The sequence below is a fragment of the Equus quagga genome, chromosome 4 (genome assembly GCF_021613505.1).
Source record: "Equus quagga isolate Etosha38 chromosome 4, UCLA_HA_Equagga_1.0, whole genome shotgun sequence".
NCBI classification, from domain to species: Eukaryota; Metazoa; Chordata; class Mammalia; order Perissodactyla; family Equidae; genus Equus; species Equus quagga.
Window position 1 is genome coordinate 23,431,972 of NC_060270.1, and position 142,961 is coordinate 23,574,932.

A 142,961-nucleotide genomic window follows, 5' to 3' on the forward strand; every position below is an offset into this window, starting at 1 on the left:
GCTCTATGACATTGGTCTGAGCAGCATATTTTCAAGTCCCATGTCTGACTGGACAAGGGAAACAAAAGAAAAAATGAACAAATGGGACTCCATCAAACTAAAAAGTTTCTGCACAGCAAAGGAAACCATCAACAAAACGAAAAGACAACCTAACAATTGGGAGAAGATATTTGCAAACCACATATCAGATAAGGGGTTAATATCCAAAATATACAAAGAACTCATACAGCTCAACAACAAAAAAACCAACAATCCAATTAGAAAATGGGCAAAAGATCTGAACAGAGATTTCTCCAAAGAAATACAGATGGCCAACAGGCATATGAAAAGATGCTCGACGTCATTAGCTATCAGGGAAATGCAAATCAAAACTACAATGAGCTATCACCTCACTCTGGTCAGAATGGCTATAATTAACAAGACAGGAAACAACAAATGTTGGAGAGGGTGTGAAGAGAAGGGAACCCTTGTTCACTGCTGGTGGCAGTGCAAACTGGTGCAGCCACCATGGAAAGCACTTTGGAGTATCCTCAGACAATCAAGGATAGATCTACCATATGATCCAGCTATTCCACTGCTGGGTATTTATCCAAAGAACTTGAAAACACAAAGGCATAAAGATACTTGCACCCCTATGTTCATTGCGGCATTATACACAATAGCCAAGACTTGGAAGCAACCTAGGTGCCCATCAAGGGACGAATGGATAAAGAAGATGTGGTATTTATACACGATGGACTACTACGCAGCCATAAGAAATGACGAAATCCAGCCATTTGTGACAACATGGATGGACCTTGAGGATATTATGCTGAGTGAAATAAGTCAGAGGGAGAAAGTCAAATACCATATGATCTCACTCATAAGTAGAAGATAAAAACGACTAAAAAAGAAAAAAACACATAGCATTGGAGATTGGACTGGTGGTCACCATTGGGGAAGGGGGGAGGGCAAAAGGGGTGATTAGGGTCACATGTGAGGGGATGCACTATAATTAGTGTTCAGGTGGTGAACATGATGTAATGTATCCAGAATTTGAAATATGATGTACATCCGAAAACAATAAAAATTAAAAAAAAAAAAAAGAAACCAGAGTTTCCTCATCTGTAAATTGGACATGATAATAGTACCTTCCTCTTAGGACTGTTGTGAGAACGGAATAGGGTGTCAGTGCGCGACACTTAGTACGGTGCTGGGAGGGGATGGTGTCAGCTGTTAGGGTGAGTAGCAATAAAATGAGAATTCACTGCTGGTGGGAGTGTATTCTTCCCTTCAAGGCTGATGTTTTGAAATGCCACCTTTATGTGCCTCAGGGTAAATCTTTTTCATCATGGTGCTAGGCGGTGGGAAGGCCCTTTGATCTGAAGACCTGGTCCTTTGCTTCTGGCAAAATTGGTATTCTTTCTTTGATAATTTCCCCCTCCTAGTTTTTTAATGGGCTGTTAGACCTCCTGGATTGATTCCCTAATTTTCTTATCTTTTCTCTCCTATTTTCCATCTCTTTGTCTTTTTGTTCAACTTTCTGGGAAACTTCCTTTATCTTTAAACACTTTTGCTATTTTTTTTTCCTGCTGTCATATTTTTTGATTTCTAAGAGCTTTAACTTGTCCTTTTTATTGCACCCTGTTCTTACTTCATGAATGCAATATCTTCACTTATTTCTGAAGAATTGTGGTGTCTTTGAAATGTTCTTATCTCTCAATCGTCTGTTCTCATTGAGTTCCTCTTTATCTGTGTACTTGGCCTTTCCTTCATGTTGGCGCCTTTTCTGATGTCTGTGCCCATCCCATTGAAGAGTGAAGCACTGAAATCTGACTGCGGGCTCTGTGTACTTGGGCACCGCTCGTTAATGAGTGTACTTCTCTGTAGGGCTGTTTCACAGATGACTAGCTGGCGTATTCTTTCAGAATCTGTAGGTTTCATTTGTTTCTTCAAAGAATCATCTAATCTCCTGCCCAGGAGAAGAGGAGGGGGAGAAAGCCGGCTGCCAGTCTTGGAGTTAGCTAGAAAAAGCAACTGCCGAATCCCATGGACAATCATGCAGTCTGTTTCTTAACCCCTAGTTGTCCAAACATCCCCTCACCACACACCCAGCCCTGTGCCTGGTGTCCCCATGTCCAAGGCCTCTGGTTCAGTGTGTCAGGGACCACACTTATTGCCCCCTGTAGAGACAGAGGAGTAGTGACCTAGCCATAAGAGTTGACAGTGAAGACAACTTGAGGGTCTAGCTGAAGCTGACACACAGATTTTCAACCAACCCCCCTTTTCAGGCTCCCACCTTAACGCCACCTTCCCTGATACCTGGTTCCTTGAATTTCGGATTCTTTCTGCAATTGCTTGGGTGCTGAGGTATGACCCACATCCACTTTACCAGATGATGCTGTTACTCTGCTTTCTGTCTTCATGTATTATGACTTGGGATTACACAGACATCCCAGTTTTATTGAAAATAGTGACAGAGCTTTTGTTTTTTTGTTCTCTCTGCTTTTGGAGTGATGTTGAAAGAAGGGGTTAGAAAAGTCTTCACGTCGCCATTTAAAATCCCTGAGTCTCTGCCTTATTTTTTAATATAATTGTGATTCTATTTTTGGTTCCCTATATCCTCTAAATTTTCTGCAATGAACATGTATTACGTTAATAATAAGAAAATGCACGCACACACACACAGACTTATTTAAAGACAAGAGGGCCCAAGAAGGCCTGGAGCACCCAATCCTGCATCTTCCTCCCTCTCTTGCTGAGCCAGCTGAGCCTAAGAAGCCCCCTTGTCTTTCATACCTCAGCTTCCTGACACCATGTGGATACAGCCATCCATATGGCCTCAAGCACCTGCCAGAGAGCATCACACCCTCATTGTCAGGGAGCACATTCCTGGCTTCCTCATGTCTCAGCCAGGGCTGGCTAGGAAGTAGCCTTTGTCAACCATGCAAGCTAATCTGCATGCAGTGTGGATTTCTTCACGCATTCTGAATGGTCGTGCCTCCAAAAATACAAGTTTTTATAGAAAGAGAATTCAGTGTGTGCGATGTGTGTTTTGCCATACCTTTCCATTCCTACTGATGCCATGCTAGTCCACAGCGGGTGGGCATGACCTGCGACTTATCCATGACTGCTTCCTATTGACCTGACACCCTCCACTTAGACATACATGAGTGGCCCTTGTGAAGCAGACACTTTGGGCCCTCGAACACTCTTGAACTTCACTGGTTCTACCAGGTCCAAAGGAATCTGAGACCCCAAGATCTAACACACCCCACAGACCCCCAACAAGCTCTGGACTCACGGGGCTAACAGGAACCCAGTGAGGAATCCCAAAACTGCAGAAATGCTCATACGTCCCCTGAGCTCTCTAGGACTGGGCTCCACCTTGGCCTGAGGACACTGCTCCTCCAGTTGTCCCAGTCAGCAGGAAGGATTCCAAGACATGAGGCCCAGGAAGCCTCTTTTCCTCCTCCTCCACTCCCCAAGACCCTCTGCCTCCTCTATCACTAGGATTCTTGAGCTTTATAGCCTGACCTACAAGTAGATTTTGTTGGGAATCCTGTGAGAATTGATCCAGCTAAAAGTCAGGAAGTCACTTGCTAAATTGAACATGTCCATCAATCTCATCCAAAATGGCAGCATTGATTTGGCAGGCTGAGGTTTTAAGGTTCTTTTTATTTAATCCAGCAAAAATTACAGTGGGCTTCCCCCACCTCACAGGTTTACTCATTTCTCAGTCAGTTTTGCTTTTATTAAACTCTGTATTTTAAATACCTCTTAAAATAACCCTCATGAATGCCCCTTTGCTGGACACACACATTTCTGCTCTGGAACTGTTGCCTGGAAGAACTGCCAAGGGAACAGGCAGAAATCTCCCGTGTCGTGTTACCCTTGGTGTACCTTGTGTTCCTACTTATGAATTTATTTATCCCTGATCTCTTTTCCAAAAGTTTAGGGCAAGATGTGTGTGCAAATATACTCACAAATCGAAAGATATCCACTATTAAAGTCAAACTCCACTTGGGTAATTTCCTCCATCCTGAGAAGACCATCTGTCAACCAAGTGCATTGCTCTGATTGACAAGACCATGCCAAGAGGAGCCCACACACATACGCACGCAGACAAAATTACATTTGGAGACTGGATATCGTCTTTAATAATAATGCCACAGCCCAACATCCTTTTTGTTGCTGTAGCAGGTTGTGACTGTGTGTGTGTGTGTTCCTGAACAGATGAGGGGCCAGCAAAGACTCCCAAGCAGGTCTCAGCCAACAGCTCTGTTGAGCAGCAACTGGAAGACAGTCTCCATAGTGGCACGGAGGCTGGACGCCTGCCTCCCTTTCTCCTGGGCCATCTTTCGTGCATTCTGAGGGCAAGGCTGAGGCCTGTGCCAGCCCAGATTAAAGGGCTTCTCAGCAAAGATCAGTGTCCAGTCCCAAGTCCTCACTGCCTCTGACCAGAGGGATGTCCATGGGCAAAGTACAGACTGCTAAGCAAAGGTGGACAGCCTGGGCCAGCCTTGATCCCCATGTCACACTGGGGCAACACCACGATGGCCCATCCCTGGGCAGAGAATCCAGAGCTACCAGGGCCATCTGATTAGTTTCTTTCAGAGATAATCAGGATGGATCTCAGGCCCTTCCTGGGGCCAGCCAGAGAGGGGCAGAGTTGGCCCGTGATGGCCACACAGGCCATCATTTCCAACCCAAACCTATGAGCCTGCCCCTGCCATCTCCACTCTCCAATTCCTCACATGCCCCATAGGTCCACAGCGCAGACATGGCAGGGGAGAGCAGCACGACGGTGGGTCACCAGGAGGCCATGAGAGACCTGGGTTGAGCTGGAACTGCAGCCATGTGCCAGCCTGAAGCCAGTCATCTCCCCCATGGTCACCGCCAGCCAGAGCTCTCTGAAGCCAGATGGGCCCCCACCAAGCAAGGCAGCAAGTTCTTGGCCTAGTGCAGAAGGAGAAAACCAAACTGGCTCCATCGTCCCATCTCCACCTGCTCTGTGCCTTAGCAAGCAAGGAGCCCAAGTCCCCAGACAGTGGTATCAGCTGTTGGGGAAGCACCGTTGTCCAGGTGAGGCCTCGGGCCGGAAGCTGTGCTTGTTCAGCGGGCTGGGGTGGTAGGTGGTCGTGTACACATTGGTCTGCTGCAATGGGTAGAAGTTGGCTCTGTCGTCGGGGATCAGGTTATTCTTGTTCAGAGTCTGTGGGAGAAGGAAGGAACAGAGAGGAGGGGGTGAAGGGAGAGATGGAGAAAGAGGGCAGGCCAGGGCAAGGAGATGAGGAGACAGCAATGAAAGAACATTCTGACTGCTGATGCAAACAGCATTCTGTTCACAACACCACTGCGCCCTCCGGAGTGGCCAGCCCAGTCACGCCCAGCTCAGGCCAGAACCATTGCACTCTTCCCCCTGCCCTGTGCTTCTACAGGAGGGCTCCCACCTTGAACTCCATGGGTGTGTACTTCTCGTTCTTGGGGGTGCCCCCACCCTTGTAGTGCAGGTGGTTGGGGGTGGCGGGATGGACCAGTGTGGACTCCTGGGTCTGGCGCTGGCAGTGCTGGCAGGACAGGTACACTGCCAAGGTCAGAAGCCCAGAGCCCAGGAAGCAGGAGACACCTGTGGCCACCAGGTGGATGACATTGAACCCTGGAGAGGGAGAGCCAAGTGGTAAAGAAAGGGCCACTGTGAAGAGGACAGACCCCCCCCCCCCCACTGCCTCCCAACAGGAGGCTCTGAGACATAAAGGAAACAGGGAGGCTGGGCAGCCGCTCACCAGGGGCCTCTCTTACACGATACCCTGTGGCTTGGGTCAGAGGAGGCAAACAAAGAGTGTGGGGACGAATGACTCTTCCTGAATATAGACTTGATGACCGCTCCTAGTTAGGAGGCATGGATGGAACTGCCCAGAACCCCCTACACCCAGCCTCAAAGCAGTGGGGGTCCTCCCCAAGGTCTGTCTGTCTGAAGTGGGAGGGGGAGCAACTCTAGATTTCAGAGAAGGTGGGTCTCCTCCTGGAGGAGGGGACAGAAGGGTCGTGTCATGGGGCACGTTTCTTTTACCTCCACAGCCAGTGGTCTCCTCCACACTGGAGGCAGGCAGGATCACTGCAGGGAAACAAGCAGAGATGGGGGTTAGGGCAGGGAGGGGAGGACAGGCGTCCCTCGGGGCTGGATGTGTCTGTGGGAGGACCTCTGGGTCAGCACGGAGCTGTCATTCCCCTCTGTCTCGACTCCACTTCTAAGAAGGGCTGCCCCATTTACTGGATGAGGCTCAGCAGAGGCAAAGGGCATGTGCCTCCCACCCTCGTGTTTCATCCTGCAGCCCAGGACACACACTTCAGAAGGGGAGCGAGCTCAGGGTGGGAAGGGCTGGTGTGAAGGTGTCAGCTCAAGGACCTACCGGGAATCTCGCTGTAGGGGCAGGGGCGGCTCTGGCTGCTGTTTCCAGCACAGGTGCTGGGCCCTAGGACCAGCTCCTCACAGCGCCGGCTGCGGCTTTGGGCTCCGTCCTCAGTGCACGTGCTCCACTCAGACCACAGCGACCAGCCTTCTGTGGGTTGTGGGTTGGGATGAGGTTAAGTGCCCCAGGACCCCCTGGTGGGGACTGGAAGGCTCACCAGTGCTCCCCAGCCCTGGGCAGATGTACTCAGTACCTGGGCAGGCCTGTGTGGCACACAGTGCCTCCTCCGTGTGCAGCCCGAGACAGATGTCCTCGCCTGGGGAGGGTGTGGGGTTGGTGCAGGAACGTGTGCGTTGATAGTGGCCACCACCGCAGGAGGCTGAGCATGGGGACCATGAGGTCCAGCAGGACCAGGCGCCCCGCACTGCAAGGCAACGGGGTGTGTGAAGTGGGCCACAGGTGCAGGCAGGGCCCAAGACGTCTTCTTCCCCACCCCAGGCTAGGCCACTCTGCCCCAGGCCCCACCCCCACAGCCCACTGTTGGGGAGTGCCCCCATCCCCTCAGGGGTGGCAGGGGGAAATGCAGGCTGCGAGGAGACATCCAAAACCAACTACACCTCAACTCAAGCTCCTTATCTGGCTAACCCAATAAAGGAGAGAAAAAAGTGACAAGGAAAGTGAGAAAAGGCCCAGGTCCACAGGAGTAGCTGCTCTGTCCATGTTCAGGGCAAAAAATTGCTCTGGTGCCGCTTGTACGGAGCTGGCAGAGAGAAGAGGTCACGGGACAGGAGAGGTGGCCTGGTGGGGTCACTTAGACGGGGTTCCCTGGGCGGGGGTTTCCCTAGGCCAAAACTCCTTAGCACAAGGTCACCTGGACAAGCCTGGGGGTTGCAGTCCTGGTACTCTGCGGCATCGCCCACGCAGGGCAGGCCCCCATTTCGGGGCTCCGGGTTCGTGCAGGTTCTCTTGCGGACGCGGAAGCCCAGCTCGCAGTCCCGGGAGCAGGACGACCACGGGCCCCAGGCGGCCCAGCCCCCGCTCACCGTGTGCGGGGTGGTGCCCCCGCTGCGCAGGAGATCCTCCACCAGGGCTGCAGGTGGGCGGGTGGGTGGGGTGACCGGGCTCAGCGACGGAGCCGCCCAGCTGTCCCCCACGCCCACCTTCTTCCAAACCGCGCGTCGGGGCCACCGGGAGCCCCCGCGCCCGGGCTCCCCTACCCCCGCCCCATCGTTCTGGGCCTGGGAGGGGGGGTGGGGGGAGGATGCAGGGCTGTACCGTCGGTGTCGCAGGCTCCCGAGCCGTCGGCGGGGCAGGTCCTGGTCTCTGTCCTCCTCCTGCCGAACTGCAGACCGTGGGGGTCGGGCAGGGGCGCGCGGCACGTGAAGCGGAAGCGCTGCTCCTGTCGCGCGCCGCCCTGGGTCACGTTCACCGGCAGCCACGGCGTCCAGGGCGTGTTGCGCCGCACTTCGGGGCAGCCCTCGGGGTTGCACGTCTTGAACTCCTTCGGGATGGGAGCGGGGGCTGTTTCCCAGCCTCGCGGCCCCCGGGCCGGCCCTCCCCTTGGCCGGAGATGCTCGCGCCCACGCCCCGCCCGCGCCCTCTCGCCACCCGGCGCTCACCACGCCGCAGCCCGGGCAGGAGTCGCCGTTCTCGCAGGACCGCCGCCGCGACTGCACGCCACCCCCGCAGTTGCTGCTGCACTTGCTCCAGGAGCCCCAGGAGGCCCAGAAGATAGGCACCGGGCAAGGCGTATTTTCGTTGCAGAACCTGGAGGGAGGTGGGGGAGTCATCACCCTAGGGAGCAGGCACCCCTTCCCTAACAAGAGGTCACTGGGAGTCCAAGACTGAAGAACGAGAGTCCACTGAATCACCCGGAGAATCCAGGCCACTTTCTAGGGGGCCGGGAAAGTCTGCGACCTCAGGGCTAGCTCGTCTCAGAAACCTCCAGCCACACGGGGGCTCACCGCTCCTCCCGGCTCTTGCCCACGCAGATGCGGCCACCATGGCGGGGAGCAGGGTTGCTGCAACTTCGCTGGCGGACCTGGAATCCAATGCCGCACGACGTGCTGCACAGGGCCCACGACGACCACGGGGTCCACGCCCCATTCCTGGGGGGTCGGAGGGGACAGAGACAGATGACCCTCTGAGTCCTAGCTTCTCAGATCTAATCTCCATCGGCGCAGATGGATTTTATGTTGTAAGGAAGTGCAGGCCGTGACACACAAAATATCAGTGAAGCCATCTTAGGCAGACTCATTCATTGGTTCGTTTATTTTTCGAGAGCCTTCCTCCATACAACAGGCTGTGCTCAGGGCAAGGGCACAGAGAGAGGACACGGCCTCTACTTCCAGGAGCAAATGGACACATTCTCTAGAAGGCCCCAGTCGCCTTTCCAACCTGCAACCTTTTGTTTGAACCCTGAACTCAAACCCGTGCTCTTTCTCCCTCTTCTACCCCTGCACGTGCTTTGCTTGAACCTCAGACACCACTCACTCTTGTCTGCTTTGACTCCCTTTTCCAGATTCTGGCTCTACCACTTAACTGGCTCTATAAACCTGGGCATGTTTCCAAAACCTTCTGTGCCTCATCGTACTCTTATCTAAGTAAGGATGTGATTGTATTCCTACCCCATGAGGTTTTTGTGACAGTTAAATTATTAAATGTATATAGAATTAAGTTACTTTAAGAGTGTCTAGAATTATGGGTTAGTTGTTATAACCACTTTATGGAGTCGCCAGGTACTAAGCAGTGTGCAAGCGCTTTATACGTAGTATCTGATTTAACCCTCCCAACAACCCTTGGGGTGGGTACTGTAACCCTTACTTCGAGTTCAGAGTGGTTAGGTGGCTTGGCCAAAGTCACACATCTAGACAGTAGCAATCCAGGATTGGTACCAGGTCTGCCTGCCTTACCACCATCCATGCTGTCCCTCATGTTTGTGACCGCAAGGCTCATTGAGGCAATGGTTGTCTACAGGTGACTCTCAGGCCTGTCCAGACCTCCTCTTTGTACCAAGAGCCGTCACAAGGCAGAAACTTCTCTCCCACTAGAGTGGAAACTCCCCCAGGGCTCATGTTTCCTGCCTCAGATGGTAGCCGCCTAGCCAGTCCTCTGCACAGCCCTTCAGTGGTTTCTGTCCCTTAGTGCAACCATGTGGCTGGGGATGTCCCATTTCCTCTATTCTTCCTACTCCAGGCCACCCAGCAAGCCCTGTATCCTCACTTACCTGGAGCAGTTGGCGATGTGGATGGCAGGCCCCAGGCAGTTGCGGCCCCCACAGCGGGGTTGGGGGGAGTCGCAGGCTCGGGCCCGACACAGGCAAGAGCCAGAGTTGTCCCCATCTAAGTGCTCACATGGTTGCCATGGTGACCACTGGCCGAAGCCCCCATCCCGAGTCACGTTCCGCACCTGCAGACACACACGGGGCAGGACCTGTCACACAAAGCAGGGGTAGGGAAGACACAAGGTCCCAGGGGATATGGGGAAACTGATGGGGAGTCACAGCCTGCACTGGGGGGAGAGGTCCTGGGTGGGGGGCATGAACGGGTTCTCACAGGACACGCTGTGATGTTCTGGGTCCAGAGGCTCATGTTGGAGCTGTCCTCGAGCGTGCTGCAACGTTGCTGCTTCCCGTCCCAGCCGCAGTATGGGTCCCGCGCCCCCAGGCATGCCCTGCCAGACAGAGGTCCTGAGACTCAAGCCCACTGGCCTCCCAGCCTCACCTGCAACCCAAGAACACACCTGAACACTCCTCTCTGGGTACCCCTTTCCATCCAGTTCTCCTCCCCAATAATACTAAGTTCATTGAGCACTCATGTGTGCCAGGCATCATTTTAAGCACTTTCCAAGCATGAATTAACTTAACACAACAACCCAAAGAGGAAGGTACTGTTATTATCCCAGTAATATAAAGGAAACCCAGACAGCTGACCACGGACTCTGACCCTTGCTTTCCAGAGCCCACACACTTAACCAAGAGACTGTACCGCCTTCTGTGAGTCTGGGTGCCCCACACTCCTCATCTAGGGCCACAGAAGATGTGGTGGACAGAAATTCAGAGTCGTGCCTCCCGTCAGGCACTATGATGATGGAGTCATAAAACATTAGTGATGGAAAGGTCTTAAAGATGATCTTGCCCATTGTTTCTCAACCCTGGCTGCACGTTAGAATCACTAAAAGAGCTTTTAAAGAATACTGATGCCTGGGTCCACCCCAGACAAGAATCTCTGGGGGTGGGGAAGTTTTTAAAAGCTCCTGGGTGATTCTAATGGGAGTGAGGCTGAGAATCCCTGGGATCCGTAATTCCATCTTTTCATTCTACAAGGGAAGAAACAGTCACGGAGAAGGGAAGAGGAGCTCCCCAAGATCACACAGATTGTCCACGGCAGAGCTGGGGCTGGCACCCAGACTCCCCACCACGATTTTCCCCTCCTGCTCCTGCCTCCCAGCTGGGGCCTGTGTCTGACTTCACACACTGAGTGAACGTGGGCCCAGACCTCAAACACAGGTGCAGGGTCAGGGACACCTGGGCCTAGTCCTGGGTCAGCTGGGGCATCCCCATGCTCATGCTCTTCAGTGGCAGGAGCCAGAGTCCAGTCTGTTAGCATCATGAGAATGAGCTCAGGCTGCCAGGAGAGGGGCCACATCCTGTTCTCCCTACCCCAGCCCTCAGGGCTGCTCTCTGCAATGACCCAGAAAAGGTGATGTTTACACACCAAGGCATGCTCCCACTGCCTCCACTTCTCACATTCAAGGGCTCTTCTCTTCCCTCTCTCCTCCAACTTGTTCACTGTTTTCTTTACAGTTCTTAAAATAAATCCCTACTAGTAAGATTTCAAGGAGGAGAAAAGGAGTAGGGAATTATGGAATCGGGATTTGCTGTCCAGATTCTGGAGCCTGAAGGAAGTTCCCTCTAACACCCAGAACACCCACTGCCAACCCCAGAGATACCCTGGATCCCCTCTGTCTCATTCCCCAACTTCCACCCCCTCTGACAAGGCCTGGCTGCTCCACAGCCACGGGCCTGCTGGAGAGGGTCTAGAGAGAGCGCTGAGAGCGGAGGCAGAAACTGGGCTTAGAAAGCAGGAGAGGCTTTGGGTGAGGGAGGTGCTGGACTGCAGAGAGGGTGGGGGAGTCTGGGCCATGACATGAGGCTGCAGAGGCAGTTTCCATTGGCCAAAGGGATCAAGGATGCCAAAGGCTAAAGGGATACACAAAGAGCCATGGCTTGCCCCTTTTGTTGTCTCCTCTTGAAGCGTCAGGGAGAGTCACCTGTCAGGTGAGTTTTTTATTTTCAGTGAGTTTGACAGACCATGTCAGCCTCCAGAGAGAAAAGAGGTTATAGGAGAGGCCTTACCAAGAAGAGGGTGGGGCTTCCCCTTGTCACCAGATGAGATCAAGGAAACAATGCTGTCCTTTGCTCGGGCAACCCATGACCTCGTATAAGGGAGGTGATGCTGGGGGTTTCAGTGGGTGAGGGCCTCGCTGGACCCCAGTGAGCACACTCTGGCCTCCCGGGAACCCAAAACACTCATCTGTTGCACGAGAATCTGTTCCCACTCTATTCACTCAAGGACAATCTGTGTCGATTGTACAATATAAGTGTGCTGGTCCTTCCATCTGGGATTGAGGGTTTGATTTGGGGGTGTTCCACCAGCAGAATGCATCAAACTAGACATTATGGAACTAAATACAAGCCACGTGTAAAAGTAGTCCCAGCCACCTGTGGTTTTGAGACTCTGCTCACTGGCTGACATTTGGATCAAACGGGCTGCTTGCAAATTCCACCAACCAGAACTCAGTGTAGCCCACTCCCGAGTGTATTTCCTCAGCTCTCAGAAAGGGTATCAAACCCTAGAAGCGGCTGATATGGCATTTTATAAGCAACATAAATTAACTGGGAAAAAAAAAAGAACTAGCCATGACTAGTGATTAATAATAATAATAAATAAGATTCTCTCCATCAAAAACAAATGTCTGCCAGTGGAGAAAATGGGTAAGAGCAGAAAATTTGAACTGGCTCATACCAGACAAAAGCAGAAGATTCCGGAAGAATGGAATGTGCTTCATGCTACTCCTTTCATGTAGGGCCTAGCCAGTTCTGGAGCAGTAATTTCCTGCCAATTAGACCGTGGATTAGAATCGCCTGGGGATCTTTAAAAGCTTAGGCAAACCAAACAGAAAACCCACCAATCTCAGGGCCTTTCGGACTGGAGTAGGCCCAGGCACCGGAATCTTGTAAACGCTCCCCAGGTGATTTTCACGAACAGCATGGCCAAGAGCTGCTGTTCCCAGGGCCACTTTTGTCAGGGTTCCCTAGCCGAGAGATGAAGGGCCTTGTCTTTCCAATCCATGACAGAATAAAAAAGGAGGGAAGAAAAACGCAGAGTAGATGCTGGCCCCAGCCCCAACCCCCCCTCAGGCTCCCTCACCCTCTCAGCCTCTTGGTTCTCCCAGAGAAAAAGGAGACCAGATTCTCCATGGACACCCTGGCCTGCTCCTGCCCTGGCCCTGGCCCTGCCCCTGGCCCTGGCTGCCTGAGGGGCCTTGGGGCCAGTGCCTGAGCTCTCTCTTCTGGTGCATATCCACATTGGCTGCTTTTGGCCAACAGCCACTCCAAAGCTTACAGAGCAGGGAACGTTCTTAAGAAAATTAAAGCTCCAAGCAGAGGAGAGTTAAAGCGTGTCTCTGACAGCAGGAATCGGTGGCCGTTTCGAGTTCCTTTCATAAAAGCAGCCACCAGACCAAGAATACATCACCATGTCTTTTTACTGCAGTGTTGCAAGCAGCCATTACAAAGGGAACAGGTTCATTCTATGGGCTCGGAGGCAGGACGGAGATGGATGGCGGAAGTTGCAAGCAGGCGGATTCCAATACCACACAGCAAAAGCCTCACACAGGGAGCTGTCCAGGGTGGAAGTTGGGAGCCAGCGGCCACTACTTAAGATGGCAGCAGAGGCAGGCCAACGCCTCCTGCCAAGGCGGGAGGTCAGGAGGAGATACTGGCTGAGCCACCTTCCTGAGTGAGCTGGGACAGAGAATCCTCTCCCCCAGGGGCAGTGTGAAAGGATGCTGGAGGGAGGAAGAGGCAGGTCATGCATAGAACATCTGCTTTCCAGAGCCAGTCAGTGGTTCACTCTCTGCTCCTCCTCCTGTGGCCCTGGTCTCTCTCCGGCCAGGCCAGGGGCCTGGTCGTGCCCCATGTGGGCTCAGACTTGCCCGAGTGAAAGGAGGGCGCTGGAGACAAGCCCCTGAATTCTGGGCAGCGTTGGGGGCCTGAAGGGGCCTCTGCTTACCCACCCTCATCCTCCTGCCAGCTTTGAAAGAAAGGAGGAAAAGAGCATGAAATGTCTATCCTAGGAAACAGTAAAACCCTGTGACAATCCACCCCACAACAGCACAAATTCTGATACAGTGTGATAGGCATTTGGCTCCCAGACTCCCAGGGTGCACAGTGTGGTGGCTGCACCAGCTGACTCTGGTCATTTTATTAACTTTGCAATAATATGACTTCACGTTTTATATTTTTAGATCTACCTACAGCTTTATGGCAGGGTTTTCACTGCACACATTAAGGGCTCTTATTCCAAACTCAGGAAACCAAGTAGGACAAAAGAATCTGCTCCAAAATGACCTCCTTCCACCTTGCTGCTCCACCTGGCCCTAGGTGGAAGATTCACAGCCACGCTACGCAATCTCGCTGTCCCCTCTGCAGCGTCATGTGAGTGGGGAAATATCCCTGCATCTTCCTTCCTCTCCTTCCACTGCAGACCCCATTACTTCATATCTGGCCTGGAGCCACACTAGCTCACGCTGACCAGCCATCTGCCCCATGACAATGCTGCTCGCCACTGTCTGACTGATTTTTGTAAAACACCTATTCACACTGCCTGTCACTCCACTCTCCTGCTCAAAGACTGCGTCAGTGCCCACAGTCACAGGATTCAAGTCGAAATCCTCCCTTGGCACACTCAGCTGGCCTCAGTCCACCTTCCAGTCCCATTCACCACTCGTCTCCAGCACCAGCCTCCTCTCAATCAACTGAAGGAGCAGTCATGTGTGGAAGGCCACTTTGTTCCTTGGGCTGGGCATGGCCCCCTGGTGGAACACAAAAAACCCTGGGACACTGAGCTTGCCTTCAAGGATTTACAACCTCTTGGAGAACAAGGCACATGCGAAAAGTTTAGTAACAACACAAGAGTTGAAGAATACAAGATACGGGGGAAATGCCGTCAGCAGGTGGCCCATGACTCACTGCCAAGCAGTGCTGTCTGTATTCAATGTCACAGATGCTGAGACCGCAGAGAGCCCAGGAGGCTGGAGGGAGCTGAATGCAGGTGTGGAGATAAAAAAGGAATAAGGACACTAGCTAGCACTCACGACTCGCTGGCCTAGGCACTTCGTGAATGTTATTCCCAATCCTTACAACAACTCTGCCGAGATTAAATATCGTTTGCTCCATCAGAATTTCCCCCAATTTTCCAAGTAAGAAAGCTGAAGCCCAAAAGGTTAAGTAACTCGCTCAAGATCACAGAGCTGGTGGATGATGGAGCTGAGGTGGAACACCAGGGGTCCCTCCCACTACACCCCACTGTCTCTCCCCACGTGTCAGATCCAGGCACGGCGTCTAGAGCTCCGAGGGAGACGGGGTGTTCTAAACCTATTTCATCTCGCCTCCCTCCTCTCACACCGACAGCCCTGCAGGGTGCTCTGAGCACGGCAGGCATCGTAAATGTTTAGTGTTTTGCTGATGGAGCCATGTGTTGGGGCTGAGGGGAGCTTGAGTGTCTGCCCACTGCCTCCTCCCACTCCTCCCCCCACGGGCGGCTGCCACACCGTGACCATCCAGCCTCTCCCTGGCTTTTAGGCCTCCACCCTGCTCCCAGCACGCCCCACTGGGGCTGGAGAACACCCCTTGGTAACAGGGGTACCATTTGTCTCCCAAATCTTGAGGACAGGTGGGCACAGCCAGGAGGTCTCTTGTATTGCAAGGCGACAGGAGCCCGTGTGGCTGTGGCTATGCCCGCTAAAGGCAGCTTTTGATTATCTCAAAAATGAGGGTGTGCCCCTCGGGGGTGCCTCACGTGGAAGGAGGCTGAGGAACATTTCCATTTGGCTTTGGCACAGGCCTTCATTTCCCTCTTACGTGCCAGTGTCATGGTTACCAAGTGGGGAATCCACTTGAAGCCAAGGTATGGAGAACTGACCTCAGAAGTGGATAGAAAGTGAATGCAATGTCTCCACATGGCTCCTCACCTCCACCCCACCCAAGCCAGACCTCTGCCTCTTCCAAGAAAGGAAGAGGGGCAAAAACTGGGGCCTGACTCAGGGCATCACCTCCCATCTGCCCCTACATCTGGGTATCAAGTGCTGTGGTTTCAAAGATGAAGACAGCTCTCTGAACTGAAGGGACGGAGAATAAGTCAAGTGGGGTAGAGACAGCTGACAGGCCCTGACTGTGGGGTTGGCAGCAGGGATCACACCAGCCACCACCCTTTGCTAAGCACATCCTCCCCTCAGGCAGTGATAAGTGGTTTGTGCAGATTACCCCAATTACCCTTCACAAAAACCCTGCAAAGATTTTATGAGGAGGAAACTGAGGTTCAGAGAGGTTCAGTGACTTGTCCAAAAGCACAGAGCTGGAGGCTGCGCCAGAATGCCATCCCGGGCTGACCTGCCTCCAAAGCTCCACCTCTTAAGCGCCACCTCCGAACTGCGACGGAGGGGAGGGGGGAAAGCCCGGGGAGGCCCTCCCGCCCTCCGCTTACCCCTGGCTGCGGTAGGCGGCGCAGCGCTCCAGCGGGACCCGCAGCACGCTGTCGCTCAGCCCCACGAAGAGCGCGCGCGCGCTGTGCAGGATGCGCAGGCTGCGCAGGGGTTCGCGGCGCCCGGGGGGCAGCACGTGCAGCTCCTCCAGGTAGCAGCCGCGGAGGCTGCGGCTCGTCGTGGACAGTGCCTTCAGGATGGTGCCCGACTCTGGAGGGGCCAGAGGAGGGTGGCCTTGAAGGCCCCGGACCTGGCAGCCCAGCCCCTGCCCCTCAATCTCCTCCCACCCAGAGCCCAGGCCGGGCGGGCGGGCTCACCCGTGCCGATGTAGAGCACGTGGTAGAGCGTGTCTTTGGCCTGCACAAGGTCCACCACGAGGTGTGAGAAGCGCACGCTGTCCTGGGTGACACAGGGCTCCGGTGTCACCGGCTGCACGGCCTCGCTCATCAGGAACAGGCGCTGGGCGTCCTGCAGGCTGCGCTCCGTCAGGTTCTCGTTGGGGCCCACCTCCGGCAGGGTGCCACACTGCCACGGGGAGCGGGGTCACGCGTGCCCAGCTGCGCGGCTGCCACCATCCCCTGCGCGCCTCCTTCCTCACCGTAACCCAGGTGGCCACGGCAGACTCTGATTCTCCAGTCCCCCCCATCCCCAACATCCCTGCTTGGTCCCCTGCACCCACTTCCAAGGGAGAGGTGCCTCTACTTTGGGAACTAAGGGAAAATGAGGCTGGGAAGATGGCGGAGGAGGGAACTGCCAGGGCTGGGGAAGAGGAGGGGAGATGACAGGGGGCTGAGTTATCTAAAACAGATCACTCCAGTGTGGATAACAAGCGTCCTGTGATCTTATGCTGGTGCGGTGGGTGCCTCTCCCACATGTTGGGCTAACCCCTGCCTTCCCTCTCCTGTGTCCCTACCAGCTCAAAGCTCTTATGCTGTCTAAACGGAAGCTAGAATGCAACCACCATTTATTGAGCACCTACTGCATTCCAGGAACCTGTTACATCGCTGAGGTCAGTGGTATAATCTCCACGTGCCAGATAAGGAAAAAGAGACTCAAGGAGGCTGCGAGACTTGCCCAAGGTCACACAGCCAGAGGCCTAGATCTGGGTCAGGATTGTCAGACTGCAGAGCCTGACATCTTTCCCGGCTCCATACTGCCGCCTGGGCAGGAAGTTGGATGGATATGAAAGTCCACCATCAGTAGCTTTCTCTACCCCATGGCTCTTTCCACTTCTCCATCACACCATCCTTGGCTGGGCCCTAAGCACTCCTGGCACTCAGAGACCCTCCAGGCATTAGCACCTGTGCTGGGTAGACGGCAAGCAAACTCCAGCTAAAATCCCTGAGTTCTGGCCAGACAGCTCGTGTGTGCTCAGTCCTCTACACTGAGTAGAGCTGAGGTCGCACCTCCCTGCCTCCCTGGTGTGAGGTCGTATTTAGAGATGGCTCAGAGCATACTCCCTTGCTCTGCCTCCCACCCACTCTCCCCTTCTCCCCCCACAGTCTTAGAGGTTACTCGCCCTCTTAGAGGACCAGCGCAGACCCCACAGATGGGCGTAGACCAGCAGTGACAGGTTTGGTGTTTGCGCTAAGCATTTGGGAACTGGCTTGTGGTCAGCAGTCTGGGGGAAAGCCGTGTGTGGGGAGAGGGAAAAGGGAGGAGAAGCTGTACCTGGAAATTGGGCAGGGGGTTGGCGATGGGAAGCCAGGCAGCCCTGGGGTTCTCCTGGTAGCGAAACGGGCCATTGAAAGCCTGGGAGATGGCACTGAGGTTGAAGGCGCAGACGGCAGAAGCGGCAATGCTGTTTCTGAAAGGCAAGCGATGGTGGGATGCTGCCCTCCCTGGAGGCCTCCCACCCTCCCCTTAAATCCCACAGCTGGCTGTCAAGCCACAGCATGGCCCAGCTCCAAGGCGCAGGCACCTGTGATGAGCCTGGCGCCTTCTGCACCATAAGGGGTGTCACAGGAGGAGGAGACATGGTCCTCACACTGTGGGAAAGAAAGACCCTCTGATGAGAAGCACTGGTGCCTCCTCCTGTGCTCCTTCCTCATCCCCTTCCCTAACCCAGTGGGAGGCTCAAATAAAGTCAGCGGTTTGCAAACATTTAGTCCCTGACCCACTGTAAGAAATGCATTTTATAATACAACTCGGTATCACTGACACAGACATGCACACACACACACCTGTGATGAATTTTCATGAAACAATACTTACCCTTACTAAATACATTAACCTCTGATATTTTCATTCCAGTCTACTCTGTTTTATTTATTTTACTTTTTAAAAAGCTGGCTACCAAACCGCTGATCGATGCTGCAGCCCTCAGGACCCTGAGCCAGAGAACTGCAGACCCCTCCCAGTGACTGAACCCGATGTTTCTATGGGCGTGATGCGAGCAGCTGAGAGAGGACACCACTACACCAAATGCTTCCGGGTCTGTTCTCTGCTCAGAGTCGCTCTCCCCAGTGTGTCCATTTCTCTCCCCCCGCTGCCTGGTCTCACCTCCCCCCCCACCCCGGATGCTGCATGTCCTCCTGGTTGGTCTCCCTGTAGCCTGACTAGTCCTCTAATCCATTCTCCACACAGCAGCTGGAGCGAGCATTTCAAAATGCACATCTGTGCTAATCTCTGGCCTGCTTCAAGCCCTTCGATAATTTCTCCTTGCTCTTAGGATAAAGATCAAAACCCTTCAAGCAGTCTACAAGGCCTTCAGGACAGAATCCTCTCTGGCCCACCTTTCAGCCTCCTCTCCTGTCTTTCTCCTCCTCACCCTCCAGGCTCCTGGCAGGCTGGTCTCCACTCAGTGCCTCAAATGTTTCTTCCCACCCCAAAGCTTTGTGCATGTTGTTCCCTCTGGCTGGAATGCTCCTCTCCCCTAGTTAATTCCCACTCATCCTGTAGATGTCACTTCCTACAGGAAGCCTTCCCTGATCACCACCCCTCCATACTGGTAGAGGGGTCTTTGCACACTGCCTTTTCTCTTTGTAGCATTTATCAGAGTTGAGACTGGGCGTTTAATAACCAACCTCTCTAGAACGTAAGCTCCTTAAGAGCAGAGCCAGGTCTGCTCTTGCTCACTGGTATCCTTCCCCCTGCCCCCGACACCATGACAAGCACCTGGCATGGAGCACCTGGCATTTACAATCCACACTCATGTCATCACTTTCCCTTGATCCCTGTCCAGCAGCTCCTGCCATTTGCTCACAGCTGCCCACCTTCTGGTGCTGACCGCCGGGCTGGTTTGCTAAGTCCTGGCTATCAGTTCATGGCCCGTGTCGGCTGTGCTGCATGTCTGTCCCGCTAGGTTGGATGGCCTCTCTGCTGCTGCTTCCCAGCTTTACTCTCATCCCTGTCCATCCCCTCAGACAGGATGAGCCTGGCCCTCATCCAGTGCCTGCTACCTGGGGCCCAAGGTAGGCAAACCCCACTTTAGGGCCCATACGTTTCTGAGGTCCTTACAAAGAACCCTGCCCAGCACCCTGTACAACAAATACGCTCCTTGGTCTCTGCTGCCCATTCAGCCTTCTCTGTACCAAAGTCGCCTGATCAGGCCAGCTTCACACAGAAGGAGGCGGTGGGAGCAGGGTCTCATGGTCTCCTTGAGGGCTACCCTTCCTTGCACCTAAAGGTGTAATGCTACCTTTCCTTACCCAAAAGGAGCTCTAATGCCAGCCCGTGTTCCTCAGGCAGTCAGGACTGCCAGAAGACCCTGCTGGTTAGGTTTAGCAGGACCCTGGAGTCCTGAGGTAGGAGGGACCATAAAGAACTCCCTCTGAGCCTGCCCACAAAGGGCTGCCAGACCCTCCGGGGGCAGCCATCCCCCATCCAAGGCAGCCTATCTCACTTCCATCACCAGCACGTCCTTCCTCTACCGAGCCAGAGTCCAGCTGCTTTGATTTCCTCCACAGCTGGCCTAGGCCTGCCCATCACAGCAACCCAGAACAAGTGCTTCCCACTCCAGAGGCAGCAAGTCACAAAACCCTCAGACGGCCCTGCGCAGAGGGCACGGCAATCCCCATTTGACAGAAAGAGGAACAAGGGCTCAGAGAGGGACTTGCCTGACCCCACTGCCTGCGAGGTGGGGGGAGGGGTGGGGGTGGGCGGGGACTCACATGTTGGTGGTGAAGACCCCGTAGATGAGGTCCTGCTCGGGCAGGTGGAAGGCACTCTGCAGCTCGTTGTAGTAGAAGGGGACCTCGCCCGGGCGGGAGCAGTTGAGCCGGGCCTTCATGAACGTGGTCCACGTGTCCTCCAGCAGGAAGCGGCCCCCCACGTCGTTCTTGCACACGCGGGCCACCCGGGAGTACACGGTGCGCCCGCAGTCATGCTCCACTGCGTTCTCCCGCAGGAAGAAGTACGCAAACAGCCCGATGTCATAGGCTGCCACGAAGTTTGGCTCTGGAGGGGTAGAGGAGGAAGAAGGGGTGGGTCGGGCCAGGAGGGAGGAAGGGGGCAGAGTTGAGAGTACTCCACTACTTCCCTTTTCCCAGATGGGCATCCTGCCATCCCCCTGCCAGCTTGGTGACCTGGGGGCTCTGACTAACCTGTCCCCACCTCCAAGACAAAGTGCAGTTATAATAATTGTGAATGTGCATTACTGAGCACTCACTGTGAGCAGACACTATTGTAAGTACTTTATATGGGTCAGCCCATTTGATCCCCATAACAACCTCTGAGGCAAGTGCTATTATTCTCCCCATATTACAGATGAGAACATTGTGGCACAGAGAGGTCAAGTACTTGCTCAGGGCCACACAGCTAGTCAGTGGAGAAGCAGGGATTCAACTGCAAAGGGCAAGAAACTCATACCACCCTCCCTTAATCCCTTCTTTCCCATAACTTTTTCTCCTAATCAATTCCTAACTCTTTCTCGCCCCTCCCAGCTGGCCCCTCCATCTGCTCTGGATGCTCAGGACATCTATGATTTCATCTGGAGGCCGTCTCCGACCTGCTGTGGTCTTTGGGCAAACATCTGCCCCACTCAGGGCCTCTTGATGAAGCAAGTGGAGCCCTTTCAGAGGTTGGGCAGGAAGAAGGACAAACGGGGATCAGGGGGTGCTGGCTGGGGCAGAACCAGGGGAGCCCCCACCCCTGGGGCTGGGCTTCCTTACCATTGAGCCACTTGGAGTTATACTGGGCAGTGCGGAGCGGTGGCCCACTGCCCAGGCTGCGATAGATGGCGGGGTCCCGACCCGAGAAGTCGATGACCGTGGCCGCGTAGAGCTCTCCCTGGGAGGAGATGACAGCTGTGGAGTTGTGGCGCGGATCGTAGGGGCAGCGGGCCACGCCATTGATCTTCTCCATAGTCCGGCTGAGGTTCCCCACCTGGGGATGACGGGGAGATGGGGGCACCTTTCCCTGAGGCCCAGGGGCTGCCTGTTTTTTCCACCCCAGAGTTTTGTCTCCTCCTGGGCCCCTGGTCTCTCTGGGCCTCCCCCTCTCCAGCCTCCTCTTCACTGCCCACCCCATGGTGGAGCAGCCCTCAGGGAGGGGGGAGGCTGTGTCAGGAGCCCCGTCTGCCTCTGGCCCCTGCCCCCTGATCAGGACCCTTCAAGGTAAGATTCACTGATAAAATACAGCAGTCCCAGTTAAATGTGAATGTTGATGAATAATGAATAATTTTTTAGTAGAAGTATGTCTCAAATCTCGGGTGGGACATACTTATGCTACAATATCATTTGCTATTCATCTGAAATTAAATCTAACTGGGTATCTTTTTTTATTTTTGTTTTTGGGTGGGTTTTTTTTTTTTTTTTTTTTGCTAAGTTTGGGAACCCCATTCCCAGGTCGTGTGCCTGGGCAAGAGAACCTCTTGGTGGCCCCTTCTGCCTGCCCCACCCCGAGGGCCCCACCTGTCTACTGGAGCACACCGGGGAGAAGGCATTGGTCCCGCACATGAACACTTTCCGGCCAGCGACAATGAGGACTCGCACATAGTTCTGACACTCCTCCTGAAGAAAGAAGGGGCAGTAAAAGAGGGCCACGCTGTCCAGGCATGGCACTGGGTGTCTCTCTCACACCACAAACATTCGAACACCCCCTCTGCCCCAAACCCACCTTGCTCTGAACTCCAGGGTGCATCTGTGGACATCTCCTCCCCAGCACCTCCCTCCCAGGCCCTCTCACTGCATCACTGCCCTTCAAATGCTCAGAGCTGCATCGTCACCTGCACCAGGAGCCCCCAGCTCCTCCAGGCTGGGCCTCTCACACAGGTGCCCTTGTGCCCACAGGGGGCCCCTCCATCCGCACAAGCACAAGCCTCTTGCCGGTCCAAGCCAGGCCCCTGGACCACCAAGGCACGTACCTCAGTCTTCCCTTTGCTTTGGCAGGAGCGGCGCGTGTCCTCGTTGGAGGCCCACTCTGTGGCCTGTGGGAGGAGCACACAGACATCACGAGCTGTGCCTCTCACCACCAGGGCAGGCAGCAGCCGAGTCTGGAGTGGACAGGAAGCTAGGCAAGGGTCAATGACAGCCTGCAGGTAAGGGTTCCTCTCACTACGTCCATGTGGGTGCAGAGGGCAGTCAGCTCTCCTGACCCAGGGACCTTTAAGGAGTGGACATTCCTCAGTCCAACACCCTCCTTGCCTGCGTGGCCCAGGGGAGGCCTGGAGTAACAACTCCCTCGGGCCGCGTCATCCCCATGCAGCTCTGGCCTAGGACCTCTCCAATCCTCCCGTCCCCGAGTTAGCCAGGGAGCTGGAAGTGGCGAAGAATGGCCTTCGGGACCCCCCAGACCCTAAGTGGAAGACAGGAAATGTGCCTCCATTATGTGCCAGATGTCCCTCCAATGAGTAGGGGGCAGGGAGGGAGGAAAGGCTAGATTTTGCAAACCTCAGAGACAGGAGAGCTGTTGAATTTTCACATTACAGCCCTGCAAAGTGGTTTCATTTTTCTTAACAGATGAAGCAGCTCAGGTTCTTTGTGACTTGCTGCCGGTACGTGGTAGAGCAGTGAAGGGAACCCACACTCCTGATTCCAAGGTCTGTGTCTGTCCTCTTTACCCACTGTCTCAAGGGCCAGAGACTTCCCTGATCTTAACTGCTCCCCCTCCTCCCAGCTCTGTGCTGTGTGCTTCCCGCCTTGTTTCCCTTGTAGCATCACTCATGCTCTGTCGTGGGGTCAAGTGCTGGGGGACGCAGCTTTCACTCCAGGACCTAAACGACACTACCGTGTTTCTAAGAGCCCATGGCATTAGGAGAGAGCTGTCCCCACCCAGCATCCCCCCTTCCCTCCATCTATTCTGTCTCTACTCTCTGACATCCCTCCCAGCCTCTGAAGAGCAGCTGGAGGGAGGAGTGATACCCTCCACATGCGGGCAACATCAACAGCTCTGCCGTGTGGCTCATTCCATCTTTCTGGGTCACATGTATAAACATGAACTGCCTACTGTCCTGAGAGGGGGAGCCCTGAGCAAGCAGCTCTCCCAGCCAAATGGGGGAAAAGCCAAACCACCTGCCTTTAATTTCTAACAAAGCTCCTTCTAGCCATGAAGTCACTGCCTGCAGAGCTCCAGGGGCTGGGATGTGGGAGGGGAAGGGGGGCACAGGAGAGGGAGCAGGAGGGCTGCTCTCTGCTTTCCAGCCTGCAGCCCACCCACAGCCCCAGGACAGCTGCTTTGAGGGCCACAGTGAGGCTGACTTCTGCAGACCCCGCATGCAGGAGCTGGGTGACGAGTTTGGTCCATCAGAGTTTGCCTCCATCAGACCTACGAGCAGGCTGGGCTCATCCTGCCATGCCAGGCCTGGAGCTCAAGCCTCTGCTCCCAGACCTTAGAGAAAGGCAAATGGCCTCTGGCCTCTGGCCACAGAGCCATGGGGTTCATCTGGACAATGAATGGAGCCATTGTCATACTCAGGGCCCCATTGGCTCCCAGGCTGAGCCTGATGTGAGAGGAAAGAGAGACATAAACGAGCAACCTCAGGGCCTCTGGGGGCAGAAAAGAGCAATGACCCACAAACACTGCAGATGTCCAGGCCTAAGGCTCCGAACCGTGGGTAGCTGCAGGGGACTGTGTAGGCAAAAGGGCCTTGCTGGGGCCTTGGGGTCCCTGAGCACAGGGCACTTTGAAGGGATCAGCTTTGTTCCTAAGGGGGTGGGTATTCCCTTGGGTGGGGGGCCAGGTGTGTACAGTTAAAAGGAGTTAGATAAAGTTACACTGAGCTGAACTTGGGACAGGCACTGTCAGGGACTTGACACACCCCTCTCTTTGATCTTCTCCACAGCCAGTGAAACACGTAGCCTCTTGCTCATTTTACAGGTGAGAAAAATGAAGCTCAGCGAGGTTGAACAATTTGCCCAAGGTCACAAAGCTAGTAGGCAACACATCCAAGATGCAAACCCAGACAACTGACACCAGAGCTAAGCTCTCTCTGTCACATCCCGCAGCCTCTCACAGCACATGGATTTCTCAAAGCAAAAGTTAGAACACAGGGCCTGAAAAGAATACGTGTATTTATAATGATGACAGCACAGAGCGGACTTGTTTGAGTCATTTTACTTATTTTTATTTTACCTTAAAAATGATTTTTTCAAAGTAATGGTGTACAGAGTCGAAAAAGTTAAATAGTATGAAAAAAAGCCAGCAACCCACTCCTCTCGCACCACAACCCCATTTCCCAAGGACAACCACTTTCAGCTCTTTTAGCTGTTTCTCTATATATGTTGAATCCAATTTTTCAAAAATATATATCAATCTCAGAGCTCATTTTCTGACTTTCTGTTATGGAGGTGAAGGTTTTTCCCACTTACCCATCCCCATTCTCTCCCACCCCAAAGCAGGCACACTCTCCTCCTCCTCATCCTCCTGTTATATTTATGTCATACTGTTTATTATTTTAATATAATTGTTTAATATTTTAAATTAAAGTCAACATTGGTATTTACATTATTATGAATATGTAAAAATTGTTCATAGTACCCCAGATTTCACTGAGTGTAAGACAGCATTGATTGTAATATGAACCACTAAGAAAGAAAATAGGCTGCCAAACTCTTTTATTACTTAAATTTTTAATGTAACTTATTGAAAGTGCTCTTATCTAGACACACATTTTTTATTATATATCAATCTTGCGCATACAGAAAAGAAAAATGTAAGCAAAATTAATTAAGTATTCTTAAACCTTCTTTGAATTCAGAGTTCATCTCTTCTGAATCACTTTCCTATTCAGAGTTGTCAGTGCTCATTTTTTGTGGTTTTGTTTGTTTGCTTGCTTGTTTTAGAGTATCATTCTTTGAGCCACTCAGGGTGTCAGTGATGCAGCAGTTCTTACAGAGTATTCCACTCTGGTCTCCAGAATTTTCTTCCAAGCTACTGACCCCATTCTGCAAGTATGGATGCTGGCACTTTCTTGATCTTGCCAGAAGGTGTCCACAGAAGGTTTTCTGACAAAGTAGGACTCATATTCCCTCCTCATTCAATCCTACAATGGTTTGTGGACTGAAATGTTAATGGATTGCTGTTGTCGGGTCAGATCACCGGGAATAATGACCAACCTCACACCCACACAGGCAATGACAACTCCATCAGGAATGCAGCCTGGCTGACAGTGACTGTAAGATCCTTCCACAGAAAGACACGGCCTGATTTCAGGCTTGTTAAATGTAAAAACGTATATCTGAGAATCAATGAAATATGCCTCGTCTGATGAGGTTTCCTTTCTTGACCAACTTTATGTTTTTCCTGGACTGAATAATTGTCTTGATTTTCTACGTTTGCTTGTTTTGCAATGTACCTATCACTAACTTTCCCCAAATGCCCAACAAGTGTTACAAATCCCTCGTAGCATCACTTGCTAACTATCCACACAAATGGTCCAGATAATGTTAGTTCCCATCCTCTTCCCTCTGCCCCAGTACGGACTGTTGTTCTTGAGGCCTCCTGCTTGCATATTAACCTGGAACTTACCTCCTCTCTTCTCCCGTTCACTAAATTTCATGTTTCCCTCTTTCTTGATTTACTTGTTTATTTTGGTGGAACACATCTCCAGTAACTTCCTAAGAAATGGAACACGGTAGATCAATGTTTAAAAATTCTTGGATGTCTGATCCACTCTATCTTCATACTTGATTGATAGTTTTGATAGAGAATTCTAGGTTGATCATAATTTTCACTCAGAATTTTAAAGGCATTTATGCCTCCACTGTCTTCTAGGTTCCATTGTTGCTGTTGAGCAGTCTGATGACATTCTTATTCCCCATCCTTTGTAGGGGCCATTTTCTTTTCTTCTTTAGACTCTAGAAGCTTTAGGATCTTCTCTTTAATAGCAGAATCCTGAATTTCACACTGATGTGTCTTAGTGTAGGTCTGTTGGGAACCCAGTCAACCCTTTCAGAGAAGATGCACCCTCTGTTTTGGCAACCTTTCTTATGTTATTTTTGTCTTTAATTTCTTCCTCACCTTTTCCTCTGTTCTCCTTTTTGTAACTCTTATTCTTGATCCAACCCACTGTTGGCCCTTGTATATCGATCCTCTGGTTTTCTGATACTTCTCCCTATTTTTCATTTCTTGTTTTTTGGTTTTGTTCTAATTTCTGGGAGATTTTTCTTCAATTTATTTCTTCAATTCAACTTTTATTTCCCCAATCACATTTCTGATTTTTATATTTTTGTTTTCTTGTTTTTATTTTGGTAAAGAGTGACCCTGAGCTAACATCTATTGCCAATCTTTTTTTTTCTTTCTTCTTCTTCTCCTCCTAACCCCCCAGTACAGAGTTGAATATTCTAGTTGTGGGTCCTTCTAGTTGTGGCATGTGGGACACCACCTCACCATGGCTTGATGAGTGGTGCCATGTCGGCACCCAGGATCTGAACTGGTGAAACCCTGGGCCACTGAAGCAGAGTGCGTGAACTTAACTACTCAGCCATGGGGGTGGCCCCTGAATTTTGTATTTTTAATTTTTTTTTGAGGAAGATTAGCCCTGAGCTAACTGCTGCCAATCCTCCTCTTTTTGCTGAGGAAGACTGGCCCTGAGCTAAGATCCGTGCCCATCTTCCTCTATTTTATATGTGGGATGCCTACCACAGCATGGTGTGCCAAGCGGTGCCATGTCCCGGGATCTGAACCAGCGAACCCTGGGCTGCTGAAGTGGAATGTGCAAACTTAACCGCTGTGCCACTGGGCCAGCTCCTATTGTTTTATAAATAAAAATATTTTTACATGTCAGAAGATACTAATCAGTTTTTCTAAATAATTTTTTTAAATGTGTTCTTGTTTTTCTTGCATTGTCCCTGTTTCTTACAGCTTCTTTAATTCTGTTTGCCTGTTTGTTTTGGTCTTTCTCTTTCACTTTAGAGGGTTTCCTCAAATGTCAGGTGATTTTGGGCCATTTGTTCATGTTTTCTAAAAAATCACTAACCATTTTCTGCTGACCAGAACCAAGGCTTCTTGGAGAAATGGCTGATTCCAGGTCTGGGCAGCAAATGTACAAAGTGAGTCTGGAACATCTCCTCACACCAAATAGCAAGGATGCAATCAAAGACAAGGGCCGTGTCAGAGGACCCAGGAGCCAACCTGAAGGGGCCTCCTACTGGCGAAAGACGGGATAGTCATGAAAGATAACTACAATGGACTGAAACTCATCAACAATGTTTAAGGCCATGAGTCTGTAATGATAATAATAATAAAAGAATAAAATTAATTGATCATCATTGACAGATACTCGCAAACCAGCTTATTATTTGAAAACTGGTGAATATATAAAGACAGAGTAGCCAACATTTATCCTGCCTTTCCTATATGACTGCATCACTGGGTAACCAGAGAATAGAAGAGAAGTTTCTTTTTGTAGTAGTCTAGCTAATATATTTTAACACCTAAGAATTAATAGATCTAGGAAACGATAATCAGTGGCTGCTAACATCAAAGAAAGTAGAGAAAATCAGACAGCATGTATCCCCTAAAGAGAGTACACAAGAATACCCATGAAATAATCTTCTCAGAATCTAAACTGAATAAAGTCTTTAGATATAACAATCAATTTACAGATGATACAGGGAATAGAAGAGCGTTAAGTTATACCATCTAGATTGCAATCAGCAAAATCCAGACTGTGGGAAACTCTATAGGACAAACCACCAGGTTTCTTCAATAAATAAATTGCACAGAGAGAAAGAAAGGAAACATTGTTTAACAAAAGCTTAAAAGACTTATCAACAAATTGTAAAGTATGGTCCTTATTTGGATCCTGACTCAAACAACCAAAACTATTTAAAAATTTTATAGGACAATTGGGGAAACTTAAACATTGATTGGATATTTAGTGATACGAAATTGTTCATTTTGGGTTTTTTTTAATATAAAAATAATCTTTATTATTTAGAAACGTACACTGAGATATTTATGATGGCAAGATATGTCTGAGATTTGCTTCAAAATAATCAAGGGCAGGGAAATGGAGGATAGAGATAAAATATGATTGACCATGAGCTGATAATTGTTAAGCCTTTAAGTTGCTGTTGAGAACACTGGGTTCATTGTACTATATTCTCTACTATTGTGTGTGTATGAAATTTTATGTGATAAAAAAGTGTTTTTGTTTGTTTGCTTGCTTTAAGAGTAAAGGACTAAACAGATAATTGGGAACTCCATGGGCAGGGTTTTTATAGACTGGTGGACTTCTTTTAGCGTGCCGGGGGTGTGCCTTTATCATTGGGAGACCCCTCTATGTCATATTCTAGAAGTTTGGTCTCTGGAGCCATTGAGTTTCTCCAGCAAGAACTCCTCCAGTCTCCTGCCTGGGAGTAGGGCAGGGGGCATCCAGAAAGTAGACTTTCATTTGACCTCTTTGTTCTAGCCCCACAGCCCATTTAGTGCCCTTTACCTTTCCTGGAGCCCCCAAATTTGGAGCCTCACCAGCTGGGTCTCTGGAGAAAGGGTCTTAGTCTCCTTTGTTGGGGGAGGGGTAAGATGGAGGGAGAGAGTGCTGTGTGAGATGGAATAGGAGACCTGGGTTCCAACCCCACAATTTAGAGAATGTCAACCATTCCCCCCTTTAGGCTTGAACCTCATCCTTACATTCCACAATGCCTGACACCAGAATTTCTGAGCCCTTCTGGGGAGCTGGCTCGCTTCTCTGCCTCATCTCCCTCTATAAACTGTTCTGCTCTGTAAGTCAGTTATGATTGCTCCATTCACTTTCTATCTCCCCAGAATGCCTTTAATCTCCTCTCCACTGACATCTCTTTTGTTCTCTCTGTCATTGTGGATCTGTACCTTTTAAAATGTACTCACTGTCCTTTTAGAGGGCTTTTGTGAAGGAGTAGAGATAGACATATATGATCAATCTGCCACACATAATGCTTTAAACTGGGACTGTCCCAGAAATTCCAGGATGGCGATCTCTAGCAACAGAGTGACTGCATGGTTGTCTGCTGTGGGAGAGAGCAGCCAGGAACTGGATAATCTCCTGTAGACTGAGCAACTCCCCTGGACACCAGAGACGACGGCTGAACATTAAAACATCTTCTGAGCTTTAAGTCTACCACTCAGCAGAGTTTAGATTTCAAACAACCCTAGAGTTGCCAGACTCTAGCTTAGAGAAGGTGGAGATAGTGAGAAGAGAGCTCAGGAATCAGCCTCACCGTCTGTCCGGGCCCAAACAAAGCACCATATGCGTCCTGATGCATGTGTGCAGAACGGTCCCCATTTCTGCACTTGCAGGACATCTGGCAGCCCAAGATCATAAATCCATTGCAATTAGGCCTCCAGCCACATCATACCCTGGAACTGCTCTGGCAAGGGTCACTCGTGAGGTCCTCACTGCTGAATCCAAGTCAGTGCATCACACAGCAGCCCCGGACACGGTTGGCCACTTGCCACCTTTTCTTTCCCAAACCAGTTTATTAAGTTTCACTAATAAATTCCCATGACAGATGAGCTCACTTGATTTCCCCTCCTTCTCCCCAGGCATGTGCAAGTGCACACACACGCACTCTGCTGCTACCTGCATCTCCCCTCCCTTCAGTGCCTGGAGAACTGGGAGAGAGGCTGGGTATTTTGATTTTCCTTAAGGAATAGTAGTTCACATAAATTGTTTAACAGAGGTTAGGTACTTAGAAGTCCTTTTAATGGACACTGGTTTGCATAAACTGTTTGCTTTTAGACTTTTCTTTAAGGGATGATGTTAATTATTTAAACTATCAATAAAGCACTGCATTTTAAGTTTGGTTAAATCATACCCTGGGGCCACATCGGAGGATCAGTTGCCTGGAATGGAGAGTTACAACCCTGGTACCCCGGGCAGTACGGAGCTAATGGAAGCTGGGCTGGGGAGCCTTGCCCCTGCCTCCTCTTGTTGCAAAGTGGTGCAGCTCATTTTTAGTACTTGGTTGCCGTGAGACACTTGTGATAACAGATGCTGAAGACTGAAAGGTTGTGAGGGGAGACCCAAAGCCCCAATAGCGCAGTGGCGGGGCGTGTGCTGAAGCCGGGTTTTTACAGCCGAAAGTCAGGGCTTTCTCACTGGGTCAGACAACAGACCAGGTGACCAGAGGCCAAGGTCTGCTGCCAGCCTAGTCGAGGGGATGCTGGATGGCCCACTCCAACTTCTCTCTCGTTCTCCCCTCTCTGTAGCCAGATGGTACCCACAATGGTGGGGAAATGAACAGGAAATGTATTTATTTCTCTCAGTTCTGTCACTGAATCAAGTCTGAATTCCCGAGGTCAGGCCCCAAAGAGACACTCTGGGAAGGCACTGAAACCAATTTCTGGTGCAACTGTGGCTGGTTTGCAGGGCCCTCCAGAGAAGCCCCTGAAGCTGAGACCCTGTCCCAAGGGCAAGTTAAGGGGCTCGCATAAGTTATTTTCCCGTGACTGAGACCAGGTCAACACCGAGCTGGATGAACCAGATGCTGACTCATCATAAAGCCAGAGAGTTCTAACATCTAATAAGGTAGGAGACCCAACATCTGATAAGGGATGGGACCTAACATCTGATAAGAGATGGGATCCAACATCTGATAAAGTGTAGGATCTAACATCAGATAAGGTGTGGGACCTAACATCTGATAATGGATGGGACATAACATCTGATAAGGTGTGGGACCTAACATCTGATAAGGGATGGGACCCATACCTGCAGGCCAGCTCTCAGTGACACATGGGCAAGCCAAACCAGTTGGGCATCATCTACAGAAAAGGCCTCTTGACATCCTAGAGCAGCATTTGGCTGCGCATTAGAATCACTTGGGAGCTTCTAAAATCCCAGTGCCTGGCTGTACCCCAGACCAATTAAGTCAGAATCTGAGGATGTGACCTGGCATCAGCATTTTTTAGAGATCCCCTGGTGATTCTAGTGGGCGGCCAAAGGAGATCTACTGCCTAGAGTCAGGCTAGCTCCATTCCCATCCTGAGTTATACTACCTAGCTGTGTGGGCCAGAAACCTAGATGGACCACTGTGGTCCAAGCCCTAGCTAAGCACGCCAGGGCTGCCAACTTCCCCAACTCCAGGGATCACCTTCATACAGCAGACAATGTGCCTGGTGCTCCCTGGCGCCGTGTGATGCTGTGACCCTGTGTGATTCTGCTGCCTGAAGATCTCCTCCCCTCTCTTCTCTCCATCCCTACTCCACGGCCTTAATTCATTCTGGCCATCACTCACCTGGACTATTGCAGCTGTCTCCTGCCTGGCTCCTCCACTAATCCATTCTCTGCACTGGGCCAGGTGATCTAAACACCACAACTGCTTATGACGCTTCTCTGCTCGAAACCCTTTAATGAGTCCCCATTGCCTTCAAAATAAAATATGGATGCCTCTGCTCAGCAGTGGAGACCCTCTGTGATGTGCCCTCTCTCTCTTCCCAGGCCTCATTCCCTACACTTATCCTACTCAGACCCTGTGATTCCGCCGCACTGGGCCCCTCGGTGCTCCACACTATTTCACACCTCTATATCTCCTCCTTAATTGCCTGGCAAACCTCCATCCTTCAAGCTCCAACCCAAGGGCAGCTCTCTGGGAAGCCGTTGCAGACCCTGCAGAGCCCAGTGGGTTCCTCCTGTCTCTGGGCCGCCACTGCACGCGCACGCACCTCTCCCTGTGTGCTTCCCGCAGCCCTCCCATTACTCTTGTGCATCTGTCTCTCTTTCCTTCCTTTGGACACTTCGCTGCTCCCAGAAAACCTTCATTTTCAGACCATGGGAACCTAACAAAAAGCCAACTGCCTGAGCTCAGGGCAGGACCCTGGATCCACTTCCTCCCACTCATTTTGATCTGTCTCTGCACTGGCTGCCCCCAGGCCCTGACCTGCTGGGTTTCGCATCTTGGCTTCATTTTCTGTGGATGCCACTTGGAAACTAGGCTCTGGATGGGCTGCTTATGACTGAACTGGCAGGCCACAGGATGCTGCCTCTGGGGACTTCCTCTGCCTTGCTCCAGCCCAGGCCCCAGGAACATGCCACATGGTTCCCATCCAGGAAAGGGAATCATTTGTGACCTCTTATATGCTTGCTCCTTGAGGCAAGGGACAGCCTGATTCACCTTTGGATCTCAAATGCCTAGTACCATGCCTAGGCCTTTAGCAGATATTCAATAAATGTTTCTTGGGTGGGAGGGTAGATGGATGGATGGGCAGGTTGGCTGGTAGGAGTATGGACAGAGGATAGATGGAGTGATAAATGGATGAATGGCATTTCCTTTCAATTTGACCTAGTTCCTCCCAGCCCCTCCTGTCCAACGGTCATGCCTTTTCTGCTCCCTATACCTCCTCTCTGCAACCAGCTGCAATGGCCCCTGGGGGTGTAGACCCAGGGGCAGCTAGAAGAAACCAGACCAGGATGTCACACCAGCTCACCAAGGATGTCTCCCCTTCCCCAACTGCCCTTTATAGTGAAACCCTGTACCAAACAGCCCAACACTAGACTAACTCCTCGAACGTTCTGTAATTAGGCCATATGATCACTCGTCATCTCTTCCTGGCTATGCAGGACTGTAAGCCCTGGAGGTCGGAGACTCTGCTTGTCTCACAGCCCCTCCACTCCCAGCTCAGTTCTGGTACACAGTCAGTGCTCATTGAATGCTTGATCACTGGGAGGCCAGCAAGCCTCCTAGACATGAGAACTGAGGCTCTCCCCTCAGTGAAGAAGACATGGCCTTCCTTTCTCTAGAATGTTCGGCCTCTGCAGAGATGGTTTGGCATCTGTTTCTCAATCTGGGATTAATGTTCTGGATCAAGGAGTCCCATGAAAATGCCTCCTAGAGCATTTAGGGAATTATGCTTGGGAAGTCCTCCTTGGCAGCAGATAATAAATCAATCAGCTCAGAGAAGACGCTGAGGCAGATGGGATCATGTCGCCCAGCTGAGAAAGGAACCGGGGACACCCTTTCCCTTGAGGCCCAAACTCAGAGACCCTCCTGTGGACTTAGAATGACCAGCTGTGCCAGTTCGCCCAGTACTGTCCCAGTTTTAGCATTGAAAGGCCTGCATCCTTGGACTCCTCGGTCCCAGGCAAATGGGGACAGTCGGTCACCCCGGCTCTGGTGCTCTTTTTCTCCTTCTTCAGCAGCTCCTCTGCACAATGCAGGAGCCCCACGTGTGCCTCCATGTTTACGTGGCCACCCCCCTCACTTCCGACTATCTTCCCAGCAGTTACCTCGACAGCTGGTGTCGGTCCACGGCCAGTGAAAGAGCCTGGGGCTCCCGTTTCAACCCTAGGGGCTCAATTCGAATCTTGCCCCTTTGTGCTGCCAGCCCTGGCTCCCAGATACCAGGGAAATTACAGGGAAGGGAAGGGAAACAAATGTACCTGGAGGAGGGAGACATTGGCAAGGCTGAGTCGGAAGAGGTAGTTCCTGTGAAAACAGAAACGGAAATGGTAAGTCAAGCTGGTTCTGCCAGGGGGTCCCCAGGAAGCAGCTTCCTGGCAGCTGTTTCACGGGTGCCACGACTCGGTGCCGACGGCAGAGGGCCTACAGGGGCCGGCCCCCAGGGGGCGCTTTACCTCCACTAGCTCATTAATCCTAACAGCAACCCAGGCGTGGAGAAAGAAAACTCCATTTTACAGGTGAGGAAACAGGTTGGGTAAATGGCCCAAGTCACAGAGACAGTAAGTGAAGGAGTTGAGATTAAAAGCCAGACTTGTCAACTCCGGGAGCCCAGGAGTCTCTGCTCCCTGGCCCTCCTGGCAGGCCCAGGGAGGAACCCTCAGCACCTTTCCCAGCCATGGAGCCCATTTCTGTTCAACTTAAAGCCTCATGGAGCTCTCGCAGGAACCCAGACGGGCCATCTTCCTCTGCCCCTCACCTACCAGCTTGAGCCACTCTCCTCCTCAAACAGGCCAGCCGTCCCTCCAGGTTCCACGCCCACGGCCCCTGGAGTCCCGTCTGCTTCCTCATCTCCTGCAGTCCCTCCGGTAATCAGTGACCCTGGATCTGACCTTTCCACAGCCACCTTCCTGAACCACCCTCTCTCCTCTTGTCCAAAGTGCCCCTCTGCCACCTCTCGATTCCTCTCCCCTGCTGCCCAGCCAGCACAGGGCTGCCAGACTCATCTTCCTCAAACATCATTTTCATCCTCTTGGCCTGATGCTCAAAAACCATAAATAAGGACACTTATGTCCACACAAAAACCTGTGCACAGATGTTTATAGCAGCTTTATTCGTAATTGCCAAAACTTGGAAGCAACCAAGATGTCCTTCGGTAGGTGAGTGGATAAATAAACTGTGGCACATCCAGACAATGGAATATTGGATAGGAATAAAAAGGAATAAAATAAAGAGGAATGAGCTATCAAGCCATGAAAAGACATGGAAGAAACTTAAACACATATTACTAAGTGAAAGAAGCCAATCTGAAAAGACTATATATATATATATGTCAAATTATGTGACATTCTGGAAAAGGCAAAACTATGGACAGAGTAAAAGAATCAGTGGTTGCCCGGGGTTGGGGCAGGAGAGGGAGGGGTGAATAGGCCGAGCGCAGAGGAATTTCAAGGCACTGAAATTATTCTGTATGATAATGTAATGGTGGATGCATGTCATTATACGTTTACCCAAACCCATAGAATGTACACCAACAAGAGTGAAGCCTATTGGAAACTACAGACTGGGTGATAATGATGTGTCAATGCAGGTTCATCAGTTGTCACAAATGTACCACCCAGGCGGGGGATGTTGATGGTGGGGAGGCTGTGCATGTGTGGGGGCCAAGGGTATATGAGAAATCTCTGTACCTTCCCATCAAGTTTGCTGTGAACCTAAAACTGCTCTAAAAATAAAGTCAATTAAAAAAAACAAACTTAAATAATAATAATGATGATGATGATGATACTACTATGAATATCGGCCACTCACAGTGTCAGGCAATGCTGACATTGCTTTGCCTGGACTCTGGAGCCACGAGGCCACTATGCCTGGGCTTGGAGGGTGGCAGAACCACCAAGTCAGGGCGCCACACGAAAGTGACTGCAGGTTCACAGAGTAGACTCTGCTAGAGACCAGGAGAATTACAGCTCAGCCACCTGCTGGGGCCTTCTGAGAGCCTCAGTGTCTGCATCTGTGAAATGGAGAAACCAGTGCCTGTCTTGTTTCACAGGGCCACGGAGACAGGGGAACTCTGTGGGGCACGTTAAGAGGCTCTATTAATATCAAGCAGACCTAAAGTCTTGGTTTTCCCTAAGAATTTTCTTTCCTTATTACATCTTCTTTTGGCCATTCCTCTTTTGGCTCCTGAAGTTTTTGGGAATAATTGCTTTAGAAAGTTCTGGCCTACCTCAGCTGTGCTGAGACAAGAAAGGCCGGGACAGGTTGCGGAGTGGGCCAGAAAGAGGAGGGGCCCCGCGGGATGAATCCAGGCCTGAAGGAGACCCCTGAGGCAGAGACTTCTCTTTCCCAGCTCTGGCTCCAGGCCCAGGCCCCACTTAGCTTCTTTGCTCCTAAGGCTGGGTGGCCTCACCGATGACCTTGGCTCCAGGCCTCTGCTGTCCCTCCCCAGCCCCCTGCCCTGCCCTGCCCCTCCCTAGGTCTCTCACAGGGCTTCCCCACCCCCACCCTCCTGGCCTGGGGACAGATGGGCTCTGGTTCATACTCTAGGCTCTGCCCCAGCTGTCTGCTCAGGTAACACAGGCGTCTGCTCACAGCTTTAAAAAATTAGGGGAAACATTGCATCATTTTATTCATTTTTATCCCATCGAAAACCATTCATCACAACACTGCAGTCTATTCTTCTGGGAGATGAGAACAGAGAGAGATCTCTGTAGCCTGACCCGCCCTAAAGCCCTTATGGAACAGGGCAGGGTATAAATGAATAACAAATTTCCCTAGCCTGAATTCCAGAGGCCCAGGGGGGTCGGAAGGAAGAGGGGCGGGAAACGTCAGGCAGAAGAGAAGAGGGGAGGAAAGTGACCTAGAGAAAGCGGGAGAAGAAAGAAGCAGAGGACCCACTTCATTTGCTGTCGGGGTGGAAGGGACCAAGTCCATGATGACTGTCCCCCTATTCTGGGGGCAGAGCCAGGCTCAAGGACCCAGGAAAAGCTGTGCCTCCCCCTATGTGGGGGGAAGGAGCGGATGGGAAAGAGCAGTGTGACCACAGGCAGGCAACTTAATCCTTCTGAGCCTCACCTTCCTGGTCCACTCAACGAGGACAATCACAGAATCCACTTCCTGAGTTGCTGTGAAGACTGGATGGTTTATTCCATGCCTGATTGACTACATGTTTAGATGCTTTACTACAATGTGGTATATAAAAGAATGCCTGACATGTGGCAGGCGCAGAATGAAGGACAGCTTTCAAAATGCTTCCACAAGCTTCAGAGCAAAGCATCAGGAGTTTAAAAAGTGCGTGTGTGAAGCTGGTGGAATCTGAATAAGTGAGAAGTATTGAGTCAATGTCAGCTTCCTGATTGCAATGTTGTGCTATCGTTATGCAGGATGTTACCATTGGGGAAAGCTGGGCGAAGGGTATACGGATTGGATCTCTCTGTATTATTTCTGACAACTGCACGGAAAGCTCCGATTATCTCCAAATAAAAAGTAAAACAATTATTCTGTTGGCTGGGAAAATAAAGTCCATACTCTTGCATACTTGCCTATGTACAGATTCCCTCTGGGAGGACACACAAACTCACTACAGGGCGTGACTCCAGGGAGGGGTCCTGCTTGGTGTGGGAGGGGTTGCGGGGGCCCTTTTTTTCACTGTATACTCTTTTGTACCTTCTGAATGTTCCACCATAACACATCTCACTGATGCAAAATAATTTGTTAATTTCAAAAGAAAAAGAGAATGCATTCAGCCCCAGCTTCATAAGAGCCCGGTGATGCTGGCAGCACAGAGACTGCAGCCCAGACTTTACAGATGAGGAAACTGAGGGTCCAAGGTCAAGATCACCCAGGACAAGATGCAGACCATCTCGTCCTAGTCCAGAGCTCTGTCTTTGACTTGCTTCCCTTTCCTACAGCAAATGAGGGGGTGGGGACACTCCGGACAGCCCAGAGGTCAGGGATGGTCAGCTACATAGTGTAGCCTGGAGGTGCCCAACCCAGTGGCCACCCTCCCCCACCCCCAGACCCGCTGACTCAGGACCTCTAGGGGGAGAGCTTCTGCAAAACCAGTGTAGCTGGCGCTGATAACATGGACTGGCAGAAAAACTCTAGCTCTGGGGTTAGGAGGCCTGGGGTCTAGTCCCCATACTCTGTTGTCATCTTGCTATGAGTTCTTCAGAAGGTCACCTTCCCCTCTCTGTCCCCTGCCTCTTCATGTTTAAATTGAGGGAGGTGGATTAGACCAGCGATTCTAAACCTCAGAGTGCACGGAGCTCACCTGGAGGACTTGCTAAAACGCATGCAGGTCGCAGGCCCCATTCCCAGAGTTTCTGACCGGCAAGTCTGGGGTGGAGCTCGAGAACTGCATTTCAAACAAGTTCCCAGGTGCTGCTGGTGCTGCTGGTGCTGCAGTGGACCATCTCTGAGCTCCCTTCCCCACCAGAACTGGTCTAGGATTTTGTGAGAACTGTCTCCTACTACCCTGCCCCATAGAGTTTCCACAAGTCCTCCCTAGAGCATATTATCCTGTGAATCCCGGACCAGGACAGTGGGGTAACCGAGGTCAGGCAACAGGGAAGTGAGGCCCTTCATAAAAGCAGCCCAAAGCCTGTGTCCCGTGTCCCAGGTGCAGGTGGCCAGCCGGCCAGCAGGGGGCTCCAGGGCACCTTCTCTGCGCCGAGCTCCTGGGGAGCACGCCAACCAGGCAGGTCCTGGCCAGCAGGCTTTCCTGCTCTCAGTAACCGCCAGCCACTGAGGGATGTGGCTTGCTGAGATCCGGAGGTCTAGAGGTCACTTCCCACCTCCACTTCCCCAGAAATGCTTCCTTCTGTGAGGGACAGACAGGGCTTGGCAGAGAGGAACAGAGCCCAGGGTGAGGGTCTGCCCACGGTGGACTCATCCTATCCACTCAATTCTAAGCACCCTCACTCCTGGCCCCAACCTTCCAGCACCTCATTACCTGGCTCCCACGATGAGCTGGTTCCTGGAGGGATCCAGAGCGAGCTGGGAGAAATCTCGGGCTCCAGGGTAGGTGAAGTTAGAGATCCATGGCTTCAGATCTGGTGGAAGGAGAGACAGCCGCTTGGTTACTTTTGGGCCAGGGGCTCCCAGCTGCCCCAGCATCGGACCCAAGAATGGAAGGGCTGCAGTCACGGTGAAGTCACGGACCAGCGAGGCAGGTGGGCACCACCTGCCCACCTCTGTGAGTAGTCAGCCGGGGGACACAGGGAGTGAGGCTGTTGTCACTGTTCCTGCTACGTTCCCTACCTCAGAGAAGGGCCCCGCCCACCCCCTAGCTGCCCAAAGGGAAACCTGTAATCATCCTTGCCTCTCCCAGACCCCCACCAGCCACATCAAACACACTGGCAAATCCTGTCTGTTCTGCCTCCAAATTGTTTCTGAAGTCCATCCATCTCGCCCTCTGCGCCCCAGCCCCCAGCCAAGCCGCCATCATCGCTTGCCTGGACTGGTGCCAAGAGCATCCTAACTGGCCTGGCTTCCACTCCTGCTCCTCCAGTCTGCTTTCCACAAGGCAACCAGGGCGATCTTTCTAAAATGCAAATCTGGTTATGTCACTTTCCAACTCAGAACCCTAAAATAGCTCCCAGTTGCCCCCAGGAAAAGTCTCAACTCCTGTGAAGTCCTTCGGGTTCTGGCCTCACTGTCCTCCCAAGTCGAATGCCTGGCACATTAATTATTTAGTGACCCACCAAAAGACTGATGCTTCATCTTTACATTCCCCCTCAAACTGTCCACCCCCGCCACACTAAATTAGAACACTGTGCACTTCTCCAGACCTATCACACAAGAGCCTGCAAACCTTTGCACTTCTGTTCTCCCTTGAACGAACGGCTCCTGGTCACCCCCATCCCCGCCCCGCCTCCTCCAAGAAGCCTTCCCTGACTCCGCCAAGCCAGGGGGAGGGGCTCCCACAGACTTCTGCTTTACTACCATCAAAGCCCCCATCTTGCTGGGTGTCTCACTCGGTAGTTTGCCCTGGGGGACCGGGAAGATCTTGCTTCTTGGATCTCCAGGCTCTTCTCGGCATCTGGAAGTATTTGAATGAATGTATGAATAATCCTCAACTCCCTTCTGTACAAGAAGAATCAAGTTTTCAGACAAGACTCCATGGAGGCGGGAGAAACAGAGGGTGGGTGGTTAGTGTCCATCCCTATCCCCAAGGAAGGATCTTCCCAGGTGAGGCCAAAGCCTTTGATGGGGACTGGGCGGGCAGAGAGACCGATCTCGCAGCCCTCTAGATGGAGGGGCAGTGGTCTGGGGAGGGTACGCCTGGGGAACAGTGCCCAGGTGACCTGCCCTCTTTCATGCCAATGGGGGTAAAGATGAGGGGAAATGTGGGGCCTGTGCTTTCTCCCCATAGTGCATTAGCGACTGGTTCACAGAAGGCCCAGAGGAGCGTGTGTGCGCACACGTGTGTACGTAATCCAAGGGAAATAAATCATTGCTCATTATCCCTCCACTACAGAGTAAAGGCAGCCCTTCATTTCTGCACAACAGGCAAACACTTAATCGCTCCCTGGAGAAGTGGAGGTTTTGCGAGTTGGATGTTTTTCAGAAAACTGTGATATGCACGATTAAAAAAAAAGAAAGAAAGAAATTCTGCAGCAAAATGAAGCAAGCCTCTTGGGTCAGCCTCTGCCCTCAGCAGGCAACTACAGGTTGGAAAGGATTATCAGGAAATTGCAATGGCACTTGGGCAATATGGGTATAAGTTGTGGATCTGGAGTCAGGTAGACTGGATATTTAGCTGACCTCAGGGCCACTCTCAGAAATCCTGGTAGGATATGATACTACCTTAGAGACTAAGCCAAAGGTCCTCCTCCTCCAGGAAGACTTCCTGGATTATTACCTCTCCACCCTGATCTTATTTTGTTCCACATTCTCTCTACCCTTTCTGTTCCATTCACATTGTATGTTTTTGTAGCTCTGAATGTGCTCAAGTCTGTTTTCTGTGGGGAGAAGAGTGTGAGGGGCTTGCTATCGCTATCAGACTGGGTGTTCCCCAACAGCAGCAACCGGGACTCACTTGAATTCCCTTCTCCCTTCCGACAGGAGTATTCCAGATGTGGGCAGCTGAACAGGGGAAGAGGTGGCATGACTGGTCTGTGGCAAACCAGGAGAAACTCCACCTGGGGGGCTTCTCGGCTCAGTCTTCCATAAGGCCCTTTCTTGGGGAGGAGGGGAGAGGATAAAGAAACAGGGCAGAAGCCAGGGTGACAATGGGAGGTGGGGGCCGGGGGAGTGGAGGGTGGTGGCCCCTTCCAGTTTCTGTCCCTCTCTCCTAGCTCCGAAGGGACTGACAAGGGCAAAGGAGAGAGACGCAGGCGGGTGCGGCATGGTGATCCTGGGGGAGCCAACTTGGGAAGGGAGCCAGCCTCCTCTTATTAAACAGGCACGGAGGACCAGAGGGGAGGCTGTCTTTAAAACCCCAAGCACGTTCTGAGCTGCGTGTGCTGCGAAGGCTTTGGACGGCAACTTTAAGAGAAAAATGACATTCTCCGTGACGCGCCTGTGATTTTAATTATCGTCAATTCGATTACTCACTTTGTGGATTAACCACCGCCAGCGTTAACTCCATCCTGGCTTCTCCCTGACGCCTAGAAAGGTGGTACTGTGGCAACAGGAATAATGCAGCCAGAGAGAAACCCAGGTGGGCCCCCCTTAAAGAAACCCATAGGAGAAACGTCACCTCAGCCAGCAGAAAAGGGTCTGTCAGATTCTGCATCCAGCAGCTCCTCTGGGGTATTTAGGGGTTATTCACAGATCAGACAGGTGTCAGAGGAGAGGGAAACTCACAGCTACAGGGTGGAAGCTGCTGCTCAGTCAGAAATAAGGTGTAACATCGGAGGAGACTCTGGAGGCTGGGGGTTGGTGCTGGGCTGGATTATGGTGACTTCTCTGGACACAGCATCACCCAGTATGAACCAAGACCCTAGTGTGTGCTCAGTTCTGCTAAAGGGCGTGGGGAGACCTGAGGACCAGGCCTGGGCCAGGACCAACTGCGCTGGGGGACCAAAGGGAGTGACATTTAAGGAACAACAAGAGATACTTGAGTATTTAAAGGAAACTCTTGTCCACCTCAAGAGCTTCCAGCTCTGTGCCTGGCGTCAAGCAGGATCCAATAAAAGCTTGGTGAATGGACAGGAAAACCCAAAGCTGTTAGCACGAGGAAGTGGGTGATTTGCGGGGAGGAAAAGCAGAGACGATGCCATTCCCCAGGGCTGTCAGTCCAGGATGACGGACCAGCTCTGCTTGCCCAGGGCTAAGGGGATTCCTTAATCCCTCCACATCCACCTCCTGTGTCAGCCTGAGCCTCATTCCTTCATTCTGAAATCTTCATTCAGAATCCCGCTCCTCTGTGCCCCACTTGGGCCTTCCCTTCAGTGACAGCCACCAGCACGCTGGGCGCCATCAGAAGTCGGAGGGTGCATGCGTTTTGTAGGCTTAACGACATCGCTAATTTATTTTAATCCACTTAAGCCTTCAAAGCCTTGGATCCCAGCTCAAACGGAGACAGCCGAGGAAGACCGCTGGAAACCCTCCTCCCCGGGACGGGAGCCGGTCCACAGCTGGGAATTCCACACTTCCAAGAGTCCCCAGCCTCCGCCCTAGCTCCTAGCCTCACAGCCCCTCCCACCCCACAAATCCCACACCAGCCTCTCGTTTCCATCTTGCCCCTCTAGACTGGCTGTGTGGGGTCCCAGAGGGGAGGCTGTGCGCCCTCCCGCCTCGGGCGCCTGAGGGAGGAGCACCTGACCCTCATCCGCGAGAGTGGGAAGAGCGCTGGATGGGAGTCTGGAGGCCATGGCTGAGGCCCGGCTCTGACAAATCTGGCCAACCCCCTACACCTCAGCCCTCCTACCTCTAGAAGGAGGCGGTAGTCCTTCCCTGCCTCCCTGCCGGGTCATTGTGAGGAGGAACTACGACAGGTGTTTATCAGACTTGAGGACTTGAGGTCCCCTGAGCTACATGTGCCTACCCCGCTGCGAGCCGCCACATAGGTGATGGATCCTGAGGTGTCGATGCGATCATAACACCACCAGGGATCCCCAAACTGGCTAACAGGTCATGGGAGAACATCTGGGATGCTCCAGTATTCGTGCCTTGTTTTGTTTTTGGACTGTCATCAAACGTATGTACTAAATTTAGAAACTGTTATTGAGAACTTATGGACCCCTCAGAATATGTCCAGTGAGTTACAAATCCCAGTTTGGGAAACACTATCATAGGACACTCTCATGACCTCCCTTGACAGACGGGGGTTCCCAGGGCCCCTAAGATGGGCATCCCTGTAGGCGTCTCAGAGCAGAAGAAGCTTTCCAGAGATCTCCAGACACTTCCTAATGAGTGAGTCATCTTCACTCTTCCCCCCAGGGAAGTCAAGAAACAGAGCTCATGCTTCCAGGAGAGCTGGAGCTGAGAGGACCAAGTAACCCTTGGCCGCCCACTCAGGGCACCCACAACCTAGTTCTCTAGCAAAGGAATCCCAGAGGAAGATCCCTCCTCCCCCAGGTAAACATGGAGGCAGGGCCTGAATAAATTGTCTGGAGACTAAATCAGACCCCTTCAGCCCATGGCTGCCTATCCTTCTTACCTCTCTCCCCAGAGGCAGAGTCTCTACAGGAAATGAACATCCTTGGACATCCAACAGGCAGAGAGGCTCTGCTGAGGTCCCACCTTCAGACACAGTCATTGCAAACAAGGATGGAGTGGGAAGTGACTCTCACCTGCAAAGGCCACGATGGGGTGTTCCCTCAAGGTGCACAGCTGCTCACTGCTGGGGTCACTGGTGACATCCTGGGAGCTGGAGAGGTGGAACACTAGCAGTGTGAGGCTGGGTGGCAACAGGGTGACAGCCAGGGGTCCCGGGAACACCATGGTGGGGCCCTCTGTAGTCCTAGGCAGGCTGGGGAAGTCCTGCAATGCAAACACTCAGGGTCACCAAATGCTCCCTCGGCAATGCCCCCTCCTTGCAATTTCCTCATGGTGGTCAGCAGCCCTACGGGCTTCGTGTGTTTGATTGTTTTTTAAAATAAATTTATATTTTATTTATGTTACTTAAAGCTTACTCTGCTTTGGTTATGCAAAGTTATAGATCATACCTTGAAAGCTAATTTCTCTTGTAATGGTATTCTGGACAAAACTGACAAATTACAGAGCTTTTTCTATTATGATCCCAAATGGCTTAAAATTAGTTTTAATGATAAAGGTGGTAGCTTAGGGATTTTAATAAATGGAGCTAGGACAAGTGGGTAGCTATCTATAAAAAGATAAATTTAGATCTATAACTCACACCTTAGACTAGGAAAAATTCCAACTGGATAAAAAATTTAAATGATAAGAATAAAACCATAAAAATACTAGAAGAAAATGCAGGCTGAATTCTTTATAACCTTGGAGTGGAGAACCGTGACTCAAAATCCAGAAGCTATTAAAGAAAAGACTGGTGCATTTAACCACATAAAAATCACAAACTTCTGCACGCCCCCTTACCCCAAAAACCAACATCAAGCAAAATCAAAAGGCAAATGACAAACTGGAAAAAAAATTTGCAGTCCATATCACAGACAAGGGGCTAACATTCCTTATATATTAAGAACTCCTGGGAATCAAGAGGAAAAAGACCAACACTCCACTAGAAAAATAGGCAAAGAATATAAAAGCAAAGAGGGCTTAAAAATATGAATGACGCTTATTCTCACTCATAATAAGAGCAGCGCGAATTAAAACTTTGAGCTATCACTCCACACCTACTAGTTTAGCAAAAATCCAAGTGAGATGACACACTCTGGGTGAGGCTGTGGGAAAGGGGCACTCTCATATACTGCTGGTGGGCGTGCAATACAGTCTGGCCCCGTGGAGAGGAATCTGGCAATATCTGGCAAAACGACAGAGGCATTTACACTTTGACCTAATTTCCAGGAGCCTAGACCAGTGCTACTCCAAGTGTGGTCCACGGACCAGTGTTGATCCACAAACTGTGACGACTTTTGGTAAGATAAATGCAGACATTTGAGAGTAAGTGTTTAAAAACCTTTATGGTAATTTGATGGAGCAATTTTTACATCTATTGGATCCAATACAATATTTGGGCTTATATTTTGCCTCGCTTTTTTTCTCCAATTCACTACTCTGGTAATTCACTTGTATTGAATTTTACATGAGTATCCGCCTGTGACAGATTGTAAACTGAGAAGTAAAGGCTGCTCCTTCACCACACAGAGCTGGGAAGCAAACCTAGCCGACAGGGGTGCCTGCACAGGTGCAGAGAGACTGATGCACAAGATTATTCCTCGTGGCATTCTTTGACGCGACAGAAGACAGGAAACAACCAAATATGCAGCAACTGCAGACTGCTTAAATAAGCCCTGGTATCTTCATAATGGAATACTATGTGGCTCTAGAAAAGAATGGGGATTTTCTCTAGATTTTGATATGGAGAAATCTCCAGGGATACTAAGTAAAAAAAGCAAGGTGCAGAACTGTGTAATAGCATGCTACCTTTTGTGTAAAAAAGAGGGTAGAAATCGGAATATATATTTACATTTGCTTGTGTTAGCATTAACATACACCGGGAAAATAAATCAAAACTAATTCAAGAAAAAAGAAGGTTATCTATAAATAGCAAAATGGTGATTCAGGCTTCTCAATATATACCTTTTTATATTATTTCATTTTTGAATATTAAATGTGTTTAATATTACCCACTCAATAAAAATTTTAAAAACTAGTTTGGGTTCCCTAAAACTTCTAACATGGAGTGTCCCAACAGTGCCCCTGGAGGCTTGACTTGGAGCCTCTGAGCCAGCTCCCACCTCCCCCCCTCCTCCCCGGCCCATCCGATGTGTCACCAGGCCCTGGGGACCCCATATCCCTCACAGGTCCCTACCCACTGAGTGACCTCCTTGGTGTCACCTTCCTCATCTGTGAAATGAAAGTTGAACTAGATCCGGGATTCCTGGCCAGCGTGGGAGCGACTCAGAATCACTTCCACTGGGGGCAGAGCCCCGGGGCCGGCAGGTGAGTGATCCCAAAGGGGATTCTGAGGAGCCTCCCCAGGGACTAGAGGCTCCTGGGAATCCTTCCTGCTCTAAGACCCACTGCTCCTAACCCTTCCTCTCTCTTCCCTTCCTACTCCAGGCCTAGGAAATGACACAGAATGATTTTCTTCCCGCCTAAGTTCCCTCACATGTGTGGAAATAGGCTAACACGTACCAATGCATCGCTGGAACGCTTCAAGCAAACTCCCCAGGGACCACAGTCTGTGCCCCCAGCAGAGCCCTGTCCTTCCTCCCCTGCCTCATGCTGCACCCCATCCTGTGGGCCATTAGGTCCTAGAGCACCATTTTGGTCCCCTCATCCTCAGGCTCAAATTCTCCACCCCTCCCCAGGACAGTCTGGCCATCCGTCTTAGAGACCCTCTGGGAGGAAGGCTGGGCCCAAACTTACCCCCCGGAGCAATTTTTCACATGAGTTTTTCTCAGACCCAAGCTGGGTCCTTCCTGCTGCCTGTGGCTGGCAGTGCTGTCCTCCCCCTGCTGCCCATCTCCTTTCCCAGACACTGTTTCCTGGCCTCTTGAACAGGGTGCAGAGGTGGGGGTGGGGCCCAGAGGGCGGGCCAACCCTCTGGAGCTTGTCCACCTGAGTTCAAATCCCAGCTCTTCTCCTTACCAGCTGTGTGACTCTGGGAGAAAATAACCTCTCCTGGCCTCAGTTTCCCCAAATTGGGAATGAGAATAACAATATCAACTCCCCCAGCCATTGTAAGGATTAAAGGAGTTACTGCCTTTGAAAGGCCTAGAACAGTGCCTGGCAGACAGACAGCATCAACTAATGAGAGCTGTTCTGGTGCCCTGGTGGAAGGGAGACTGGGGAATTCCTTTTCCCTTTGACACTTGTGCTGGATACCTTCTGTTTGTCCCTCCCCTCTCTCTCCTCCTCCCTGCTCAGTGCCTGGACTGCTTCCGGGGCCTCCTTCCCTCTGTTTGGCCATTGGGGGCACTGGCAGAAGATGGGAGGAGGGAAAGAGGAGGTAGCAGAGTGAGCTCCCATCCTGGCTTCTCGAACTCCAGGTTTCAGCAATCCTCCCCCTCCTCCCCTCAGCTTAGAGGGGTACATCCTCTGGTTACTGGCCCCTGGGTACCACACAGTGAGATATCCCATATGGTTCCCAAACCCCTTCCCACACCTTTGTAAATAGTTCCTTTATTAAACTTCCCTCACATTTCCCAATTCGAGTGTGCCATCTGTTTCCTGGGGGACCCCGACTGCTATAACATCTAATTGGCGATTTTCAACACATATGCAAATATCATCTTTTCAGACCTTAGGTGAGGCTGTTCCTCCACCAGCCCCTCAGGGTATCTAAGGTGTTATGACAACTGCCCTCCCCTCATATGCCTAGCCCTCCCCCTGTCCCATGCCCCCTTCCCAGGCCCCCTGCCTCCCTACCCCAGGTGTGACAATCCTCCCCAGAGCCCGCAGGTCTGCCCCTCTGTGTGGCCACATCCTGAGCTCCCCTGGGGGGGCTGAATTGGGAACACATTCTGGACCCCTTCGCCTCCCCCAGGCCCCAGGCCTCACAGCACCTAAGTTCTGCAGTAGAAGTTCCACTTTCATTATGGTTTTCATATAAATATGTCCTCCTAGTCCTCTCGAATCAATAACTACTAGATTAATATCACTTTGTCCACCCCACACAGCATGTCTACTGTTTGAGGAGAAAGGATGGGAACACCTCACATGAATGGGGGCCAGGAAGGGCAGAGGGCTGGACCTGGGTCAGGGATCTCCTCCACCCAGCTACCTGCCCTCCAGGTGAGGGAGGAGGGAGAGAAGAGAGAGCAGCAGATGGATGTGCACACCGCACACAGACCAGAGTCACCCAGAGGTAGAGACAAGCACTGACCAGGGAGGGGGCAGGAAAAGCCTTCATTCAGATGAGCGGGCCAGTCCTCAGGAGTGCAGGGGTGGCCAGGGTGCGGACTGCCTGAAGCCCATGGGGGCTCTTGCACAGGCCTATTTCCAGGGCCTCCCTTGCCCTTGGCAAAGGAGCCACTTGGCCCTAAGACAGACGCAAAGGAAGGACAGAAGGAGCAGGGAAGAGAGGAGTGGGGCTGGAGTGTGGGGTGCTGATGGTCAGGGCAGAGCTCTACGAGCCAGGGCCTGTAGCTTTACAAATGTCACCAGAACAGGGGTGTCATACTGGAGAGAGAAGAGTGGTCAGCCCCACATCACTGAGAGTGTCACAGGGTCTGATCTTTTGAGCAGAGTTGGGAGGGTGAGTTCCCAACTTTGGAAGAATTCCCCGTCTTTGGAAATTACCTCCCCTTGAAACACAGGCCAAAGGGGTAGGTCCCCAGCAGCTTTATATATACACCTATCCCCATGCCACCCTAGCTGCTTGCACCAAGGATAGTCATGCGATCAAAACAGACCAAGCAGATGCTCTCCCAGCAACTTGGATGTATAACCCCACCACCACCAGGATCGAGTCAGTCTTTGTAGAGGACCCTGGAATATTAACGCAGGCCTGTGGGGTGGCCATCTTCCACCTGCCATGTGGGCTGAGGAGAGGAGCAAGACATTCTGAAGACAGAGACCAGGGGCAGGAGACAGAGAGAGAGACCGGCTGGATGCTGACGCCCCCGGTTCCCAGTCCTCACCCTTTCCTGAGTCTGACCATATTCTGCTTCCAGGAGCCACCCCTTCCCAGATCCTTTTAATAAAATTTCCCCTGTTTTTGCTTCAGCCAGTTGGAGCTGTGTCAGACCAGGAGTCCCCTGCACAGTGGGCACCTCAGTGTCCATTCGTGCCTTCCTCCTTCCTGAGGGCGCCTCCGCAGGGTTGCGGGTAGGGGCAGCGCTAAGAGGCTTTCCTTCCTCCTGCAGGCCTGCAGGCGGGATGGACGGAGCTCCATCAGCCTCAGCAGCTTCCAGGGACCTTTCACCAGGTCATAAGGACTGTGGTGCAGAAAGATAGGTGGGACCTGGATGCTGAGGACAGAATCCGCTCTGCCGACCTCCAGACTCCTTTCCCAGATTTGACCATTGCTGTCCCGTGCTATGCTTCCTTGTCTGTAAAATGGGGAGAATAATCACACCTGCCTCGTAGAGTTGTTGCAAAGATTAACTGAGTTATTTTGTCTAATAGGCTTAGAACCTGCCACAAAGTAGGTGTTGTATAAGGGTTGGCTATTATTATTATTATTATTATTAGGGAATAATCCACTCCTTGTTTGTTCAAGCCTTTGTTTTTCAGGTCTTGGTTCTCATCAGCTAAGCGCCATTCCTATCCCACAGAGTTTGGTTTCTCATGCATACAACTAAATACTGCTAAAACAAACAGGAATTTCTATTTCTAATATGTTTATCTGATCTGGCATTAAAATAATCCCGGAATCTCTCCACTGGCAGAGCCTAGCAAGAGCCCATCCCATCTCCCTGAGGGATGGAGAATACTGTGGTCAGTCCTGAGCCCAGGAGGCGGCCAGGCCTGGGTGCAGATCTTACTCACCCCCTGCACAATAAGGCTAATAGTTCCCTGCCTTAGTGAGAACTGAGTCTGGCGCAGAGGAGGCCCTTTATGAAATCCATTTGTATACATGCGTCATATACATGAAACAGTCCACTAGTTACCTGGGTGTCTGTCCCAGGTCTACCGATTCACTAGTTTATACAGAACTTCACTAAGCACTTGCTGAATACCCGCCATGTGCCACCAGTGTTCATAGGGGAAGTGAGGGAGGGGGAGGTGCCCACCTGACACAAGTATGTCCCTGCCTTCAAGGAGCTTACAGTCCAATAGAAGAGAGGGGACATTTCCCAAGGAACAATTTATCACAAGGCAGAGACAGTGGCCTGAGGCCTGGGGTCTGATGGGGGGGCCCACAGAAAGCCTGTGCTTCACCCTGTCTTGGTGCCGCTTGTCACCAGCGCTGTGCAGGGTGCTCCAGGAGCGGGGGAAGGGAGGCGCAGCTATTTTGGGACTCCCGCTATTTTGGGAAACCCTCAGTGACAAGGAAAGCATTTTCCCAAATCATCCGCCAGAGTTTCTCTTGCCTTCTCTCCCGCTGCTGCCCCAGTTCCCTGTGGGTCCTCCATATGGGGTCACTCTAATGGTGCCTGGGGGCGTGTGAACGCTTGTGCACATATGTGGAGAGAACGCACACCCACACAAGCACCCCCCGGAGGATGCCTCGCCTTCTCTGGGACTTCTCCAGGGCTCATTTTCCCAGCACAGATAGCGGGAGGAGGATTAGCTGAAACCGTGGGAGGGGATGAAATTGCCGAGTGCGAGTGAAGGGGAGAGGGGCAGAGCGCCAAGGCCAGGGCTGTTGGAAGGCCCACAGTTCTAGAGGGACCTTTGCTCCTCTCTCGGGAGTGAAGGGTGAAGAAGACAGTGGTGGAGAGTGTGTATGAGCTGAATGCCCCACAGAGCCCAGCTGGCCTCAGAGTAGGCCCCCGGGCACAATCGTGCCCTCCCCTGCTGCCAGGGGACCGAGTGTCCAGACCGCCCTCCGGAGGGAGAAGCTGAATTGCAGCATGAAGGACCATCAAACCATTCATCATTCCGTTCAGTATGAGGATGAAGAAGGTGGTCCCAGCCCTCCCACGGTTTACAGTCCTCCAAAGGAGATAGAAGCATGAGTAGAAGACGAGCAGGAAGCAGCTTATGAGGGGGTCTGAGAGAGGGACAAGATGCCCTGGGAAGGGAAGGGAGAGGAATACCTGCGGGATGGAGGTCTAAGAAACCACACGTAGAAGGTAGAACTCAAACAGGGTCTTGCAGGAAAGAACGGGGCAGCATCCCTGGTCATCAGGGGTGAAGAGCATTCCAGACTGATGGAATGACAAAGGGCCTGGGCAAAGACTCGGCCCTGGACCATCCTCAACGATCCAGCAAGGCTGGAGAAAAGGGCAGAGGGAGATTGAGAGGGAGATGAGTCTGGAAAGGAAGACCGAGGCCAAATCATGGGAGACTTCAGAGCAAACCTAACGCACCAGGAGGTTTTCTTCTGCTGAAAAGGAGAGCTTGATGGGTAGGGGCAGTGGAAGGATGTGGTCAGGTCTGCGCTGAGGGAAGTTAGGTGGTGGCAGGCGGTGGGAGGGATGGGTGAGAGCAGGCCACCTGCCTGCAGGGCAACTCTGAGAAGTGGAATCAGGTGCCTCTTCCTCCAAGAGAACCGGACCCCACCCAGGAGCATGGTTGCATCTCAGGCCCCACTCACACCCCACGGAGCACACACCAGCCCAACGGCAGCGGGCGGCCTTGGATAGAAGCAGGGGGGCTGCAGGACCAGGTAGGAAAGTGGAACCAGCCAGCGGTAGGAACCACTCAAATTACCGCTGCAAGGGGGTTCTCTCCAGAGCAGCCAGGGAGCTTTTTCTATGGATTGATAAAAAGGGTGTAATCAAAAAGGAAAAGACAACCTATGACCCTAAAAGAGGAGGGTTTGTATAAGCACAGCTGCTGTGTATTGAGAATGTGCCAGGCTCTGTGCTACATTCTTTGCCTGCAAGACCTCATGGCAATTTGGCCAGAAAGCTGAGCGATGCCCCGGTGATCACCATTCTCAGTTGATAGGAGGAACGTGCCCTAGGTCTCAGAGCCAGTTAATAACAGAGTCAGGATTTGAACCCAAGACTGTTGCAGAGGCCCACGTTCTGGGCCACGACACACACCACCGTCCTCCCGGAGGCGGTGGCATGCCCCAGCCCTCCTGGCACCTTCCACAGCCCCGGCTCCGCATGCTCTCCAAGCAGACTTTGGAGCTTCATTTGGTTTCCTGAGTTGGCTTCCTGACCAGGGAGAGCACTTTCTGGCTATAAATTATTAAATTGACTTCCTGCTGCAAATCAGTCTCCCGTGAGTTTGGGCTGTGGAAGCCAGTTTTTCACGGTCCTGAGTGTCTCTGGAGAAAGAAATTCCAAAGGTTGCTGATGGACAGGTCAGAGTCCAGAGCCCCAGTCCAGGGTGCTGACAGCTGCCTGGCAGCCTCCCTGGGCCCAGGGTGGACAGCCGGGGGCCCGTGTGGGAGAGAGTGAGCCACTTCCTTATGTCCCCACCTCAGGCTCAGCCCCTGAGCCCTTGAGGACATTTTGGGGAAGGGGGTTCGGCTGGTCCTTCTTCTTGGCCCCCTCCCTCCTTGCCTCCTTTCAAAGTCGCCTCTTGGCTGCCTGCCTGGGAAAGGGGGAGAAAAAGTGAAGGAAATAGGGGAAAACCAAGAGCAGGAAAGAATGTCTTCTGTCTGCGGTTTGCTGGGGAGGGAAGGCGTGGGGGGCGTCTGCACTCCCCTACCCCCCGCCCAGGGCCACGAATGCCATCTTCCCACCCACCCATCCCTTACCACTTGGGGGGTAAAGCTTAGCCAAGCTCAGCACAAAGATAAAATTGAGATGCAGATTCCTTCCCATTGCTCTCAATAGAACAGATTGGATACGGATTTTCCTCCTTTCTTCCCATTTAGACCATCTGGCCCACTGGGGCCCAGAGGGAAGGTTGGGACCAGGTGGGGGAGGGGGCAGAGGCTCCAAAAGACATCCCGGCACTTTTCAGCTCTGGAACTCGGGGGGTGAGGGTGAGGGATGCCTGTCCCAGCCACACCCTCTTTCCCAGGGGCCAGCTCATTCCCTGCCTTAGCAGTCAGCTCTCTGCTCTGGCCCAGTTGGGTTCTCCTCTCCTCTGTCTATTCCTAGCAAACTCCAAGTCGTGCATTTGTCCCACCACCATTTGGTGGTCCTTCCTGCAGTCCCACCCACATCCCCCAACTGCAATTAAAGGAAAAATGTGATCACAGAAAGTTTAACACGAAGGGCTCTTAAAGATCATGTGGTTCAACCTCATATTTTACAGATGAGGAAACTGAGGCTTGGGAGAGAGCATCCAGCTCAAGATTGGGCAGGGAGTTGGTAGAACTGAGACTGAATAACAACCACCACAAAGACCATGTTAATACGTATCGGGCAGTGTTCTTTATATCATGCCATTTAATCCACACAATAACCCTGTGAGGCAGATACTATTATCATCCCCATCTCATGGATGGGAAAACTGAGACCAGGTAAGTAACTTGCATAAGGTCAAACTAGTGGAAGCCAGATCCAAACCCAGGCAGTCGAGCTCCAGAGCCTGCCCCTTGCACAGTCTCAGTGTCCCAGGCAGGAAAATGGCATTATTTGACATAGCCTTGGGAGTGGGGCCCGGGAATGGTGGGCTTCTTGCCAGGGCTCAGGCTGCCCCAGGGATCATTTGCAGATGGCGAAACATCTAAACCATGGTCCACAATCGTTCTGTATTTATAGTCATGGAGTCTGGACTTGCTGCTATGAACAGAGTACGTCAACGTGAAGTAAGAACTGAAAACAAGAACAGGAGGGGACTGTTCACCTCACTTGGAAAAACAAGCAAGTGTAAACCTTGTGAGGGCAACCTGGTAGGAGATGACACGCACGTGGAGGAAGATGGACCAAATGCAGGAGGAGAGAACCTGGCCCTAGAGTGAGATGCAGAGGATTAGGACCAGGACCCTGCCTCCTAGTTGTAGCGCAGCTTCAATGAAACCAGGTGAATCGTTTGGTCCATGCCTTGCACAGATGAGTATCATGAATGGTGGTGGCGGTGGTCACAGTGAGTTGGTATGAGGATGAACAGGGATTTTTTCCCTGTTTTCCAAACATTCTGTAATATTTTATCGTTTTTGCAAGGAAAAAGAAAACAAAGGAGACTTGCCTACTTTAATTGCTGGAATTAAATGCTAAGGATGTTGCCAAACACAAATCAAGCTTATCTATTCATTAGAGCAGCCTCCTTTTCTCCTCCCCACGGGCAAGCTCTCTCCATGGAAATGTTTTGCTATCAGATATTGGCTTGCTGTATAAAATGAAAACAGCATTTGAAAACATGCCTACGGCTCAAAATGAGCAAATCCAGCGAAAGACCTGGGCTTCCTTGGGGGTTTCAATGACGGACTCACTTGCTCAACATACGCCTTTGTGGGGATGGCCCACTTCCACTCACTCTCCTGAGCACCGTTGGTTAACACTTGGAGAGCTAGTTCTCCTATAATTCAAGAGATGGATGGTGCTGATGGTTGCACCAACAGTGTGAGTGTACTTAATGCCACTGACCTGTACACTTAAAAATAGTTAAAGTGGGTTGGTGGGAATAAAATGGTGCAGCAGCTAGGTAAAACAGTATGGTGGTTCCTCAAAAAATTATTCACTGAATGACCATTTGAGCCAGCGATTCCACTTCTGGGTATATACCCAAAAGAACTGAAAGCAGGGACTCAAAAAAATATTTATACACTCATGTTCATAGCAACATTATTCATAATAGCCAAAAGGGGGAAGCCACCCAAGTCTCCATCAACAGATGAACGGTAAACAAAATGTAGTTTACCCTCACAGTGGAATATTACTCAGCCTTAAAAAGGAAGGAAATTCTGACACAGGCTACAGGATGGGTGAACCTTGAAGACATTATGCTGAATAAGATAAACCAGACACAAAAGGACAAATATTGTATGATTCCACTTAAATGAGGGACCTAGAGCAGACAAATTCATAGAGACAGAAAGTAGAAGGGTGGTTTCCAGGGACCGGGGGAGGGGAGAATGGAGAGTTGTTATTTAACGCGTACAGAGTTTCCGTTTGCAAGAGGAAAAGTGCTCTGGAGATGGATGGTGGTGACGTTTGCACAACAAAGTGAATACACTCAAAACTACCAATGTATACGCTTAAAAATGGGTAAGATGGTAAATTTTATGTTATGTGCATGTTACCACAACTAAACAAGCAGGCTCCTAAAGTCCGCTGGATTCAGGTAGACCAGAGGTGTGCTGCTGACCCCGCAGATGAGCAATCTTCTCCCACTATCCCCGCAGTGTGGTGCCCACTGCCAGTCCCTCACTCTTCCCCCCACCCCTCGGGCATGCTTACCCCTGACTAGTGAGTGAAGCGAGCCCCCTACTATCCGTCCACACCCTGGCTGCCTGGCTGGGGCATCAGGCAGCCCACATAAGAGGTGGGGGCAACAGGAGATGGAGTGAAGCCACATGGCATCCAAGAGACGCAGCCCCAGGAGCAGCTGAAACCACTCATTGAAGGGGGAGAATCTGGAGTGAGTCCTTGGCTACAAGGTGAACCAGGCAAAAAAGATGAGGCCAGACTTCCCGATGGGCCGTGTGGTCGCCACTGTATTCATTTCCCCCTGCTGCTGTAACCAATTACCACAGACCTGGTGGCTTCAGACAACACACATTTATTCTCTTACAGTTCTGTAGGTTAGAAATCCAACACGGGGCTCAGGGCTAAAATCAAGGTGACAGCAGAACTGCATTCATTCCTTCCGGAGGCTCCAGGGGAGAATCCATTTCCTTGCTTTTCCCAGCTTCTAGAGGCCGCCCACATTCCATCTTCAGAGCCAGCAGCACTGCCTCTCTTTGACCATTCTCCCATACTTACATCTCCCTCCATCATAGCTGGGAGAAGGTCTCTGCTCTTAAGGATCCTTGTGATTACAATGGGCCCATAACCTCTCCATCTCAAGGTCCTTAACTGACTCACATCTGCAAAGTCCCTTTGGCTGCATCGGGTAATACATTCACAGGTCCAGGGATAAGGATGTGGATGTATTTGGTGGGACATTATTCTGCCTACCACACCCACCATATGTACCCCACATGTGACAAAGATTTCTGGCATCCAGAGACTCATCCATGCCTGCATTTCTGAAGAAGGAAGTGCAGTAGCCCATTAATGGTCACCAGCCAAGTCACAGCCACACAGTCTCGGGGAGGAAAAAGAGGCCACTGCTGAGGGGACAGTCAGGGAGCGTGATGGGAGAGCCTGAGAGGCTGGGGAGAGAGGACTAGACATGGGGAGACGACACACACAGGGAAGGGAAGCGTGTCCCATGGGAAAGAAGATCACAAAAGGCAAAGGGGAGATGGGAAAGACCTTACAGGTGAAGTGCACTTCAGACAAGGAGGTTCATGAACACTGGCACAAAAGTCTTACCAAAGAGTGATTATCATTCACTTCCCAAAAGGATTTTCTGAAGCGTTCTTCAAGCAGCGAGTTCCACTGTGTTCTTAAAATAGGATTTACACCCAATTTTTCAGTAACACATAAAGGGATCTTGTAAATCTATTGAAATGAAGTGAGACCAGTAACATCTGCCACCTTCTGTGCTGGTGGTGTCTGAGGGAGCGGGAGGGAACCACAGGCTCCAGCCCGGCCCGTGAAAGCCGCCAGTGTAATCCCCATGGCACCCGCCCTCATTCCACGTGTGGACAGCCCAGGCCTGGAGAGGTGAGGGAGCAGAAAGCAACAGCTGGGGCTGGCCCACGGCCGACTCCACAGTGCTGTTCCTTCTACCTTTCTTTAGCGGGGAGAGTTTTCATGGTGGCAAGCGGTTGTGCGTCTGCCTGGGTAACTGAAGCCACATCCCTGCCACGTGCACCCAGCCCCAGGGCTCAACGAGGGGGTCACTCCTGGGAGGGTACTGAAACCTTCAGTTAGAGACAAAGCCTTTCATTCTAAAGTTGTTACAGAAAAGACTCTGAACGGCCCAAAAGGGTTAGAACTGCCATGATGTCAATGGTTGGTTTCATGTCTTTTGGGGGAGCCAGTGAACGTGGAGCCCCAGAGGGAACAAGGGCTCTGGCCCCATTTCTCTCCCTTGGCCACACAGTCTGCTGGAAATACTCCCTGCGCTTCAAAGCCGACAACATGGAGGAAAATGTCCTAAAAATCTTAGACATTATACCTACTTTTCTGTCACTGCACTGTCCAGGTTCCTTCCAACCTTTCATTTGGCCCTAACTTTCATTTCTAGTGCTTTCTCCCAAATATGTGGTTCTCCAAGGTTCTATTCTCCATGCCCTAGTCTCACACTCTGACTGCTCCCGGGGTGGTCTCAGCTCCCGCGCCCTCCTCTCCAGGGTTTCCACTCCCACCCAGCTCCATCAGTTCCCCAGATCTCCAGTCCCTCTCTCCTGGACTCCAGACTGCACAGCCATCTCCTTCTCAGTGTCACCCAAACATCTCCACTGCAGCCTTCCCTGAGTGAATTGGTCATCTTTCTCCCTTAACCTGCTCCTCCCACATCCCCCACTGCTGTCAATGGAACTACAGTCCCCCCAGGTGACCTGACCCACATTTCAGCACTCCCAGACTCCCCTCTCCCTATCTCCTACCTCCAACCCATTCTTGAGTCCTGGTCCTGTACCTCTGCAGTGAACCCCAAACCCAGAAGTCCTCAGGGCCAGTGGGTGACACATGAGCTGAGTGCATAGGGAGGGGACAGAGGAGGGTGGGAGGACACACACCCCACCTGGACAGGACAGCTGCAACTCAGCTCTCCTCCTCTCAGCTGACTGTTGCCTTCTCAGGTCACAGGCCCAGATCTGTCCATTTTTAAAGAAAGTCTATACATCTGGATTTATGTGAAATCCCCGTTTTTAAATGCTGGCAATTACTTGCATTTTTGAAACTGCTATGTCCACCGAACAAAACAAATCTGTTTGTGACCTCAGGGCTTCAGCCTCTCTCCCAATATCCCTTCTTTCCGTTCCCAGTGCCAACATGCCAATACGTCCCTGCTCCCTCCAGGACAGGGGAACCACGTCCTCAGGGTCTCCATGGCCCACTTTCTCCGTCTTCCCTCTGCTGGTCTCAGGTCCCCTGAACCAATGTTGGTTCTTCAGCTTTAGATTCAGGCCCTCCAGAGGGGGAGAAGGGTGAGGGTGGAGGAGACAGAGAAGGTTGATGTCACTCCGGTGACACAGCCATTAATTAATGAGTTAAACATCTGGTGTTTAATTAACACCTTCCCTCCTCTTTCATCCTCCCTCCACTTTCCGTTCCCAGAGGGGCTCCATGGTGGGCGAAACGGAAGCAGAAAGCAGGAGGGCAGACGTGGGCAATGGGATGGGAGGTCCTGCTGGAGCAGGGCAGGGGAGGAGAGGGGCAGTGATGATCCCCATGTGCTGAAGGGGAAGAGGACAGGCTGGGAAGCAGGTTTGTGTTTCAGCAGGAGGGACTCAGGTTAGTCCAGAAGTTGCTTGGGCAGGAGCAGAGAGCAGAAGCTCAGTGCCTAGGATTGTACAAGGAAGTCCACAGCTCTCACTGGGGCAACACTGTTGGTTGCTTCCCCGATATTCATTCCCCTATCGTCCTCAATAACAAACCCCATGTTGCACAGGGTAGCAACGTTCTCAGCCCCAGGTGAGATGCTTTCCCAACCTCTCACATAGTTAGGAGCGGCCGTGGGCGTAGTTCTGGCCGATGAGAAATAAACAGCAGTCAGCTACAGATTCTGAGAAAGTGCTGCTTTCCTTATAAGAGAATAGACTCAGTTGGCAACAATACTCCCTCCTGCCACCTTCCTGCCTTGCCGAGGAATGTGATGTTTTGAGCTATTGCAGCCATTTTGACACTATGAGAGACAGGCCAGGGGATAACAGAACAGCCTGATGCTAAGCTGGCGAGCAAAGACCAGCAGCTGCTGCCACCTCCAAACCTCTTGCTAAGTGATTACAAAAGTCCTTATGCTTCAAGTTATTGTCGGTGGTATTTTGTTACTTGCAGCTGAAAGTATTTGTAAGTGATGAACTCCCCCTTCTAACACCTCTTCTCTCCAGGGAGACAAAAAACTGACCACTCATTTAACAGAGCTGAGTCAAGTCAAGAGCAGACACTGTGCTCAGAGCACTTCCCAGCCTGCTTTGCCCAGGACCTGGGATTAGGGACGGAGAAGCTGGCAGCCGTGTGGGCCACGGCTGCATTGGATGGTGAGCTCCGAGGGGAGCTCTCTCATTACTGCCTCCCCAGCGCCAAGCTCACAGCCTGCCATGTAGCGGGAGCTCAGCTGACACCTGTTGTGTGAATGAATACATGAATGGATGGATGTGCCACTGTTTGGCACTGATGTCCCAGTGACAACCAGCTGCCAGGAAGGGGCTCTCTAGCAGCTAGCTTGAATCTAGCTGATTCAAGGCCCATCCTTCTCTGAAGGTCAGCCTGGAACATCTCTGCCCTTCAGAAGTCCCCACCCCAGTTCCTGTGATGCCCACTTAACCTCTTATCTGGCATTGATCAAGCCTTCCTGTTTGCCACAAATCTGGCTCCCTGGTTAGACTGAAAGCCCTTAGGCAGATGCCTCAACTCTTTTTAAGCCCCCAGAAACTACCAGTGTCTTGAACACTGATAAATGCTTTCAGTTGAGGTTGATGCTTTGGAGGGGGGCTAAGAGGTTGTTGATATGAAGCGTTGCTCAGAAAAGAGCTCTCCCAAGAAAAGAGTAGTCCCCAGATGTCTGTAGTACTGCCTGAAATTTTACTATTAGATGTGAACTACTTTGACTAGCTAAGTTATCTTAAGTACAACACTTAATTACTCTGAACACCAGTTTGTATAATCGGAATAAAAATAATAAAACCTGTTTCATAGTGCCTTTGTGAGAATCAAATCAGCATGAAAGTACATTGTAAGAATATTTATTAAAATAAGCCCTTAAATGTGATTAGTCTTGGAAGAATTATCCCAGCAAGTATTCACTTTTGAGTGTAATCTTGTAGCCCTTAGGATGGAGAAGAACCTTAGACTTCCCTCTTCCCAACCACCTCGAAAATGACCTCTACACCATCTCCAGAAGTATGCGAGGAACTTCTTGAGTTTAATTAAGGGGGTATTTCATAGGAGAGAAAGAGGAGAGGACCAGCTCTGCAGCGGGTGCTGTGGGTGCCCCCCTAGATCCCCATTCCCGGGCTGGTGCATCCATGCCCCACTGCCCAGTGACCTTCCCAAGAGGCTGGTCCTTAGCCTAGGGCAGTCTCCTCGCTAGATAAGTCTGGGAGACTAAACCCCCCACCCCCCGCATGGTGGTGGCAATCACTGACTGATGGGGGGATATAAAGCCCACCTCCCCACCCCCGTCTCCGGTGTAACAACTTCTGTGGCGCAATTCATCCTCCCAAGCTTCCTGTGGGACCAGGTAGCCTTCCCCCAACAGCGCATCTTGGCCTGCCTTTGTCCTCCGCTTTGTCCTGCTTCCCTCGCCTCCTCTCAGGGGCTTCCCGTGGGCGCTCCCAGCCAACCGCCTGCCTGCCTGAGGCCCCCAGCTCACGAGAACCGGTCCTAAGACAAGCCCCTAGGAGGCCTCTGCAGAGGAGGGCTGCTGAGGAGCTAGCGTCAAGGCCAAACTGCACCCCTTGGCCCAGGGCTCTGCCCCTCACTCTGTATGCAAGACAAATTGGGGTTCAGGCCCAGCTCTCACCCCTCCAGGGCTAGAGCCTTGACCAGAGCTGGTGTCTGCACCCCATCCTCCGTGCTCTTCTGGTCTCCTTAACGGCCCCTTTGTCTCCAAGGAAATGTGTAAATCCTCTCCAAGGCCCTGAAACACTTTCCTGGAAAGCTGTAAATCTAAAAATCATCTAGTCTCCATGCCACCAGATTATCAGATGGGCCCCCAGGACTGTTTCGGCTCATAGACGCACACAGCACTAGTGTAGAAAGGGGCTGGGAGGGGAGGTAACTCCTCTTACAGTTTAATTTGGACTGTATTTCTGCATCCGTGCTCTCCCCTCTCATTATAATTGTGATCATCACAGTCTGCTTTTCTCGCCTCTAAGCCATTTACACAGCTGGACAGAGTCGGGGTTGCATGGATGCTAATCCCCCACCCCAAGCCCTTTTTACAGGTCTGGGCTCCCTAGAAGCAATGAACCTGAGTCAGAAGGGACAGTGGTCCTGGGGGTGACCTAGGAGTGGGGTGGGGTGGGGGTTGGAAGGGCCTCGGGGGTCCCGTCCCCAGGTACTGTGCCTCTTAGATTGGAAGGGTGGGGGGCAGCTGTTTGCACTATTATGTACTCCATCCCAACCCCTACACCAACACAATTGGAATTATTTCTGTGTAAGAAAGGACAGGGAGAAATCAGGTAAATTTGGATCTTCCGGAGGTTAATAATGCCTTATGTGGACATCTGAGGTCATCCTGCCCATCCCCCCAGGCTCCAGGCAAGACAGCTCCTCCCCAGTCCAGGGCAGCTGGATTTGAGGAGGGGAAGGGGTCACTTCATGTCCACTACACCTCTTAGACGACCTCATCAGTATCCGGTACCCATCGTTGTCAGAACATTCTTGCATCTTTTCTGCTCCATGAACCAACATTTATCAAGGGCCCGGGTAAATGTCATGAGCCTCAAGTATTAGGGGAAGACACTATCTCTCTCTTTGGGAAACCCCTCTTTTGAGAATTCCATGGTCTTCTGTTCACTTATTAATGCTTACATCTGATTCCATTTTTCTCATCAATGACCCTAACTTGCCAAATCCCAGACACCAGTTCTTCTGGCAAAAATACATAGTTTCTGCTCTCAAATAATTATATCTAAGCATTATTGTGTTCTTTACTGCATGATAGACAGTGTGCTGTTTTACAAATGTTTTCTCTTTTTATCCTCACCCTATGCCTATAAAATAGGCTTTATTGCCTTTTGACTGATGAGAAAACTTGAGAGATTGGGTGGCTTGCCCAGGGTCACGTAGCAAGTGGCTGAGCCAGATCTGACCTCAGGTCCACTCGATGCCAAAGCCCATGCTCTTAGCCAGCCAGCTTCCCACTTCCATATGGGGCTGCTGTAGAGACAGATTCCCTCGGGAAGGGAGGGGTGGGGCGGGGGCATGGTGCTCTCTCCAGCTGTGAGGGTGCAGAGCAGGGAAGCTTTCCAGGTCTCCTCCTCAGTCCTGGGTCAAGACTGAGTCCAGTTCAGTTCCTCTCCCACCGCTCAGGGCTTCCTCCCTACATCCCATTCTGTGCTAGGTTCTGGATCCATCTTCTTCATCTCTCCTGGTCGGGAATGCCTGCTGCCATCAGGGCCTTCAAACATGACTCGCTGTTCCAACCTCTGCAATAAGAGGTCCCAGCTCCACTCCCATCCTGCTCCACTCCCCAGACATCACAGCCCCTGGGTCCTCCCAGCCTTCCTGGAGCCCACCTATATTTCTACTTCTGGGGTAAGTCAGTCCTCTGTGACCCCTGAGCGGCTCGCTGCTGCCAGCGCTGGAACCGCTGGCCCCTTCTGCTCCTCCACATCAGCCATCCCTTTTCAGTCACTGTGCACCAGCTGGACCAATGGCGGGGGTGGCGGAGAGCAGCGAGGCAGATAATCCAAGGTAGTGGGGAACGTAAAAATCATCTCTATTTGGCTGCGGAAGGTATTTTTGGACCCACAGTTGAACGTGGGTGTGTGATGTGCTGGGAATTCACAACACTTCAAGCCAAATCCTGAAGTGAAAGCAGCAGGATCTGACTGCTGGTTTTAGGAATTAGAAAACTGTCTATCCTCTTGTTCCTACTGGGCCAGGGAGCTCAGCATCTAAGACTGACGTTCAGGACCAGTCAGACCCACACGGTCCCCCTGCCTGGTCCCCTGGCTGCAAACTTGGATGATGGTGGGGGCTGGGGAGCCAAGTAAGCGAGGCCAGCTGGTGTAACGCAGAAGGAAGTGGCAAAGTGAAGACTGTAACCCGTTCAGAAAGGCACAGCCACCCATCAGGGGCAGCTGCTACTCAGCTCCAGCTGAGGACAGAGCCCAACAAAACACATCTGTGAAAGAATCTGGCCCACTGACAGCCAGTTTGCAATCTCCAGCCCAGTGGTTCTCACACTTCAGCACACAGCAGAATCACCTGGAGGGCTTGTGGAACTAGATTGCTGGGCCCCCTCCCCAGGGTTTCTGACTCGGGCATTCAGAGGTGAGGTGGAGCCCAAGAATTTGCATTTCTAACAAGTTCCCAGGTGACACTGAGTCAAGAACCAGTCCTCAGGAACCACTGTTCTAGCCTACTGGTTCTGCAGTAGGGGAACTTTATACTTCCTTACCTTTTAAGATTTGTTAGCTTTTTTTCAGCATCAGCTCAAGAGGTAATCACATTCCTAAGAAGTTGCAAGTCATATGTACACCGAAGGAAGGGTGGGCACACCTATTAATGTCAAATAGGCGTCAGCAGCTTTCATGAACAGTATCTCATTTAATCATTGCAGCGTTCCTGCAAGGTAGGTGTTATTGCCCCCACTTTACGGCTGAGGATCTAAGGCACAGAGATGTTCATGACCTGCTCAAGTCACACAGCTAGTAAGTGACAGTTCTGGGGCTAGAATCCACATGAGCCTAACTCCAGTGCCCCTTTTCTCAAGCCATCAATCTCCACAGAGAAACGAGGCCCCTCTTCAAAATACGCCTATTTTTGGGGGGTTAGCAGAATGGCCTCCTCTTTAGGAGTCCGTCTATGTGTGTCCATCTGGGCAACTCTCACAGGAAGGGCTGGATCAAAAGGCAGGAAGCCCAAAGAGTTACAGGCATCCTTTGCTTCCCTCGCCTCCTTCCAAAAGGAAGGAGCAACCAGGACCTGGTCCCTGGGGACCACCCAGTGTCCTCTAATTCCCAAAAGACAGGACGGGCCAACCCTAGTGCAGCATAGGGCCCCAGAAATGCCACACCTGAGGAAGTCACTCCTAAACAAACACCTTAGTGTTTGGGACTACATCAGAGCAGGATGGGGGAATTGTCTGGTTAATGTCTGTAAACTCCTAGGGGCAAGAACCATGTCCGTTTTGCTCAGCACTGTATCCTTAGCTCCTAACACAACACCTGACATGTAGCAGACACTGAGTTATTTGTTGAGTGAGAGAATGACTGAATGGTGGAACAAAGGGTAAGGAATCTTTGCTCTTAGCCAAAGGGACTTTGAATAATGTGCCCACTCATGGTTGAAAGTTTAGACACTCATAAAGTAGCCAACCTTGAGAAGGAAGATGTGGCAGGTGATAATTCTACTCAAGGTAATCGATTGGAAACGTTTTCTGAATCCAGAGTGGGCTCAGAAGCAAAGATATTAACAAGTCTGCTGAGAGCTGACAAGAATGATGTCATATTCACCTCTGGATCCCCAGCCCTATGTCTGTTGAATGAGTGAATGTGAGTTTCCACCCTGAGTGCCCGACGGGGAAGGTGTTTGCACGCTGTGGCGGTGGTGGTGTGCCTCTGCGAAGGAAGCCTTCCCCACAGCTCTCAGGAAGGTAGGCAGGGCGTGGCAACAGGAGCGTGGACTCTGAATGCAGAGCCCCAGCCCTCCCCCTGAGCTAGTCAACAGAAACACTCCCAGCGGGAGCAAGCCAGGCGCTGTGCTTGGAATCACTGGGCCCCACTGCCTCCCTTCTCTTTAAAACCCGGATAATGACAACAACGACGACAACAGTCATAACAACTTCTTCACAGACTTGTCGTGAAGAGGAAATGCTTGTAAAAGTGGTGGCACCGTGAGTAAAATAAGTGGTCAACAAAGTCCTGTTGACGGAATGAATTCACTGGGAGGCCCACCACGGCTGGATCCCTCCTCCAGTCTGGAGAGGTTTGAGAAGAGTCCCTCACCTCTCCAGGCAGAAAGTTCTTCCACTGTCTAACTTGCTTTCTTCCTATTCCAACTTAAACCCTCTTACTCCACCGTCCATGGTGACAAGGAACAGGACGGCAGCTGGTGGGACCTTTCTGCAATACTGGCTCTCCAGGTTTCCGGGAAACCAGCAGTAATGGACTTCTTGGATTCAGGCATTAATGTTGGGGAGAGTGTGTACTGACAACGTATGAATTGTCCAAATCAATGCGACTCCAAGCCACATGGTTACACACAGGGTTTAAGTGTGCCAGCCCCTTTCCCCGCCATCCAGCACCCTCTACATCTCTCCCCTCATCCAGCTGTGTGTGAGCAAAACTCAGCCTGGACCAGTCATCCTCAGCACTTGACTCAAATAAAAATTGTTCTTGGATTACACAGTTTTGCATTATCTGTGCTATGGTTTGACTTTATTCAGCTCCTCATTTAATCCTCTAGCTCCAGATGATCCCATGGATGCTCCTGGGCAAATAGGTCCAGTAGTGGGAAAGAGGTCCCCAGGAGTTGGTGAGAGTGGTTCGGATGCTGGGTTGGGTGCAGTGGAAACAACTCATCAGAAAGCTTAGTGTCCCCTTCCCTCTGACGGGCTCTTGCTGCTCTTCACAACCACGACCCCATCAGACCCCCGTGCAGTCTGCAGGCAGGTTGCTATGCTTTCCATTCAATGGATGAGAAGTCAGAGGCCCTGAGAGGGGCTGCAGACCCACACGTTCAGAGCAGGCAGTTACTCAGACCTGCCCTCCTAGGCTGCACCTTCTCCAGCTCCTGGATGCAACCTGTTCCCCAAGTCAAGCCTTGATGGCTCACACTGGATAGGGCTCCGAGCAACTTGAGGCTGGGAGCCTGAATCTGAGAGAGCCCTTCCTGACTGAAGACATGCAATTCAGTGTCTACAGACCTTGTTTCAGAAATCTGGGAGCTAGAAATGAATCCCAAGGTCCCCAGAAAAATCACTCATAATACCCTCTTTGGGGAGTGAGCAGTATCGAGACTAGGGCAGGAAAGAGAAACGACGGCTACTCATCCCAGTCTGCGTCTCTGGCCTCCCAAACTCCAGCCTATGTTCAGGTTACATTTCTGTCCTTCTCTCCCTTCCCACCCCCAGCTTCCCAGTCAGGGATGCCAACCGGGTCTGGGCGCCCAGACCCCTGAGGGGACCCAGCCAATGAGCTGCTAAGCCCAGGGTACGCGAGCTGGTCCAGCTCAGCTTCTGAGATGCAACTGAGAATGGCACCCAAACCTCCGTGTGGCAGGCGTGTCTCCTCCCCAACCCCAAGGGGAGAGGGGCAAAGCCTGGCAGGCTGTGGAGGGTGCTGGAGTCAGCCCCCTTTCCTCTTGTAGAGAGAAAGAAAGAAGAGGAGTGGGGAGGAGTGCAGAAGGAAGGAGGGAAGGGTGCAACATGGACAGGGGCTAGACAGGAACAAAGAAAATTGAACAGTTCATCTGTTAAGGTCATGAAATGGAAGGAGTTTTTTTCCCTTTTGGTTTATGTTTTCGCTGTTATGGTGGTGTTTGTGCAATAAATAAAACAGCAAAGGGATAAGAGGCTGGAGGCTGTGATGGAGTTGTGTGATGCTGCACACTTGGTGGGCGGCAGATTCCCAGGGAGGGCAGACAGTGTGGAGCCCAGGGTGGGGGGAGGGGGAGCTGGGGAGCAATTCTGGAATTCCTCAGATCCCTCCTGGAAGGCTGAGAGTTTTCCTCACCGAACTCTGTTCCTGGTGATCTGAGTCCTGCCAGCTCAGTTTCCTGAACATCCAAAGCATAACTATGTCCCAACTGACAAGGGCAAGGCCATGGGCTGGCTGGGAGCCAGCTGCCATTCCCCGCACACACCCCATCAGTGCCCAGCTCCATCTGGCAGCAAGTGGTTGGCTGAGGGAAGCCAGGAGAGAGGGCCCAGGCCCACCGTCCCTCCTCTGCTCCCCGCACATGACACCTGCTGCAGCCCAGGGAGGAAGGAGGCTCACAGGTGGTTGGCTGCTGGGCAGGAGAGGTTGGGACAGAGGACAGGGCACACGCAGCCCCACTGTGCACCCCTGTCCAGCCCCAGCAAGAAGCCTTTCTAGGAACTGCTCCCATTCCCCTCCCTTGCCAGGTGAGCTCTATCTCTCCTGCATAGACTGGTGAAATGTGGGTCTGAATGAAGACCAGACCTGGGACTGCACCACCACCACTGCCCCAAACACACACCCACAGCGTGCAAATGTGCACGTGGATGCACACTCACCTGTCTGAGATCCAGACTCATTCCTACGAGGCTTCTCCAGTAGGTGTGATGACGCAGCCTCACTGTAGCCTCAGCACTTGGTACCTATGAGGCAGGTCCCTGGTCCTTCTAGCTTGGGGGTGGGGGCAGGGCAGGGCACGTGCTTGAGCACCTCTCAGGTGGATGATGTCTAGGAGGCAAGCAGGCCTTGGGGGCCTGGTGGGGGCCAGTACAGAGAGCTTCAGCCCTGAGCCAGGGGATGGGAGGAGAGCAGGAGGGTCTTTAAGAGAAGCACAGTGAGCTCTTTCTGACCCGGTATAAAAGCAGCCCTTCTTAGAGACAGAAAGATGGTCAAGATCTGACAAAGCCCTTCCAGTGCTTAATGAATGTCTCTCTTTAAACCTGGCCCTTGGTGCCAAGCCCCTTAAGCTCCACATTCATGGAGTCCAGTTATAATAAGAATAAAAGCTAATGGGCTTACTATCTGCAGGCATTTTTCTATAAGGACTTTATCTCTTACTACCCTGCAGCTTCCCCCCATCTCCTTCTCCATAATGGAACCTTGCCTTGACACAGAGTGGCCATGGTAGGGGCCGGCTGGAGAATCTGAAATGCAAGAATTCTGGGGAGGTGCCTGGAAGTGTTCTCTGCTCAGGCCCAAGGACAGCAGGACATAGAAGGGAGTGGGAAGCAACGTCATTTTTCTCCTAGAAGCTTCAGTCAAATGTCTGCAGGCAGCTGTGTGGGGCGCTGGATGAGACGGGATGGAGAGTGAGCACTGGGCCCGGGGGTGGGGTGGAGGGAGGTACAGCTGAGGCCGTGCCTGCCAGGACAGCAGCCACTGCCCACAGGAGGGGAAGGAAAGTGATGGATGCGCCTCTCCTGGCTCAGGCCCCGGCCTCAGGAGGGGAAAGAAGAGAGACCCTGAGCCAGGGAAACTGATGACTGCACAAGGAGGCAGGATCAAGGCAGGGACCTGCTGGCCTCCTCTTCTCCCCATCACCCTCCCTGCCTTTGCATGAGCACTCACACAAAACGCACAGCCCTGGGTTCGAATCCCAGCCTGGGCATTCCTTAACCTGAGTCAGTTTCCTTATCTGTAAGACCCTGTGGGGCAGTTGTGAAGATTAAAAAAGGTAATGTTTACAAAAGCACATAGCCCTGGCTGGTACCCAGAAAGTACTCAATAAATGTCAGCCATTATTTTATCATCATTATTAGTGTTGTGATTATGCAGACCCTCCACGTTGCTCTTTCCAGATGCTCACAATAGCCTACTGAGTACGCTTCTTATCTTTCATCTCTCCTCCAATCCATCCTACACAGAGCTGCCAGAACAACAGGCCCGGGCGACGATTTGGTCACATTATTCTGCTGCTAAAAACTTCTACCAACATCCCACTGCAGACATGATCAAATCCGAACGCTGTGCATAGCAAGGCTCCTTCCATCTGGCACAAGCTGCCCTCCCTGCCTCCTCTCTGGCCGTTGCCCCTCCATCCCCACCTCCTCAGCTCATCCCAAATCTAGCCGCCCCTCACACGAGTGACTGCCCACCTCCACGTCTCTGCTTCTACTATTCCCTCCCCGCATACGCCCTCTTTTCCACTGAAAATGCCCCCCTCCTTCAAGGCTCACACAGACGCCAGCTCTTCTGGGAAGCCTATTCTGACCCTTACACAGCTAATGGCTTCCTCTGCTGACAGATGCAGCACGTGCTTCATACAGCTCTCTGCATTTACCCACCCTGTGTTTGGCTGTGTATGTGAGGGCAGTGCTTCTCAAAGCATGGTCCCTGGACCAGCAGCATCTGCATCCCCTGGAAACTTGCCAGAAATGCAAATCCTCAGGCCCCATCCCAGGCCTACTAGATTACAAAGTCTGGGGATGAGGCCCAGTAATCTGTTTTGACCAGCCCTCCAGACTCTGATGTACTCTCAGTTGGGGAACCCCTGATGTAAGGTACCTGGACCCTCCAGGTGGTGCCTAGTACACAGAGAGAAGTGCTGGGTTGGATCAGATCAGCTGGGCAGTTTTGAAAGGACACTGCTACCTGGGCCTCACCTGCAGACATTCTGATTTAATTGGTCTAGGGGTGGGACCTAGGCATCCACATTTTTTTCCTCCCAGCCTTTTATAAATATTTTCAGACATACAAAGCAGTTAAAAGATTATACAGTGAATACCAGGATGCCCACCACCTAGATTCTCTCATCAACATTTTGCTCTATTTGCTTTAGCGCATATCTATGCATCAGCCCTCTCCCCAGGCATTCATCCATTTTATTTTTTGATGCATTTCAAAGTAAGTTGCAAACATCATACACATCACCAATACATATGTGAGTGATTTAAAAACCTCCAGGTGGTTCCACTGTGCATCCAGGGCTGCTCTGATCTCAGCTGGGAACCTCTGATAGCCTCCTGGCCTCAGCTCGCACTGTGAAATGGGGATGATGGGGATGATGGTGATGGTGATGCCTCCTCTGCCTCCCTATCATTGCAAGGATGGATGAGATCACCCATGAGGAAGCCCTTTGGAAATGGCTTTACAATTAACAGGAAACAATTGCTGATTCCAAGTTGGGGACAGAAGTGTCCAGATCTGCCATTGGGCTGCCAGATAAAATGCAGGATGCCCAGTGAAATGTGAATTGCAGAAAAATGACAATGATTTTCCTTTAGTATAAATATGTCCCAAATATTGCATGAGACGTACTTGTACTAAAATATGTTTCATTGCTTATCTGAAATTCAAATTTCACCGGGCAACCCGTATTTTTATTTGCTAAGTCTGGTAATAGGAGCTAAGCCCTATACTGTGGAGGGCAGCAGGGTTGGGACCCTCCATCCAGAGAAGAGTCAGGGATGAGCAACCACAACTACTGCCCTGTCCAGCCAGCCCCTCTGGTGCCTCGGAGCAGGTGCCTGCAGGGCCAGCGCTGATGAGCAGAGCCAGGCAGGGATCTGCTCTAAGTTGACATCTGCCCAGGTGTGATTGTGCTGGCCAGGGCCTTACACACAGTAAGCCAGTATACTAGTTAGGGTTCTCCAGACAAACAGAACCAATAGGACCAATATATACATAAATACACACACACACATAAATATATATATACACAGAAATAGAGAGAGAGAGAAAGAGAGAGATTGATTTTAGGGAATTGGCTCTTGTCATTATGGAGGCTGGCAAGTTCAAAATTGGCAGGGTGGGCTGGCAGGCTAAAGACCCAGGGAAGAAGATGTTGCAGATTAAGTCTGAAGGACATCTTCTGGCAGAATTCACTCTGGCTTGAGAGAAGTCAGTCTTGGGTCTATTCAGGCCTTCAACTGAGTGGACGAGGCCCACCCACCTTATGGAGGGCAATCTGCTTCACTCAAAGGCCACCAGTTTAAATGTTAATCTCCTCCAAAAACATCCTCACAGAAACATCCAGAATAATGTTTGATCAAATATCTGGATGCTGTGGCCCAGCCAAGTTGACACATAAAATTAACCATCACAGCCAGCAAGTCTCAAACATCAGGGTGCAAAAGTACCCCTTGGGAGAACTGATGACAGTGCAGATCCCCAGGCTCTATCCCAGAGATTCGGACGCATTAGATCTGGCATAGTGCCCAGGAGCCAGCATTTTAACCATCATTGCAGATGGTTCCAATCCAAAGGCTCCAGGGCCCACTTTGGGAAGTGCTGCAGTAGGAGCTTCATAAATATTTGCTGACTTGAGGAATGCTGAAGGCAACAGTGTGGGCAGGAAGGCGTCCAAGCCAGAGCCGGGCCCCCCTGCAAGCCTGTGTCCTCTGGGGGCTGTGGAGCAGGTACAGTGACGGCAGACGGGGAGCCTGCCAGAGAGTCCTGCCCCAGGTGGGGATCCACAGCAGTATTTGCAGACAGACAGGAGACAGAGGGCAAGACTTGTGTCTGCACCAGCCCTGGTGCTAACCCAAAGGGCAAACCCCTGATCCTCCCCTGACCCTGCTTGGACCCCAGAGTGCCCCTCTCTCTCCCGTGTGAGCTGGCGGACGTGCTCAGCCTCTCACGAGCTGATGAGATCATGGCTCAGGAATCTGTGTGCAGTCGGTTGCCCCTGAAAAGAACCACTCACTCAGCTGGGGAAGCGAGCAGCTGAATGTTCACAGGCCAGCGGGGGAGGTGGGGCGCGGGGCCGCAGGCACCCCTCGGCATCCCAAACACCAGCCGGTCGTGTGCTTCCTTTCCTGCAGAAAAGAGGAAAATCAATCCTGGATAGTAGAAGCCCATTATGACACAACTTGTTTTTTAATGGACTCCCATAGATCATGGGTCAAAGTGATGCCCCTGAAAACCGAACAGCCAGGTAGGTAACAGCCTGAGAGTAGAGGGAGTTAGGCGGGAAGAGACACTCAGTGGTTGCTTAGGCTGGTCTCCCAGCACTGGCATCTCAGCATAACAGGGTTAGGGAGACGCAAGCCTCAGCCAGGCGGCCCAGAGTGGAGCTCTGCCAGCCCTTCTCCACAGGTAGAGGAAGGACGCGGCGTCATGCTGGAAGACTCATTTATCCTGATGCGGAGTGCATAGGCACTCCATAAATGCACGTTCAGCTCAACAGAGCAAAGGGGAGGTAAGGCGGCTGATGGCTGTTCCTCCCTCCAGGCCTCTTGGGCACCTGTTATGGTGTCCTGCAGCTCTGGGCTGCTCTGTTTCCACCCGTTTCATGTGCTCTCAACACCATCATGCTCCCTCCACTGCCAGTCACCCTGAGCTGGTCTGGTGACCTTCTCCAGCCAGCCCTGTGACTGCACAGTGGCAGCGTGGGGTTCAGAGGGAGATGTGGGGGCACCTCGAAAAAAAGGATCAAGGACTGAGACTCCATGGACCGGGGAAGGAACAAGAGCATCAGTGGGATGGGAGGTGGGGGAAGAGTCAAGATCCTCAAGTCTCTGAAGGGCTGAGAGGGGATGACCAGAGACGCCCGTGGCTGTAAGGACAAAGTAAAGCCAAGAGAGCGTGAGGAAAATCAGAACTGAAGCCATGGAGCAGACGTGGCCCCTCCGTCTCTGAGAGCACTCAGGGGGCTTCCAGCAGGAAAGCCACTCTGCCTGACACGGACCACAGAAGCTGGCCCTGAGGCCCAGCAGCCCCTGACCACCCATTATAGCTTGTCATCCATGAACATTTCCACACTCTCCCTGAGTCTGTTCCTATATTTAGCTGACGCCACTTCTAGGGGTTACAAGGTCCACATAGTTGACTACCCGCTGCGTAAATAGCATTTACTTTCACTTGCGCTAAAGCTGCCTTTTGCCAGCTTCAAGGGCTGCCCCTCACCTCGCCCCCATCCTGATTTCAGGGGCTTGGGGATCAAGTCCATAGGTCACCTCAGCTACAATCTTAATAGGGAGAAAGGATTCGTGATTGGGATGGCCCCCACCTCACTTTCTCCTTCCTGCATGGGAGTCCTGGCAGACTTTTAGAAAGACAACACCTTAAAGCAGGAACAACAGGCCACACATCTGGTTTTGCCGAGGTCAGAACCAAGTGCCATGCTGTTTCTGACACTCTCACCATAACATCTGGCTGCTTGGCTAATCTTTTTGGCCAAACCAGCACACAGGGCCAAAGCCTTTAGGGGACCATTTCCAATGGCTCCTTAGATTTGCTGAGCTGTGGCAGACCACTGGCAACTCTCAACTTATGGACATGACTTTTACCTATTTTTCCCTAAATTTGGCCTTACATATTTGGGGTAAAGTGAAGCTGACACTTTTTGGGCCACACACATCAGGTGACCAGACATTTCATCACTTGGAAGCATCTGATGTCATCCACATTGTCTACTGGACTCTGCTATTAGCTTCCCCCACGCAAAGAAGCATCATCTCCCTTTTGTCTTGTTCTTAAGCCAGTCTCTGATCATGACACAAACCCCTCCTGTCCCAGGATGACTTATCATGGCATGGATCTAAAAGACCCAAGGAAGGTCTCCCTGTCTCTGGGGGTGTGGGACGCTGGGCAGGGCAGTGGTGAATGCAACCCCACCTTCCCCAGAGAGCTTCAAGGCCAGAGCAAAGTCCATCATTCTGGCCAGTAAGTCTCTCCCCAAGGCAGGGAAATGGCCCAAATTATTATAATTTTTATTGTGGTAAAATATACATAACAAAACTTAGCATTTTAACCATTTTTACGTGTACAGTGGCATTAAGTCCATTCATATTGCTGCCATCACCACCATCCATCCCCAGAACATTTTTCATCTTCCCCAACAGAAACCCTGTACCCATCCAATACTAACACCTCATTCCCCGCTTCCCTAGCCCTTGGTAACCACTGTTCTACTCTCTGTCTCTATGAATTTGTCTATACTGGGTAACTCACATAAGTGGAATCATACAGTATTTGTCCTTTTGTGACTGGCTTGTTTCATTTAATATAATGTCCTCAAGGTTTATCTATGATATAGTATGTATTACCAAATCATTTTTTAAGTCACGTCCCCAGGTGGCACTTTGGGGGCTTGGTGAAGAAGGAGTGGATGTAGTTACTGGAATGGCTCCCATAAATGTGGACATGTACACACACTGGGCTCTTGCAGGTCCATGTGTGTAAGTGCATGTGTGCTTGCACACAACACACTTCTCCACATGACCTCCACAAATCCTGGAGGGCTGCCCTCCTGCCCTTTAGGAGCAGTTCTCAGACCTCCCTGCACATTAGAGACACCTGAAGAGGTGGTCACCATGTGGGTCCCAGGCCCTGCACAGATTCCTCTTGGGCAGGATGCAACAGGTGAGGCTGAGGCAGGGGACTGGGAGCCACACTTTGGGAGACACGCAGTCATGGGGGCTGCTCCATGTGCAACAAGGGAAGGACTTGACCCCAGCCTAGGATAATGCACAGCCAGTCTGCACTGGACGGCTTCTCAAGAAAACTAACAGGTGAGGGCTCTCAGGAAATGGACTCATCACATCCCCAAGGCAGGCCTGGCCTGTGAGACTCAGCTCTAACTTCCTACACCCACTCCAAGGGAGGGTCCCATCCTTCTCTACTCAACTAACCCCTGGATGCCATGCACCAGGAGCAAGACAGTGTGCTGGAGGCTCTCAGGGCAGGAGAGACAAAGCAAGAAGTTCTCGGTGTCTGGGTGGAATGAGACAAGAACAGCAAGGCTGTCACACAGGTGGAGATTGACATGAGCCATGAGAGAGGCACATCGGTTTTCTGAGCAGAGAGAAAGAGAGCACTTTTAGAGAGGGACAGCTCCTCAGAGGAGGTAGCACATGAGATCAACAGAATCCTGACAGTAGATACAGGAGAAGAGGCAGGAAGCTGAAGTATGGTTTTGGGAGTCAGCCAGGATCCAGTGTGACATGGATGGATGGAGAGACTCTGAGTCAGAATTCTGGGTACAGGTCCAAGTGCTTTGCATTTAGCCATGTGACTGTGGCAGGTCACCAGGTCCTACAGGCTGTTATTCTTCATGTCAGGAGCATGGCTGGAGTGATGAGAGAGGAGGTTGGGACCATGCTATGGAGGGCCTTGAATGCACTTAATTTGGGAGAAGCTGGGTGCCATTCAATGTTCTAGAGCAGAGACTCATTGTCCTCTTCTTTTAGGCATAGGCTTGCAGGGGTCGGGGTGGGGCTCTCTTGACCTAGGCCCCTCCCATGAGTTGGCCTGGTTAGCCTGACACCTCCAATCTCTTCTTGGTTTCCCACTTGGGGATTCCCTCTGATGAGTGCATAAGCTCTGGACGAGGATTTCCTCTGGCTCCTGGGAGGACTTACAGCCCTTTCCCAGCCCCTGTTCACAAAATCAGGAAATGTGAACTCTAAATAATTTATAAACATATTAAATAAGACTGGTTCTAGCCTTGATCCCCAGGGAGCTTGCTGTTAATACTTCCCCCATTTAACATCAGCCTCAGCCAGACATCATTAGGAAGGGAAATCTCCTTCTCTCTCTTTTAAAAATCATGTAGCTTAAACGGTTTGGGATTATTCACTGCTTTGAATCATTCCTGCCACTGCTCCCTCCCATTACGGGGATAATTAAGAATTGACTATGGTTGGCAAAAAGCATTCGACAGCCAACTTTTTATTTGGTTGCTCAAGTGCTCCAGCCCTCCCTGCCCACCCCCTCAGCCTTCCCTTTCTTGTCCCTGCAGCCCTGCAGCCCAGTCCCCCAGGGCTCCCCCACCCAGGTCTGCTGCCTGTAAACACACTTGGGGCCCCATGGAAACCACACACTGAATGCAGGGAAAGCAGGAGACCATTCACTTCCCTCTTATTCCACTGCCCCATTTCCTCCAGGCACCTTGCCTGGTGTCCCTTGGGCCGGGGGCCAGAGTGTGTTTGTTCGGCTGCCCTGGTCACCCGGGAATGGGGTGGGCTCAGATCCCAGGCCTGTCCCCCAGCTGGCCATTCTTTCTTTCGAGAGTCACTCTCTCTGACCGACTAAAGCAGGATTAGAGGCTTCAGGAGGAAGAGCGTGCCTCCAATCACAGAAGGAGGGGTCAACGATACCAGGAGGACCTCTTCCAGTCAGGCACCGTGGAAGGAGGTGTCACCTGTCTCCATCCTCCCCAACCACAGAGGCTCCTCAGTCTCCTGGAGATCAGAAAAGGCAAGCGGCTTCCCGCCAGCCTAACTCTCTGAGGGCAGCCCCAGGACTGGGGTGATGGGGCAATGGGGCGAAGGGGTGATGGGGCAAAGGCACGATGGGGTGATGGGCTGATGGGGTGATCTCCTTTATTTCCCTGCTTCCAACCAGAACCACATCTAAATCACCGCAAGGATATTTTTTTCTATTTCCATGTCACTGATTTCTAGTATTCTAAAATCCTAGAAATTCTTTTTGCAGTCTAACTTAAATCTTTTCTGCTGCAGGTTCGATGAATTCTGGGTTGTTCTGGGTTCAGGAAGCTGAAGCCCCACCTCCTGATTAAAAACCATCAGGAACAAAAACAAACTATAAAGACACAGGAAATCAAGCCACTTTTGGGGGGAGATGGAGATTAGAATGCAGAGAAGATTCTAGAGTGGCTGCCGAAGTTCTTTCTCAACCTGGGCAGTGGTGTAAGATGCTGACCTAATATAACTTGCTACTAAAACATCTATTTTCTGGTTTTCTACATTTGTTTTATAATACCTCAATTAAAATTAAAAGAAAAAATAAGTCATCAGGGTGTTAAAAACAACCAGCCAGTTGTGTCATCATTCACGCCCCCCTCCCTATGAGCTCTTCTTTGAGGGGAACAACCCAAACTGCTTTAGCATCTCCTCCAAGGTTCGGGACCCCTGCACCAGAAGGTTAGCCAAATCCTGTGACATTTGTCTCAAGGGAACAGTTCAGGCCAGATGCTCCTGGACCATTTAAAAGGATGGAGAGCTGGGACTTCCTCAAGCTTCCAGAACAGGTTGTCTGACTGTTCTGTGCTGGCTTATTAATAAATATCTATAGAGAAAGAATTGGGGCTGAGACTGCCTTTCATGGAAACTGGTAGTACGATGGGGAGGAGGCCTGGTACCCTCACCTACCCCTAGCAACCACTCAGTAAATGTTGTAGTTCTCTCAATCACATCATTTCCTGTGAAGGTGGAGGGAAGGGGAGTGGCAGGGAATGTGGCAGTAGGAATCAAGAGCAAGGAGGCGGGAGAAGCAAGGGCAGGGTTTGGCCTTTAGTAAATCATTAATTCGTCAGCCTCATAACTGGTCCTGCTGTGAAGAGGGGTAAATAAATACACAGCCGGTAAGGCTCACAGAGGCACCCCACCATACAACAACTGCTACATACAGGGGGCTTGCCCGTAATTCTCCAACTAACCTTTCCCCCTTCTCTTCTCATTGGCTGCCTTCCTAGTGGTTCTCAAAGGCTCATTCACATAGGGCATCCTCCAGGTACCCAGGTATTGGACGCTACAGATGTGGGTCCAAAGGCCCAGAGTGGGCCATCCCCTGGGGTCTGCGAGCTCAACCTCCCCACCCCCACAGCTAATGGAGATGCCTGGCAAAGTTCCTGGAGGCCCCCTAATAACTCCCATATGGCCAGGGGATGGACTCATTGTTAGGAGGGTGTCTGGGTTTGCCACTAAAGCCCTCTTTCTTTGTCACTTGTCAGTTAGGGGCTGCCAATCTGTCCATGTCTCTTTATGCCCATCTGAGGTCTTTGCTTTGGGTCCATGTCTTTATCTCTTTGCTCTCTTGCTCTCTGACACTCTTGGACTACACCTCCTCCAACCAAAAGGCATGGTGGAACTCCCGGCACATCATAAATGTTCTTCTTTAAGAATAATGACAGGGGCCAGCCCGGTTGGCACAGCGGTTAAGTTTGGATATTCCAGTTCGGTGGCCTGGGGTTCGCCGGTTCAGATCCTGGGTGTGGACATGGCACCACTTGGCAAGTCATGCTGTGGTCGGCGTCCCACATATAAAGTAGAGGAAATGGGCACAGTTAGCTCGGGGCCAGTCTCCCTCAGCAAAAAGAGGAGGATTGGCAGGAGCTAACTCAGGGCTAATCTTCCTCAAAAAAATATAATAAAAATTTTAAGAAAAGAATAATGACAAAGAAAGCTACCAAGGAGGAAAGGGAACTAGATTTTATTCTAAATTCACTTAATACAAGAGATTCCCCAGGGATGAGACTGAAAAGTAAAGGCCCAGAAAAAACACATGAGGGAAAAAAATAATTTCCCCGTTTTTGGTCCCAAGGACTTCTTTGAAATATATTATTTCAAATATATTTCTGTATTCTGAAACTTTTACAGAATGAATAAAGTGTTGATGGGGTTTTTTTACGTTCCCAAACCGTTTCTAAAAACGATGCAAAAAGATTTTACCTTAAACAAGCTACATCCATCTTTTTGTCTGCATATAATGATGCTCCTTGTCTGACATTCTTTTCTAAATGACCTACAGAAAAATCAATTGTTCCTGGGAATCCAAGCACATTTTCACTTATAAGTACAGAGGAAAGTAAAAGAAATTACTTTAACCAAGTATGGGAAAAGCTTTGTCCTCAGCAACTCCAGTTGTGGTCAAAGGGCTGGATCTGGGATCTGGACGCAGATCTGTGGAGAGGTGGGAGGGGAGTGGCCACAGCATTTCATAGATCTACTCAAACAAACACAAAATATGCCCTAGCTGCTCAATGCTGCAAACAGTGGGCACTTTGGGGGTTTGGGTCTAGAGAAAGCTGGGGACCCTCCCAAGCAAATCCCCCCAACACGGTGGCAATGCCATTGTATGGTTCCATCTGCGCCCTAAGTCTCCAACTGCACGTGAGAGAAATGGAGCCATATTTGGAAAAACATGACACAAATCAAGGAATAAATTAACACGTGAAAAAGGAGAGAAGCTTGTCTCAATCTAGGCAAATCTTCAGTTTTCAGGACTCTGGGAAGATGATAAAAACAAAGTGTTAGAAGAATCAAAAATGACTCAAGGTGACGGTTCAGAGAATGAGGCTGATTAGACAAAGTTCTACAGAGCAAACTGTGTTCAATGAGATTTAAAGGTTTCCCTCTCCTTTCTTTCCACAATTCCTTTTCTGAAAATAAGTGCTTTTCTGTTTCTCGCCAACACCAAGTCCAGAAAACATAATACTGTCCTTTGTCTTCCTCTAAGTGTATTGTAGATGGAGTCTTCTGTGCAAGGTTTTGCCTGCTTCTTAAAAACTGTTAGAAGCGATGCTAGACATCTGAAGAGGCAGGCACTTTTACAATGGGGAACCTGGAATTATTAGCAGAATAACGTGTAACGTAGAGTTTGATATACCCAACAAAGCTAATTTTTTTTTTTTTTTTGAGGAAGATTAGCCCTGAGCTAACATCTGCTCCAATCCTCCTGTTCTTGCTGAGGAAGACTGGCCCTGAGCTAACATCTGTGCCCATCTTCCTCTATTTTATATGTGGGATGCCACCACAGCATGGCTTGATAAGCAGAGGGTAGGTCTGCGCCCGGGATCCGAACTGGCGAACCCCAGGCTGCTGAAGCGGAATGTGTGAACTTAACTGCTGCATCACTGGGCTGGCCCCCTAATTTTATTTTTTACAAATCAATTTATATACAACCGTTTCAATGTTTCAAAACAAAGGGACATCAGATCTTGTGATAATCGCCACGAAAAAGCTTTATACAAATGTTCATTTTCTTTATAATGTTTGAAAAAACAAACAATCTCTTTTCCCTGTGCCTCTCAAATTTCTGAGAATGTTTAAATCCAAGATAAGACACTCCTAGTGCTCCTCAGAAGGCAGAGGAGGGGCAAGATGGGGCCCTGGGAGGTGAGGCAGGCTCCACACACATGTATGCACACACATCACTTTGTGTGTCTGTGTGGGTTAGCCCGCCTCTACCCCCCTGCAGTGTAAATGGTGGATGGAAGGGAAACAAGAAACACACACACACACACACACACACACACACACACACACACACACACACACAAAGGGGCGTCCACTCAGCCAGGAAAAAACTCAGCTGAGGTTAACCCCAGAGCCCTGCATTTGCTCCACCCTCTTCAAAAGAGATTTGAAATTCTTTCCCAAACTTTGCTGTACTTTCCATGAGAATGGGGATGTTCCTGCATAAAACATGAGTTTGGGAGGGCAGGGAGCAAGCAGGATGGGGGCAGGGGCTGCAGGCTCGGGGGAGCCTTGGGGAGCTGGGGGGAGTGGGCAAGGAGAACAGAGCGGTGGGGGAGGGCAGGGAGGCTGTGTTCTCAGGCTGCATTTCTTGCAGGCTCCTTGGAGACCGGAGAAAGGCCGGGAAAGGTCTCAGCTGGGGCTGGCTGCTCATAGAACCAGCGGAAAGCGGGATGCTGAGCCTGACCCGACGGAGCGCGACCAGCGGGGGTTTGAGGACCTCCAGGAAGGTGATGCCAGCCGTCTGCACCAAGGAAGGAGAGGGGCCTGGAGGAGAGAAAAGCTGGAGGAGGGAGGAAGCCCAAATTAAACACTAAGGACCGTGGCGCTGTCCCCTCCTGGACGGCTGGTTCACGGAGGGCAGGGACAAAGGTTCTATTTCTTTGGTCTCAACACAGAATCCAGGCCAGTGCTGGGCCGTCTACACACTATTTTGTGAATGACTGCAGGTGGCCAGACAGGAGTCTTAGCCTGTTATCAGCACCCCGGCAAGTAGGATTTAGGGGTCTGCAAGAGGTCTTCTCCCCAGCAAACTGGCTATTAGCATCGCTTGAATTAACTCAGCGATGGGCTCAATGCCAGCAGCAGGAGAGAGATGTTAGGGCATTCTGCTCCTCTGGGGAGAGAGCGGCATTAAAGTCACGGGGCAGGGCTCTCACCACAGGCTCTGAAAGGGCAGGCTTCTTGACACCGCTGTGGGAGCACGTGGGAGGATCAGAGCCAGCATCCATGAGGTGGGCAGCTGTTCTCAGGTCCAAGGTGTGCTCTGCAGATGCCCGTATTGTTCACTGGATTGCCGGCCCCCCTCTGCAGGCTCCTCCCATAAGGGGCTGGGATGGAAACCACCTTCAGGCCTTTCCGGAAAAAGCTAGGGTATAGTGGGGTTTTTGTTTGTTTTTATAATTTTGAGAATTTAATGATGCCCTTAAGATAACTGGTCACGCTCCAGAATGTGGCTACTGGATTTTTGCAAGTCACTAGTTACGACAATGTGGGAGATGATGAGATCGGCCATAGGCTGCAGTGGGAAGGGGGTCCCCTCCCCTTGGTGTTCTAGGGCCGCGGTCCTCAAACCTGAGCCGCATCAGCATCACCCAGAAGAATGTTAAACACACGTTGCTGGGCCCCACCCCCAGAGTTTCTGAGTCTGTGGTCTGGGGGATGCCCTGGAAGCTGTATTTCTAACAAGTTCTCAGATGATGCTGATGCTGCTGGTCCGAGGACCACACTGGGAAGAACCCTGTTCTAGAACATTCCCTCATTTCACATATGAGGAACAGGCATCAGGGCTTTAATGGTAGAGAGCCAGGCACTCACAGCCCGTTTCCCTGAGCCCCTCCCCTCCAGAACAGGAGAAGGTAGAGGTGAGTCCAAAAGGAGAGGAAAAACATGAGACACAGTTCACTCAATCATCCCCCGACTCTGTCCCCTTTGTGTTCAGGGAGGGTCTACAGAAACATCAGCCACCTAGGTCCCACTGGAAGGGTCCAAACGGGCAACTGGGGAGGAAGTGATCAGTACCAAACGTGGACAGCAGACAGCAGCAGGAGGAGGAGGGGGAGGGAGGGAGCGGACAGAAAGCAGTTAACCCCGAGCAGAGAGCCGAGGGCACTGGGGAGCCTCCTGCCAGCCCTGGGGGACAGAGATTAACAATCCCTCCAGGACTTGGCAGTTTAGGACCAGCCCCACTGCTTCCAGCTGCGACTTGACCCCACATCTCAGTTATCTCCCGAAAGCCTTGGGGTGGGGCCTGGAAAGCTCTGCTGGGAGAATAGCCAAAGAACCAATTAATTGGGACCTCAAGTGGGCTCCCACAGCTGTGTGAGGGCCACCATGTCTCAATCATCCTCCGTCCTCCCCTGCGCTGTGAGCTCCTCGAAGCCGGAGACCGTCAAAGTTGGATAAAGAAATGAATGCGGGGTGAATGCGGCCCTCCTGCTCCCACAGGCGTGGGCTCTGCCCTCGGTACACTTCCTCAAGAGGAATCTCACCCGCTTAAGCTTTCAGCGAAGCCCTCCCAGGTTGGGATGGCCAGCAGGCCTCTGGTTACTGAGTGGCGTGGACCAGGCAGGAGCCCCCTTCTCCAAAATGCTCTCCACATCCCTCTCCTTGCTCCACTAGGGGACAAAATCTTTTTGTGTCTGATCAGCATGTGTTCTGACAGAGTCAACACCCTTACTTGGGGGACTGGGCTGGGAACTCACGACTCTACTGGAAGCTTCTCATACCCACCCATCCAGTTCCCACGCTGCTTATTGCCCCCAGCGACCACACAGAAGCTGCTGGTGGGCCAGAGAGGGCTGTGAGTTAGGGTCGCTGCCTGAAGCTGCCCAGGCGCACCGATGGGGAGAAAGGTCCCCCATGCAGAGCTGCCCTCTGGCTTCTCCCTGTAAGCTGCCCCTGGACTGACCCACCAGGGCCCTGGATGGTCTTCCTGGTCTGTGCCTGATCTCACCTACCGATGCTTGTGACCCCTGTGGGAGCAAACGAGGACCTCTGTCCCTCTTCCATGGTGAGTGGGTCTCATGTCAGTCCTGGAAGTTACATAAACCCAGGCCTGGCCTGATATGACCAGCCAGCCCAGAAAGAACAGGCACAGTAGGTAGGGACCCAGCTCCGCCCTGGGACCATGAAATGGCAAACTTCAGAGCGTTACCACAACACCTACCACAGCTTACATAGCTTCAAAAGCTGAAATCACAGAGCTGTTTACTGCCCCCAAAGCGGCCCATCTGAGATTCCTCTCCTCTTCCCCAGGGCCCATCAGGCTTTTCAGAGAAAACTGGCTCCTTGAAGGAGACGGGGCCAGGAAAAGAGGGGAAGATCAAAGTCCCCAAATAGTTGCCGGGAAACAGATTCTGTGCAGTTAGGTAGCAAGCACGGAGGCTCAGGGCTTAAGGACAACGTGCTGTGGCTTATCTGGGGTGACGGTGGATCCCAGCAGCACCGTGCATCCACCTCCCCATCCCGGCTCTTTAGACACCATTTGTTTGGGGGTTGTAAACTTACCCGCCAGAATCGAGCCTCATTAGGAGATACAGTCTGCGGCCACTGGATCACACACGGCATTGCAAAGCCCAGCAGGCTGATTAGGCGATGATTTGCTGGTTTGTTCTACCTGAAGCACCTCTCTGCTCCAGTCCACAAATCAGAATTTGGCCATAATTTCTCTGTAACATGAGGCTTCCTGTAAGTCCCTCCTCTGTGCTGGGGGCGGCGGAGCCTGCCTTCTAGCTCTGAAGACAAGTGTCAGCAGAGTAGGTGGGAAGCATGGAGAAACAGGGCTGGCACCTGCCTACTCAAGGACGGAGGAAGGGCACTCCTTAGCCAACTTCTCTACCTGCCCCCCAAACTCACTGTCAGAAAAATGGATCTAATGGCTTCCCAGACATACTCTCTCCCTCTCTCCATGCTGCCTCCTCCTATCCACAACATTACAGGTTCTGAAACATCTCTTCCCTCATGAAGCCCTCCTGGATTGATAAAGAGCAAAAGCACTATGGTCCCACAGAGATTCTGATAAATAAGGAACTCAAAAGGCGTCTTCTCTTGTTTGCCCTTCCTCAGAAGTATTCTGCCTAGAAGGATGAGACTTAATCCAAGCAAGACACGGGACCCTCTCAATTGGTTGATTTCTTTATTGGTGCATAACAGGATGTCTGCCTCCCTCTGCAAGCTCCCCAAGGCAGGGCTCACCTCCACATCATTCATTTGGGACAGGACCCAGAAAGCCACCAGCAAGTGCACGTGCACCCGCCCCACTAACCCCCCAGGACGAGCACTGAACCCATCCTGGCTTCCGTGTCACTTTGGGCTTTGGGGCAAAGGTCAGGAGGGAGTGGTGGCACCCTGCAGTAGGATTTTCCTTCCTAGACCTCATTCCCCACACATGGAGGCCCAATCCAGTACCCCCGAGCCTCACCACTACGTTCCCACTAGAAAGATCTGGAAGTTGGTGGAGGCTGAGGAGGACTAGAAGTGATTCTCAGCCTAAACTGGGTGGGAACGTGAGCGAGATCACACAGCCCAGAGCACAGGCGTCTGCACTCCCAGGCCAGAGATGGCTCCACTTCACTTGGCTGTGCTGAGACCCAGTCCCACAAAGTCACAGCCACCTGAGGGCCAAAGGAGAGAATGTAGCAGCAGCAGCATTAATGGGAACAGCATTCTCGATCAGGGTAATCTTGCCCCTGGGGGGACATTTGGTAATGTCTAGAGGCAATTTTGGTTGTCACAAATGAGGGTACTACTGGTGGGTAGAGGCCAGGGATGCTGCTAAACATCCTACAAGGCACAGGACAGTCCCCCCCACCAAGAACTATCCAGCCCCAAGTGTCAGTGGTACGCTGTTGAGAAACTGCTCTGAACACCGCTGCTCGCCACCCCCGCCATGCCATGACTTCAGAATCGTAACACCAGAATTCTCAAATAAGCCAGAATCACACTCCTCCAGGCCTGCCATGGATTTCAGACAGGCCCCAAAGGATCAGGATATATTGGGGGAGTGGGGTGCAGAGTTGTTCCCCAAAAAACCTCTGGAAAGTGGGAGACTCCCCAAAAGGACCTCAGAAGTCATCATGTCCAAACACACTCATGGTCTGAAACTTATGGAGTTACAAGCAAAGACTGTACAATCACAAGGGGGCAGAAAACACGATCACAGACACGTTTGGAACACTAGAAAGATGGGTGCCCTGTGGAGTCAAAGAGACAGTTGAGGGCCCACGTAGGAATCTAGAAAGCATGATTTCACTCAGCATGTAGCGGCCTCACAGACCTCCTTATTCCCAGAGGCAGCCCAAACTGAAAACACAACCACAACCACAAGGACGACGGTTTAGATGGGTAGGCAGGGGACAGCGCTACAACAGAGGGTCCCAGGTCCCAAGGGCTGCCTCTCCCCAGCCTCATTTTGCACATTCAAGGTGGGGACCTGCCACCATTCCAATGCCCTTTCCTGGCAGTGTGGGCAGCAATCCAGCCCTCAGGAGCCCAGCAGCCCAGGGCCCAAGGGAGCAAGGAGAAGGACCAAGGGAGCATCTCAGTGGCCCCAGGATGGTGATGTCATGGTGGGAGGAGATGACGAGCCACATGGCCACGAATGAAGAGGAGCCTCACTGCATTCCCAGCCATTCCACCAGCAGGGAATTAGCAGCAAGACAGCAAGCTGGGCCCAAAGGCTGAAGCACCTGTGAGTGGCCGGCATTCCATCTGTCCACACACATGCTTAGGCACATCTTTACTCGACCAGGAGAGGAAAGCAGTGAGAGAAGCTTCTTCCAGGGTCCCCTTACTACTGAGAAAAACACCTGCAGCCCCAGTTCCCTGACACCCACCCTCTTCACCCCAGGTGGGCCCTGCTCCCTAGGTCTTCCCCCTAGGTCTTCCCCCGGACCCAGGTGGCAGGAGGTGAGGCAAATTAACGTCTAGTCTGAACATAAAGCTGCAGAGCTTGTCCGCTGTGACTCACGTGGGCATGGCCAGCAAACACAGAGAGAGACAGCTGTCCAAGTACTCACCACTAGCAGCTCAGCCGCGGGCACCCAGAGCCCCAGACGTGATGTGGAGAATTAGACGGCAGGCAGGAGGAACAATCCTGGAGAGCCAGTACCACCAGCCCCACGGTCCATCAGAGCCCAGGGAGCAGCTGGCTCTCCCACTCCTCACCCCCAGCACCGGCGCCCAGGAGTCCAGCCCCTGCCTGGGAGCAGACCCAGGCCACAGGCAAGCCCCGCTCCTAGGTCTCTGAAAGGGGCGGGGGGCTTCCCTGGGCAGATGAGGGCTGAGTCTCAGTCCAGGGAGCCACTGCTGCTACTGCTTTCAGAGAGAAAACACTTTCCTGTAAAATCAACCCAGGCTGCTGCACTCAGCTTAGCAGGAAAACATCTCCGTCCCGCCCGGCGGCGCCAGGCAGCTTGGTCTGGCTGCAGGGAAAGCAGGACACACGCAGCAGCCTGCCCAGAACGGCTCCGATTGTCCCTCACACTGCCGAGCCTCGCTCCCAGTGCCAGACAAAAGCGCTGGAAACAGCGCGCAGCCCGGCCGTGACACACCAATCGCCAGTGCCCAGGCTGGCCTCTGGGCCGAGCCCCAGCCACCCCCCGAAGGCTGGCTTCCTCGTCCGAGTTTCCTGAGAGGCGCCCGAGGGTGGTTTAGAATGATTTTCCTCGTGGAGTGGATCGCTTATCCCAGAAATACTCCAACTTTGGGTGGACCAGAGAGCAGTGGTGTGACATCCTGGCAGAGGGAGACAGAGAGAGACCTGAGAGAGAGAGAGAGAGAAAAGGAGTGTGTGAGTGTGTGTGTGTGTATGTGTGTGCACGGGCGCCTGTGTGTGAGCAAAAGAGAATGTGAGGTCTTGCGTGTGTGTGTGTGTGTGTGTGTCAGAGGCAGTGCACGCGTGCAAGAGACAGGGAGTGTGAGAGGCTGTGTGTGTGTGTGCGCGTGTGTGTCTGCATGTGTGTGAGCAGGAGAGGAGTGTGAGAGGCAGGTTGTGTGCATCTTCCTGGGGTGTCTGCCCCTCTCTGATTTCCATCCAATCCCTCTCTCTCCTCCAGGGTTTTGAGACGGAGGGAGTTGGGGGATGGGTGGTGCGAGACTCACAGATTCCAGAACAGGCAGGAGACACCATCCCCCCTCCCCGCCCCCAGGGTGTTAATGCCACCCCTCTCCTTCTTCCGCCTCCACAGCTGCTGCTGTCAGCAGTCGGCTTCCTCGGCTGAACACTCTCCGGGAACAACTTTGGAAGAAGCAGCATTTTACAGAAGAGTCTGCAGCACGAGCCCTCCTTTTTCCAGCCTGGGTCCTTTCCTGCCCCCATTTTGGTCGCTGCTCTCCCTGCACCCCTGTCCCAGTGCCCGTTCTCCAGAAGATGGAGAGCCCAGAAGCTTCCCCTCCCCTGTTCCCATCTCAGAGCCATATCCCTCATCACCACCCTCCCAGGGGTCCTGGGCCGGGTCGGAGGTGGGGGGAGGAGAAGCCAGCCTCCATGGAGGGAAAATGGGGCGACGGTAACCAGGCATAGGGATGAGTGCTTTGGAGAAAGATCACCGTCAGTCTGTGCCACCCTCAGCCTAAAGGTCATGAGCCTGACCATGCAAGGTGACCACCTGGGCAGCTCGGTATTGTGGGTCCCTGCTTCGCCTCAGGGGTTAGGAAGAACCAGGACTTTAAAACTTATCAACTGTGTGATCTTGAGCAAACTGCTCAATCTCTGAGATTCAGTGTCCCTATATGAAAATTGGGAACACAAATATCTACTCCATAGGATCGCTGTGGGGGTCAAAGGGGAGATGGGTGTGTAGCTCCTGCACCAGCAAGCAGCCTCCAGGTGGGCAGCTTCAAGAAGCAGAAGGGCTGGCTCTAAGGAGCCGAGAGAGGCGTTTAGAGGGAGCAAAGCCTGGGTGTAGATCTGGAGAGGAGAAGCTGAGGGCGACATGCTGGAAAAGCGAGTCCAGCAGAGGAGGCAGAACACAAACAGGGCAGGCCACGCGGGGGAACAGGACGCACAGGAATCACGGGAGAGAACAGGGCACGGAGCGCTGTGGGTGGAGAGAGCCCCGAGCCCAGGAGAAATGTCAGTCTGGGGTTTTCTGGAACGGAGTCCAGGTACCGCGGTAGAGAGTGGCTGGATCAGCACCAACAATCAGACACCAAAATGGACAAACTGAGACCTAAATAGAAGAGAACCAAGTTTCTCCAGAGAACAAGGGGGAAGTAAAGGAAATGACCCACACTCCACCAGAAAACCCTCAGTAACCACCAGTGCCCAAGGGGATGATGGAGGAGCCACAACCCAAGGATCTGGGCCTGGAGACAGCCCCTGGGCCGAACAGGCTGTAATTACCAGTTGACATGGAGGTCTCACTTCATATCTGAAAAGGCTTCCCTGGGCTGCAGGTGGTTTACATCCTGCAGAGGAAATGCAAAGAGGGCATGGCGTCCAAGCTCAAGAGGGGGCCTGGCTCTGCTGGACAGCAAGGGGGAAGAGGAACACCCATGGGGTAAGAGAAGAGGTGTTGTCATGAATGCTCAGGTCAGCACCTCAAAAGAGACAGCCCAGTATCATGGAGAGATCCTGGCTGGGGGAGTCAGGAGGCTTGGGTTCCAGTCCCCATTCTGCCAAAAACTGGCTAGGCTGCTGGCCTTCTCTGGCCCTCTGTATCTTCCTCTTTGAAATGAGACTAGATTTGTGGCCCTCAAATTTTTTTTTTTTCATCAGCAGAATGCATTCTTCAAAGGAAATCTTATCTAGGACATTTATATCTAGGTCAGATAGAAGCAGAGGTACATTGGTGGGTTGGGGGCTGGATCCTGGATGTTCAGCTCCTCTCAGAAGCTCTCACGGTAGCTCGGAGGAACCCCAGAGCTCCCTAGAACACAGCATGGAACAGTATTGGCCCTCTCTGAGGTCCTTTCATCTGTCTGACGCCAAGGCTCTTTACCCCCAGGGGAAGTTAAGGAGACACCAGCTTGGATGGGCACCAGCTGGAGGGCCTAGCGTGAGAGGGTTCCAAGGGAGGGGGCAGGCTGCCCCCCTCAGAGCACCTGTTGGGGCTGCAGGCCCCGCAGCAGAGGCAGCTGGAGGTGGGAACTGTAGCTACAGACGGCAGAAGGGAGGCCAGCCTGGTCGCAGGCTCCAGGGTGACAAATGAACTACACGGAGAGGCCAGATGGATGCCCCTGCCTTTGGCACTGTGGCTCCTCGAGGAAACACTGGGCTGCTTTTCATACCCTGGATGGTTGCAGGCTCGCTCTCTCACCAGCTCAGCCAAATCATAAATCTGGCCTGCCAGGGGAGCTGGCTGCCCTGACCCGGCCCTGTGCTTCCGCCGTCTTGGCCTCACGGCATGCCAAGACGGGGATCCAGGCACGAGCAGCAGAAGGAGGGACCGTGTGTGGAGCTGGGCCCACATGGACTGGGGGTCCTGTCTTCCTTTGGTTTTCCAGAATGTTCTTCATCCAGATTTTCTCTTTGTGTCTTTCAAATCCTTTCCTCCTGTCCAGGATTCTGCCATGGGGTTTTACCATGTTCCCCTCACACCAGCCTCCTGAGCCCTTCCAGGGTTTTCAGTCTGACAGAAATTGAAGTTCCCCGAGACCTCAAAGCCAGAGACCGCCTTCTCCCTGCCCCGGGCCTGCGGGAAAGAAGGAGGGGTAGCATGTGCTGCCCCAGCCCCACTCGGACTGTTCTCGCCCAGGCAAAGCCTCCTCTGCTGGAGATGCAGATGCAGCCGGCCACAGGCAGCCCCCCGGATTCTCTGTCTCCCGCAAGGAACGCGTCCAGCCTCACGGAGGAAGGATTTTATTTTTTCCCTCGTCCGTCTTGGGTTTTTTCTTTCCCACTCCCCGCGCACCACCCCCCCCCCCCCCCCCCCCCCAAAAGGGGGGGTCCGAAAAAAGTGCCCCCCCCCTCCCCCCCCCCCCCCCCCCCCCCCCCCACATCCCCAGGAAAGGGGAGGTTCAGAAAAGGATCTCCCCTGGTTCCCCACCCTCCTCTGCCTCTCTTCCTGCTGCTTTTCTTGTGAATTCAGCACATTATTTTGTGTGGCGCTTTATGGTTTGTAACCTGCTTGTTGACCCTCACGAGAGTGGGGTGGGCACTCCCAGCTCCATTTCCCAGGTGTGGAGGCGGAGGCTCAGAGGCAGGGCCGGGACTAGACCTCCAAGCTCTGCGCACCTCACTTTGTCATGGCTTTCTACTCCTCACCTCTCTTCAGCCTCCCTCAATTTCCTCTCTTCTCTATCTCTACCCTCCTCTCTTCTCCCCTTTCTCTCTGGCATCTCTTCTCAGTCCTTCCTCTGCCCCCCACAAAGATCTCCTCCAGACCCACCTGAGGTCTGAGCAGGTGGAGCCTCAGGACCATCTCTCCCATCCCCTGGTTTGCAGGTGAGGGGACTGAGGCCACATTACCTGGCTGGGTGGCCAGGCCTCTCCCCTGACTCTCCCAGGGCACGCAGGTAGCTGTGGGAGGCGGAGAAGGGTAATGCATTTCTTAAGTCATCCTGATTTTATTACTTGGAGCATTTCTAGGGCAGGGCCCAGACAAATGCTTGTTGGCACACTCTCTCCCTCCCTCTGCAGCAAAGTTGCTGCATCTCTGCATAATGCTTGCGCCCTATTTCACTTGGAAGGGAAAGGTCAAGGTCGCGTGTCTCTGCAGCCAAAGTCTCCAGCGGGTGGAGTCTTTGAGAAATCCACCTGCTCCAAGCCTCCACCCCGGGGCCAGGAGACCCTGCCCCTGGCCCACACCACACAGAGTGGGTTTCTCTCTTTGTTGGGTCTCATTGTCTGTCTCCCTGGGACAGAGATCCCCCAGCCTCTCTGGATCCCTCCTTCTCATCCTCACACCCCTGCTGTAGGGCATTCCTCCCTTAGATGCCAGCTCAGTGGTCAGCAAACACCGCCTGTGCACTGCCACACTGGGCACAGTGATGTACTTGGCTGCGCCCAGCTCTCAGCAGCAAAGCCATGGCCTGTCAAGAAGGCCCTCTTGCCACATATTAGACACCCCCACCCCTCCCCCAAGCCTGATCTGTCCCACTCCCAGGGCCGGTCCTGCAAAGCCGTGTCCTAGGGTGGCTTTGCACACCCTCTCGGAGAGCTCTAAATAAAGAGGCCCCTTTCACTCGGATCAGCTACTCAGAGCGGCCAGCAGAGGTGGCCGGCCAGGTGGGAGGAGCTGGCCAGGCAGAGCAGAAAGGACGTGGGCTTCGGAATCCAGAAGCTTGGGCTGAATCCTGATCTATTACTTACTAGCTCCTTGACCTTCTCTTGAGCAAGTCACTCCCCTGAGCCTCTATTTCTCATCTGTTAAATGGGGGAGATAAAAGCTCCAGGTGTAAGAGGACTAAAGACCGTGCAGGTGAACGAGCTCTGGAAAGGGATGTGAGGCAGGAGTGCCATTCCCGGGGCTGCGGGGCTGCCAAGGTTCCACTCCATCCAGTGGCTCCAGCCTCTCCCGCAAGGTGACTCCTTTTGTTTGAGGACAGTGCCGGCTGGCTCCCTCTGTGGAGGGCTTTGCTGCGACTCCTGGCCTCCCTGAGTCCCCAGACAGGAGCCTGTGGCTCTCCACTCCCTTTTCCCAGGGGCTCTATCAGGTGAGAACACACTCAAGTCTCATCCCTCAGCTCCTCTCAAGAGTGGAGAGATTTACTTCTAAGGCCCTCATTATCACCTAATGTGTTTCCACTAAAAACTCATTAATTAGCCATTCTAAAGCTGTCAGCACATTCAAATAGACTCATAGACTTACAGACTTTTAGAGTTGGAAGAGAACTTTGGCAAGTTCAACCTGTTCAACCCTCTCACGTTAGAAATGAGGAGAATGAAGCCCAGAGAGGTTAAGTGACTCAACTAAGGTCACACAGCAGGCTAGTGATGGAGTAGGGGCTAGAAATCCAAGCCATTGAGTTCCAGCCCAGAGACCCTTCCCACTAAACCACTTTCCTAAAGGAAAGCAACGTCACCCCTCGTCCTCTACCATCTATCCTTTTCCCAAAGGAGTGATTCTAGGTTGAGGTATGACCCCAGCCAGAAGAAAATATAAATGTGGAATTTTAAGTAGATCTTTAAAAATGATGACATATGTACCTGAGCCAGATGGTGACCAGCTATAACATGCTAATGGGCCTCCTGCCTTCTGGGGGTGAGGGCAGCCACAACCCTCCCCTTCCTAGGACTGGACCAGTGGAGCTCGAGGCTGGCTCTGTGGAGACCACCAGCATCATGTTAAATGCAGATTCTTGGCCCCTACCTGGACATCCTGACTCAGAATCTCTGGATTGGGGCCCACTCAATTTTTGGTGAATGATGCATTTTGAATGATGAAATGAATCTGCATTTTGAGTACCACGGGCTAAAAGAGGTTCTAAAAGAGACACAACAGCAAACATAGACAACAACTATGGAGCCAGAGAGGAAAAGAGAGTGCAGGAGAAGTAGGCTCCTAACAAAAGGAACAGAGGAGCAGCCCCCAGAAGGATCTAACGGAGCGAGGGTGGGAGGGAGGAGCTGGACTGAGAGCAGAATCAAGGAAGCGCAGGTACCAGGGGGGCTCGGGTCCCGGACCTGGGTGAGTGCCCATACCTGGAGCCAAGGTTCTCAGTCACGGTGGCCATGGGCCCAGTCATTCATGAAGCAAGTGTCTGCAACGACAACAGTTTCAACCCGAGGCCAAGGGGGTGGCCCTGGAGGCCCAGGTAGAAACAGCAGATGTCTCTGTAGCCCTCAGTACACACTGGCCACTGTCCTGAGTCTTTATGTATATTGACAAATCTAATCCTATTTAAAACTCTGAAGTCAGGGCACTGTTATCACCCTGAGCTACGACGAGGAAATGAAATGACGAGGAAACAGGCTAGGAAACTAGCCCCAGGGCCAGTAAGTGGCAGAGCAGGGACTCAGACCGTCTCTGACTCCTCCACGCTGCCTCCTGCCTCCAGAGAAGATCAGAAGCTTGTCATTCGGCCTGGTGCACAGTGCTTCTCGATGGGGAAGCCTATAACATTTTGAGAGATGCCCCTTCCTGGTGCATTGTGGGATTTAGCATCCCTGGTCTCTGCCACCAAATGACGATAGGGTTCCCAAGTCACCTTGACAACCAAAAACAGCCCCACACTTCCAGACACCTGTGTGAGTGGTGATGGGTGCAACCCAGGAGCACCACCTGAGGTGGAATCAAGGATGGAGTGGGAAGATGCACTGAGTCCCAGAGACCTGGCCTCACCCTGCAGGGGACTGCACTGGAAAGGGAGCTGCCTGAACCACAGGAGGGGTGCCTGGGGGAGCAAGGGAGCTTTTGTATCCGAGGGCCTCTCAAAGCTCAGGGTTCTGGGCTGCTGCAGGAGGGGTAGGGAAGGGCGATGCTGGAGCAAAAAGGAAAGAAGTAAGAAGAAGCCATAACCTCAGACATCCTGGGGCTTGAAAGGGAAACCCCAGATGAGTCTGAGTGTGGATTCACCTCAACTGCCTTCCATTGACTCCAACATCTCCACATTCTCTCACGTGGTAGCAAAGACTGGCCACAGCTTTTCTGCAGAGGCCTGGGGAGCCACAGGGGTATCATGGAGAAAAAGAGAAACAAGTCTGAGAACCCAAGCCATAGACTTTGGAGAAGAAACTCTCCCCCCAACCAACATTTTTCTTTTAACCTTGCTGGTGGCAGCAAAAAATTCACAAAGAGCTGCAGTGGCCCTGAATGGGCTGGGAGAGCCCTCTGTCCCTTTTTATAGGGACATCTGTCTCCTCATCAGATGTGGCCTCAGGGCAGTGTGGGGAACCTTCAAACTTTTCTCTCATAGTATGCAATACACCAAGCCCATTGCATCCAACTCTTCTTTTCCCACCTCTCTCCCTTTCGAAATTCGCAGGGACCAAAAATCCAGCATGTATTTAATATACCGAAGAAAGCATTCAGACTGTATAAGCTAAGCTCACACCCACTCATCCCCTTAAAAACCCAGGCCTGACGATTCCCCATCCAGCCTCTCCATAAGCAGCCAGGCGAGGTAGTTAGAGGCAGGAGCGAGCACAGATAATCCATAAAGCAGAACACTAAGACGTGATGACATCCCTCAGGTATTTATTGGGTAACACACTCCTTTGAAAGCTCTAAAACTCTACACGATAAGGTAAATGCTAGATGCTGCGCATCACACAAGAGCCAGTAAAACATAGTCCTTGCCCTCCAGGAAACAAGATATATACACAATGTCACTTTCAAAACAATGTCAAAATAAGTGTTCTACACAGTAATTTCTATTGACGTTTGAAAGTGCGGGAGAGATCAGCTGGACCACCAAAGACAGGGAATCAGAAGGGGCTGTGTGTCCCTGCGTGTCAAGCATCATTAGAGAGACCCTGGTGGGAGAAATCCAAGTGCAGGGAAACGCAAATGGGTCAGGTCCATGGGGCAATGGCCAGGAGAGGGAAGAGGTGACTTTGAGAGCATCATTCTTGAGGTCCTGTGCTGGGTTCAGGCACACAGGAATCATGGTGGGGGGGGTGCGTTGAACTAACTTAATTATTCAATGAACCCAGTGCATTGTAGACGTAAGGAGCCCTCCACATTTTTCATCTATGCAAGGGAAGGCATTCCCTCCGAAGCAGACCAGCTTCAGAGTTCCCAAACGTGTGTTCGTGGATAACCATTATGAGACATGTCCCAAGTAAGAAACACCCGAGTTTCGCAGCTCGTTTTTAGCAAAACTTGCAAGAGCAGACAGACGGAGGCAAACTCTTGCTTCTCCTCCATTGGCGAGAGCAACCCAATTTGAAGAGTAAGCACCAATTAGCTAGGTGAGAAGTCAAGCTGTGAATCCTGAAGAGCTTTAACCTGACGGCAAATTGCAATTCTTCGGCAGCAGTGGGAGGCAGAGGCAGTTCCGACCTGGCTGATCGTTATGTTATTTAAGTGGCTCAGCGACCATTAGAGCACCTGTTAGAAGTCTCATAAGAGAGGCTCCTTTCTGAGCACAGGGTTATTTATTCCCAAAGAAAGTACTTTGGATGCCATTACAAAATTAAATTTGTTCAAAACTAATGACAAAATTAAACCACATAAATCCACCGACCTTTGGTTTTCTTATCAGTAAAATGATGATGATGATCTCGGTGCCGGCTGTTTCCTGAGATAAGGATGAGGTGGTGCTTTGTAAACTGGAAAGCACTACAAAAAAATGACTAGCATCGAGAGTTTGTGGTGTGTCCTTAACATCCTAATAAACCGGATAGGCGAAGAGCAACGAGCACGTATAACCGCCAACAAGAAGGGGAAGCACCCTGCAGATACATGCACACTGCTGAGTTTAAGTCAATTTGACAATTTTTTGAACATCCAGTAAGTGGCAGGCACTGTGAAAAGTCCTGAGGCTACAAAGGTGAATGAGAGGTCGTCGCTACCCACCTGGAGAATCTCCCATTTTCCAGAAATGAAAAGAAATAAGTGCCCACATCAAACTCAAAACACAAACCAAACTTCTGAGAAACCGAAACAGTAACAAAGCACACACACGAAAGCCTTGAGGCTGCACCCAGAACCCATGCACTATTATTCAGATATTCGATGTTTATCCACTGGGATGCTTTCAGTTACAAATAATCAAAAACCTACTCAAAGGGGCTTAAACCAAAGAAAATATAATAATTCACATGAGAGGCGGTTTAGAGGTTCAAAAAAACCCATCCAGTTCACGGTTATTTCCATCTCTCCACTCTGCCAGCCTTTGTAATTCCACATCCCACTCTGCCATCCCCAGTAGGCTTTTCCCCAAAGAAAGTTCTGGAAGTTATAATTTGGCTGCCAAGAGCAGTCGAGGCTGTGTGTCTCCTCTGCATCTACATGAAGAATGACTTCCAGTGGCTCTCTATTGCTAGTGAGGAAGAACTTTCTCAAAGATCAGCTGAGAACCTCTCCTCAAATCCCATTGGTCAAAATTGTGTCATGTGTCCATTTATGACCCACTCACTGGCAGAGGGAAAGCGTGTCTCTTTAAGCCAATCAGGCCCACTTAGGCTGAGGTCAATCCCAAACTTCGTTATTGCTACTCCAGGAGGGGGTGTGGAAGGGACAATGGGAAGTTAACCACGAGAGGCTCTACCCAACTTTAAGGACTTTAGTCATTCACTTCCCAAGCCCATGTAATAAATGCAAATTAAAACTGAAGAGAAATTTGCTTTAGGCAGGTACATTGTGACTAGCAAGAAGGGACATCAGTCAGCAAGAAAAAGCTGGAAAAACTAAAAAGCAGGCACAAAAACTGAAAACCTCGGGGGGACATTTGGTATAAGCAAACCATCCCAGAAGCCCCCACTGAATTAGAGCCCAGTACGTTAATTAAGGTTGCTAACACACCCTTGGGACATCACGCAAAGGTTACATTTATGCTCGCGTGACTCTGCTTAAAAAGGCAGGAACACGTGTAATACATTTTTATAGAGAATCACAAACACAGTGACCCACAATTTTTAAGCGTCGTTGCTTAAAGGGACAAATATCAAGCTCGTTAGAAAACTATGAGGTTTCGAAGGACCCACCCCAGCTTCTCGGGAGAGCTGGGGTTTAGTGTGCAGACTGCAAATATGATACACCGCAGGCAGCAAGATGTCACGGCTGGCCTCCCCCCGGCTCCTTCGCGCTGATGGAAATTGATTGCCCCTCATCTCTGCACTGGATTGCTGATTACCGATGCCAAACCAACAGTAGGTATTTGTAAATGATGTTGCTCTTCTAGAACTAATATTCAGACTCCCAGTGCCACCTGGACCTATCAAATCAGAATCTCACGGGTGCGGTCCATTCTCTGTCTCTCCTTACAGTTCCTCTAGTAAATCTGATGATCAGCCAGCCCAAACCTCACACGACCTCTCTGAGAATCCAGAATGCTCTGCGAGAAAAGCCCTCTGAATGGGAGAGTCAGGGCCTCACGGAGCTTGAAGAGGTCGTCTCTTTTCTACTCTTTCTTGCCTTCAGGAAGCCCAGCATGAAACGTCAGAAATGGCAGAAGCTCTGGGTCCTCACCCCTTCTGAGACAGGCACAATTCAGCGGCAGCCTCCCCAGCAATAAGGAACAGATCCCAACACTACCTGACACACACCACCCGTCTCTCAACCTCGTCCCACCCATGGCCATCCCCCCACCCCGGACCCTACCCCAATAGCACCAGGGGTGGGGGCGATAACAACCCGAAAGACAGGATTTGTCCCTCCTCAGCCAGGAAGGACATTCTTTGTCACCCATTGATGACACCACTACCTGTTTCTACTTCACAAGTTCCTTTGGTAGTTGACTCCCCACTCCATCCTAACTCTTCAAAGGTGTTCTTCATGTTGTGTCTGGCCCCAGTCCCTCGCGTTGCAACTGGCTGAGGGCAGGGATGGGGAGTGGATCAGGGACTCAGACTCCTTGGTCACTGGAATGTGACTCTGAGCGACCTGTGGGTGGATGGCCTGAGGGGATGATATGAACTCTTCACCTTTTTCCAGGTGAGAGAGAGCAATGGCCTGACCTGAAACACTCCAACTAGGGAGACATGGGTCCCAGGCCTGCCCTGCACTGCAGAAGTCACCACGTCCTGCAGGCCAACTCTCCGCTTCTTTGACACTCTGCCTCCAGCTCCCCAACACCTATGACCTTTAGTTATCAGCCTCTGTGTGGCCAGAGATTCTGGGCTTGACCATTACCCAAAGGTTCTTCCAGTCCTGGCCCTACCCAGCACCACCTGTCACACCACCTGTGTGACCTTGGAAATGGCCTACAACCTCTCTGAGCCTCAGCTTCCTCTTCTGGGATGGATAAGCTTTGTCTGGCTCATCTGCCCAGTTTTCATGAGGCTTAAAACATACAACAAATGTGAACATGCTCTGTCAACCAGAAGCACTGTTCCCTCATGAAGGATTATTGTCCACTGGGCTCAGAGCATCTCCAGCTGGGCAAAGTGTCTCATTCATCTTTGTGTCTCCAATGTCTGGAGTTGGCAAATGTCTCCTGAAGAAGGGCTGGGGGTGGGGTGGTACATGAACTGAAGGGGGGGGGGGGGGGCAACAGAGAATGGGAGTGCCTGACAGGTCAAGAGGGTACAATGAAGAAAGTCGGGGATAGAAGAAATGCCCCCTTTCCCATCACTCTCCAGGGACTAACAATGCCCCCCAAATAGCGGCCCCCACCATTGATTAGACAGGTAAGGTTTTTTTGGTGAGGAAGATTAGTCTTGAGCTAACATCTGTGCCAGTCTTCCTCTATTTTGTATGTGGGATGCCACCACAGCATGGCTTGATGAGCAGTATGTAGGTCCACACCCAGGATCCATACCTGTGAACCCCAGGCCGCCGAAATGGAGTGCACAAACTTAACCACTACACCACGGGGCCAGCCCCTAGACAGGTAACTTTTTAAAGTGACTCTAACTCCAAATAGAAAAGGATGTTATTAAAGCTTTACCATTCCAATTTAAATTAAAAATTGAACACATCCAACCTTTCAACTGAAAGGAAAATCCCTTTTTGTTAACAACCCTCTAAGGTGCCTGCTTGCTGCAGCTCTGAATGCCGAGACTGGGAACTGGGAAATCTGGAAGCTTGGGGTGCGGCCGTGGTGGGCAGAGCCTTCCCCTAACTCCACGTTGCTTTGGTTTCCTGGAGGACAAGTCATGCCGGAGGCTGAGAGCAGGATGGCCACTGGGTATTTTTAAGTAAAGGGAGGACTTGCTCCCTCGCACTGAGCAGCTCCAGTCTTGGGAACCCACGGGACAATCCTAAGCCCCCATCAGCTCTGCCCCACACACATACCACCCCCTCACCGCCATTCTCAGAACAGAAACACAGCCTCTTAGAAGATGAAAAGGGCAGCTGCTTCTCATCACACACCGGCCCTCCCACTATAATCCCAGCTGCATTTTCAGCTATTCCCGCCTCCCTTTGCATCCCCACGCCTAAACCCCTAAACCGTAATGGGATAATTGGGATAAGATTTAAAGGAGAACTCCTCACCCAGAAAAGCATGAAGACTCAGAGGGTGGTAATTTTTAGACATAAAAGAACACTGCACAATATTACCCTTGCCCTCGGAACACAGAGGCAAACAGTGAGCCAGCATACCCTCTTGGGCACATCCCTGGCTCGCTCACATGCACACACTTGTGCAGGCACACGTGTGCGTACGCACACACACACATGAATATCTTGCTCTTGCCCCCTCCTTCCTCCCCATTCAGTGTTAGGGTTGGGGCAGGGCCTTGCTCCCAGGAGCAGAGTGGACAAGGGCTCTCTAGATGGCCCCACAGACACAGACCCTGACCCTCCCCTCACTCATCAGGGGACCTGCTTCAGCCACCTCTGCCTTCACTCCAGGGCTCCACGACATCTGCTAAGCACCTTTCAACCTGAAACCTTGATTCTTCCCCTTACAATAAGACACCAAGTCAAAGACAAATCCAATTCTACAAACTTCTAGTCAGTGCCAGGCAGCAGACTAGACTAAGGAAAGATACAGAAAACGTATAGGCCACGGTCAAAGTATAGTTTTCAAAATGGACTCATATATTTAACTCATTAACGAGGGATGGCAAAACCAGCTCTGAGAGAATTTGAAGAACAGGGGTTTATATAATCAGTCAGGAAGGGCATGCAGAAATGAGTTTAAGTAGAGACAAAACTGGAGAACGTCCCACAGGGCAGGAAAACCATAACTTTTGGAGTTATGTATTCTACCAGACAGAAATCATTTGCATCTTTGCTGGGAAAGATTTGTGTTACCTTATCCATCTAAATGTTAACATCTAATTTCATAAAGTCTGGCCCCTAACCAATAATAAATTGAAAGTCAAGCAAAGTACACCCCCCCAGAGAACGAAATAACTTTTGGGTGGACCTCTAAGGCCACAGCATGAGGTTACCAGGCCATGCAATCATCCTGGTGCCTTGTTTCTAAGCTTTGGATGCTATTTTTTAAGACCATGGTCCCTGTCCTCAAGGGTCTGCCAAGACCTGGTGAGGCAAGACTGTCACACACAGCAGAGTTGAAGAGTCCCAGAAGAATTATTGCTCACTTTGTTAGTGCAACAACGGCACGGCGTTGGTATACAATATAAATACGTCTTAATCGGTCGAGATGCATACTGAAGTATCTACAGACAAAATCCTACTATGTCTGGGATTTATTTAAAAATATGCCAAGATAAACAAAAGCTGGGGGAGGATAGATGAAACCAGATGGGCAAAATATTGATAACTGTTGAAGCGAAAAAGGGATACACGGGAATTCACGGATCATTCTCTCTGCTTTGGGATGTGTTCCAACTGTTGTCGTGCTAATAGTTCAAACAATATCCTATCGCATGTTTGTTACCTTCTCCCACACTATATGACTTCCTGTCTCCCCTGCTTAGAACACAAACCCCATGGGGCCAAGGCTTCTCGTCAGTTCTTTCCCTGCCCCGAGTTCTAGAAGACCCTCCAGCACCTGTAGGCACACAGTAGGCCACAGTGTTGAAGGATTATTTGAGGCTCGGGGCCCAGCAGAAGGGACCACTGACCTCAGGCGGTTTGTCCTGGCCCTGACGTGGGTGGGATCAGAACGGGAGGGGAAGACAGACCAGGGAGAGCAGAGCAAGAGGAGGACGAGGTACGCAGGCCGGTCTGGAGGAAGATGGACAGCGTTTTGAGAAGAGGTTGTTGATGGTGTCAAATGTGGGGATCCCAGGGAACTAACCACTGAGAAGTGGCCACTGGCCTTAGTCACTAGAAGACCTCAGAGAAAGATGCTCCAGAAAAGTGAGTGTGGCAACCAGAATGTAGAAGACCAAGGTGGCCTGGGGAAAGGGATGTGCAGAGGCCACAGGTAGAGATGGCACATTTGAAAACCTGGTGGACAGCAAAGCAGCAGAGACAACTGGGCAGCTGGGCGCAGGTTTTTGGAGAGGGGCCCAACTGGGCCTATCAGGAGACAGGAGGAGAGGGCTGTGGCCATCCAAGCGGTGGGGGGATGCAGACCTACGGGGCACGGTGTCCCTGGGCCCCGCGTTCAGGAGCCGCGCAGGCGCTGAGGCCTGCAGCTGGAGTGGGGGGCCTGCAGCTGCCAGGCAGCGGGTGGGCACACAGACCACGGGGCCGCGTCCTGCCCCTGCTGCAGGTGCGCGTTTGATGTGCACGGGCTGCGGGGCAGAAACCGGAGCTTCCCAGTGCCGCCCACTGCATCAATGCCACCCTGCTTTCAATGAGGCCGCAGAAGACGTGGGCCCATGGAGGGGCCATTGCTTTACGGACAGAGTGGCTGGCAGGATATCAAGGCGCAGCATTTCAGCCTGAGATGAAAGCGAGTTTGTACCCAGACTCCAGTGGAGGCACCCACACTCTATTCTCCACTTTCTGGGAGGGGTTCTCAGTGTGGGGAGCAGTTTAGGGACTTCTACTTTCTTTTCCATCTCCTCACTTCTCTGAGGGGAAGAGGACACAGTGGGGGTGTCTGTGAGGAGAGGGGACCATGGGTAAGGGAGGGGTCTGCGTTTTCTCCACAGCTTTCAATCACCCAACCTTCCCCTGCAGGAAGAGGGAGGGGCCTGTGAACACATCAGGCACAAACAGAGAGCACAGCTCCACCTCATCCCAGACCTATATTTAGAGATTTACCTCCTCCGTTCAGTTATATCGTGTGTGTTTGTGTGAGAAAGACAGACAAAATGAGAGAGAATACAGCTCCCTGGCTGCCTCACATAGGACCCTGCCCGCGTCCCCTGCTCTATTTCCAACCACTGAGACTCAGCAAGTGACCATGAAATCCTGTAGGGGTCAGGACCCCACTCCTCACCCCACACTCGAGATACAAAGTCAAGGACCCTTTTTTCTAAGAAATGTCCGGTCCATGCTTTGAAAGAGAGAGAAAGGGAGGGGGAAGCAAGGATGTTTTATGACTTTAGCTCTCTCATCAACAACTCAACACACACTGGCTGAGGCCTCGGTGCCAGACACTGGGCTGGGCAACGGGACTCAAAGATACAGCGGCTCTCCCTTCGCTGGGAGATGGAGCCCACAGCAGTGAGACCATCAAAGCACTAAAGCAGCAACCGGCAGCACCAAGCACTGAGGGCAAAGGCACAAAGAGGTGCCCCGGGGGGGCCTCTCCCTGATGTCCCTGAGATTCACCTGCGGAGCCCTAAAGACACACTGACGCCCAGGCCCACCTGGGCAAGTGGAATCACTCTTTGATGCTGGGACCTGGGCTTCAGTAGTTTTAAAAGCCCCCCAGGTGATTCTAACGTGCTGCCAGGGAGGAGGACTGTTAAACCATACATCCCCGTTCAAAATGGGCACGAGAAAGGAAAACAGGGGTTCAGGGCCCCAGGGAAGTGCTGCCAGCTGGGATTTGTGCTTCCCCACCAAAGCGTGGCATAGCAGGTATTTGGGCAGTAACAGCCTCCCGCAACGGCCACCCCAGCCAATGCCAGGACAACCCAGAGTGAGAAGGGTGTGGCTCAGACTCCTTTCCCTGCAGCCTTGACCACCAAGCTGGAGAAGACCAAGAGCTTTTGCTGACCTGGAGCCCAGAAGGAACCTGTCCTTCTCTTTCTAAAACTGCTTCTGAGTTCTATTCTTTCCTTTTTAAACACCCCAGTGTGCCAGAAGGACGAGAAAAGACAGCACCCCCGCTGAGGGTGCTAAATGCCCAGGGAAGGAGAGGCCGCTGCTGCTGATGGTGAGCACTCTGGGTGGGGGTGTCTTCCAGCCCAACCCCAAACAGGTCTGGAGAGGAGAGGACAGGGCTTGCCCTGGAGGAATGGAGCAAGTACCCAAGGTGGCTAGCTCTGCTGGGTGTGGGGCAAGGAGCCCTTGGCAAGTCCTGGACCTCAGGGCCTGGCACCCCCGAGGCCCCCAGGATGTGCAGTGTGATGAGACAGAGCATGGAGTTTGGAATTGGAAACAAGGGTTTGAAACTGCCTCTTAGTAGATGTGTGGCCTTGGATACATTCTTTCTGGAGAATTCCTTCTCTAAATGGGTAAAAAATGGTAAAAAAAAAAAAAAAGTAATATCTCTAAAATGGGTAAAACAGCACAAAATTCAAAATTCAGAATTGTTATTGTAAGAATTAAATGAGATAATGCACATAAAGCAATCAGAATGGTGTCCGGCATGGAGTCAGTAAAGGGGAGCTGTGGTCGCTGGGAGAAGAAAATCAGGGTGTGAGTGTTCTTCCACAGTAGTTAAGCACTCCACAGAAAATGGGTTTTGTCAATATCATCATCATCACTTAGCACAGAGCAGGTGAGGGTGGATTACCCGAGACTATAAAGAGCCGGTGGGCTGACCAGCCTCGTTCTCAGGCATGGCAGCAGGGGTGTGGGCAAGGCCGGAGCCCAGCGGACTGCAGTGGGCCTTGGTTTCTCGCCTCTCCCAGGAACTGTTAGCTCCTGGAAGGCAAAAGCTCTGCGTTATTCACCCCACTTCTCCAGCATCCAGCACAGTCCTGGCACATGGTGGGGGCTCAAGTCAATATTTGTCATTACTGGACATGCAGTCAGTCCAAGGTGGAACTGGAGAGGTCAAGAGGGCAGGTCAAGGGGTCAAGTCTGTAAACTGGAAGAAGATCCACATGTTGCACTACTGTTGCACTGCAGGGAGAGCTTCTAGAGCTCAGAGGCCGAGTAGGCAACACCACAGGCCAGTCTGAACCACCACCAGCCAGCCTCCAGCTCTCTTTCCTGCCCCGGCTCTTCCCTAGTGAACGTGGACCCACAAGTGCGGTGCTGACGCTGCGGGAGTCCTGACAGAGATACTGCCATTCCCTCCCATCTCAACATCCCTGCCATCTCAACGTCCCTGCCAGGTATCCCCGGCTTCTCACTGCTCGCTTTGAAATGTAAATATTATCACCAGATAATGAGAGCGCTAGAAGATTGTCTCTTCAAACCCTGAGAATGACTGTGACCTCCCTACACCCACGTCCATCATCACTCAACAAGGACTAGCTCAGCCATGAAGCCAAAGTCGCAGCCCGGCACGGCTGAAACCCCAGAACCACGGCAGCCTCTACATCCCGGCCCCTTCTGCCTGCACTTCACATTATCCCAGGTCCTTCCAAGCCTTGGGATCCTCCAGCTCATTGCAAACATTTTCACCCACAATGTGAACTCTTTGCAAGGTTTCGAATTTAGGACCAGACAGAATTTTGGCACAGTCCCATCGGAGCAAGCCCAACAGGAGAAACAGCAGTTTCTATGGTGCCTGCAACGATGGATCATCCATGCACACAGGCCACCTGAAACAGGTCCCCTTAACAGATAAAATCATCTGAGAGCTGTGTTGGGTAGCATTCAACTTCTCTCAGTGCTTTGGAGATGCGAGTCTCTCCAAATCTATCACCAGCCTCAACACCCCAAACCTCTAGGATAAACATGGGATGTGATTCGGGCTGAACGTCTGGGCTGTGCAGCCATGGCGCTTTGTCACTGAGGTGGGGGATTCCCTCAAAGATGGGGGTAGGGGCACCATTCACATGGACAGCCTGTCCAGGAGCCTACCTCAAGTGGACAGGCCCAAAGGCCATTCTTGAACGCACAGAAGGGGATGCTTAGTGAGCCCCTCCCAGGAGCTGCAGAACCCCATCCCCTGCAAGCCCTCACTTGTCAGGTCTCAAGGGAACAGAGAGAGCCAGTGAGATGGAAAGTGTGAGCTGGGGCCAGGCAGTTAACTTCCAGAGCCTCAGTTTCCCCATTTATAAGCTGAGGGAACAACTCTTAGGATGGTCCCTGGGGATTAGGGAGCATGTGTTTAGACAGCAGAATGCCAGGCATATTGAGCATCTAAGACATGGTCGCCCCAGTCCAGCCTCCTTGCCACACACGAGCAAGCTCAGGGTTGTAGGAGACTGTGGGACATCTGGGGCTCATCCTGGGTGATGATTTACCCAGATGTCCTGTGCATATGGGTAGATGGACGATGGAGTCTGGAGTTTTTGCCCAAGAACAGGAAAATCTGAATTCATACTGGGACAGGAGGTAGGGCCTCCGTAGGACAGCAGACTCTGCCTCAAGCCTCCGTACACTGATCCCTGCCACCCCAGCATACACACACATACAGCGCCTGTGACTCAAGGTTAACGCTTCCATCCTGGAGGTTTGGAAAGAGCGCCCAGGAGGCAGGCCCCTGACAGGTACACGCCTCGGACCAGTCACTAGAGGGCTCAGGACAGCTGGAGGCTGCTGCCCCATGAAGGTCACAGGAGAGGGACAGCCTGGGAGCCAGTACAGGGCTCCAGGAAGAGGAAGAAAGAGAAAAAGCTTCCCCATCACCTCCACAGGACACAGAATGACCCAGAGAACCCCCCACCCCACCCTGGGGCTCCCAGCAGGGACAGCACTTCTGAACAACATCCAGCAGAAAAACAATGCATACCCCAAATGCTTGAACTCCTAGTTTCCAACCACCCCTCCACTCCCAAACGCGTTTCCCTGGTTCTGTCTGGCACCTATGACCTACAGGAGCCTGCAGGCAGGCACCCAGCTACTGGGAGAGGCCCACTGTCAGGTGGAAAGAGCACTCGCTTTAGGTTCACGTGGCCTGGGTTCAAACCCTGCCTCCATCTCACCTCTATACAGTTGTGCAATGTTAGAGAAGTTTCTTAAGCTCTCAAGTCTTTTCCTCATGTGTAAACTGGGGACTTATTTCTCCTTTATAGGCCTCCATGAGAACTTAAGTGACAGACTGGCTCATGGTAGGTCCTCGCATATGGCGGTTGGTAATTGAGAACACAAAGCAGCTCCAACTGGAATTAATCCCCAGGGCTGGAGGCATTCACCCGCCCCTAGGGTTACCTGCGCCTTCTTCCTCTGCGCTCCTTTCTGCCCTCTCCCCATTTCCCCTCATCAGAGCCCCAGGATGAGGCCACAACACCAAACCGCCCACAGAAGGCTTAATTCAGTCAGGGAGCTTTCCCCAGACAGGTGACCAGGGCAGGGACAGTCACAGGCATGCCCCCCACCATCCCTATCCCACCCAGGCCCCAGGCCTCCTCCCTAGTCCTGCCTCTCAAGGAGAGGAGTTCCTGAAGTAGAACCTGCATCAGACATTTAGCCCAGTGTGACAGTCTCAGAGCAATCCCCTCTCCCAGCAGGACCAGGCTGTGAAGTGTAATTAAAGCCATGGGTTAATTAGGAGTGGCAGCCATCTTGCCAAGAGGGGTACCTCTCACTGCTCATCCTGCATCCAGAGCCGTGGGTCTCAGAGGTCCGGGATGCAGGAGCCACACTACCTCCCCCGTGTCCTCCTCCACCCCTCTACCCCAGCCCTCAAGATCGCCAGCTAAGTCATGCCAGAGGTGCCTCCAATCAGCTGTTTTAATATCTCTTGCCGTTCGTACTCGGGAAGTTTTCCCTGTAGTCTAATTTAAATCCTTCCCTCTACAGACGGATGGAGGGAGTAGAACTGACATGGGTGTGAGTTAGGGTTTCACGGAAGGTGCCCTGAGAATTGTCCTTACAGAAGGGCAGAGCCTTGAACCCCACCCCCAACAATGAGGAGGAGATGGTGTGAGGGTCCAGCAGGATGGAGCCAGGGACAGAAGCCATGTGATGGATGAAGAGAAGGGAGGAATGACAGAGGAGAGAATGAGCTGGGAGGCAGCCGGCCCACCTGAGTTGGAAGCCTGGGACTGGCTTATTAGTTACCTAACATCTCTGTGTCTCACTTACCCCATCTGTAAAATGAGGGTAGTAAAGTCATACCTACTCTTAGGGCTTTTGTGGGCTAAAATACACAAATCAGCTTTTAAAAAAAAAATTCTTGTATTTTATTGGGGTCATATGGTTTATCATATTGTGAAATTTTAGTTGTACATTATTATTTGTCAGTCACCATATATATGTGCCCCTTTACCCCCTATGCCCACCCCCAACCTCCTTCTCCTGTGGTAACCACTAATCTGTTCTTTGTCCATGTCACAAAACAGATTTTTTAATTTTTTTAGTGAGGAAGATTGTCCCTGAGCTAACATCTTCCTGCCAATCTTCCTCTATTTTTTGTATGTGAGATGCTGCCACAGCATGGCCTAATGAGTGGTGTGTAGGTCTGCGCCTGGGATCTGAACCCACGAATCCCAGGCCACCGAAATGGAACATGCAAACTTAACTGCTATATCACTGGACCAGTCCCACAGAACAGCTTTTAATTTTTTTCAGGAGGATTAGCCCTAAGCTAATATCTGCTGCCAATTCTCCTCTTTTTGCTGAGGAAGATGGGCTCTGAGCTAACATCTGAGCCCAGCTTCCTCTATTTTATATGTGGGATGCCTGCCACAGCATGGCTTGATAAGCATGCATATGTCCATGCCCAGGATCTGAACTGGCGAACCCTGGGCCGCCAAAGCAGAGTGCGCAAACTTAACCACTATACTACCCGGCCAGCCCCTTAATTTTTTTTTAATTTTTAAATTTATTTTGATAAGGAAGATTGTCCCTGAGCTAACATCTGTGCCAGTCTTCTTCTATTTTGTATGTGGGACACCTCCACAGCATGGCTTGACAAGAAGTGTGTAGGTCTGCGTCAGGGGTCCAAATCCAGGAACTCCACGCCACCAGAGCTGAGTGCGTGAACCATGCCACCAGGCCAGCCCCCAAAACAGCTTTTTAAATGGCCTGGCATAACATAAACTCTCAGCAAACTCTAGGAAATCCTCATAATAGTCCATCCTCCTCCACACATTGCTCAGAGACTGGGGTTTCTTCCTTCCCCATTTCTCTCGGACTCACTCCTTCTCCATTCCAATGGCCTCACCAAAGTCCTGGCCCTCATCCCCACGTGCTGGGCCCAGTCTGTGGCCCTCCCTTCTCCCCACCCTCCACATGGGCCTTCCTCTCCCCCCACATCAGGCTTCAGCTTCTCAGTCCACTCTGCCCACTCTGCAGAAGGACTAGTTTGTTTGGTGGCCTTAAGTCCCAGGAACCTTTCCAGGTGACCTGCTTTACTAAAGGAACTCATTTAATTCAATTCCTACAACCGCCATCTGAAGTAGGTGTTACGGCCATTTTACAGATGAGAAAACTAAGACTCCGAAAGGAGAAATAATTAGCCCAAAGTCACTATGGCAGAGCCAGAATTCAAACCCAGGTCTGCATGGCTCCAGGCTGCCTTCCAAGCCAGACTCCTCAGTAAAGCATCTTAGGCCCTCAGCACCCCTCCCTACCCCTAATCTACCCCAATTCCTGCTACCCCCCCCACCCCGCCCAGCGCCAGTCCAGCCCCTGAGGCACACACCTCACCTTCACTTACACGCTTTCCCCCACGCAAAGAGCAAGAATAGAAAGGAGAGAAGAGACTTTAGGACTGAGAGAAGTTTGGGAAAGAGAGGAGCTGGAGGGGGAAAGGATGCGGAAAGGGGGCTAACTTGGCTGGTAGATTTGGGGGACTTCTCTGGCGGGCCCTCCAGCTTGGCTTCTGTCTTCTCCATTGAGGTGTAGGATTCCACGGGAAGGAAAGAGTGAGAGGAGCCCCGGCACAGGAGGCCCAGCCCGAGGCTGATGAAAGGACTGCACAGCCTCCAGCTGCCCCAGTTCAAGCCACTTGGCCCAGCCACACACCCCGGGCACGGGAACGTGCAAATGAGACTCAGCCCAGCTGTGGGGATCTCACAGAAATCCTGACAGCATCCTGGCAAGCTCTGGAGGGGCTGGAGGCCTCAGGCAGGCCACACAGCCCTCACTTCCCAAAGGGGGTCGGAGGTGGTTTTTGCAAACCACAGAGAAGAAATCTCGATGGGCCACATGAGAAAAATTCCTGAAGAGACCATAAGAAAAGGGTGTTGGGGACTCAGGAAAGGCAGCTGAGACCATGGGCAGACAATGTGTGTTCAGTAATAAAGTCCCGTCAGGCATCTCCTCCGTTGACAGGATCACCAGGATGGCAGATGAGGGAAATGGGGTTTGCCTATATAGCTGATCTTGAAAACATCTGACAAGCTCTGAATGAAATTGTTGCGTGCAAGCTAGAGAAAGGAAGCTAGAAGGTGCTAGAATAAATGGGATATGTAGCTGGTTGCACAATCGTACCCAAGGGTACTTACCAATGGATCCAGACCCCTGGGAGGGAAGTGTCCAGGTACACACTGTAGGGCTCTGACATATCCCGCCACATTCAACATCTTATCAATTCCTTGGATCAATACATGGGAAGCATTTGAAGCTGGGAGCAACAGCAGATATACTGGATGTCAGAGACAGGATCCTGAGCTCAGACATGAAGAGATAAGTCAGAGGAGGACTAATGGAAGTGGGGAAGGCAATTGGTCTCCAATGTTTGAAAAGCTGTGGCCTGGAAGGGACTGGGTTTGCCTGGAACAGCCACATGGGGAAGAGATGGAGCCCACAGGGAGAGACACAGCCTCCAGAGAAAGAGAAGAACTTTCTATTAGAGATCGTTGACCAAAAATCAAATGGGCCACCCTGTGGGGAGATGAGCTCTCTATCTTTGAGAAGCTGAAGACTTCACCAGCTGACCACTCAGTAGGGACTTATTGAGGTGACCCTGGCATCTTCCTGCTCCAAGAAGGGCCCACTCAAATTCCCTGCCTGGCTGACACCAGTGACTCAGGCTTCTTACCCATTTAAAGTTAGAGGCTACTCTGAGATCTTTTGGCTCCAAGACCTTTCGTTGATGGCTTTAGCAGATGACACTGCATGCTGAGGGCAGGTAGTCTCGATTCACAGACCTCAAAAGATCAGGTTTGGCAAGACCCAGGTCCACTGGAAGGATGAACCTGCTCATGCTCACAAGGTAGGGGTCTCGGATAGGAGTGGGAAGGAGAGTGGCCTTGGCTCTCCATTGGCCAGGGAGAAGGGGAACTGGAAGCCCAAGAGTTAACTGACCCCTCACTTGAGGGAGCACCATGCTGGTGGGTGCTGTGAGGGGATACAGGGAAGGCTCCACCCAAAACTCTGTTTGACGGACTCGAGGTGAGCTCATCAGCAGGACAGGCTTCTGCAGGAAAGGCAACTCTGATGCTCATAAGAAGAGTCTTCCCCGGGTGACTGAATCCTGACAGTGAGCATTCACACGAGCCAAGCTACTTCATTTAATCCTCCCTTAAACTAGTCCTGCTTCATTGTACAGTACGAAAAGGAGGCTCAGAGAGGGAAAGGAATTTAGACAAAACCCACCACCAAAAACCAGTCAAGCTGGGTTTGAACCCAAGTCTGTCTCGTCCCCAAGCCCAAACTCCTTCCAACGTTCTACACGGCTTCCCCAGTAAAGAGGTATGGACTGTGGAAGTGTCACAAGCACCCAGCAACAGAAAGAACACCCTAGTGTGGTCCAAAGCAGTCTCAAACGTGGGCAGCATCAGAACAGCCTGCAGGGCTGGTTAAAGCACATGTTACTGGGCCCCTCCCCAGGAGCTGCTGTGTTAAGAGGTCTGGGGTTTGGCCCAAGAGTTGTGGCATGCCTAGGAGGTCCCCAGGTGGTGCTGAAGCTGATGCTCAGGGGACCACTGCTCTGGAGCAATCAGGAAAGGAAGCGGTGTCCTCCAGACTCAGAGCTGCAGAGAGAGACAGGTAGGCTGCGAGGTTGAGCATCTGTCTCCAGGGCAGGAGGCCCCCAACAGCATCTTGGCAGCAGGATTGCCAGCTGGTGCTGCTTCACTAGAACCCATCTGGCTGGGAAGAGGTTCATTCTAAGAAGTCCGGCTTCCTACACTTTTCACTCTGGAGTCCCCTGGTTCTCCTGGGCTGATGGGCTGTGTTCTCTTCTACAGGGAGTCCTGCTGCTTCTACAGTCAGCCACCATGACCCCTCGGGTTTTCTCTGTCTCTAAACAGACATGCTGCTTTCACCACACCTTTTGTGGCTGGGTTTCCCAAGCCCCGCCTGATGCTGGATGCCCTCCACTGAGCACATTTGAGTTGGTCAGGGTTCCCCCTAAAATCTATGTCCAGAAATGAGGATATAATGACCAGGGAGAACCCAACCTAGACCCTGCACTTCCCTTAGTGCCATTAAGATAGTGTTGTTTTGAGAATCCCCATCACCCTGTTGGCTCCTATGAAGCCTGCACACAATTAAACCCCTCAGATCTTTTTCTCAGGATCTGCAGCCAAATCAAGTCTGCCCCCACCTCCACTCCCCTCATGAACTTGAGTAATTAATTTCTGCAATCTAAATGCGACTTTCCATCTGCCCCTGTTAAATTTCATCATGTTGGTTTAAACCCAGCATTCCAGTCTGTTGAGATCATTTTGAATATTTATTCTGTCTTTTATAGGAGCTGCCCATCACAGCCTTGTCATCAACAAATTTGATAAGCTCACTTACTCCAGTTTCATCCAAGTCACGGATAAAAATGTAAAGCTTCATTTTTCAGAATCTTACCTGCCACAAACCATCTTCCCTTTTGGAATCCCTAATCATATGATCATAATTCCCCAAATCAGACTTCCTACCGCCTAGGGAAGGTCTGTAGGTACGGCATCTCTTTTCTTGGCCATTGTTAACGCCAGGCTTACATGGTCTCTTTCATCCGAGGACTGTCAGATCACCACCTGGTTCTTGGTCATGGTCAGAATCAAATCAGAAGGACAGTTTCAGCTGCTATTTCTCTACCTTCTGAGCAACGACAATGTTACAGAGGTGAGAATGCAAAAAGGTATCCAATCCTCCACTTTAAACAGTATTTGACATCCAACAGAAGTCAGGCCGCCTATCTCCCGTCATTACAATAGCATGCCTCCCTGACAGCTTTATAATCCATCCTGGGAAAGTAGCATCCAAATTCTTCCAACTGGGTGGGGAAAGTGTAATAGGGATATGTCATAACTTGGACCTGCTCAGCTGCAAGGCATCCTGGGATCTTGGCAGCTGGTCAGTGACAAGGAAAGAAATGTTTTCTGGCATGGGGTACCTGGAGAAAGGGAGTGAGGACAGATTTAAGAAGTGAAGAGGAAAAGGAGGCCTCAATGAACAGCATGCCTACATCCTGCCATTCGTACGTGAGAACTGCCCGTCTTCTGCCGGGGACAGGTACAGCATATGCCCAAGAGATGCTGATGGAGCACTTGTGAACAGTTTGTTGACATCATCAGCCAAGGATGGAGAAGAGGCTATGTAGTGGTTAAGTGTGTAGGCTCTGAAGCCATAAAGTCTGAGTTTAAATCGCAGCTCTACCTGGGGGAAATTGTTTTCTCTCTAAGGTTTCCGTTTCCTCATGTGGAAAGTGACGACAAAAATAATGCATGCACATAAGGCACATGAGGATTAAAAGAGATAATGCACACGAAAAGTCTAGCAGACTGTCTGGTACATAGTAACAGCTCAATAATTAATAGCTGTTCTTAATGGCACAATAGCTTGAAGGCACTGAGTGCTGATAGTTCCGGGGCCAGAGGTGTGAAGAGGAAAAGGCTGAGAAGGTGAAAGAAACTAAAGATGCTGGAGGTTAGGGGCAGGGGAGACCTGGAGCTCACCTGAAGGAGTGAGTCAGCAATTTGTGAAACCCACCTGGAGGTGGAGGCTGGGCACAAGGCAAGGTTGAGAATTCTGACCTTCAGGTCCAGTAAGGTGAAGCAGCCAGCCTGAGGCCTCAGAGGAGTTCAGCAAAAACAGTTTGTTTACTCAGCTCTGAATATAAAAATTTTTAATTGCTATAGGAAGTCAGTCAAAAGTTGTCTAAATGGTGCACGTTAAAAAGAAGCATAAATAGGGTCTGGCCCTGTGGCCAAGTGGTTAAGCACATGCACTCCACTTCAGCTGCCCAGGGTTTTGCTGGTTCAGATGCTGGGCGTGGACCTAGCACCACTCATCAAGCCATGCTGAGGTGGTGTCCCACATAGCAGGGCCAGAACAACCTACAATTAGAATATACAACTACGTACTGGTGGGCTTTGGGGAAAAGAAGAAGGAAAAAAAAAAAGATTGGCAACAGATGTTAGCTCAGGTACCAAATTGAAAAAAAAAAAAAAAGAAGCATAAATATTCCATGTCTAGAAATCTGTTCTGAGGAAATACTCATCAATAGGCACAGAGATTTAGATACAAGGATGTTCACTGCAGCATTATTGATAATAGTAAAAGAATGGTTTACGACCTAGATGTCCAACCCACAGGGGATTCAGGAAATAAATGTGGTACATCCATAGGATGGAATACCAGGCAGCCATTGAAAAGCCCATTTCAGAAGAATACTTAAGTCATGGGGAAGTTATCAGAATACGTTATTAAATGAAAAAGGCTGGTTACAAAAGAACAGACAGTAGTTACATACATATCTAGAAGGAAGCATACAAAAAAGCTGAATGAATGTGTATTACTTTTATAAATGTTTTTTTAAGAAAAAATGACCACAAAGAAGCTACACTAGAAGGAAACTCCCACAATCAGCTAATAATAGAAAGTCATTAAATTCAGAACACAGGAACACAAACAGTAGCTATGATCTGAAGGCCAGGAGCTATAGCTGGTATCTACCAGAAAGGACCAGGCTGTTTTGAGGGGCTGAGGGCTAAGAGAGTCTGTATGCCACTGGCATGAGGCCAGGTGGAGTCTAGGAAAGAAGATTTAGGTCAGTGGCTCTCAACCATGGCTGCGTATATTAGAAGCTCAAAAAAATACCAATGCCCAGGCTCCACCCTCAGGGATTCTGACAATTAAGGTCGAGGATGAGGCTGGTCATCTGTATTTTTTCAAAGCTCTCCATGCGATTCTAATAGGAACCAGTGAACTAGTTGAGCTGGACCAAGCTACTGTCACCTGTGTACAAAGGACGCTTGAGCCTTGCTCTCTAGACTGAGTCCAGGATGTGAAGACACACTCACTCTGGAAGCTAGAGAGATGCTGAAAGGGAGTAGGCGGCCCCAAGGCGCATGGTCTATGCAGGAAAATGACCCTAAGCTTTGGGGGGCATTCACACAAGTGCTCCTTAGACCTGGCCTCTTTGGGACCTTTTGCCACAAGGACACTGCTCCCCACTTAGACTCCCGATGGAACCCTGGTTACCAGCTAACTCCATAAACTGCAAGGACAAGAAAAAGCAAGAAAGGGAAGAAAACCAGGATCCTGGGGAATCTACAGGGACCTGACTCTGCAGAAGCTGGAGCTAGTGGTATTTTCCTCTTCTGTCCTGCTTTTGGGCAGAAACACACCCTGGCCAACAGAGCAATGTGTGAACCTTAAAGGCAGGCTGCTCTGGGTGCATGTGGCCTCTCAGAAGGCTCCTAGTTTCTCCCAGGTGCCTGGAGGGAAGAGGAGCAGAGGGAACAGGCTGCTAGAAACAAAAGTTTGTGTTAAATGATAAGATCTCCCCCAGCTTCTCACTACAGGTATAGAGTTACTCAAGGCACCAAAAGAAGAACTGGGCCCTGCAACCATCCATCCCTGAATAATTAAGAGCTGACTGCAGTTCTTTTGTACTCCTTACAGTGGGCTCCTGGGGTCCTTCAGGACAATGACGAGGGTAATATGGAAGGAGTTTTGGCTTAGGTAGACCAGTGGGGTTGGCAAGCAGGGATGGACCTAAATTGCTACCCCACCAGCCATTTCCCTGACATTTTTCGGAGGCAGCCTCACGTCAACTTTGGCAGAAGAACAGAGCTACAGATAATCCAAAATGCTGGATTAGCATAATGAAACCATAACCCACAGCTTTGCAAGGAACTGCATCTATGTTTATACAAGGATGTGTATGAGCATATTTATACGCACACCTACACCTCAACAAGAGCATATTTACCTTCCAGAGGATGTTTGGCTCAGGCAGAGGCTGAAAGGGGAATGCACTCTGAAGATGCTGTGACTGGCAATCAGGTGGGTTACCAACAGTCTGGCTGGACGGTAACTAGCAACTGGCCTGAGACCAAACATCCTCATAAATAATCCACAAAAATGGGAATGGACCACTCCCGGAAATTAAGAGGTGACTGTAATTTCCATTCAAAACCACTTACTTCAAGGGCCAGAAAAAGCCTTAGGGTTTATCTGACCCCTTTGTTTTCACAGATGGGGAATCTGGGTTTGGCACACGTGCCCAAGTGGAGAAGCGTCCCTTGTTTCTAACTCAGTCTCCTCCTTTGGGAATTTAAACCTATCTCCTCTAATTTGATCCTCGGGGGACTGGCAGAACAGATGGTCACCAGCCATCCTCCAGAACCAACCCTTCCTATCACAGAAGAGACCAGCCAGAGACATCCTTGGTTCAAATGCAAAGATAATCTGATAAAATCAACAAGACTTCAAATTCAAATGAGTTCCAGGTGCAAGTCTGATTAAGTCATCCTTATTAAAGGCAGATCAATGAGGGCAGTGTCCTGGTGGGACTCAGCACACACAGCATTGCCTTGAAAGCTTTCCTTTGCTCTGGGAAAGCCCAACGGAATCCCTGTCCTCCTGTTCCAAGTCAGACAATGGAGGAGGACGAGCAGCCCAACTGTTGGGAAACTGCTCAAGGTCAAACTCTCCCAAACTTAGTCTCCATCCCAGTGGTCCCTCCTCTGGCTTTCCCCACTGTGCCTAGCAACAAATTGGAGAGGAAGTCATCTTTTTTTTTTTTCACTCTGACGCTACCAAGTGTAGTACTTTTTCATTTGTGAGCCCCTGACTAATGTCAGGATTAAAGAGTGCATTCTGGGTCAGTCCTGGTGGCTGAGTGGTTAAGTTTGGCACGTTCTGCTTCAGTGGCCCGGGGTTCAGTTCCCTGGCATGGACCTACACCACTCATCTGTCAGTGGCCATGCTGTGGTGGCAACTCACATACAAAAAGAGGAAGATGGGCAGTGGATGTTAGCTCAGGGTAAATCTTCCTTAGCAAAAAAAAAAAAAATTGGAAGAGGGCATTCTGCAAGGTTGGGTTTTCATCTTTCAGGCTCACTAAAGCAAAACACTAAAGCAGAGGGATGGGCAGTGACATGGCAGAGCCACAGAACATTTGGCCACCCAGCTGTTCCCCTTCAGAACTCTGTTCCCAGCTGGAACTTTTCCCTGCCACTTTCTAGCATTCAAACTGGTTATAAGGGAGATTTCTTCAGAAGGTTAGAAGGGAGATTTCTTCACAAAGAAAGTATTGGAGGAGATTCCTCCATCTGAGATAGAGAATGGCATACACAAAGATCCCCTTTCAGACTACCCTTCAGAGAGCCATCTCTTCACCCAAAGCAGATGTCATCAAACCAAATTCAGAGAGGAGATGCACAAAAGAATAGCGCTATGCCAGTGAAAGCCAGGTGTCGCCCACACAAGCTGTAAAAGAAGGGCTCAATTTGGTCAATTCAGTGAAACTCAATTAGCCAAGACACTTGCTTTGATCTCTTGTCATACATTTAAGATCAAGTTAGTTAAGCTTTGTCATAAATTTAAGACCAACTTAGTGATGGCTAAACTCAAATGCAAAGATCTGAATGTGAAGAAAACTCATTAATTAGAGGTAACTATTTCCAACATACACACAGTCATCCATTGATGAAGACAGGCTAGTGATCAAGGTGACTGGATGAGGCAAAGGATGGTTCCAGGACCCACTGGGGTTCCGACCCTGAAGTATAAATACCAATATTCTCTCCCAACAGTCTTCATCCCCAGATCGCCAGGTGCCTGGCTTTGCCTCTGTCCACACCACAGGTCCAAGGCGGGCGTTCAACCCCACTTGATGAGGGAGGAATCTGAGGCATGGAGGGGGACTTGGAACGGACGGAACAGCTAAGGTGGTGGAATCCTAGCCCTCTCAGCCCTCCCAAACACTGGACCCCAAGTGCTTTGGACAATCCACGTAGCTGTCAGGTCACCCAGACAAACACACAGGGAAAAAACCTCCACAATAAATCCCATCACAGAAGTCGAGGCAATGCTAGTATTTGCGGTCTCCAAGTCACGCTGATCCACCTCCATCAAGGGAGAGCAGAGAAATGTCTTGTTTACTACTGTATCCCGAGCTTCTAGCACTGTGCCTGGCACACAGTAGGTGCCCAGTAAATGACGAACAAGGGAGTTTACTGCCACTGTTGGTCTCATTTACCATGTACCCAGCCAATAACAAAGCCAATACTTGAGGACCATGGGGAACATCTGGCTGCTGGAGGTGTGGGTGGTGGGACAAAGGAGCTCAACCCCGGTCCTTTAAGGATATAAGACAAGGTAACATGCAATTCTAATCAGCGACCTTGTCCTTTGCTCTCTGTGTCCATTCTACCACCTCATTCCTCAATAAAAGTAGTGAATTGGTTGATTGTAGGGTAGTGATCTGAGCTGCTATCTTGTTGACTTTCCCTATGAGATATAGGAGGATGACCAAGATTAAAAAGAGGAGCAATGATCAGTGTTCAAAGTAATTGTACCCAACAGCTTCTTCATCCCAGGTGCACACACTCTATCCACCAATCTTCAGCCTTGACAGGCTGATCCTCCATAAATGTCTGTCATCCCTCTGCCCCCATGCTGGGACTCCCCTTCCCCTTTTTAGACCCACACTCAGGGCTCAGTGCTTTCGGGATATTCCTTGGGACCCTCAAACATCCTATGTGAGCTTCCAGTCTTTTCTCATCCAACCCCTGAATAAAGTTTCACTATATCAGGGGAAACAAATAGTCGTGGTTGGATTTTTTTCTTTTTTGTAAAGAATAACATTGGTTTACACTCACTGGGTTCCTGGAGGGGGTTGGGGGTGGGGGTAGGGCTGCAGGAGACCTGAGTCCCAGTCCTGGCTGTACATCTGAACTTTGTATCAATGGATGTGAAGTGCTCAGATTTGTATAAGACGAGATGGCTCCCTGACCTCAAGGAACTCATCATCTCACAGAAGAATCCTAGTGGGTCCTGAGAGCGAGGGTGAGCTGGGGGTCCAGCAGGTCAGAGGCAGGACCAGACTGTGGAATGTCCCAGTCAATCCCCAAGGTTCAGGGAGACACGATAACATGTACACGCAAAGAGATGAGATCACTTCCTGGAACCTGAATTTCTTGATCTGTAGGTCTAGAGAGTCAGACCGCTCAAGGGCTGCACACTGGGTTTGTCTGGACCATTTTGTTTGGCCAGTTTGACTTTGAATACCCAGTTGTCCCCAGGCCGGGCCACTCTAATTGCCTGATCAGCACATTGTTACCTGCCTGCCCTCTGTAGGCATTTGAGTTTGTGACTCCCATGACATGGACAATCTCCAAGCCCTCTTCCAGCTTTGAGGCCCAAAAGGAAGTAACTAACCGAGGGGCTTTCAGATAAGCTGGGAAGACTACCCCAATTCAGAAAAGCTTCTGTAATTCCTCCAATCCAAACTAGGAGGTGGCAATCCACAGCGCCAAGCTGGACCTCTTGGCTTCTCTGCCTTTCTGGTCAGTCTCTGGGAGAAGTGGAAAGGGAGCCCTTCCCTGGCCTTCCCTTCTCCTGTCCCACCCTCCCTATACAGACAGCTAGTGGGGAGGCGGCCAAGGCAACAAGCCCAGCTCTCAGTCCCACCTGAGTCATCAAGCTTTCTTCAACCAGTCCTCTCCTAAGCCCCAGGCCACCACTTGGCACCCAGTCCTGGCTGCCTCATACTGCCTGTGCATTTTCCCATTCATGTTCTCCCTCCCCAAACAGACACACAAGTGTCTTAGGATCAACCTGGTGAATTGAGCAACCTCTCTGGTTGTGGGCTCAGCGCTGTGCCTCTTTGAGTCTACCAGCACCTAGCTTGGTGTATTGCACACAGTAGGAGCTTAAAAAGTGTTTGATGCCCACGCTGATGATAAGGCTGGCTGTTGTCAGCTCTGGAGGAGGAAGTCTCTGGCATTGACTCCCTGGAAAGAGAAAAGAGATGGAACACCTGCCATCCTCTCCCAAACTGGTGGTGGTAGCTGTTGATATGCAGAAAGGAGATGCCCCCACCACACACACACAGCCAGAGGCAGCCCTTCCTCCTGAGCGTCTCCCCAAAAGTCTCACTGCCCTATGGGTGACCAAGGGGCAAACTCCCTCTTTCTCTTTGATATTTTATCCCCCATCCTCCTCGGTTGGGAATCTAGATTTGGGGCAGGGTATTGGCAGTTTTTTCCAAGCTGCTTCTTAATCTGCCCCCATTTTCCCAGTTGTGCGGTCCAGTTCTAAAGCTCAAGCTCCCTCTGCTCCTTCTCAAGGTCATCTACTCCGGTTCAGAAAAGGTGACAGGCTACTTTTGAACGTCAAGAAGAAATTGTGGGGGGGGGGGGGGGGCAGTAAGTGAGGAGAAAGAATAGAAGCGAATAGGCTAAAAGATGAGGAACAGAGAGGGTGGGGAGGATGAGGAGGCCTGGAGGGCGCTGGAGAAAGGCGCCGCTGCCTAAGGAGCAGAATGAGGCCGAAGTGGTGGGTGGGGCAGGAAGGGGGTGCCTGTGAAATGTGGGCGGAGATTGGATTCGCTAGGGGCCGAAGGAAAAAGATGCGGGTGGGGGCCAGAGAAGGTAGGATCGCGGTGGGGTCTAGACACAGGCAAGCTTCCAACCCCTAATCCCAGGTCCCTTGGCTCAGCCACAGGGCCGGGAAGGGGGGCGGCCTCCCCGCTCCGGCTGCTCGCCTCCCCACCGCGGAGAGCCTGGAAGGGATCGCAGGGTGGGGGCAGAGTCCGGCGGCTTCCCCTCCCCATGCACACTCGGGGCCCACTCCCGCCTGGAGCGGCGGGGCGGAATGACCCGAGGACCCGGCGGCGGGGGGATGGGGAGGAGGGAAGAAGGGCGCCTCAGGTGGCTTCTCCTCGTTGTTTAAAGTTTGCGGTAGACGAAGGAGCCGGCTCCGTCCTTCCTCCGCCGCCGGCCCGCGGCTCCGCTCGGCCCGCTCCCCTCAGCCTCGCCTTCTCCCTCGGCGGGTCCTAAGCCCTCTTCCCCCTCGGCTCCCGCCCCTCTCGGGTCCGGGATCCCCACTCCTGTCTCCATCCCTCCCCGTGCCCGAGCGCCCCCCACTCCCTCCCTCCGCGCTGGATCTCCGGCACGACGTGAGCGGAAAGTGAATGGGCAGCCCCAACCACAAAGACAAATTACCATGAGAAAAATAAATCAGGAAATCGCCGGTCGCGTCCCCGGTTCCCGCCGCCGCACCCCTCTCCACCCGCCAAGGCGGAGCGCGGGGCTCCCGGGCCGCTGCGTCGGGGGCCTGGCAGGGCAGAGTTGGGCTCCGCAGGGCCCTGCCAGGGCAGGGGGTCTGCGAAGAACGGGTGGGCGGCGGAGCGGGGAGGTCCCCCAACAAGAGGTTTCGCACTCCGGGCCGGCCACGCGTTCCCACGCGTCTCGCCGCGCGCACTCTCCCTCCACCGGGTTTACTCGTCGGCCCTTTCTGAGCCCCATCTCGGCGCCAGTCTCCGCGCCCCGGCCCCGCGCTCTCCCAGCCTTTCATTCGGCCCTCCCCTCCTCTAGGCCCGGGGCCTGGGTCCCCATCGCGGCTGCTGCCCAGACGCTCCGGCCGCAGCCGGCGACTACCCCCTTGCAGCCCGGACCCAGAGTGGCGGGCGGCGGGAACGCTGCAGCGCGAGGGCGCCCGAGCTGGGTGGCAGCGAGCGGCGCGGAAGCCCGGGGACCCTCTCTCCTCCCGCCTGCAGCCTCTCCCACCTGGTTCCAACTTGCCAGCGCCGCCGGGCCCCCACCCCTCTACCCACCCGAGTTGCAGAAGTTTGCAACTTGCAGCCCCGGGCCGCGCAGGGGAAGCGCCCGGGACTCACCTCCGGGCTGCAGGCGCAGGTGCCCGGTTCCCGGCGGCTCCCGGCTCTCGGCGGCACTGAGCGGAGGCGGCAAACCAGAAGGGCCGGCGACGCGTCTGGGAATGGGGCGGCCGCGCAGCAGCGGCCCCCGGCCCTCCGCTCGGCGCTCCCGTGCAGTCCCGACCCGGGCCCGCGCCCGCTAGGCTCGGTTCCTCCCGCAGCCGCTGGACGCGCGGCCGACCCGCCCGGCTCCGCGGAGCTGGGCTCTGGCAGCAGCCCCCGCGCTCCAACTAGCTCCCGACCCGGCGCGCGGGTAAGAGCGGAGAGGAGGGAACGGAGCAGAGGGAGGAGGGAGGGAGAGGCTGTGGGGGAGGAGTTGGGAGCGAGGGGAGAGGGGCGGGGAGCGAAAAGGAGGTGGGGGTCGGACAGGACCTGTGGCGGCGGGCGCTTCCCCCGCCAGCTCCGAGGCGCGCTCAGGAGCGCGAGGGGGCGCCTTGCACCTCCGCGTCCCCGGGCTCGGCCCGATCCCGCCCGGGCCTGCCAAGTGTGTTACCCGGCGGTGGACAGAAGTCCCGCTCCGCAGTCGGCGTTCCAGCGGCGAGCCCCAGGCCCCCCGAGCATTTGCTGCCTTTTGCCACACCCCCCTCCGCGTCCTCGGTACCCCCATCTCGAACCTGACTTCCTCCCGGGGCGTCAGCCCACCTCAGCCCTTGGGGCCTGAGGAAATTCTGCCTTCCCCAGGCTCCCAGATTCCCCAGCCCTTTTAGCCCGGGACGATCTAGTCAATTTTTCTGCCTGTGGATTTGAAGGGGAAAAGAACCGCGTACAAAACGGGAAATCTGGTGCAAACTGCAGTCGAAGGGAGGGACGCGAGGCTGCTGGGCTGGACTGGAAAGCCAGAACTGGCCGGATTCGGGTCAACTTTACAAACGGCACGACCTTGAGTGAACCTCGCCAAGCCTCAGTTTCCTCGGCTGTAAAGTAGGGTTGGTAATACCTACCTACAGAACGATTTGAAGAACGAGTAAGGGCTACGGGGAGTAAAAGGACCTCAGGAACGTTGGGAGGGCGTCCAAGAGATTGGCGATCCCGGCAGCCGGGGGCGGGGGCGGAGGAGTGCGCTGGGCTGAGGAGGGAAGGATTCGCGCGATCACACCCAGCGAGGCTGAACTGTTTACTGGTCGAAGTATCTAGTGTTTCCTATCGCCAGACAGAGGCGCAAGCTTCAAGTGTATCTGCCCCGGCTGCCAGAGGGATGGGAAGGGAGCCCTCTGCTGAAGAAAACACGGTATTTTAAAATTAAAATGGTGACCTGAGAAAAGAAAACGAAAGAATGAAGGATAAAGACAAAGAACCTGAAAAATTAAATCCAGAGAAGTGTGATTTTAAGAGATAATCAAACAGAAATGTGAAATACAAAATTTAAGTTGGAAGAAACCATTAAAAAACTTTCTAGAATAAGCCAGACATTGAAGAATTAGAGTGAAGCTTTTTTTTTTTGGGTTGAGGAAGAGTGGCTGTGAGTTAACATCTGTTGCCAATCTTTCTGTTCTTGCTTGAGGAAGATTCGCCCTGAGCTAACATCTGTGCCAGTCTTCCTTTATTTTGTATGTGGGTCGCAGCCATGGCATGGCTACAGTCCAGCAGTGTAGGTCAGCAACCGGGAACCAGGCCCAGGCCACCAAAGCAGAGAGCACCAAACTTAGCCCGTAGGCCATCAGACTGGCCCCTAGAGTGAAGCATTTTACATTACACAATTCTGGGTAAGGGAAATCTCAGATAAAGCAGAGGGATGGAGACAGTAAGAGCCCCAGAGAAGCACCCCTTAGACACACACACACACACACACACACCCCCACCCCTCTGAGCCAAGGTGAAAAGCATCTTGGCCTGGATGATAGGAAAGAAAGAAAGAATCCAAGAAGGGAGTTTATGAGATGCTGTAAAAAGGGAAACAGGGCACAATCTCAGAAATAAAGGCTTTCTAGGGCAACAGAAATGCTGAAACTCATAATGTGCAGAATGGAGAGGAAGTTGCAAAAGAAAGACATCAAAGGATAAGAGGAGAGAGCTGCAGAGAAGAGGGAAAAAGGAAGGAAATGGGCTGTCCCAGCAGAGCAGTCTGGTGGCCCATCCATTTAATTAGAGGTAGGAGTCAAGTTGGAAGAGGTAATGCAGGGCCTCAAGTCCAAACCTGTCATTTTACAGACAAGGACAGCGAGACCTAGAGAGGGGAAGCAATGCTCCCAGAGTCACAGGCTGGGGTGGGGCAGGTCTCCTGATCTCCATGTGGGACCCTTCCACCGCTGTGAGTGCTGCCCCCCCCCATCCACATCCCATTCCCTACAGAACCATGGAGACTATTTATGTCATTGCAAAAATATAAATGTGTGTGATATATAGACATCATTTAATTGCTACAAAAACATGAAAACATTCCATGTACTGCAGGGAAAAGGGCCGAGCAGGAGAGCTTCCCATTTGTCTGGCTGGGAGAGCAGACACGATGCCTTCTGAGTGGTTCTATCAGCAGCAGCTCTCTCTTGAAAGGCAATAAAAATCTTCTCCCTCCTTCAGCATATTCTCTCACCCTCCCTCTCTTTTTCCATCATGTTTTGATTGCTTTTTCTTCCTTCCCTTCCCCTCATCACTTCATGCCTTTCCGGTTCTCCCTCTCCATGGTATGAATGAGTGTGAGAGTGCGGAAGGGGGCTTGGTACTGGAAGAGAGGAGACCCCAGTCTGGGGATACAGGCCAGGAGCCCTCCCTTTTCAGGGGAAGCAGGAGCCAAGGCAGGGAGACACCCAAGGAGACACAGACAGAGGAGCAGAGCTGCTTGGGATGCTGGGCTAATTAATCCTAATTGCTTCCTACAGTACTGTATTGATTAACAGTGATTACTCAAGAGCTCTCAATGCTAGAGCGTTTCGGAAGTCCAAGCTCAGGAACGGACAGCTGCTTCACCGGCCTGGCTTCCCACCTGCTTCAGGCAGCTCCGGAGTTTGGCCAGCCCAGCCTGGTTAGAATCTCTGAATCATTTACTTGAAACAAAACCTGGAACCTTGACCCCATCACCACAGGTTCACCACCATCTTCTGTCACCTTCCTTAAACCTTTGCACTAACCTGTGCAATAATTACTTCTATTGGGAGCGATTCTCCACCTACTGGAACAGTGTTAATTAAGCAGAATGTAAATACAGTAATTAATATAGAATTATCCAAAACAAACAAGCTAAACAGCAGCAAGCTTAGGGCGTGGGAAGGAGTTCTTAGAATTCACTCTTGACCTAGAAATTCCAAACATATTTTGAACTAAGGTGCCAAGAGATGAAGAAGTAAGTCCCAATTCTCATGCTCAATGGTGGAGCACAACGCCGTCTCCTGCCTCCCACCTGAGGGCATTTGCTGGGAGATTTAGCTACCTCTGAAAAACAAGAGTGCAGGCACTCCCAGGAGTGTGTGTAGGTGTGTGTGATGTGTAGAAGTGTGTGCATACCTGTGCATAGCCCTGGTACAAACACAAATCTGACCTTGCAGCAAAAGGCAAGCAAACAGCAGCTGCTCATGTACTGACAGGAGAGAGGAATTGAAAAGAAGAAGGCAGCAATCACTTATAATGTCCAAATAGTTTCCTGGCCCTGGCATCACCTGCTCATTGTTCTTGGGGATGGAAAAGAAAAAAGAAAATTCCCACCCCAGAAGTCATTGTCGATTTGTGAACCAAAAGCACACTTAGGTCAGAGGAGCTAAAGTGTCACTAAATGGCAGCTTTGCCATTGTCCTGAGCTAATGTGAGAGAAGAGATCTTCCTTCCTGCCTTCCTCCCCAAACATTTAAGTGCCACTCACTCTGCTAGGTGGGGAGGTCACAGGAAAAGGAGAAAGCCAGAGCCTCACAGGCAGGCTGGAGAGGCAGACATAATCACAGCAAATGCAAGGACCGTCGTGGGACCAGAGCACTGTGTGCTCGTGGAGGGCCGATGACCCACTCTCCCCAGCAGGGCAAGAAAGGCTTCACAGCAGAGGACCCTTCCAGCTGGGAATGGAGACAGGGCAGGAATTTGCCAGACAGAGAAGCGGGAGGAGGCAGAGTATTCCAGGCAAAGGAAATAGCATGTAGGAAAGCACAAAGCGATATAATTAGATTTCTGTTTTGGAAGAATTACTTGGCTCTGGTTAACAGATTCAGAGCGAGCTGAGGCAGTCAGTGTGAGCAGGTGCGTCGTGTGGCGGAAACGGCACTGCAGCCCAGTTAGAGCCTCTCACTTCTGGGGCCAGCCAGCCACTGATGAGCTGGGTGTCCTTGCACGAGCCTCTTCTCCTCTTCAATTGCCCTTCCTCGTGGAGGAAATGAGAGGAGCTGATCAACTGGTTTCTAAGGTTCTCTTTGCACACACATTCTATGGTTCTAACTCCTCCTGCAGGTACTTCTTTAAACTGTGTTCTTTACCATATTTATGCACTTAGTCCTTTCCACGTGGGTAACATTATACAGTTTACAAAAGTATTTTCCATACAGCATCTTTTGACCTTTACACTCCTGTGAAGGAGACAGCTACTCTACCGCTCCAGACGACCTTGTTCAGCCCTGTGGCTGTAAACACCAGCTCTGTGCTGATGAGGTCCACGTCTGTATCCGCAGCTCGGACCTCTCTCTGGAAACCCAGATGCAGAAGCAACCACCTGCTGCTGTCCTCCACGTGAACATCTAACAGGCAGCTCAAACTTAACATGGCCAACACTTCCGATTGTCTTTCCCCAAACTGGCTCCTCCTCCCAACTTCTCCATCCTAGTAAATGAAACCTCCATTCTTTGAGTTCTTCAAGGGCAAAATCTTGAAATCATCCCATACTCCACATCTAAACCATCAACAAATCTCATCGCCTCTACATTTGAAATACTTTCAGAATATGATAATTCTCCTCACCTCCTCCTCTAGCACCCCAATTCAAACCAACCTCCTCTCTCCCCTGGATGTTGGCTCTGCCTCCTTCACCTCTGCACATACAGTCTGTTGTCCACACGGAAGCCATCCACAGTCAGATCCTGTCACTCCTCTGCTTAAAACCTGTGCTCCCCAGCTCACTAGAGGAAAAGCCCCATACTTACCAAGTGCATTTCTGACATCATCTCCTACGCTTCCCTTCTCATCAGCCTCACCAGCCTCTCCACTGTTTCTCAAACACCCGAGTTTCCACCTCAGGGCATTTGCACTTGACGTTCTCTCTGCCTGGAAAGCTCTTTGGTCCGATGTCCACATGGGTCATTCCCTCACTTCCTTCGGTCTCTGTTCAAATATCAGTTCATTAGAGATGAGTTGCTATCCTTTCAAAAATGACAAACCTCTGTCACTCCCTATCATTACCTCACACTGTTACTTATTAAGTACTAGACATACTTATTGTCTGTCTCCTCTGACCAGAAGATAAATTCCATGAAAGTGGGGATATTGCCTGCTTTGTTCATTGCTACAGTCCCAGCCCATGGAATGGTGCTTGGTAGAAAGAAGTGCACGATGACAATTTAGTGAGTGAATTACTATTATTGTCCCCATTTTACAGATAAGGAAACTGAGGTGCAATGACACAGTTGGCCATTTTCAGAGCTGAGATTTGAACTTAGATTTTTCCATATCATGCTGTCCTTTCCAATTGATTATTAGTCAACAGCTATATTTGCACTAAAAATCTTTTTAATAGAAAATGCATTTAGAGTAAAACACAAACTAATTGTCTTCAACCCAGTTAACCACGTGGGCCCATTGACCCACACAGCAGCTCTCCAAGTCACAACAGAGTGAAGAGTTAGCTCTCAAAACTCAAACCTCTAAAGTGGCCGCCAATCCCACATCTTCACATTCATCCTGGCGTCATTTTTGTTTCTCTCGTTACAGTTCTAGTTTTTCTTCTCAATCCCTAAAAAAATAAATCCCCTTCCAGGCCTTCATATATTTATCCTCCCCCATTATCTCTGGCAACTTGTGTAAACAAGTGTGTACATGCACACACACACCCCATTTTCACGTCTCCTAAGTCAGGAGTGTGGTGAGAGAGAAGGAAGCCTGACTTTGTGGCTTGCCCTTGGGCTGACACCTGGGGGCAATCACCTCTCTCTCCCCAGGCACTCAGAGTGCCTCTCCACCTTCCTCTTTCCTGCCATCCTGGCAAACACTGTCAGATTTGGGCTGAGGATGAGTCAGGAGGAAGTGAGATAGGGGAGGGGTGTGAATCAGAAGGCAGGGCAGAGGCACGGCTGGTCCAGCAGATGACAACAGGCTTCCTGGCTGACAAGCTAGATAAAGGGCCAAGTCAAGTGCTCGAACCTAGGCAAGGGGGCAGGGGTCACTCTCAGGACATTTGGAGCCATGGAAGAACACAAGGTGTGGTCACCCTTGAAGACATTTGAAAACAAGAGATCTGTGTCTATGATTCTTTCCCAGGGCCAGGGTGAAGCTGCAGAGGTCCTGGATGGATCAGGACAGACTGGGTGTTGGCCAAGGAAACCTAAGGCTGTATCCCCAGAGAGAGATCTGAATCCTGCTAGGAAGAGGACCCCAGATTGTAACAAAGAAGAGGCCCAGGCCTGATACTTAGAGGACCAGAGCAGGGCCAGACCTCCAGACAGCAGATAAGGAGGAATCTGAAGGAGAATCTGCTGCCTGAGTCGGGGTAGAAAACCACTAACACAATTGAGAGGTCCAGAAGGCTCCTGTGCCCTGACAAAAATGTATCACCCTGGCCCCTGAAATCCTCATGGTGGAGGGACAATAGGATGGCATCACGCCTTATCTAGACAAGCAACCTCTAAATTAACAGCGCCTTAGCAGGGGTGGGGGATAAACAGTAATTCTCTCCAAATTATCTGCTGAGCACGTCACTGTACCGGGACTGTGCTACGTACCCAGAACCCATGGAGAGGAATCCTTCAATACATCGTTATTGATTGAATGCACGGAGGGATATGGTAGAAGATGAGGCTGGACTGTGAGCTCGGCCAGATTAGAGAGGCCTGGAATGCCATGGGAGGGCATTGGATTTAATCCAACAGGCCAGGCAAGGAGGACCACCTGATGTGGTGAGATGATGGCAGTGGGTGGGCTTGAGTGAGGGAAGCCCATTAGGAGATTGTTACAAAAGCCCCTACAACTCACTGAGACCTTGATTAGGGCGGAGATGACAAAAATAATGAAAACCCATTATTCACCTCGGCTGGATGAGGCAGGAACTGAAGGGACTAGGAAACAGAATAGGGAACGGAGATAGAGAGGAGTGAAAAAATAAGAACAGGAATATGGATGTCCAGAGAAGCTGGAGGTATGAGCCAAGTGGATAATAAGGGAAGGCCCGGTGAAGAGAATTTTGCCCCCTGTCAATATGGCTTAGCGCTGGCTCTGCCCCAAGTCTGGGAAGCGAAGCGGGGTGGGATGTGCCCTTAACACATCCTGTGATGCTGCAGGCAGCTCGGATCTCAGACGTTAGCTGAGAAGCCCTGATTCTCGAGGAGAAGCAGCAGGCTCCTTCATTTCAATTAAATGAGAATTCTCTGCCTCTGTTATTTGCTCAGTTCTGCACTGAAGCTAGAGAGGACACAGACAAAGGATGAGCAATGCTTAAGGGATGATCATCTTATTGGGAATATGAGGTGCCTGCAAGAAGTAAATAGCAGGTAAATGCCAGACTGGCTGCTCCAGCAATAAACACCAAACAAGTTCAAGAGAGAGGGAGCCCATGGAGCTGTGTCCAGGAAGGCGTCTTGAAGGAGATGGGAGTTGTCCTGGACCACACAGAAGATGTAGGAGTGGACAGGCACAGGGAGGGAAGAGACACACAGTGGAGTTCTTTGAGAAAGTAAAAAAGTAGATAAAAGGGAGAAACAGCTATAAACTACTTAGACTTTTTAAAAGCTTTTGACAAAATTCTCTAAGAAAGTCTCTTTTAAAAGGTTATATCACCGTGGGGCTAGAAGAGGGAATGATGTCTCTTTTATCAAGATTAGTGAAAAACTGAGATATGGAAAACAGAAGGTAGGAGCAGATTTTGGCTTCTCTAGATGGGACACTGTTAAAACTCCCTCCTCAAGAATCAATGCTGTAAATGGATAAACAAAATACGGTATAGACATATGGCAGAATATTATTCGGCTTTAAAAAAGAAGGCAGTTCTAACACATGCTACAATATGGATGAACCTTGAGGACATTATGCTAAGTAAAATAAGCCAGGCACAAAAGGACAAATACTGTATGATTCCACTTCTATGGGGCACCCAGAATAGTCAAATTCACAGAGAAAGAGAGTAGAATGGTGATTGCTAGGGCCTGGGGTGATGGGGAAATGGGGTACAGAGTTTCAGTTTGGGATGGTGAAACAGCTCTGGAGATGGATGGTGGTGGTGTTTGCACAACAATGTGAATGTACGTAATGCCACTGAACTGCACGCTTGAAAAATCATGAAGATGATAAATTTTGTTATGTGTATTTCACCACCATTTAAAAAGAAAAGAACCCCAATATATGTAGAATGACCCAGTATATATACTAAGAAGCCAATATTTTTTTAAAATAGCTAACATGCTAAATGTTATATTATGTCCACTTCACCACCACCACCTCAAAAGAGTCCTAGCCAAGATTGGTCAGATTTAACATCTTCATGAACGTTCTGGAGGGGAAAGTCACATGACAAACCTCCACGTTGTAGATGACTAATGCATTCTTCTGGTTACAGTAGAAATAAACTGACAGGCTTTGACAGTAGAAGACACCAGAACCATCGTCCTCAATCCTGGATGGTCAATAGAATTGCCAGGGGGAGCTTTTAAATAGATCTGTATCTGGACCCCAGCCCAAGAGAGTCTGATTTAGCTGCCCTGCGTTGGGGCCTGGGGAACTGGTGTTGTTTCAAAGCTCCCAGGTGATTCTGATCTACAGCCAGGGTTACCTGTGTAGAGCATTAAAGCTGAAAATCCCTGGGCTTGAGTCTGGGCTCTGCCGTTTGCCAGCTGTGTGATGATCAAGTTACTGGATCTCTCTGTTTCTCAATAGTCTTGTCTTCAAAATTGGGTAATTATAATCCCTACTTCAAAGGGTTGCAGAGAGGATTACAAAAGATACTGCACACTTAGCACCGTGCCTGGGGCGTTTTAAGAGCTCACTAAATGTTAATTATTATTGTTATCAATTGAGTTTGCATAAATTGGCAGATGAATTTAGCATGGCATGTACAAACATGTTTAAAAATAAACAAATCCAAACTTTGTGACTAACATCTCTGTCAAAAGCCAGGAAAGGACCTGTGTCTTTAGAAGCATTTTCCCTTCCAGTACGTGAGTGTGAAGTACTGCTTTGCTCCAAAGGCCAAAAAAACACACATCAGGCATCAGCAAGGGGTCAAGGGAACTGAAAATAACCCAACCCACACCATTGCATTTTTCTAAACTCGGTGCATCCTCCCCTCCTTGATTTGGGCGTCACAGAACCTCTGAGGGGATGTTCTGACACTGGAGAAGAAATGGAGATAGAGCAATTGAGGGCTGTGGAGAGAAGACAGGCCATAAAGTTTAGAATTCTCCAGACTGGAAAAGGACGCGACGGAAATCAGTAAGCTCATCAAGAACCAGGAGAAGGTGAACAAAGACTTATTCAACCTGAACATTCACTGGAGGGGAAGATGAGCGAGGAACAGTTAGAACAAATAAAAGAAATGGGTAATAAATTCGTGAAATGCGTTACTCCGAGATGTTTCACATGAGGGAAATGTAAATGAGTTCACAAAGGGTCTGGATGAATTAATGTCAGAGATGTAAATGGATGCCCAGGGGAGCTGACATACGCCCACATTGAAGGCACGTCCTTTCCAACAATGGGCTGGAGAGACCATAGTCTGACCAGGATATGCGTTCCAATTTTCTTAGTGTCCCTACAGAGTGATTTGGCGAAGGGTCAGGAATGAATATGAATGTGCTATGTTTAGGGACAGTGAGAAAACTAGTTTGGCTGGAGTAAAGGGGCCATGTTAGGAAGTGAGGGTGTTTGCCCACATATGAAAGACTAGATTATCACTAGATTATTAAGGGTACCCAGAACTCGTACTGAGAGGCTGAAATTAGTCCAGAAATCACAGAATGTTGTAGCTCTTCTAGTCCCACTCTTTCCTTTAAAGGATAGAAAACTTGAGCTCAAGGAGATAAATTCACTTGCCAAGGTCCTATAATGTGTTAACAACAGACTGGATGTGGGAAGGACTTTGGAGGAAGACCATTACTAAGTCAGTAACCTTGAGCAAGTGTCTGACCTTTGAGCCTCCGTGAAATAACATGACCCTCCCCAGGCCACATTAGCTTGGGGGTAAAAGTAGAGACTTGGCAGAAGTCACAAAGCTCTGTTTCTCAGGTTCCACCCCCATTTAGCTCTGTGGGAATCCTAAGTTTCCCCCAGTTCCTCCAGGCAGTGCTTGCAAGCCCCAGCGTAGCTCTCAGCTCAAGTCCTGTCAGCTGCCCTTACTTCATCCCTCCTCCTTGCTTTGGCTTTTTGGGTTAATGTCCCCAGCCTCTACTGGTGTCCCATTTGAGTGCCCTCCTCGTGTCCAACAATATCTCCAACTCATGTGTTGATGTTTGCGTAGAGGGCATTGTCTCCCAGGGTGCAGAAACCACTGGCCTCAGTTTCCCCCTCACTGTCCTTTTTAATTGTTTCTTGAAAATGGAACCAAAGTACCTTTGGGTGTTGTTTGCTCTGTCCTGCAGCTCTCATGCCTCAGGACTGGTGTCTAGGCTCCTGGACAACCTGAGTGGTACCTTCCTGCTGCCCTCACACTTCACCCTCTCCTCCAAAACTGGTTCATCACCCTTGAACTTCTCCCAGTTGGATCCTCAGTGCCCAGCACAGTGTTGAATACATTATAGGCGCTCAACAAATACTTGTTGAATGAATTCATGGGCAAATATCTCTCTTCCAGTGGATTCTCTCTTCACACTTAGAAAATTAATTTTTTCCCAGGAGAGTCAAACCAGTTCCTGCCTCCTTGTCCACTCATTGTCCCTGTAGCTTCCAGATGGGCTTATCTGAACTTCAGGGTAAACATGGCTTAGGCTCCAGCTAGGATCCTATAAATCTAGGGTGCATCCGATGAGATAAGGTAGATCAACGTGTCCAGCATAGAGCCTGGGAGATCACAGATAACTCAACACCATTATTCCTTTTCTTTCTTTAGCCTAACTAGGATCACTGAGTCAGAAGGGGAGAAAATATCAAAGGTTTCACACAAAGAAATTCATTCAAAATGAAAGCAATTTGGAGTGGGGAAAATTGTGGTACATCCACATCTGGCATAATGTGGGTAGTTCTACTCACTGAACCTCTAAAGGGCTACAAGGATTTCATTTACTACAATTTTGCTTTAGAACTCATCCTTTTCCGGAGGATTAAAGCAAGTTAAAAAGTTAGAAAACAAACACTTATATAAGAAAAGAAGGAAAAGAAAAATAAACATATCAACCAATTGATTGGTTTCAAGAATGAGGAGAGTGAGAAGCGAGGCTGGTAAGGGAAGAGATGGTTGTCAGGGGATGAACATGTCACAGGTTAGTGTAATTGGGATGGAGACCAAAGAGGTACATCTGTGGGAGTTCGTGGATGGGGGTGCGGAATGCTCAGTGTTTCTTTGATCAATCTAAGAAGAAAATAGAAACCCGGTTAAAGGCAACAAAAGAGGTATGTTGGTAGATTTGAACTTGGAAATGAAAATAGTACTGCTTTGAAGGAGGCAATTTGTACTGATGCTACAGAATGATATTTGAGATGTTAACCACTGTGTTCTTTTCTTCTCCTCTTTTTCCTCTTCTCCATCTTATACTGGCCTCAAGGCAAGAGAAGAGAAAGCTCCCTGGATTTTCTAGACCTTGGGAGTGGCATGAGAGGGCACATTTAGTTCCTATGAGTCGGGTGGCAGAGTTAACGCAGAGAGAGCGCCAGAGCAAGCTGGAGCCCTGGGAGAGGTGTCTCAGATAGGATGAGGGGACGTGCATCAGAGGGATGTGGTCTGGTCTGTCACCACCAGTGAATCTGATGGGGATATGACCACAACTCAGGGATCCCCAGGACCAAGTCTAATTATGAGGACCGTAGAAGCTGCAGACAGACACCTCCATTCACCTTACAACCCCACTGCCAGGGGAGAATTTGCAGAATCTCATATTCCTTTAGGAACTCAATACCTTCCCCAAAGGAAAAGGAGAAATCATATTGAGTTGACTAGGATTTAAATAAAAAATGGCTAAGAACTACTGAATTGTATTGAGTTCACTTGAAAGTGACTATTTCTTGCATCAAGCAGAATAGGGGCTCAAGGTCAGAAATTAACTTGAGTTATAAGAAAACGAAGTTACATGTTCGCACATCCTAGTTTGTGCATGTGAAATTTGTACCTGCTATTCTGGTTTTTATTGCCGCTGTTGCTATAGTAACACCTCAATTAACCAGATAGCATCCTTCCAGGAGCTTTGTGCTTCAGGAATAGCCCCAAAATGGAGATGAAACCTATTTCTAATGGTAAATAGTCCCTGCACATGGAGTGACAATGAAAATGGTAAAAGTAGAAAAGGTCTGAAGAGCTCACTAAGACTGGTGTGCCAGAAGCCCCTGTATTCTCTTCTTTCTTCCACCACTTCTTGGATGTGTGGCCTTGGACAAGTCTTTTAACCTCTCTGAGACCAAGAACTTGGCAGGAGAATTGTGACTATTCCTGGGAAACCATGATGAGCTACACATGTGCAACGTAGGATTTCCCTATTAGATGATGATTTCAGGTCACATGTGGGTGTATTTGTCATTCAGCCTCTAATACAGTGTTTGGCAAGTGCTAAATGTCCACTGTATGCATGTGGAACTGAACAGATTGACCACAGCTGGTAAGGTCAAAATGCTCCCTGGGAACATGAAGACCACAAGAAGAGGGATAAGGAGAGAAAGGAGAAGAAAGGGGCAGGAAGCAGAGCAGGAAATGGTGGAAAAGTCAGTCAGGAGTGCTTCAGAGTCAGAACCACTAACTGTGACCTTGGGCAAGTTAATTCATCATTCTGGACCTCAGCTACCAAATGGGATAATAATAGTACCTACCGCCTCGGGTCCATGTAGGATTAAATGATTAGCATAAGTAAAGTAGTGGTACATAGAAGAGCTCTGTGTTAATTACTGCTATTATTAGACACATTCACAGGGCATATGAAAGATGGGTACTCTCATCAATAATTAAAGAAATGCGTATGAAAACAAAATACCATTGTCACCTGTTGGCAAAGATTATTTTTAAAATTATTTACAATCCTTGAAACTTTCACCTTCTATGAAGATATAAAAAAATTGAAGGGATGGCAATTGGGGAGGAAAGGATTATTTGAGGAGGATTTCTCTGGAAAGAGTTGTGCTGAGAGTCCCATCGTCCCCTGTCTGTTGTGGTCATCCGTCGGTGTCCCCGTCCCCGCCCACCAAGGGTGGAATGCCAGTCCCTATTCATCAACTCAAGGCTAGTGAATGGGGATTCAACAAAACCACTCAGAAAAAAAAACTATGTGACCCTCCCATTGGAGGAGGGGAACACAGGAGACTGGTATCTGTCCCCATGAACCCAGACGGCAGGGGAGGTGGGGGAGCTGCTTGGGAGGCTGAGAGCAGGAGAGTTGCAGTCAAAGAGACACAGCAGGGAAGTCTCAAAAAAATCCGGGAAAGTGTCCCCAAGACAGAGGCAGCTTTAAATATTCTCTGTGCTATGTTATGAGAGCACAAGGCCGTCTTGTGACAGGACCAGAAAAATAAAAACTTTCTTTTCCTCCTTCCCACTCCTTCTTCCCTGGCTGTGGCCACAGAGGGATGAGAAGCAGCAGGTAGTGGAAAGAGGAGGAAAGAGGCTGACCACTCTCACTGCCAAAGGCAGACAGCTTGCCTAGATAGGGGAATGGGGGCAAGTCTTATCTTTAATGAAGATTAAAGTGCTAATAGAATTAGCCTTCTATTACTGAATTTAAGATTGTGTTTGAATCTTAAAGTGATCACAAGCTGTTTTATTATTTAAAAGTGAATAGAGTTTAAACAGGGAGTAGATTTCCTCTGATAAGCAGGTTTAAAGAGACGTGGGAAGCGGAAAATAATTTGTTTTAGTGTTACATCCTATGAATCCTCTTTACCGATGGCAGATTGTTTTCAGGGAACGCTCAGTTGTTGCTGTGGATGGCCCTATTTGCCAGCCCAGCATCCAGCCCCCTCTGTTAGCAGCACCCTGATTTCCCGGTGGGGAATGACTGCTCCCTCAGGCTGCAGTTTTGGTAGACTTGTTAACCAAGGCACCCACTCCCTCTGGCTAAGAGAAGGGCGTGTACCAAAGCTAAGCCAATTGGACTTTCTCTCCAGACTCTTGACCTTGAGGGCAGAACCAACATTAGTTCCTCTGCCCAGATCTCTGGAAATTCCCTTGATTCTATGGGCTGCCCCAAATCCATCAAATAAATTCCTTTTCCACATAAGTTAGCCATTGCCAATCTCTGCTGCCTGCAATGGAAAGATCCGTGTGTCAAACTAGAGGGAAACCATATGTGCCAGAAGAGAGCTGGCGATGTGACAAGTGTCATCCTATGACAGGGATTCCCAAGTTCCTCTAATGAAAATGTCACAGAGCACATCTCAGCTTTCGTGGAAAGTGGACAGTTATAAAAGGTGGCAGGTGGGTAGGTAGGTAGATAGATAGCCACACATATAGGTAGATATGGATACGATTTTTATTTTGTTTATCATACAGTCTCCTCTCTCTGGCCCTGTGCTAATCGAAATGGTGAATAGATTTGAATAAGCAAGTGTGGTTGATGGAGTCGTGTAATTTCCGATGGGTTGCTTTGGCATTTCAAAATGAGACACAGAATTAGAAGATGATACCAAGTTAGTGAAAAGGAATTGCTTTGTCATGAAGCCATAGACCAATTTCATGGCTTTTTCAAGAAACTATTTTCTGAATACTGTCTCTCTTGAGCAGTTTTATAGTGTTTCTGAGACCGGTTTGTTATGTGAGGTTTAATGATCTCTATCCCAGTAGGTATCAGTGAATCAAATGTCCTGGGGTTCAAGCTGAATAAAATAGATTAAAATCTAGAAATGTGCATTGAGCTCTGTAGCAGATATTGTTGGTGCCCTACCCAGTAGCTGTCCCCTCCCACTTGTTTGTTAATAGAATATGTGTACTGTTCAACTATCAGGCAGTCATGTATTTCAGGGACGGGTCACCCCAGCCCCAGTCCAATGGACAGTCTTAGTCATTCAAAATAATTCTATTTATTTTGCTGGTGATTGGCTTTGAAAAAGACATGTGACTGAACCCTGTCCAGTGGGATATTAGTATCCATTTGCTGGATAGAACGTTCCAAGAGAGGTTTCTTAGTCTTACATGGAGACACAATAAAAAGATTGGCCCTTTTCTGCCTCTGGATGGTAATATGTGAGGATGTCATGCCTGGAGATAGTGCAGCTATCTTGTGACTATGAGGAAAGCTAGCTAGTGTACTTAGGATGGCAGAGAGGAAAGATAGATAGAACTTGGATCATTGATAATGTTGAGCCAATTAATTAACCAACCCTAAAACGGCTTTACCTCTAGCCTTCTTATTATGAGAGTTAAGGGTAAGTCTCTTTATTGTTTCAGACATTTTGAGTTGTTTTCTATTATTTGAAAGCCTTTTCCTTTGAAGAGTTTACAATCTCGCTTAAAATTTTCACAGAATGGGGGCCGGCCCTGTGGCCAAGTGGTTAAGTTCTCACGCTCTGCTTTGGGGGCCCAGGGTTCGCCAGTTCAGATCCTGGGTGCAGACCTACACACTGCTCATCAAGCCACGCAGTGGCAGCATCCCACATAGAAGAACTAGAATGACTTGCAACTAGGATATACAACTAGGTACGGGGGCTTTGGGGAGGAGAAAAAAAAGGAAGATTGGCAACAGATGTTAGCTCAGGGCCCATCCTCCTCACCAAAAAAATAAATAAAGCATACCTTTAAAAAAAAATTCACAGAATGGATCTTTCAATATATAGCACCAGTTGCTTTCAGACAAAGATATATTTCCCAACTGGTACTAGCATTCTTTTGAATCTTATATGAAAGATTACTTGAGAACCACAGAACTCCCTAGATAAGCAGATCTATCCTATGACTAGATAATTCTAAAATGCTCCCTGAGGTTATGGTCTGACAATATTTTTACCAGCTTCCTGCCGTCCCCAATCACCCTCCTCACTCCATGTTACTTCCCTGATCTGACCTATGGACCAGGGGGATATTCTGAGTATGAAGTATTGTTGCAAAACAAATGTCATGAGCCAGCTGCTCTATCAGTAGATACTACTGAGGATTTCTTCAGCCTTGTGACAATATTAAAGATATGGCTTTCATATTACTCGTGCCTGAGAGTCTCTCAAAAGTCAAATATTAAACAGAACTTGAGGAAATCGTGACCAGTGGCATATCTAGAGAAAAGTGAGATGAGGAGGAGGATGATAATATCAAAGATGTTTTGAACAAATCAGTGTCAAAATCCTCCTGCACAACTTCCTGGAAATGGTAAAAGATACTCTGCCTTTACATCCAAACCCAAAGCTCCTACCTGTGAAGGCACTGGGGGCCCAGTCTAGCTCACGGTAGTAGAGATGCAGAAATAACTAATGGCTGCTGAAGGGTTAAAAGACACGGATAGCCACAGTGAAGAAGAAAACGCTGGTCTGGAGGACAAAGCAATCACTGGGGAGAAGGTAGCTCTGACCTTTGATTTGCAAATTAATTTTGCAGAAAGGCAACTTGCAGTACATTGTCCCCAAGAGCAGACAGGATACAACCTTCCCCTAGTTTTATGAGAGAGAAGCAAATAGCCAAAAAGCAAGCCGCCTTTGGGGCTTTTCCAAGAGAGCAATTTGCAGGGTGCATCCCGGGGTCAGGGATCACTCAGCCTTATGGGCCACCCCGTCCGCCATGATTACTGCAGTATAAAGTGATGGCCGGTGTTTGGGAGGCTGACCAGAGCCTGCATGGTGAGGAGGGACACCCCAGGCTTCGATGCCACCTGTCTCCTACCACTCCTGCCTCCTGTCTCCACCTATCCCTAGTTGTGTGACCTTGGGCAAACTCCTTATCCTTTTTCAACCTTAGTTTTTTCACTTATAAAACACAGATAAGAGGCCCACCTGCTACATAACATGAATGTGGTGGATGCCTATTGTTTTGTGGATCCATACCCCTTTGTCTCCCGACCCCCCTCACTCCACCTACAAGGTTTCCAGGGTGGTCATCCTGTTAGTACCTTGACCTCTGCCTCTTGGCCACAGTTTTTGGTCTGAGACACACACCAACCAAACTGGGCTAATGGGAGTGCTGTCCAGGGAAGTTTAGGAAATGAAACAATGGAGAAAGAAGGGCTAGTCTCATACTGAAACTGAGGACCAATAAACTGAAGACAGGAAGATTCCTTTGACTTCAGAGCAGAAAAAGATGGTCAGCAGTGAGAGAGAACAAGGAAGGAGGAGCCCAAAGATAACCAGAGAAGAGAAAAAGCAACTTTCCCCTGGTCCTCCCGCAGGGCTCCAGCCTGGTCCCACTCAATTCCCCGTGCTTGGACTCTATTGGAGACCCCATAAATCTGTCTGATCATCTCCATTTTTGCCTAGCTTGGCAGGAGTCATTTTCTGATACTTAATGACCAACGGAGTCCTTCATAACACAGCATAATATATGACAGGGGGTTCTCACTATTCATTCAACAAATATGTCTTGAGTGCCTACGCTGTGCCAGGGAGATCCTAGGGTCCGGGATACACAGTCCCTATACTCCTGGGACTTACAATCCCTTGGGGAATCTGTATTCCACATTTCACAAATAATCACCCAAGTAAATGTATGCTTCAACGCTTGTTTCCTTTCCCTTGTGTTATTAGAAAAGGGCTAAATTATGTCCCATACAGACACTTAAGAAGCTAGAGAAGCATCTTAATGAGGTTAAAGGTCAAGTTCTGGCACTTCAACAGTTAAACTTCAGTTGTGTAGAAAATGTACTAATCCCAACAGCTTCTTCCCTCCTGCCAAATGTGTGGCCTCGCTGTGTATCCATGGGCCTCACATTTCCCATCATCACCTTTATTGCTCTCTTTAAGTCCTGGGGTTTCAATTTCCCTTCCCATCAGAATGATTCTGCTTCTAACAACCCCAGACCTTTCCCCCTGTTATTCTGTAGCCCCAGGCTGGTGCATCCACATCGCCTAAGACAGCCATCTCTCCCCAGCATAGGGCTGCGCAGACCCCAAGGAGCTGTGTTGTCACTGATTTATGACTCCTTGTCCTCTGCCTGTTGAGGAAAATCACTTTATCAAGATGAGAAGTCAGGGTGGGGGTGGAGCGGTGTTTCCTTTTGGCTCCACAAGCTCGCCTGCATATTCCGGAGGCTTACATTTACAAGTCATCAGGACTGCGTGTGAGTGATGTGGAGAGAAATTACCAAATACTAAGCAGAGATGTGTGCTTTGCCTTACATTTATTCAGTTATGCTTTTCAGGATTTAAATGCAGGGTGGGGACGGAGCGATGCTGAATGTGGCAATAAGGAGCAGAGGCAGCCTGCCTACAGACGTTTTAGGGGAGACACTTTCCTGCCTCTTAGTCTCCCATTCAATGAATCTGAATGTACTCAGGTTTTATTAGCATCATCTTCATTGTCATCAATACTATGATCATCAGATTTCTGAAATGGAAGGTTCTTGAGCATCCTCCTAGTTGAACCCACTGTTTCACAGATGAGGAAGCTGAGGTTCAGAAAGGAGTAATGATTTGCCTGAGGTAATCCTGTACCACTGGGGCAGGGGCTAAAAACCAGATCCTTTGACTGCTGATCCATTGTTGTCAGGCTTTCTGTGCTGAGTAAGACTGACTCACTGGGTGTTGTCCAGTGGCCCCAGCGTGGTATGCAGCGAACTCAACATTAGGGTGTCCCATGGGACCAGCCCGGTGTCACAGTGGTTAAGTTCGCATGTTCTGCTTTGGCAGCCTGGGGTTCACCGGTTTGGATCCCTGGTGAGGACATGGCACCGCTTGGCAAGCGATGCTGTGGTAGGTATCCCACATATAAAATAGAGGAAGATGGGCACGGATGTTAGCTCAGGGCCAGTCTTCCTCAGCAAAAAAGAGGAGGATTGGCAGCAGAGTCAGCTCAGGGCTAATCTTCCTCAGAAAAACAAAACAAAACAAAAATACATTAGTGTGTCCCCAGTCTCAGACAGATGTGAAAAAATACATGAGGCAGAATTTTCTTATTAATTTCCATTTAAATAGTCATGTAATCATATTATAAAAACTTGAGAAGTAGGGAAAGGAAAAAAATTAGTCCCATCATCCTAACACAGGCCATGTTAGCATTTTGTTCCTTTCTAATTTTTTCCCTTATATTAGATTTTCTCTGCAGGCAGTTGTGATTACAGTGTATCTGCACAATCTTGTATCCTGTGTTTTTATTTAGCTTTATGGCACAAACATTTCCCGTGTTATTGCTTTGTCTTCACAGCCATAAAGCTAATGATTACTTAATAGATGTACCACAGTTTACCTACCATTCCTGTGTCATTGGACATTTAGGTTTCTCCAACTTTCCACTAATATAAAGAATGCTACAATGAACATCTTACACATATAGCTCTCCCCCCGCCCCCGCCATATTTATGCTATTTCTCTAGGATAGCCTCCAAGTGGAATAGCTAGGCCAATGATTCTGAACAGTTTTATGGCTCTTGATACATATTGCCAAATTGCCTGCTTAAAGCTTCTTTCCAATTTCCAGAAACAGTTTTAAATGAGTCAAAAAAGTGACCAAATAAATATTTAGCAGGGAATTAAGTAAGAACCACTTCACGTATGCATCAGGTATGCACGCTGGGTAAATGCATTCCAGGTTGTATGCTGTGGGATAATCCTGTCTCTCTCAGAGGCTTGAAAGGAGAGGAGGAGAGTAAAGGTCCTCAGGCTCGCCACATCTTTATTACCTCCAGGCTTCTGGGCTGTAGTTCTTGGCTGACTACACAACAGAATCACCTGAGATACTTATCAAACTGCTGATAGCCAGGACTGGTCCCCAGAGATGATCGTGTAATTGGCCTGCAGCGTGGTCCAGCTCTGAGATGGTACAAGTTCCCCCCGTGATTCTAATGGACCAGGGAGCTTCTCTGCGTGAACCCAGAGGCAGGCAGGGAGCTGAGGTCAACAGAGGTAAAGATCTTGAGTGATGTTCCCAGACCTACTTCCTTTACTGCTTCCTGTGCCCCAGGGAGACCTCAATCCATGGGTGCCAAAGAGTCTCCCACTGCTCCTCCCATCCTGAGGCCGGATGTGCCTGCCGCATCCAGCTCCCACACACTGACTTTGGAGGAACCCCAAAGATTCCTGCAATTAGGAAATGTGAAGGAACACGATGTCAGGGCGTCTCCCAACTGCCAGCCTGAGGGGCCTTAAAACGATGGGGATACTAAAAGTCCAACTTTGAGGGACTGGTGAACACATCATAGTACATGCATTGTGGAGTATCAGACAGCCATTAAAGAGTTTATTTGTTAAATGAAACTCTCAAATGAAACATTTTTCAAAATTCTGAATGAAAAAAGCCAGATGCAGAAGAGATGTACAGAATGCATTGACTTGGAGATAAAAGAACCTATTGCATGCATATTCACTTGCATGTGCGCAGGAGGTGTCTGAAAAGATACATAGGAAATGAATAAGGGTATTGGTCTAAGCAGGTGGGATTGGAGGCCCAGGAGTGGGGAGAATAAAGGGGAGTGGAAATGGTCACCGCAGGCCCTTCTCTACTACTTATCTTGTGTGTCACAAGCATGTATTACTTTTCATTTGATTTTTAAAAGAACATTATAAGGTTTTCCAATAACAGAGGGAAAGAGAGATCCCAATAGTAAGAATAAGAACCCTGTATATTCCTCATAGCACATCACGGTTCTAAAAGCATACCACAATCCCTCTTGAGATAAGTTGGGTCAATATTTTTCCCATTTTATAGACAAACAAACTGAAGCTCAAAGAAATAAAGAAATAGCAAGAGCATCAGGACCAGTGAGAAGTGGACTGGAGTCCAGGGCTCCAGACTCCCAGCCTCTGACCCAAGCATCCTCTTTACAATTCCATACATCAGAAATAAATCCCAAAGGAGCAGGATTCTGATGTCTTGTAAACACTGATTTCTATTGGCCATGGCTTTTCCTGCCCAGTTCCATATGCAGTGGAGCCCTGGGTAGGCATCAAAGGGTGCCCCAGGACCCCGCTCCCAGAGGAGATGGGAGGAGATGAAGAGCTGGGCTGCTCACCTTCCAGGAGGTCAGTGGCAGAGATGAGGCCTGAGAGGCAAGCAGGGCCCTTTCCTGCAGGTTCTGCTGTTATAGCTCCTCTGCCTCCCAGGGCGTGGGTAGAACAGAGGGGAGAGGCAGTCTGAGGGTGAACTGGCTGCAAGTGTGTGGGGAGAGGAAGAAACACAATCATTGATAAAGGAAAATGCAACGTGCAGCGTGAAGCTGACCGGTAGCACTTCCGGCCCTGGAGATCTGGCTCCCAGCCCAACCCCGCGGACTTTGGTACTAAAGGGTTAACCACCAATCACCACCTGAGTCTGGGCCTGAATTCCCCCAGGCCTGGGACAGAGCCCTTCAGAGCAGGAGAGAGAGAGAAAGGGAAAATAGATCAAACTCCATCGGAGCCCTATAAAACACCACACCTGCAGAGAGAATCTTTTAAAGGTCAACGTGTTCCTGGCTTGCATGCTGCGCCCTCTTCACCTCTCCCCATTAAATCTGGAGTGCTTCAGGAGGTGGGGAGAGAGGCAACTTCCTCACCTCCACGTCCCTGCAGCGCTTTGCCTCAAAGTAGCATAAAACTCCTCTATAAAAATGCATCGAAGTAAACACAGCAGACACCACCAAGGACGGTGACGGCAAACACTTATTCCATTTTACTGATTTATGTATTAATTTTATACCTTTTATAAATTGTGTATTATATTATATAAATATATAATATGTTATATCAATTTTATAAATTTCTATAAATTACTAATTAATTTACTTCTAATTTATTATTGAACTTGTGAAAGAGGAGCTAACCATTACTGACACCATTTTACAGATGAAGATTCTTGCCTAGGGCCACACCAAGGGCAAAGGGGAGCCAGGCCTGGCTGGGCAGGGTGACTTGGACAGAGTGTGCTGGCTCTGCCACACTGCCCATACGGTTTCCCAAGGGCAGTGCATTTCTCTGAGAGAAAGTGCCGAATCCTAGGTACCCAGTAGGAGATTTCCCACAGAAAGATGGGGTAGTTAGAGTGGTGGTTTCAGAGGTGGGTTTGATAGGGAAGGATTCGGGCTCGTTACGTAAAGAATGAACTTGTGAGCCATGTTCATCTGATGAAAAAATCTATCAAGCCACACTTAGGATTTGTACACTTTTTTGTATGTAGGTTATGCTTCAATAAAAATTAAATTAAAACAAATGAGCTAGCAAAGAGTCCCCGGGGCTCCTGGTGCTGTCTTATATAGCAGGATGACTGGTTAATTCTTTTCCTTCCCAGCAGGGTGGGAGATGACAGGTGTTGGCTCCCCTGGAATCTCTCTCTGCTCCACAGCATCCTCCACACTGCCACCGAGCTGTCAACCTGAAATAAAGGCCCCATCAGGTCCTCCTCTACCTACAGTTCCTCACTGGCCTCTTGTTACCTCCAGAATAAATTCCAGATTCCTTGGCAAAGTCGACCACATTCTGTGCCTAACCAACTTTCCAATCTAATCTTTCATAGGAGAGGTGGCATAAGACCCTGAGCTCTATCATCTCCTGGCTCTGTGAGCTTGGGCAGGTCACTGAACCTCATCTGTAACACAGGAGTGATGGTAATGTGCCAGGATCGTGGTGAAGAGAGCAGAGATGATGTACGTGGAATGCATAAACTGTCGGGCACCCGGGTAGCACTCAATGAATGTTTGCTATCGCTTCTCATGTTTCACTTGACTGCCCAGACACAGTAGATTATTTCCTCACTATTCTCTGACCCCTCTTCCCCTCTCATTCCTATGTTTTCTTTATTCATCCAAATTCTCTTCTCCTCTCTAAGAGTAGTTCAGGTATTCTGCACATTTCCAGCAGGTGAGCCAACATTCCGGGTCTTTCTCAGAGACACATCCATTGTTCTCAGCAATTATCTTGCGTAGTATGACTCCCTGCCCTCTCTGCCCCCTCCAGGCACGGTTGATAGGACTAGGGATGAGCAACTGACCCAAGCTGGACTGATCCGAATATTTAGTCCTGGGAAGTAGAAATGGACGGGACATCTACTGTTGGTATGGCCAGCACTGCCCCATCCCCTCTGTTATGCGTCGAATTGTGCCCCTCTCTCAAAAAATAATGTCCAAGTCCTAACCCCAAGTACCTGTGAATGTGACCCTATTTGGAAATAGAGTCTATGCAGATGTTCAAGTTAAGATGAGGTCATTGGGGTGGGCCTTAATCCAATACAACTTGTGTCTTTACATTAAGAGGAAATCTAGACTAAGTGACAGGCATGCACACAGGAAAGATGATGTGAACACACAGGGAGAATCTACATCTACAAGCTAGGGGATGCCTAAGGCTACCAGAAGCTAGGAGGGAGGCCTGGAGCCGATTCTCCCTCTCAGCTCTCAGAGGGAACCACCCTGCTGACATCTTGACTTCAGACTTCTACGCTGTAGAACTGAGACAATAAATTTCGTCTTAAGCCACTCAGTTTGTGGGACTTTGTTATGGCAGCCCTATGAAACTAACGTATACTCGTTATGCTGAATTTCTCCTCCCCTCTCAAGTGTATGGTTGAAGATGAGTTTACTCCTCTCCT

General features: G+C 50.8%; 1 protein-coding gene across 6 annotated transcripts; it reads right to left on the bottom strand.

Moving 5' to 3' along the window:
* Positions 1–3,659: 3,659 nt before the first annotated feature.
* Positions 3,660–120,156, bottom strand: SEMA5B (semaphorin 5B). 6 transcript variants are annotated; one of them, XM_046659717.1, is made up of 24 exons: positions 120,037–120,156; positions 70,429–70,540; positions 43,381–43,570; positions 38,592–38,691; positions 33,898–33,943; positions 22,462–22,524; positions 22,010–22,108; positions 21,269–21,482; positions 20,270–20,555; positions 17,829–17,964; positions 16,475–16,682; positions 16,160–16,367; positions 9,947–10,064; positions 9,619–9,800; positions 8,357–8,500; positions 8,012–8,159; positions 7,668–7,893; positions 7,264–7,482; positions 6,646–6,816; positions 6,393–6,542; positions 6,053–6,097; positions 5,433–5,638; positions 5,055–5,194; positions 3,660–4,938 (listed from the first exon to the last, which is right to left on the bottom strand). In XM_046659717.1, exons 3-24 carry the CDS (start codon positions 43,529–43,531, stop codon positions 4,695–4,697), a joined length of 3,504 nt encoding a protein of 1,167 aa, XP_046515673.1. In that variant the 5' UTR covers positions 43,532–43,570; positions 70,429–70,540; positions 120,037–120,156; the 3' UTR covers positions 3,660–4,694. The 6 variants fall into 6 exon arrangements, with proteins under 6 accessions (XP_046515673.1, XP_046515672.1, XP_046515674.1 ...); XM_046659716.1 differs by lacking the exon at positions 120,037–120,156 and adding an exon at positions 119,057–119,484; XM_046659718.1 differs by lacking the exon at positions 70,429–70,540 and having other exon boundaries at positions 120,037–120,147.
* Between the last annotated feature and the right edge of the window lie 22,805 nt (positions 120,157–142,961).

What these genes read in the sequence shown, in the direction of transcription:
- SEMA5B (XM_046659717.1), bottom strand. Translation starts at nt 43,531, where the DNA reads ATGGTGTTCCCGGGACCCCTGGCTGTCACCCTGTTGCCACCCAGCCTC. An exon ending in CACATCGCCAACTGCTCCAG is followed by an intron (nt 8,501 to 9,618) that starts GTAAGTGAGGAT and finishes CCGACCCCCCAG; the next exon opens with GAATGGGGCGTGGACCCCGT. An exon ending in GAGGCCTCACCTGGACAACG is followed by an intron (nt 4,939 to 5,054) that starts GTGCTTCCCCAA and finishes CTTCTGCACTAG; the next exon opens with GCCAAGAACTTGCTGCCTTG.